At 46.2% G+C, this 125,197-nt stretch overlaps 2 protein-coding genes across 7 annotated transcripts; one reads left to right on the top strand and one right to left on the bottom strand.

The window, feature by feature from the left end:
• The first annotated feature begins 16,457 nt into the window (after positions 1–16,457).
• Positions 16,458–48,734, top strand: HABP2 (hyaluronan binding protein 2). The gene is made up of 13 exons (XM_055346287.1): positions 16,458–16,606; positions 27,841–27,877; positions 34,652–34,762; positions 36,203–36,310; positions 37,516–37,632; positions 38,517–38,636; positions 39,134–39,305; positions 40,516–40,613; positions 41,718–41,970; positions 43,022–43,164; positions 43,919–44,053; positions 45,825–45,970; positions 48,401–48,734. Exons 1-13 carry the CDS (start codon positions 16,538–16,540, stop codon positions 48,563–48,565), a joined length of 1,674 nt encoding a protein of 557 aa, XP_055202262.1. The 5' UTR covers positions 16,458–16,537; the 3' UTR covers positions 48,566–48,734.
• Positions 48,735–48,889: 155 nt separating this feature from the next.
• On the bottom strand, positions 48,890–119,179 carry NRAP (nebulin related anchoring protein). Of its 6 annotated transcripts, none has more exons than XM_055346284.1 (42): positions 118,939–119,179; positions 118,531–118,625; positions 117,661–117,748; positions 113,378–113,482; positions 110,643–110,747; positions 109,801–109,905; positions 108,977–109,081; positions 108,117–108,224; positions 107,729–107,827; positions 104,627–104,731; positions 103,525–103,641; positions 101,272–101,376; positions 99,714–99,821; positions 98,408–98,512; positions 93,430–93,528; positions 91,992–92,096; positions 90,401–90,508; positions 90,021–90,122; positions 87,630–87,827; positions 86,943–87,047; positions 84,429–84,527; positions 83,252–83,356; positions 81,993–82,100; positions 80,181–80,492; positions 78,852–78,956; positions 75,991–76,089; positions 74,266–74,370; positions 73,438–73,545; positions 72,780–72,893; positions 70,916–71,113; positions 68,925–69,029; positions 67,432–67,530; positions 65,366–65,470; positions 64,911–65,018; positions 63,731–64,042; positions 58,158–58,262; positions 57,276–57,374; positions 55,869–55,973; positions 52,449–52,556; positions 50,692–51,003; positions 49,827–49,958; positions 48,890–49,263 (listed from the first exon to the last, which is right to left on the bottom strand). In XM_055346284.1, the coding sequence occupies exons 1-42, from the start codon at positions 119,008–119,010 to the stop codon at positions 49,159–49,161; spliced, it is 5,187 nt and encodes a 1,728-aa protein (XP_055202259.1). In that variant the 5' UTR covers positions 119,011–119,179; the 3' UTR covers positions 48,890–49,158. The 6 variants fall into 6 exon arrangements, with proteins under 6 accessions (XP_055202259.1, XP_055202257.1, XP_055202258.1 ...); XM_055346282.1 differs by having other exon boundaries at positions 104,627–104,734; XM_055346283.1 differs by having other exon boundaries at positions 109,801–109,908.
• Positions 119,180–125,197: the final 6,018 nt, after the last annotated feature.

The raw sequence follows: 125,197 nt of genomic DNA on the forward strand, positions 1-125,197 counted from the left end.
GTCACACTGTCACTCAACTCACAGCCTCACTCATCGCTATGGGCAACAGTTAGACCAGGAATGGGCCAAGAGAGGGCTGTGAACTCAAAACCTTGGGTTCCATCCTAACAGTACACCTCGGTAACTGAGCTCCTCATGTAAGTCTTTTCCCCATTCCAAGTCTCAGTCTCCTCATCTGACAAATGGGAATCACTCTACTTAGCTCTTTGTGCCCTGGGCAGCAGTAAGTGAAACAATGCATATCAAAGCCATTTCCAAAACACCAGGGGCAACTTGGAGGTTAAGATTCTATTCTAATACAATAGCTCCATAATCCAGAGGGGATATGTTCCAAGACCCCCAATGGATGCCTGAACCACAGATAGTATATACACACATACATACATACACATATGCAAAAATACACACCAAAGGATACACACATACCTGTGATGAAGTTTATTATAAATTAGGCACAGGATGAGATTAACAAGAACAATGATAAAATAGAACAATCACAACAGCATATTGTAATAAAAGTTATGGGAATGTGGTCTCTCTCGAAACATCGTATTGTCCTGTACTCACCTTCCTCTGTGCTGATGTGAGATGATCAAATGCCCACATGCTGAGATGAAGTGAGATGATTGGCCCAGATGGCCCAGGCACTGTGACATAGTGCGAGGCTACCATCGACCTTCTGATGATCCGTCGGGAGGAGTGTCATTTGCTGTTGGACCCAGTTAGACCGCAGGTGACTCAGGCTGCAGAAGAGTGAACCCATGGATAAGGGGACGGGTGGGTGGAGGGCAGTCATGCCATGTTGCTATCACTGATGGAATGAGAAGCTGAAGGGTGGTGTGAAGGGAATAGCTTCTCTTCCCAGGGTATGGTCAGGGTGCCCACCCAGGACGTGGGCTGTGGCAGGCGGAGCTGTTGTGCTCACTGTCACCATTTTAGCAGAGTGGGTAAAGGAGAAGGGAGAGGCTGCTCGACCCCACTCATCGGTCAGGTTCAAGGTCCTGCATCTGAGCATCTGGATGATGGCCGGCCATTCTGCAGGAGGAAAACAGCTGACAATGGGAGACAACAGGAGGACCTTCTTTCCCCTTTTACTTGACGTCCGGCAACGCAGTCACGGAGGCAAGTTCACACAGTAAGTTTTGAAGTCATTTCTGTCTGGCTCATCAATAGTTGCCTTATAAGAACTATTCGCGCCTAAGAAGCATTGTAAGCCTTTTTAAGCTCCAAAGATTAGGGTGAAACAGGGAGGGGCGTGGGAGGAGGACAGATAAACAGCACACAGGAGAGCATTCTCCATGCAGAGAAGTGGATTCTGTACTTCGGTTAGCTTAATCCCCAAATTGAAAGCAGCCCCGAACATTGTTCTGAGAAAGGAGAGCCCAGATAAGAGAAAGCCCCTCTGAAAAGCTCCGCATTGAGCTGTTTGTGGAAATGAGGAGTGTGTCCTTTCCCTGCAGCCAAAGGACAGAAAGACAAGCCCTTGGAGGACAAATAGAGGGTGAGAGTTTCCTTAGGACAGCCTGGGGAAGCAGGAGACGGAAAGGCACAGGAGCAGTGGCCACATGGGTGATGCTCACATGTTCTATTGAACCACCAGCGCATCTCTCCTTCTCAGCCTGGGTGCCACCTGTTCTCACACCATTAAAATCATGAGTGTTGGGTTCTTCAAAGACTGAGCAGCCCAACAGGACAGGCTTGCTTCCAGTCTACTTGCAAAGGACTTTAATACACACACGACAACGCCAACCCATCTGCTGTGGCAAACTTGGTTTCCAAGCCCAAGACCTCTACCCTGTTGGGAGAAGCAGGCCTTAGGTGCAATGGACTCCTCTAAGCCTATGCTTGAAGGCTGAAGGTTGCCATCAGAGGGGACAACAGGACGTGGGTGGGTCCCAACATGATTAATGTGGCCTGACTGGAATTTGTGGGTCATCCAAGAGAGCTGAGAGCTTCCAAGAGGACTGTGCTCCTTTGGAGGAGGTGACTTAAGATAGCAGCCACATGAGTTCATAATGACACCTAGGAAGAGTGCGCTGCAGCATCTGCGGGGGGACGCTGCACACCCCAGCTGGCAGGGGCAAGGATGTGCTGAACCAGGGCAAGGCAAGACTTGCAGAGGGGGCTGGCAGGAGCAGAGGCTCCAAGGGCCATGGAGCTGTTAAAAGTCCAGAAGGAAGAGGGAAAGAGTAATCATCAGAAGGGTGTCCGATGGCTCCTGGCCAAAGGAAGAGCTACAGTCTTCCCATCTGCTTCCGGAATTTTGAGGCATGCCTGGTGGTTTCAGACCAATCTGGGGGCCCTGTGTGGACACGGGAAAGAGGAATGAGGTCTGCGGGTCCTGGCAGGTCCATAGGAAGGGGAGAACCACAGATAGAGGCCACATGGGGAAGGTGCCCCCAAGATGCTGGCTCCCTGTCCTTGATCCTCCAGGCTCTGTGAGCACAAGGAGGGACACAACCCCCTGAAAGGGATCTGGGAGCCTCAGGGTCACGTCAGTTTTCAAGTGCTGCTTGCTGCCTGGGCTCAGGGTCCCTTGGGCTTCTCTGTAACTAGGCCTTTTCTCCACCCACAATCGGGTCCTGAGGAAGGGTCTTGGGCTTGCGTGCCTTTCAGGGATATCCCCAGGAGTACCGAGTGGGGGAAGGATGGGGGGAACCTGCCAGAAGAGCCAATGGTCCAAGCAACTTGCCTTAGGAATCTGGGGAAAGGGACAACGAGGGGGAGTCAACATTTCTACCTCATTTTCCAGGTTTTATGCGGCACCCAACACATTCCTTTGTACTTATTCCCTTTTTCCTGCTGCAATTTTACCTTTTACCTTTTGGGGGGAAAAATTAAATGTATGAATATTTTAGGGAATATAAAATATTTTAAACTGTTTATCAAACCCACTGAAATGTACACCAATTTTTAAAAATTATATCCAAGTCAGACGTACGCATGATTAAAAAAATAATAGCATTCAGGGGCGTCGAATGAAAAACTCAAAACTCTCCTCTTTCAAGCCCAGAGGCAACTTCTGAAATTTTAAAATTGCTTCATTTTTTTAGTTCTTCTGCGGATCACCTCCACATCTCCAAATATTCTGCTTTAACTACCGCTTCTTGCTTTACGGATGATGCGCTCTATCTACGGAGCTTATACTTGGATAGATGACGGCTTAGCTCACTGAGGAACACTCACCACCCCTCATCCTGCCTTCTTCCTGCTAGAGCTGAAGCACAGTCTGACTTCCTTTGTTGGCACCTTCGTCTAAATACTGCATGCGTCCGAGCTATTTTAAAATATATACTATTTACATACATCTCTGTGTGAGTATGTATCAGCCGTTGTGTCTCTCTTTCCTGTCTTTCATCATCTCTCTTACCATATCTTCATCTACACAATCTGCAAATAGTTGAAAAACTTTTGTTGGATGGGTGGAATTAAGCACACACAGTTTCACTGCTGTCCCATAGATAAGCAAAAAGAGAGACGAAAACATACAAGGAGCTGGTGTCCCCAGCCCAGGAAACTGGCTCAGATAAAATGAAGGGATCAAGGTTTGCCCCACGTTTCACCTACATGCACATCTGCCAATGGGCGGTCAGATGCCAAGAAAGGCTGGAAACAAAACACCCTAGAAGAAAAATCCAGCACAGGCTGCTGCTACTTGTCCGCATGGATCATCCCTCCCATAAGCTTCCCTCTTCACCAGCCAGCTCCTGGTTGTTGAGTCTGTGATCCTACCCCCTCCAGGAGCAGTCGCCCCCCAGGAATAGTCATTCCCAGGAATGGCCACCCCTGGGAACAGTCGTCCCCAGATATAGTCACCCCTTGGGGAACAGCCACCCCCAGACACAGTCACTCCCATGCACAATCATCTCAAGATACAGTCACTCTCAGGAATAGTCACTCTCAGAAACAGTCACTCCCAAGTACAGTCACCCCCAGATACAATCATTCCCAGGAGCAGTCACCCCCAGACACAGTCATCATCCAGGAACAGCTGCCCCCAGATACAACACCCATGGATACAGTCACCCCCTGGGAACAGCCACCCCAGACACAGTCACCCCCAGATACAGTCACTCCCAAGTACAATTACCCCCAGGAATCATCATCTCCAGATATAATCACTTCCAAGAACAGTCCCCCTCAGAAACAGTCACCCTCAGGGACAGTCACCCCCAAGGATAGCTACTAGGATAATTCTCACTCCTCTTGCAGCAGTTCCCATCTCTGCTTCTCTGCTTCTGTCCTTCTGCAGCCACTCATGGACGCAACAAATACCCATTGAGCTACCACCCTGTGCTTACACACTGAGAACACAGGCGTGTACAAGACAGACAAGGTCCCTGAACTCTGGGAAAGAGGCTTAAGCGGACTTTGAAAGGGACAGTCAATAAATAAATTAACTACATGGTATAAAAGTGCTTTAAAGGATGTCAAGATAGAAAATAATAGACCTTGCCCTTCTCTGAAAAGAAATGTCACTAGCCACTTAAGCTGAGACCACAGAAGACAAAGAACTCAGCATGCAAAGAGCAGCCTCAAGGAAGGATAGAGAAGAGGAAAGTGAATGTGCAAAGGCCCTGTGGCAGTAATGGGGAACAGGGTGTCCTTAAGGAACTAAGGGGAAGCCCTACAGCTGGTGCGTGTCAGGCAAAGGGGAGAAGGGTCCAAGGTGAGGTTGCCAGAGGCAAGGACCAGGCTTTGCCAGCCTGGTTGACCAAGTAAGGAGTTTGATGTCAGTCTAAGCACAATCCGAAGGCGCTCAAAGATTTTAGCAGAAGAGACACAACCCTTTTTGTGCTTTAAGATGTCCTTTCCAAAGAATAGGTGGAGAACATGTGGGTTCCTCTGTCCTAACGAGAGCCATGGACACCCCATCTTTCTTGGGGAGAGGGGTCCATCTTCTCTCCAGATGGTATCATCTGTGGCTACCAAATGGTTCGGGGATCTGGGAGGAAGGAAGGTGCTTAGCAGAAGAGCCATTCAAACCAAGGTGCCTGCTAGGCCGCATTTAAATGGTGACTGTCACATCACAGACAACAAATGGTGCACAGGCTCTGAGCATCACCCCCCAGGGCGGGTGGGGTCCGGCTGGGGAGAGAAGCAGCAGCGCGACAGCGTTCTTCCCGGGATTTCAGACTGGGGGCCTGAAGGCTGGAATTACAGCCAGATGCATTTCAGTCCTCTATTAACATTTTTTTTTATCACCTGAACTCTTTCCCGGTCTCCCCGGCTCCACAGCAGGGGTCCCCATGTGATTTCTGCCGGGATCCACCCCCACTTTCAGGGACCGGGTTTGAGGCCCAGCCCCTCCACTTTCAAAGCCTTTCCCCTGGTCATCAGAGAGTGTCTCCTTGGGGCTGGGCTCTGTGAAATCCTGACTCTCTCCTCTCGCCCCGCCCCCTCTCTCTTCCTCTCCCCTCCCTCCACCCCTCCGTTTCTTTCCTCTCCTTTATATTGAGTTATCTGTTCAGAGCAAAGCCATCTCCCGGAACTGTGTGGATGGGATCTCGCCTCCCATCAAAGCCAAAGAACCTTTCTCCAGCTAGTGGTGTCTGTCAAAACTTGAACTGTGCAGCATTTTGAGGCCACGCTTCCCTCCTTGGAGCTGTAGGCACTAGAGTCACTTGTGATGGCCGAGCGTGGCTGGGGTCAGCCCGAGGGGCCTGGTAGGGTCATGGGGGCTGATTACCGCAAGGCTTAAGCCAGCCCCCAGCTCTGGAAGGCGCTTGCCTTGGGAGCAGGGGCGCTACAGAACCAACGTGCCTTGGTCCACATTCTGGCTAGTTCCTTGACTAGCAGTTGGATGGAAGGCAAGCTGATTAACCTCTTCCAGCCATCTCTGAGCTGCTAAAGGCCACCCCCATTCTTGGCACACGGCCCTCTTCCCTCTACCCTCAAAATCATCTCATCCCTTTGACCCAGCCAGGAAAAGTTCTCTGCTTTCAAGGACTCATTTCTTTAAGAAATTGGGACCACCCAGATAATCCAAGATGATCTTTCCATTCCAAGGTCCATACCCTTACTCACATTTGCAGAGCTCCCTTTGCCATATTAATAGGTTCCAGGTTCCAAGTTCCAGGGAATTTTAGTGTGGATATTTTGGGGGTCATTATTCTATTCTATTCTATTCTATTCTATTCCCATTCCCTTAAAAACCCAGTACAAGTCTTTCATCTTCTAAAAATTCCCACTCAGTCATTTCTCTTCTAAGCCACTGAGCTGTATGACCTTGAGAAAGTCACTTGATCTCTCTGTTTCCCCTTTCCCTTGGGTCCAGCTGCATGCTGGTGAACACTTAACAGCTCGCTCTCCAGGGTTGGGGAGCCCTGATCGGTAGCATTTGCCAATTTCTGTGACATAAATGTTCCCATATGGTTGATTTCAAGCTACCAATGTGATGCTACCAAATGTAGGCTTGAGAAGAAATGCTGCAATCAGCTCTTGGGAGCCGGTAGGGGCTGGCTCTAGCACTGTACTACGTGCATGCATGTAAAACGAGGAATTGACTAGTTGATTCAAATATCCCTGGTGAATCAATGATTCCTCAAAATCTTGGAAACTTCTGATAGCTCTCCACATAAACGTGTCCCTTTCGGGGGCTGGTGCCATCTGCAGCATAAATGTTGGAAAGATACTTCTGTGAAGGACATATGGGAGAACTGGTTTCATAAGAAAGGCTGGAGGAAATTGTATCTAGAAAGAGATCTGAAGACCTCTGCAGTCTGTTGGCCTCCTTGTGATCGCAGAGCCCCAAATCCAGTCACAAAATATACTTGGCTTTCAGAAAATACAATTTTTTTTCTAGAAATGAATTCAGATATAATACAGCTTCCTTGTGATTTCCTTAGGTACCATAATCAAGTGCAAGAATCAAATGAAGAATGCCAGCCTCGTAAAAGAACCATTAGGATGTTACGTAAAGTGTATTAATAATCTTGCCTGGCAAGATGTCCATTTCTCTGTGGCGGTCGAATGTCTTGCTTTTGGGCAGCCCAGGTAAGCAACGGGCACATTTATTGAGTGTTTACTGCATGCAAAGTACTGTGCAAAGACCTTCATGAATATTATCTGATTCAATCATCACTCCTTGGTCCCCGTTAGTTGGATAACTGACCGGTCCCAGATCAGTTAGCTAGAAAATGAAGTCCCTAGTTCCACCATTCCTACGTGCGAACACCAACCCACAAGACAAGCCCACAGCCGACGTCTGCGTGGGAGCCACTGGGCGGGGGGGGGGGGGGGCGGAGGCAGCTGGAGCCAGAATTGGCAGGAACACGAGTACTGCCAGGGGATTCCTGGGAGCCTGTGTCTGAAAGAAACAATTCCTGCGAGCAGACCAATAAATGCTCCCCTTGTTTATTTGCTGTTGCTGCCACTTCTCTTTACTCGTCTGCAAGGACAGAGGTCAAGGAGAACATCTGAATGGGCTCAGACTAGGTTTGAGACCTGTCATCTCCAGAGGGCGCCCCACTGCTTGGTGTCTAAGCCTGCCTTCATCCCTCTTCTCCTTCCTTCCCCCCCTTCTGTGATCCCTGTGATCTCACATACCCCTAAAGTGACATACACACTTCCATTTCATTCAGCCAGCAATTATTGAGCACCTACTGTGTGCCACGTGCTGAATACCCAAAGACGAGAGAATCACAGTCTCAGCCCCGAAGAGTCCCCAGGTGTGACTCGCCATGGTGTCAAGGTCATAAACGCACACGATGCTCCCGGAATCCTCAGGGTAGTTAGAAGACTCCAACTCTTAGAGGGAGAAGATGTCACCGAGCAAAATTCTTGAGCTGAGTTTTTAAAAAGAATGGAGTTCTCCCAACGCCAGAGGTAGGAGACTTTTCTGTCATGAGAACCATGAGTGTAAATAAGTGTAGGCATCAGATGGGCCTGTGACAGGAGCTTCAGCTGGGTGTTTAGGATGCATGTCAGGAGATCGAGGACTAAGTAAACAAGTGTCCAAGGGCCAGAGCTTGTCACACTACGCAGTCTGGACTCTGTCCTGTAGGCAGTGAGGCTCCTCTGATGAGCTTTGAACAGATAGGAGTGACACAACCAAAATGGCATTTTAGGAGATGGCTGGTCTGGCATAGTGAAGGCTGAGTTTGAGGATGGGGCACAGAAGCTGGGAGCTGCCGCAAAGGTCCAGGTGGGGTTGTCGACGGTGCAAGCCACACTGTGGTGGTGCTGGGGCGGGGGGGCGAGAAGAGAGACGTGAGAGACACTTGGGAGGCTCACACACAGACCGACACATCACCTGCATCTTTTGCAGGGACCCCTGCCTGGGGCCCGGGGCTGGAGGAGGAGGTATGAGGAGCCAGGTCTGTGAGCTGCAGGAAGCACATCCTCAGAGGTCGCAGGAGAAAACGAAGTCTGGAGAAAGGAAGTTATTCCAGACAAAAATCACCTGTCTCCAGGCCAACTGATAAGCGCAAACGCAGAAGTGGCTGCTGGGTGAGGTCCAAGGCACATGGCAGCACCCAAATCAATATTTTACAGTTCAGAGAAGAGGGAGATCGCAAGGGCAAGGGGGAGAACTAACTCTCACATTTGGGAGGCCATGGCGATCATGAAGCATCCCAGCCCTTCATCACCGCGTTGGCAAAACTAGCAGAATGAACTACATTTTACAGTTTAAAAAAAAGGGGGGGGGGGGCTTCAGGAAGTGGCTGATTTGGCTGAGGGACCACATTGACACAAGAGGGCGCTAAAACTAAAGTCGGATCTATGGAGAGGGAGCCCCCCCCCCCCCCCCCCGCATTAGCTTCTGGGGGCAGGGTCCTGGGGGTGAGGGCCTTGAAAGTAGAGGCTGTGAGTGTAGTTCATCTAGCCTCAGAAAGACACCAGAACACCTGTCGGTGAAGGATAGTAATTACCAGTGTGGCAACTGGTTTTGCTGAATCACATGAGGTTGGAGTGTGTGGTTAGGTGTGAGCGTTAGTGGAGTTACTCTGTAATGACCAGTGGGACCCACTTTGCACCTACCATTCTTCCATTATGCCTTCCTCCAATCTCTGCATCCTGCATGGCTCAGAGTTGGCCTCAGCGGGGACCTGGTTTTATAGCTGTTCGTGGATTTGCCTATTGGATTTCCCTTGGCAGATGGAAGTCTCTATGCATGTTAGAATGCCATAGTAACCCACAATGAAGAATTTCCTCCAAAAAAAAAAAAAAAAAAAAAGAAAGAAAGAAAGAAAAAAAAGAATTTCCTCCAAAATGAGTGAAAGAATGCATCATTCAAGGGGACAAGTCACACACCTGTGTGTGTATGTGTGTGTTGTTTCCACTTCACATCTAACTCCTTCACATACATCATCACATTTAATTCACACAAAAAATTATTTGAGACAGGCTCAGAGAGATTAAGAAATTTGCTCAAGATCACACAGCAAGTGTGTGGCTTTGCTGCTGGCTCTAATGCCAACCCAGGCTCTTGCTGCCACAACACAGAACTAGCAAGCAAACATGCTTAGAAAAGATGTCAATGTCAGGCTGCATCTAGAAGTACACTTTAGAGGGGTGCTCACAGGTATGCCACCCCCCAAAAGGGAAAAGGCTTTTGAAAATCGCACATTCTATTCAGAAAGCCGACAAGTCTAGACAGAAAGAGACACCCAAATCTCAAGATCCCTCCTCTCTTTCAGGCTCTCTATTACTCTGAAGTGGGGGGTGGAGGGCTTCCCAACATGCAAAACGTATGCAGGATTTTATTCAAAAATGTTTAATAAATCAAAGGTGCACTTAGAACAAGAAGCATCACACAGCCCAGGTGATAGCTCTTTGTGAGCCTGAAGATCCAAGGGGGCGGACTTGTGTTTTTGCAGAACTGATTGATGGGATGGGAGAGATCGGGGAAAAAAATACACTCCCTGCCATAGACAACCACTGAACAGAGGAAATTTAAAATATGAGAGGGAAGATTGAAGCCCTGCTGAAAGATTAAAGACAAGAAAGAACTACAAATGGGCAGATCAATTATTGTGTGAAGATCCTGAGGTGTTTAATTCACATTGGGCTGTGCTGCACTTGGAAGTCACACAGTTGTGCTGCATGGATGGTTCGTGTATCTTTCCAAACCTCGAAGATCACAAGAGACAGAACCACCAATGACCACAGACCAGGGTCATTTTGGCCAGAGATTGCCAGCATGGCAGTGGAATTCCCCATCCTGTTTACCCAACTCCAACCTGTGTGCGTCAGATCATAAGGGGTTTGGGTTGTTTTGTTTTGTTTTTTAATCAAAATTGATCTGGAGTGGACCATAGAGGGGGAAAAAAACACCTTTATTTTTCTTGTAATACTGACTTAAGTTTAATGAAAATCATGCCAAACAATCAGGGTTTTCCTTTATCTTTAGCCAACAGGGAGCTTAGCTGTAAATTTGTAACGTGGCTTATTAACTGTGTAGCATTTATGATTTCCATAATAGCAGTCTGGTTTTCTGCTTGATATTGATTGCCCCAAATAAACATTTGCAATTGCTCCATGGACCTGAATTGGCCTGGCCATGTTTGTGGCTCCACCCATCTTGAATTAGACCAACCATAGACCGGGGATGCTCATCCAAAACTGGACTGAGCCATTCATGTTTCCTGAATTGGATTTTCCAACTAAGCAATGCGAGGTAAATTTCCAGTCAATAGTTGGAGTGGAGGTTGTGGTGTGCCACCAGATTCCTCTTCACAAAGCCCTCTTTCTCTCAGCTGCCTAGGGTTGGCTCCTGAAGGACCTCTGTTGAATTCCTCTTGGAGAATTACCCTTAACCAGAGCTGCCTTGACCAAACTCAGGTTCCTTCCATGAGGATAGCCCATGTCCAGTGATGGGATGATCCCAGTACAAGGGCCTACCCCATGGCTCAGGCAGGACAACACTGAGTGCCAGCCCAGCTCTAGAACTTTTCATGGGATGGGCCTCTGTTGTGATCACTTTGCAGCCCAACTTCTTCTACCTGTCCTGCTCCCCTCATTCCACAATGGGCATTGATCCGAAGAGTACTCCCCCAGTAAACTTCCTGCCCAAAAATTTCAATATCTCTATCTGTTTCCCAGGAAACCCAGCCTCAAATAATAGTGGCTGTTGCTGGAGGAGGGCAGAGTTTCTGTACTACGCACTGGGCACATTGCTACCCCTAATAGTATGTACTAGCCAGGATGGAGAGAATGTGGAAATTGGCCAGGCAATGGAAAAACTTTGCTTTCAGACATGTTGCTCTGTTCCATAAGTTTTAGGTGGCTTGGAGTAAATGGCAAAGCTACTACCCCAAGACCCTGGAGTCTACGCAGTCAGGTGGGAGGAGCTTCAAACATGGCTCCATCTCAAGCTGGGTGACCTTGGGCAATTTATTGAACCTCTCTGAGCACAGGTTTCTTTAACTGTAAAATGGATCAAATCACCTTGTGGGGGTAGTTATAAAGACGATATGAACTTAGGGTTATAAAAGCGCCTGGAACACAGAAGCTGCTCCATAAATGCTGGTTTCCCTTTACAAACACAGTGGGGTGGTGGACATCCTAGTATCTCCTAGGTAAGAAAATGGGGTGGGCAGGACCAACGAGTTTACAGTGGACATGAACGTACTGGGGAGATTTGGGGCAGCATGGGGAAAGGTTGCCCACCCCATGCCAAGTTAACAAGGCATCTCTCCTGCTCCCTTCCCTCCAAAGGAGGGTGCCCCTGGAAGTTAATGGATTAAGCAGGGGCCTTCAGGAACGACGGGAAGGAATGGTGGCACTTCTCTACAGGATGCCTTCTCTTCTCTGATTAGGGATGACTTTAAGAATTTAATGGAAGGGGGCCTGGGTGGCTCAGTCAGTTGAGCATCTGACTCTTGATTTCAGCTTGGGGTTGTGATCTCAGGTCATGGGATCAAGCCCCACTTTGGGCTCTGTCCTTCGCACCGAGTCTGCTTGAGATTCTCACATTCTCAATGAATAAATAAATAAATAAATAATAAATAAATAAATTTTAAAAATATTTTTTATAAAACTTAATGGAGGCCCAGCCAGGTGACTCTGAGCGAGCATCATTACAAGAATGGAACTTCAAGAGGCTGGCACGTGGTCTGTCTCCTTTGTCCTCTACAGCTCTGCCTGACATGTTGTAGGTGCTTGATAATACCTGTGGAATGAATGAGCAATCATCATTAGCCCCCGCATCCCACAAAGTTCTGAGGATTCTGGACACAGGAGGCATAACTTCTGCAGGGACACTCTGAGGCCCATGATGCCACAGCAGCTCAGACCCCCTCCCCTGTTTCTGGTGTGTCTCCACAGGGCCCCTTCAAGTTGTGCAGTGGATGTTCTGGGTGCATCCCATCACCTTCTCCTGGATCAGTGTTTCACAAGCCATGGCCGTCGTCGTCGTTGTCATCGTCGTCGTCTTCTTCTTTCTTCTTCTTCTTCTTCTTCAAGATTTATTCATTTATTTTAGAAATAAAGAGCATGCACGAGCAGGTGGAGGAGCAGAAGAAGAGGGAGAATCTCAAGTAGACTCCACAAGCCATGGCCTTCTTCTTCTTCTTTTTGTTTTAATTAACATGTTTATTTTAGAGACAGAGACAGCATGGTGGAGGGAGGGTCAGAGGGAAAAAGAATCTGAAGCAGACTCCATGCTGAGCATGGAGCCCAACATGTGGCTCGGTTTCACAACCTTGAGATCATGACCTGAGCAGAAACCAAGAGTCTGATGCTTAACCGATGGAGCCACCCAGGCAGCTCGCCATGGCCTTTTTTGTAAATACTGTTTTCTTGGGACAAAGCCATGCTCACTGGCATAAGCATTCTCTGCATCTGCTTTTATGCCACAGTGGCAGGATTGAGGACACGCAACAGAAATGAATGGCCAGAAAAAAACCTAAAATTTTTATTATCTGGTCCTTTCAGGAAAAGTTTGCTGAACCCTATCCTAGGGAGAATAAATGAAATAAGGTTTTCCCCCAAGAAGGGGCTCATTCCCTCTCCGGGTTGGAGGCTAAACTGACTGAACACAAGGCCCTTTCATCTCTGAGGGTCTGGGGGCTCAGCAAGTAGCATCCCATAAAAAGACTGTACTGATATCAAAGGCAGTGTGTTCTGCAAAGTCTCTTGTAGGCCGGCTGCTGCCCTAAGCACACCCCTGTGCTCTCATGTGTACCTCCCAGCAACACCACGAAGCGAGAACTATATCATCCCCACTTTACAGATGAGAAAACTGAGGCCTAGAGAGAATAAATGACATCCACAGCATTCCACAGTGGGGCTGTGGCAGAGTGGGGGCTCTCTCATGTCTGTTTTGAGTTCCAACTGCTGTTCATGGGCACTCCTCTGAAGGCCCAGCAGGAAGACTGTTGTTACTTAAACATGAATAAACACGAAACAGGTTGCTTCAGGCACAAAAAGTTGTTGCTGTACAAAAACAACCCCTCGCCCAATACTTGGAAGAGTGGGTCTCTGGCAAGGGCATGGTGAGGAAGGCTTCTCTTAGGATGGGATAATCATCCCATAAAGAACCAGAGTCCCACGTGGGATCCCTGGGTGGCGCAGCGGTTTGGCGCCTGCCTTTGGCTCAGGGCGCGATCCTGGAGACCCGGGATCGAATCCCACATCGGGCTCCCGGTGTATGGAGCCTGCTTCTCCCTCTGCCTGTGTCTCTGCCTCTCTCTCTCTCTCTCTCTCTCTCTCTCTCTGTGACTATCATAAATAAATAATAAATAAATAAATAAATAAATAAATAAATAAATAACCAGAGTCCCAAGCCCATCCAAGTCAGGGTAGAGGCTCTCTCCAGTGGGACGTAACCCAACTCGTGAGAAAATGTCACCCAGAGCTCACACAGAACAGACCTGACTTGATTGCACCTGCCACCCACACCAGAATGAGAGCTAAAGGCTCTGCATTTGAATTCAAAAGAACAGAGTTCCCCCGGTAGGTCTACTCCAACTCCCCAGATAAACACATATTATACAATAAGGGCGCACATTTGTCTTCCTAAATTAAAAGGTCTACACCTCTTTTAGAGAATTCTCTCCTTTAGGGCTATGTGCAGAAATTTACCCAATTTCACATTGTTGTAATAACAAAACTTTAGGGAAATAAGAGACAATAATGTGAGAGTCCTGCCATTATTACACAAAGAGCAAAATTGTTTATTTTTTGCTTGAGATAAAGGGAAGATTACATGCCAGGGAATTTAATCCGGATTAAGAAGACAGCACGCACACTGAGCTCACTTCCTGTTGACACAGGAAGAAAAGCTTCTGGTTTGTTTTCTGAGACTCTGTCCACAAAGTCAGAAGCTCATTAGTTTACACAAGTTCCCCTCCCCCTGTGGAGGAAAAAGGGACACCCTAGTCACATGAACCATTCAGTAATTTGACTCAGACAAAAATTTCTATTTCTACTTGTTACCAACCGTACAAGTGCTGCGACGTCCCCAGCTTAAATTTGGAAAATATCAAACTCCTTGGTCCTCTGCCTCTTTGGCCCTTGCTCTGTGGTCAGATAACCATCAATGGTGCCCTCAGCACCACACAGGTGATCTGCTTCACAAACATCACCACCCTCACGGCCTTCCACTCTACAGAAACCCCCCAGCCACAAGGATTTCTGGTCTGTCACCTTGTTTCTTTCTTTTTTCACACCTATCCCTAACAAAAATGAACTTGCTTGCATTTTCATGGTTCACATGTTTCCAGACAGAATGTGTGTTCCTTAAGAGCAAAGTTCATGTCTGCCTCCTCTGTCCCCGCCTGGCTCATAGCACATCACTGGTAGCATATTTGATGGATATCAATGTAGTCTTCATGTGCAAGTTGGAGCGTGTTTAAAATTTCACAAATACTTTAGTTTTTCACGTCCCATTGGCTCTGCTATTTTAGGTATCCTGGTTATAAGGTACCCAACTGTCACTTTAATAAAGTGGTTATTCATTTAAGATATATTTATTGAACAACTACCGTAGGCCAAGCAAGTGCCAGGCACCTATGCCAGGAATTCAATGGCGAACAAAACAGAATGCCTGCCCTCAGGACCTTTCAGTCTGGTGTGGACAGCGGGGAACAAGGGTTAATGAAAGAGCGATGCAGGCACAGGATGACGATCTTGGAAAGGGCTAGGAAGAAAAAGCACAAGCAGGGCTTCTAAGGAAGTCATGTCTGTGCTGAGACCAGAAAGATGCATTGACTACGTGAGTTAACTAAATAAACTTGCTAAAGAGTGACTAGGGTTGGAGTTAAGAAGAGAGTTAGGGTGGGAGTAAAGATTAGGGGAAGAATAGGGTGAGTTCAGAGAAGAACTTTCCAGAAAAAGGGACTAGTGCATACGTATGTCATGCAGGTCAGCTGGATGTTGACTGGGAGTGAGTTGATGGCTGTCTAAAATAGACGAGACAAAATAAGTAGAGAAAAGACAGATTTGGAGTTACTTAGGAGGTAAAATGGCATGACTTGGTTTGTCCTCCAAGGACATCTGGTGGCCGAGGCATTGACATTGGTCTTCTCTGGGCTGGTGCCTGGGGGGCCCTCCACGGCTGGCAACCTGACTTCCAATGGTGGAAGCACCCACTGAGCTGTCCGACTGCATGTGCCAAATAGGTTATGGCACATGGGTGAGCAGGAGGCCGGGGTGAGCACTTGCCTCTGTTGGCAGCCAGGTTTCAGAGCTTGGATTCAGGACTCAGGCCGGAGGATTCCTGGAGCCCTTACACAGATTACTGTGGGCAGTCAGGCGATTACGAGAGCTCAAGATGACGCCTAGTAAAGAAATCAATTGTGTTCCTGAGAACCCACGCTTAGCAGGCAATGTTTGCTTTATGTCGCCTCCCCTGTAACCAGTGTAGCTAAATAAGGAACACGGGAAACAACTGGCCCCAAATATGAGCGTCGTGGTTTCTTCACCCTCTTGATCAAAGAAAGACTCCAATGAAAGGAAAAAAATAATTAAAAAGTAAAAACCTTATGTAATGAGATTTGAAAGAAAACTTTTGAAGCCAACAAGCAACCATGGGCAATGCTTCAAAGGGCCCAGAATCAATGTTTGTCAATAGTAGTTTTGCATCCTTTATCTTTCATGAATAGAAAGTGTGATGTTATTAGGAGCCCATCCATGCCTTAATTCTGTTTGAGTTTTGATGAATCAGAACTCTGTTAACATTCCGTCTGAATCAGCAATGGCAAGGGCCCCTAGCAGAAGCCTTACCCGATCTGGGGCTTTCATCCTGAAACTGGGATGCTAGTTAACTATCGGACCTTCTGCACAGAACACTCGGCGGCCCTCCTGGGGTGCACCCCGGGGGCTGGGGTTCTTGAACTCTGCCACTTTCTTTTGGATCCTTTCTCCCCAGAAAAGAAATCACCCCATGACTCAGCCCAGCTCCAAAGTTACCATTTGTTTAATCAAGATAGTTGGTTTGCAAAACATTAAACAGTATTTGATGCCTAGTTAATAATTGGCATCCTCTTCATTTGTTTCTGAATCCTTGGAGACTGACATTTTCCCATCCTAAAGGCACAGACAACAAAAGAAATTGTACTTAGGGCAAAACAAGAGTCCTTAAGCTGCACAGATGCTTGCCAGGATGTCTAATCTCCATATTCTGCTGTTTATGGTTCTGGTGGGAAAGACAGCCATTGGGGTAAGTGTTCTTTTCAAATGTGTGCTTTGGAGAGACTGAGGTTATGAGGAGGACCAAAGCAACTGGCCAGGAGTGACTAGAAACTTCAGCTGTGAAAGGCTGGTGTTGCCAGGTTGAAGGCGTCCTGTTAGAGTTAATGCACGCCTGTAATGCTGATTGGTGTTGAGAAGCCAGTTCCATGAGGCCATGCAACTGACTTGAGCCCTTCTGGAGCAGAGGCTCCATCAGCGCCTTCTAACTAAGCTGCCTGGGGCAAGAAAATCCGCTTAGATGTGGGCTGTGAGCTGGCATGGATCTCCGAGAACCCTTTGAAAGCTATCAACACTCCTTGTACACGTTGACAGACATACACAGTTTTCTAGCCATTTCAGGTGACACTAGAGTAAGATGCCCTATGATTTGGCTCTAGAGGAGAATCCTACTGGTTGCACATGATCCTGCCAACAGATTTACTTGGATGGATTCGTTTTGGAGAAAGCTTTGTGGGTAATACGCTTTCTCCCTTTTCACAGGACCCTAGTAGATGGGGCAGGGAGTTAAACTTGGGCCCAAGGGAGGTGGTGGTGAGCAGGGTAAGGAAATGCCGTCTGAGGGCCTTGCATGGACAGTAGGCACCCCTTTGTGGGGAAGGGGCTGGATAGAGAAGGAGCAGGGGGTGAGAACTGAATTAATAGTCATAACCTCTTTATCTTGTGAAATCCTTCTGCATTTTATTTCCCATTTTACTCCACAGAGCTTTCCCTGTAGGAAGCAGATTCAGTTTCAGGTTTTCGATTAGATGCTTCAAACACAAGAGCCTCTCCTCCCCTTTCGGCAAACTATCCTCAGACACTGACCTTAGCCCCACATTAACCTGTCATGTGCCCCACCTCTGAGAGTTTTCTTTTCCAATAGTGACTTGTATATGGGTGCCCCTGCCTCATTTGATTGCTCGTTGGACATCTGGGGGCTGAGACCCAGCAGAAATAACACACAGGTCTAGAGAAAGAAGTGGAAATTATCAGAAGCCCGCAAGGGGCCCAGAGAAAGTATGAGTCGGAAAGAATTAGAGCCTAAAGTTTGCAGGCAAGGAGAGAGTTGATGCAGTCTGTTTGAAGTTCACAAAACGATAATGGTCCCAAAAAATCCTTTTTTTGCAAGCCCCAGTGAATTTTTAGGGTTAGCAATGAAATTATAAGTCAATAATGGATAAAAGAGAAAATATGAGAGATAGCCTTCAGGCAATGAGCTTAGTCAGTTCCAAAGAGAGGATTCAGGGCTTTGGAATGTTTTCTTACCCCAGATGTGTGCCAGACAGGTGGTCGAGAAGGCGGCTTGCGTTCCACAGGCCAGGCCACAGACATCCAGGGGAAAGTGGCCAACTCGCTCAGATGCTTTGGAGAGTTTGGGGCATTGTTGGGGGGGGGGTGGGCAAGGGGGAAGGAGTCACAGAGCCAGATGGGCTGGGCAGCTTCGCCCACCCCACATAGCTAAAAATAATAACCAACTGCTATCATTTCATGAGAAATCCTGTGAGCCAGTGTATCAGTTCATCTTGGGAAGGACACAAAGAAGTAGGTACCATTATCGCTCCCATTTTACAGGTGAGAAAATGGACAGCTTGGCCTCCAGTCATACAGCTGGGAAGTAGCAGAGCTATGGGCTGCTGTTCATTGTCTGGACCAGGTCTTTTGCCTGGACCCTGGCTAACGATGAGATTTCCTCTGTCCACAGAGCTGGCATGGATCTCCGAGTGTTTAGAGTGTTGACCAGGGTCATGGTCCTCTGTGTAGGAACAGGAAGCCCTTAGACCAGGGGTTGGTTTGCTGGTTGGTGTTACAGACTCCATTTGCCTCCAAAACTTTTAAAAGTAGTCACAGGGCCTGTGGTCACTATCCTTTGGAAGGATGTATGGACACTCTCTCATGAATTTAGGTCATGCGGCAAACCTTATAATGCCTTCTCTATAAGCTCATCTTTAACTCAGATTTTTATTCAGACATCCATGATCCAAAGAGGTATAGGTCAAATGTGATCGCCATGAACACCAGAGATTCATCCATAGGTCCTTCCCAGCCTGGGTTAGAATTGGTTTTCCTTGATAAACAGAACAGCTTTGTATGGTTGTCCCCATTTTATGGATGAGAAACATACCCAGAGATATTACACTGACTTCCCAGCCAGGATTGAGGCCCAGGTGTGTCCAACTCCTTCTCCATCACAGGAAGCCCATTCAGCTGTGTGAAGTAAGGACACTACCATCAGGGCTCAGAAATCTCTTCTTGCTGTGGTTCTTGGGTGGTTTATGGGTGCCACTGGCCTCCACCATAATGGAATTTGACCTCTTTGAGGGTCAAAAGCCAGAGGACAAGGCTTGTTCAGGCCTGTCCTACTTAGCTTGGCCCATCCCCAGAGAGGACAGAAGACAGTGCCTCCTCCTCTCCCAGAGTGTTTGCCCCCATGTCTGGACTTTTTAAAATTTATTTTACTTTTTTAAAGATTTTATTTATTTATTCATGAGACACAGAGAGAGGGACAGAGACACAGGCAGAGGAGAAGCAGGCACACCACAGAGAGCCCGAATCAGGACTCGATTCTGGGACCTTGGGATAAGGCCCTGAATCCAACACACATGCTCAACTGCTGAGCCACCCAGGCATACCCATTTCTGGGCTTTTTAAGCCCTAGAGTTTGGACCTAAGAATTCTAGCATCCTCCCAGGTGAAGCGCCGCAGAAATTTCTGAATAGGTCTGAGTCTGCTGATTGGCACCTTGGGGTACATTCTGCTCTTAGCCTGAGTTTTATTTGGTGGGTAGAGGGTCAGCCTGAGTATTTTGATTTCTTTTCAATTGCTTGGCAACATTTGCAAATCAGAACGTTTCATGTAGAAATACAAATTCCCAGCTTTTCTTGAAAACCAGGTATTTTAGTAACATAGTGCTCACATTCCTGCTTGGCACCAACCAGATGAGGGGCTATCACTCCTTCTTTTAGGAGAAACTCAAGCTTCCAAGTCTATAGGCCCTACCACTTTCTACTATTGACACCCTTTTACTTGACAGATATACATTATCTGCTGAGCTCTAGCTTGGAGAGAGACAGAGAGAGAGAGAGAAAAAGAGAGAGAGAGAGAGAACCCAGCTTGTCTGTTACGATGCAGAAACACTGTAGATGTTGAAGGGTTGAAGCCAATTTTGGATGGTCAGGTAACTGGGTTCAGTGTCTGATAAATTTGAGCATCCAAATCTACATGGCCCCCAGGACTGACCCAGGCCTTTGACAGGACGATACAAGCCACCTCTTTCTAAGCCTCAACGTTCCAGAATGTTCCAATCTCTTTTAAGCGTGGAGGGGCATCGTCCCTCCCTCTTGCTAGAACCCACACAGAGTCTTATGGAAAAGAGAGGGGCTGAATTTCACTGCGACTTCTTATACATTTTTTTTTAACTGATCCAAAGCAAATTCCAACTCATTAGCTTTGGCGGTATGCACTGGTATTTAGGGAAATCAGGTCGCGGGAAATTGCATGTGTATATAGGCACAGATATATTTATATTTTAAATTCATTAGGGTTCCCTAAATGCAAAAGCAATGCCGCTGTCACAGAGAAACAGCACAGCAGAATATTCGGCAGCCGGGATTTTAAATAAAACATGCTTTTCTTCATAATTAATATAACAAGGTTTTCTGGCTTAGGACCTGGCAAGGATCCCAGGAAAAATGAAGGGATGGGGGTTGGTGTGACGTGCCTGTGACCCGACAAACAAATCCCAGGAAGAGTTTATGCTTAGTGAGCTCTCTTCAATCATGCCCACAATTTGAAGAAAAATAAAAAGAAAAGGAAAAGGAAAGGAAAAAGGAAAAGGAAGAAGGAAACGGAAAAGGAAAAAAGGGAAAAAGGGGAAAGAAAGAAAGAAAGAAAGAAAGAAAGAAAGAAAGAAAGAAAGAAAGAAAGAAAGAAAGAAAGAAGAAAGATTCAAACTCATTGACAACAATGGCTAATAATTATAATCATAGTGACAACAATTCATTAAGTTTATTAAGTCTCTACTATATGTCAGCTATCATGTGCCTGATGTTTATGATCTCATTAAAGTTCCCCAACAGCCCCATGAGTTAGGGACCGTGTCATCCTCATTTGACAGACAGGAAACTAAGCTATAGAAAAGTTCAATAATCTGCCCCAGGTGGCAGCCCTGGGTGGTTACAGAGCCAGGATTCAAACCCAGGTCTGCCCGATGCCAGGTCCATGCTCATGACCGCTGGGCTAGAGGATGCCACCCCAGGCGCTACCCAAGAACAATGAGAATGCTCAGTGTGGTATGGAAGGTGTCAGAAGAGGCAGTGGTCTCAGCCTCCAGCTTCAGGCAGGAGATAAAGTTACTCCTACCCGGCAGCAACTTCCACAGTCCCTCCAGTTTTTCTTTCTAACACCAGAAGCTTCGAGGCTTGCCAGATTGCCAGCCAATCAGTTCAGTGTTTTCAAATCTTACTCACGAATGAATTTTTGCTAAAGCCCAAGCCAGTTTCTTAATATGTCCGTTAAACATACTTACCTTTTCTCTATTTGGATAGATTGATTTTTAAAGGAAATTGTCACTATTACAAATGGAAAAAACAAAACAAAACACAGAAAATGATGTCATTGAATTCTAACTGGCTACACTTGTCATGCAGATGCTCAGAGCCTGAAGCCGCTTTCTCCTTGTGGAAGGGGAGACTAGCTGGAGGTAGAGAGGATAGAGGAGGACCATGGGTTTGGAAGGATTGACAGTAAAACTGGGAAGGGAGTGACCGCCTCATGCTGTGTTTGGTGTCACGCCCTGGCCAAGCACCTCGCACATCAGGTGGGGGACCCCCAGCTCCACACTACAGGAAGCTCAGCTTCACGGGTTGACTTGGTTCCCATCAGTGAGAAATTACTCTTCTAAACCCCTGGGCTGTTTGCTGAGGCCAACTGGCCAAGGTTAACATGGGGGATTATGCCCATGTGGCAGGACTCAGACCCACCCTACTCTTTTGTTTTGTGTGTTCTTTCGCCTTTCCAAAGGCCTTCCAATTGCATAATCACATCCAGAAAGGACTGTTTTTACCCAATCTCACTCTCCTGGATGAACTTACTCCCTAACCTTCAATCCTCCCCAATTCTTTGTCAATGCGACACTCCTGAGGTGTTTCTGAATCCCCTTAAATAAAACATCAGGGTGAGCAAATTTTTACTTTTACAATAGGGGAAACTGAGGCACAGAGCAATTTGATACCTGGCACGGGAGCAAAGATCAGCCCATCGTCTCCTTGGCCAGGAGCTTCATGCCTAAAGCAGCTATAATCAAAGCCGGGCTGAGGGTAAAGTCACCTGGGTACTGGGTGAAAAATTCATGTTCTACCCCAGACCCACGGACACACAGCCTCTGAAGATAGGGCCCAGGAATCTGAGTTTTCACCCAGCTCTCCAGCAAAGAATGACAAGTGCCATGGAGCGCTTCCCTCCACCACGCCCCCATCTCTGCTTGTCCCATGAGGGGTCCAGTCCCCTGCTTACCTGGACAGGGATCTGAGTGGGCTCTAAAGCTCTGAGCTTCAAAGCAGAGAAGCTGCACAGAGTCCCTCCGAGCCAGGCACAGATGACTTGGCTTCAGAGCAAGGAGATCTGGCCTTGAGTCCATCCCCTGCCACAATCAGCTCATGTCCTTGCAAGAATACTTCACACACACACACACACACACACACACACACGCAGGCCTTAGCTTCTTCCATACACGAAGGCTCTAGATCCGCTCTTCTCTGCAATGTACCCTTGCTGGTCACGATTGTCCTGCTTCAACCAGGCTCCCAAGAAGGAAAACAGCCACACAGACCACGAGCCAGGGCTTTCTTCTTTGGCCTCCAGATTTTCCCATTAGAGCTTTGCCTCCTTGCCCTGAGCTTCAGATTAAAGCAAAGCCACAGCAAACCTGCTGATCCTGAGACAGCATCGTGCAGCTTATGTGCGAAAGCAAGAAAGGCAAGATTCCTCGTGACTAAAAAAAGGACCAAGTGGCACCACTTTATACCTATTAGGATGGCTAGAATTATTTAAGAGGGAAAGTAACCAGAGTTGGAGAGAATGTGGAGAAATGGGAGCCCGCATGCAGTGCTGGTGGGCATGTAAAATGGTGCGGCCTGGTGAAAACAGTATAGTGGTTTCTCAAAAAGTCAAACTTAGAACTATCATATGACCCAGAAAATTCCACTCCTAGCTATAACCCAAAAGGATGGAAAGCAGGGACTGGAAAATATTTGTACACCGACGTTCACAGCAGCTTATTCACAAGAGCCAAGGATGTAAACAAGCCAAGTGTCCCTCAACACACCAAGGGATAAACAAAATGGATATACAATGCATAGTACTCAGCCTTCAAAGAAATGAAATTTTGATATATGCTACCGACACGGATAAACCTTAAGAACACTATGCCTAGTGAAATAAATCCAGTCCCAGAAGGACAAACTTTGTGCTTCCACACATGTAAAGTACCTAGAATAGGCGAATCGAGAGACAGAACAGAGAATACAGTTACTCAGGTACTGGCTATGGAAGGGACAAAAGGGTTATTGTCTAATGACCACAGACTTTCTGTTGGGGATGATGAGAAAGTCTTGGGTGAAGATGGTGGAGACGGTTACACAACAACGTGAATGTAACTAATGCTACTGAATGGTCCCCTTACAAGGGGTTAACATTAAAAACTATTGTGTTATATGTATTTTTTGAAAAGGACGAAGTGGCTTTGGACGACTGTTAATTTCATCACATAGTTTGTCTGGAGCAGGAGCCAGAGTGGGCGGAAGGGGGGGGGGTGATGGTATGGGGCAATACTTGGCTAGTGACGAGAACACTGACCACCTCTGTCACTGCCACCTCTCACCCTGACCTTGAGCTCTCTGTCCAACAGTGAGGACTGGCCTGCTGAACCGTGCACTCTTGTCTCGGGCCCGCCTTCCAGCCCAGTGGCTGCAGCTTCTCCTGGCCGTGGTTTACAGTTAGCGCCCACCAGCTGCCCTTGGGAGTAATGCAATTCCCCCACCATGATCTACCACCAGGTCATAGTAGACCATCCAAGGGGGAAGGCATGGGGGGATTAGAGTCCTAATGTTTTACCCAATAGGTGAAAGGTTTTGCTGTTGTTGCTTCATGTTAATCCAAGCTTCTGGCCCCAAAGGATGGGTCTAGGTCCACATCTCCCCTCTTCTGCTTCCCAGTCCTGGGAGTCATCAACTCAGAGTTCTAGCCTCTGCCTTTTCGCTTGTTTTCCGGAAGATCGAGAATTCTGAAAGGTAGGGGAAGCATCAGAATTGAAATAATCTAGAAAAAGATTAAACTAGATTAAAGATAGGACAGAAAAGATTAGACTTCAACGCTCTTCAGCCCCAAGGAGACTTACAGGCTAAATCAGTAAGACCCAGAGACAATATCCTTCTGTCTGCCCTCTCTGTCTTTCCCACTAATCAGCCCTGACCTGAAAGATACTAGAAGATACTAGAAGCTGCTATTTTAGCCCTGTTGAGACAAGGAACAGAAATGGTGGAAGAAGCAGGCAGTGGCTGGTTTGCCCCCTTGATCTGGGTGAAGTTGTGTGTTGAGATGCTTTAGCCAGAGTGGACTGCCCGAGGCTTGAGCTGACTTTTGTACCTTCCACAGCTGTCACTGGTGCCCAGTAGCCCTCTCTGTGTCCTGCCAGGCCTGGGCCAGCCTGGACAGGCCTTTCATAAAGCTTACCAAGGACAGAGATCTGATCTGAGAACCCAGCTCAACGCTCTGCCTCTCTTAGAATTAGGTAGCTCTTCTGTTTCCTTCTCCATCCTTCCATTCCAATATATACCTGCCATGCTTCCCTCATCCCTCATAGTAACGGAGGTTAAGACCAAGGACTCTGGTGGAAGGCTGGCCCCATTCCATCCTGGCTTTACCAGTGGAATTACTTTGGGCAACTTAATCTCTGCGAATCTGTTTGCTCGCCTCTAAAACGGACATAATTGTAGGACCTCAAGGATCAAGCATCGTGTACGATGAACGAGACCAAACGCATATACGACCTTTAGCACAGCCCTCGGCACACTGTCAGCTCTTAGTACAGGTCAAGTGAGACCACAGTCATCTCCTCCTCTTCCTCTTTCATTTTCTTTAGCTTTAGGGGTCTTCCTCCTGGGATTTGCAAGTCCCAGGAGTAGGAGTTCTATCATTTCCCGGTCACGTGGAAAAACTGAATGCCACAATGGGATGAAAGGAGGCAGATAGTGCAGGTATGGTGCCTCCCCATCCCCTGGGCCGCATCACCCGGGTTAGTCTCAGGATCCAGACAGATGGCATGAGTAACTGGCTGTTGGCCTGGACTTCCCCACAGGTTTCCCAGATAGCTGGCCTGCGCTCAGGTGACCCTCTCCACTTCTCCCTGCAGCCTCCCTGCCCACGGCCCCGGGGGTTCACAAAATGAGCTGTCCTGTTGCAGATCCCTGGGAGCTGCTGACACGCAACCCAGGCTGCACAGCTGCTTCAGCCTCCCCCAGAACCGGTGGGATCCACAGGGCGCCCAGCGCTCGCTCCCCTCCAAAGGTCCAGCTTGCTTTTTGGTGCGTTTCCCCCGCAGCTCCACTCCCGCTCCTGGGAAGGGCACGTCTGCCACCTGCTGGCTGTGGGCGGCGCAGCACCTGGCCCGCCCTCGCGTCCAGGTGGGAACAGAGATGCGGGGCTCTGCCCCCGCCCCCCCCCCCCCCCCCGCACAGGTGTCACAGAGCCTCTCCCCCACGGGGCCTGGAGGAAGTTTGATCCTCGATGTCCTCTCTCCTGTCCTGCCCACTTCTCGGGGCAGGCAGTGGCCAGGAATTCCGTTCAAATAGGAGAAATCAGTGGGTCCCTCCTCTCGGCTGGGCAAATACGGGGAGAGGGGGACAGGCCCTGCCCTCCAGACAAGCTCCATGGGGGGAAGCTGAGGCAGGGTAAAGGACGGGATCAAGGCAGAGTCAGCAGGAGGGGTGACAATCGCACCTGGGGCTGTCTCCTGCCCCAACTTTGGCTCTGCCCTGGCGCTCAAGCCTGGAGGGGTCAACTTTGGATGCTCCCATTCAAGCCCCCAGACCCAGGAACACCCTTGAGACCTGAACTTGCCCTTCCTCTGTCAGGCCCCCCACTATCAACCCCCTCCCCAGACAAAACACCCACCTTTCTGCTCATTCTTTGCAGAAACCAGGCCTGGCAACTGTGAGGCAATTAAACAGGTACGGGCTGAGTCCAGACAGCAAACAGCCCCTCTTCCCCTCTGCACCCTGCGCCCTCCCCAACCGCTTATGGTAGAATTTGTCAGATCTACAGAAAAGGGGAAAGAATAATTCACTGAATATACACATAGATCTATTCACAATACCATTATAATTCTCAAGAAATTCCACATCGAAGCAATATTTTCTAATATGTTTCCCAAGTGCCCCATAATGTCCTTTATAGCTTTTTTTTTTTAAATCAAGGATCACTCACTTCATTTGGTTGTCATGCCTCTCTCTTCTCATTTCATAAAGAACAGCCTTCCCATCCTCTTTGTCTTTCGTGACTCTGTTTTGTAGGGTCGAGGCTAGGTGTTTGGTTGAATGTCCGCAACCCACTTGTCGGGTCCCTCATGAGTAGACGCAGGAGAAGCATTTTTGTCAAGAAGCCCACTTGTTGTGCGCTAAGTACATCCTGTCTGGATGCGTTCCTTTTTTTACCTGTCTTTTCTAATTTATCCTCTGCCTGGTTCCCAAAATGGCTAAGGAGGCCTAAAGAATCAGAACTTCTGCTGGAGGGAGGGGAAGGTTGATGAGGGCCCTGGGAAAATGACCACACTGACCACAGCTTTTTGGTGGCCAAGACCCAGAGGGAGACCTGTCAACGATCAGAACCCTCCTTTTCCAAATCGGAGGTCAGCAAACTTTGTAAAGTGCCAGATAGGAAATATTTGGGGCTGTTTGGTCTTCATCACAACTACTTTGCCGGCATAGCACAAAAGGAATGTCAGACGATCCTGAGAAACGGGCATGGTTGTGTCCCAATCAAATTTGATTTGTAAAACCATACTTCCAGGTTTGGCCCCCAAAAGCCTTAGTTTGCTGACCCTCGGATTAAGTAAAAGCAAATATTCCAGCTATTAAATGACTAAGGCTTTCTTTTTCCCGTAAGTATTGCGTTCTAAAAGGAACTGTTCAACACGCTATTTATTGATTCAGCAAAAACTCTTTGAGCAGTGTCACGTGCCGAGCACTACACTCAGTATGGGGTAACACATTGGTGATGACACAGACAAGATCTTTGCCTTTCTGGAGGACAGAGTCGATGTGAGAAACAGATAATATGCAGATAAACAACTGTAAAGTACATGTTGCAATAAGAACTGTGGAGGAAATGAACGGATAAAGTGACAAAACAATGGGGGAGGGAGTCACACCCATAGGGGAGTTGGGGAAGGCCTCCTTGAGAAGATGACATTTAAGCCGATGTCGCGGGACCTAGTGGTGGTCATGGGAGACAGCTTTCTAGGCAGAAGGAAGAGCAAGAGCAAAGGCCCTGAGGTGAGAGGAGCTTAGCTGGCACCAGTTGGAACCCAGGTGTGGCTGGAGATTAGTAAAGGGCTGTGGAAGGAAAGGGTGTGTGAGGGGGTTTATAGATCGCAGCGGGTGCTTGCATTTTATTCCAAGAACAATGGGAGGCCTCTGGAGAGTTTTAAGCATCTGTCCATCCCCAGCCTAAGGAGCTGTCACCAAGGGAATCACCTGGACTTGAGTCTGAATCCAAATCCTATCATAACTGTGTGACCTCTAAGCCTCAATTTTCTCACCTGTAAATGGGCTAATAAAAGCCTCCTCATAGGACTCTTATAAGAATGAAATGCGGCAACGCACAAGCAGGCAGACAGGAGATGCTCAATATATGCTAATCACTATCACTGATGAGATTGTCTGTACCTGGACAGCCACGCACGCCCCAGCATGAGAACAGGTAAGCACAAGCGCCACAAGTCTGTACCAAGGAGGACGCACAGGAAAAAAGGGGCATCTTCAAATAGGCCCCACCTTCCAGCCCATCCCAGCTACAGCCAGCCCAGAGCACCCAGCGCTCCTGATCCTTACCTGTGACCCTGGGAGATGTTCCTCTTGGCTTGCAGGAGCTCAGGGAGCCGCCCAGCCAGTCAGCTGACTCAACCTTGCTCAGCTCTGTGTTGGTTTGTTTGTGTTTTTGTTTTTTCAGTTCTCCCTGATGTCTTTACTCATAGACCCAGACCCAGGTGAGTTGTGGACCGCCCTGGGGCTCCTCACAAACTACAGGGTGGTTCTGGGACAGAGGAAAAGTGACCCACGTGTGTAAGTGTTGGCACAAGCTCCAGGTTCATATGGTTCAGAAGTGTTGTAGGATCCCTTTCGAGAATTTTTCCAGAAAAACGCACTCCCCATGTTTGTCCCTCCGTGCATGTACACACTGCTCTACTAAATCTTGAGTTGCCCGTGGATGCCCCTGGTTCCCCATCTCAAGACCCCAAGGGGAAAATTGATGATATAGTTAAATCCTTTCATTTTACTGAGAAGGGAACTGAGACCCTGGGAGGGGAGGCTACAGGTCACATATTGATGAGATAAGACGAAAAGTCCAATTCAAAGCGAGGGTGGCACTGGGCAATCACTGGCTCCAGGCAGGCCAGCCCTTGGCCCCCACTCACTCTACCCCTGGGATGGGGAGCCTGGTCCACGCTGTGCCATGCAGGCAGTCCCCAGGCTGACTCACCCCTGTGGTGGCCTCCTATCAGCTCCACCCCCGACACCACCCCTCTGCCCAGAACCCTCAGCTGTGCCTGAGCCAAGCAGGGCTGCTCCTCCTGCCATCATCCAATCTTGGTCTCTGACTCTGGGCTCATGTCTCCCTGTGCTGCTCTGAGACCCAAGGGAGAAACCTATACACAACCCCATCAGGGCAGAGGCTGGCATCTCCCACTGGTAGTAACTATGCAGGCCACCCATGGAGGACAGGAGCCAGGGAGACAGAACATGCAGATGGCAGTCACATCTAAACCTTGGATCGAGGGCTTATTTGGAGCACGGGTGAGGACAACTGGGTTAAAATCCACTTGACAGTCGGTATTCTCCAGCAGCAAAGCCCTGAATGGGCAGACAGACTTGTGCTGGCTCAATGCAAATGATGTCTGATCTTTGTCCACCCCTTATGTTCAGGGAGTGTTTGTGGAATCGAGCATGGTGTGTGGGTTTTGAGAAGGTCTATGTCTTTCCCCAAAACAAAGGAGACTGTTCTATTTGACAACACATAATTTAGTTCCTTTGAGGGATCGTGTTCTAGAGGGCTAGTCACATCAGCATCCGCATCTGGAGTCCAGTGAGGGTCCAAAGCCAAGAGGTGGGAAGAGCTGCCCCTTCCCTGTCCTTCAGCTCACACTACTCAGGCACCACTGAAGGAGCATCTTTGGCCTCAGTGTCAGAGAGAAGGAGCTCCAGAATTGTGAGGTCACACAGTGGACGAGGAGCATAGAAGAGTCCCAAGACCTCACTCTCTTCAAGAATTTGAAAAGCAGACCCACCCCTAGTCCATGAGGTCAACTTTGTGAGAATTAAGAGAGGTGTCTTTACCTCAAGACACTGTATGCCTATCTTCCAGAAAATTGCAGAAGACATCTACAGTGACCATGAGTTTATGACAGCCTGGGACTGTGTGCAGTGAGCAACTTGAACTGTAAGCGGTGGCCCTACCAAACATGAATCACAGAAAAGGGAATATTCACTCTATGTGTTCATAAAGTTTTTAGCTTTATTTAAATAGATGAGAAGCCATGGGATCAGATTTGGTCTGCAAACAGAACTTCCTAACCATCAGAGTTGTCCAAAAATCTGAATGTGCCATTGGGCTCCCAGGAGGTAGTAAGTTCTCCATCACTTGCGGTATTTAAACCCAGGCTGAAAAACCAGTTAGTAGGGAGTGGAGGGTGTTGGATTTTAACATTCTGAAATTCTAGGCTCTAGAAGAACTCTGCCAATAGCTTCTTCCAGTTTGGTGAGTAGATGAAGGGACCCTGGAGCACACCATCCCTGGGCTCCCAGTCCATCTCAAGGTGTTTGGTCAACCTCTGGCTGTGGAGCAGGGTGAGATGTAGTAGCTGGGCCTTTCTGCAAAGAGCAGGTTAGGTTTTCAAAATGCCCCCTGTTAGTGTCTGCTTTAATTTCACATGGGGGTTGTGCTTTGATGGAATTTGTCAGATCCCAGCTGGCTTTAGAAAGCAGTGTGGCCAAGAAACACCATGCTCATGTCCACAGGCAAGCTGCTTCTGTAGTTGGTCTTGCTGGACACTGTGCGTGGCAAGGGTTTTGCTGGAGCAGAAGGTGCCCAGGCCACAGTCCCCAATGGGTGGCAGAGGAAGTGGCCATCAAACGGCACAGACTGCTCATCTCCCCAAAGCAGGTGCCGTGACAGCCAACGGGCCTGCGGAAATGCCTCTTCAAAGCTGGCTTGGCTCTGCCCAGCAACACAAGCTGAGCCCATCCATCAGCTGTCCTGCCGCCTGCCAGTGAGGGTCTCCGCTGGGCTTGCCCTGTCAGCTGGATTGGAAGCGTCAAATACAGGCCAACAGGGCTGGGGTTTGGGGGAGGCCCTCGGAGGAACCGTCTGTGCCACGGTGATGGATGACGCCAACAGGGATAGCATTCCAGAGATTTTTATTCCGTTCCGCACATCTGGCAAGCTCCTTAACCAGAGCAGATGCAGAGCCCCCATCACACAAACTCTGAGCTTTTTCCGAGAGACCCTGGGTACCAGACCACAGTAATCTCAGTTGAGGGACTTGGAGCATGTGGTAAAAAAAGATTTCTCGATGTGTATTACTTCCTGGAAGCTAAAACCCATGAAGTTTCACAAAACACGAACCCACAAGAGCCTCCCGGGCTGGTAGGAAAGCAAACCAGACTTGGAGTTAGGTCGGCCTGGGTTCTGATGGCACCTCCTCCTGCTCTCGTTTTCCCGCACTTCTGTCAAATAGGAATAATACCTACGCCACGGGGTTTCTCTATGTGCAACCATATTTATTTAGTATAGTGTCCAATACATAGAAAATACTCAATAGATAATAGCCAGTTACTGGGATGATTTGAGGGAGTTCAGGATAGCCTCCCCATCCTTCCTGATAAGTTCTAGAAACAGACTCTCATAAATAGACAATTCCACAAGGATTTCTCTTTATACCTAATATAAAATGCTTCTGACAGCTGCTCCCATTCTTCACCCAAAGCATTCTCCTTTTCTATAGCCCAGAGAAAGTCTCCAATAATCTGTATTTGGACCTAGAGTGTTATCCTACAATCCAGCAATGGAAGCAAATTCTATGCCAGGCTGTAATCCCTCTCTGTGCAGGAAAGCACTTGGATACATTTCTAGACTCCTACAGAGCTCCTTAGGCATTTTCTTCATCAGTTTCTCTCCTAAATTCTCCTGTCTCCTCTGCTCCAAGCAGATACTAACTTTGCTGGCCAATCAGAAGGATGAGAAGGCCCACAACAGAGGGAAAACCTCACGTGCCAAGCGCATGCATTAACTGCGTAGAGGGCTCGGTGCTGGGTGCTAGGGGTTACAAAGAGGAATAGACGTGGCCCTTGCTCATAAGACACCAACTATCTAGGTGGAGGAAATAATCAGATGGACAAAGTTGAATAATAAACCACAAGACAGAGGTGCCATCTGAGCTCCAGCATTGAAACCTGGCACTCTACAGCCTTCTGGGCCACCGAAGAATGCGGAGTATCTCAACTTCATATCCTACGGGCAGCCCAAAAGCAATCAAGCCCTCTGGGTTCATTCATTATTACTGCAGAATATACTACCCTAAACTTAGTGGCTTCAACGATTACTATTCTTGTTAGAATAAGAATAATGTCTCAATTCTTTGGATTGCCTATTTATTTATTTGTTTGTTTACACACACAGAGAGACGGGGGCGGGGGCAGAGACACAGGCAGAGGGAGAAGCGACATGGGACCCGATCCCGGGTCTCCAGGATCACACCCCAGGCTGAAGGTGGCGCTAAACCGCTGAGCCACCCGGGCTACCCGTGTGTTGGCAATTTAGACTGGGTCCACCTAGGCAGTTCCTCTGGTCTGGATCAGGCTCAGCTGATGTTGGCTGGGCCTCCTGGTATGTCTGCAGTCAGCTGATCGATCGGCTGGGTTCTCATATGTCTGAAGCCTTGACTGAAACTGCTGGGCCTCCTGCTGCCCCACACATTCTCTTATCCTCCACAGAATAGCCCAGAGTCATTCACATGGCAGACGCAGGGGTCTGAAAGAGAGAGAAAGAGAAAGAGAGGAAGTGCACAAGACTGCTTGAGACCCAGGCTTGGAGCTGGCACACTGTCCTTCCACCACATGCTATTGGTCAAAGCAAGTCCCAAGGCCAGTGCAGACCCAAGGGGCAGGGAGATGAACTCCAATATTTTGGTAGGAGGATCTGTAAAGTCATACTGTAAAAGATGTGGCTACAGGGATGGGTGGCGAGTTGGGGTCCTCTCCCCCCATTAGATGGGCTCATACTTCACCAAAGTGCCTATGTGGGACTTGAAGCTCTCTGACCTAGACTTGGCCACATCTGGCTCCCCTACCTCTCTGCTACCCCTTCATCTCCTTTCTTGACCAGCTTTCTTCCCCCACTCAGCCTGGACTGGAAGCTCCTGTGACTGGAGGCCACATCCCACTCTTTTACGTGGACCTCTCCATTATTCCAAGTGCCTTCCTGAACCTGCTGTAGTACTTGGCCCATTGAAGGTACACAACTCCCTTGTCAGGTAGACAATGGGATTAAGTGCCAATAGCGTAGAGAAGACAAAGTAGACTTTAAGTCTATTGAAGTGGAGAAACCCCGCCAGGCGATGCTTCTATAAACACTCTGAAAACATGGGGCAGGCACCCCCAAATGTAAAGGATCTTGGTTCTCTTCCTTGCACAAAACTCCAGTTGGCTGGCTTTCTGGTGACTTTGGGCCACTGAGCCTCTGTCGCTTCTATCCACCTTAGCCAAGGACCCTGGGCCCCAGGGAGGAGCAGCGACTTTTCTGCCTTGTTTAGCAGAAGGATGACTCAAAGCCTACGTGTCTTATTCCCTCTTTAGCTTCACTGAGAGCTGAGCAGACCTTGTTAACAAGGCTGGATTCCAGTAAAAATCCTCCAGCAGACATTTCAGCCATCCCCCGCCACCTAGAAAAGTCACGCGATTCCATTTATGTAAAAACCTTCCCTGTTTCCAAATACCTGCAAAGGGAATGATGCTTAATGGCCTAGCTGAGATTAGCCTGGCTGACCTTCAACCTGTGGGCGGGATGGGAGAAATTGCAGGAGCACTCCGAAGGCACTTATCTATAAACACCTGTTGGAAAAACAAAAATACATCTCTAAAGAAAAATAGAAATAAATAAATGATGTAATCAGCTCATTACCAACCCATTGTCTCTCCCAAATGTCAGTTTGAAATCTTTCATGTCAAACTCTGAAAAACGGGTTTTGGCCCCCCACCCCCACCCCACCTCTCTTCCTCACTCTCTTTCTCTGCTTTATCGCGCTAGATGGAAAGAAACTTTATTTGCTCCAGGAAGACAATGGCCTTATCTTCAACCTAGATCCTCATCCCTGGAAAGGTGGCCTCCTCTGGGAGCATTTTCATAGTGGGGAAAAGCAGCTCGAGAGAAATAATGAGCAAGCAAAGGGAGTCTTGACTTGACACTGTGATAAATGAGGTGAAACTTTGGCAAGGAACCAGAGTTGGCGTATTCAAAAAGGAAATAAAAAGATCGTTCCATTTTAATGGGAAATATAAAGCAGCCATTGTGCAAAAGTCGATTTTTCAAAAGCCAAAGAGATAAAGACTATAAGGGAATGACTGAGAGACGAAGGAGATAATGTGGTTGATAATCAGGCTTAGGTAAAGTGCCACGCTCCGAGCCACCGGCTGGCTCTGTGGGAGTGCCTTTGCAAGTGTCGCTAGCTGCATTTGCTCCCGCCTCATTACCATATGCATCTCTGGACAGCTTCCTTAGAGCTTCAGCTTGCCACACTCCTGCCAGCCGGAGGGAGCAAAGTCAGCCCAACTTTCTTCAAATCCCAAACTTCTCTCCGGGAGCCTCAGAGCTACCAGCATCTTCCAAGTTCCCCAGCTGACAAAGAGCCCAGTGTTATGCACACACTTGCTCTTCCCAGTGGACTGGCCTGGCGTGAGGTTGACACCTGTGGGCAGCGCCCTACACCCTGTCTTTCACAGGAATCTTCTCTGGGTTGTCCTTGGGCAAATCCTAATTAGCAGGCTAGGTATGCGATGGCGATGATTGGACCCCTTTCCCAAGGGAAGTGTGAATTAACCAAGGCAGCGTAAGAGGCCGGTTACAGCAGTCAAGCCGATGCAATTTAGGAGTCATCTGGGGATCAACTGCCCTAGTTCGTATCCTGCCTATGTGAAGGATAGGAGCGTATCCTTAGTTACGTGAAATTAGCCATGTAAAATGCTTAGCACAGGGCCCAGTACATAGTAAAGGCTCAATAAACACTAGCTATTAGGATGATTCTATAGATACAGTGAGAGTAGTTTGATGCTGTAACCAAGAGGGAAGTGACAAATTTCTTTGACTTCGTAAGCTAAGGTGACTAATAAAGGCCCAGGGAGAAAGTTTATTCACAGAACTGCCCAATGAGGTGCTCAGATGCCACCGGATCTGACCCAGGGCACATCGCACGTAGGACCTTAGAGACCTTCTAGGTCTAAGCAAATCGAGGGCGAAAAAAATACACGTAGCTTGTCTGAAGTCATAGTCAGTGGAAACAAGAACTTGACTTTTCCCCATTTCCAGTTAGGTGCTTTGGACCCTGCCAAATGCCAACACTGCCTTGCTGGGTCATAACACACCCCAAATGAAAACTTACAACACCTCACCCCTTCTGTCCACCCCATCAGTTGAGGAGCTGGGAAGGCACAGGGATCCTCCTTCAGGATTTAGGAATCTTTAGGTCTAACGATTAGGGTTTCTTCTGTAGATTGGACCCCCGACTACTACGAGGATAGTTATGAGTATCACAACCAAGAAGAGGACGTCAATAGATCTGCTGCCTACCCAGAGAATCCTGACTGGTACTACACGGAGGACGGTAGGTGCCAACACTCTTTGGAGGGTCCTCCTAGGGGAAGGACAGCACATCTTAGAAGAGAGTGTGTATGGGACTATATGCAAGTGCCTCTCTCCTCTCTGACTGGCATCATCAAATGGGTATTGCGTAAATGATTTAGACTGGCTTTTTTTTTTTCAGTTAGAATCATACACTAGGAGGACTGGGGAGGTTCCTAGAGACTCTCTCCCACCCTCAAATGACAGGTGAAGCAGGTGAGGCCAGGAGTGGAGTTGACTTAGCCAGGGTCACACAGAAAGTTAGTGCATCATCATCTGGGTCTCCTACACTGTGAGTAAAATTCATATTCAAAATCACGTCCTCGCTTTGATTACAGGTAGGTCCTAATTATGCAGAAGAGGCTGGGTTAGCATTAAGCATTGGATTGTAGCTTTCACAAATTTGGCATTGAAATTTCCCTTCCATTTGTGCTGTGTTTTTCTTTCTCTTCACACTCTTTGGAGGCTTTGCACAATTGATGTGTGTGTGTGTGTGTGTGTGCGCGTGTGTGTGTGTGTGTGCATGCACTCACAAGTGTGCTTCTACATTTGTTTTTGTGTTTATGACTCCTTAACCCAAGCAATGGGACAGAAGGAAAAATGAGAAGTGGGGCCCAAGCAAAACCATGTGACTGAGCCAGGAGAAGGAATGGAATGCACTTAGCAGCTGGAATAAAAACTGTGTAACTGTGCGAAGTGGCCTAGAAGGCAGGGCCAAGATACAGGGCATCAGGGGAACATCAGAAGGGACCATCAAAACAAGAGCTGGGCCCAGGGATCCTAGTTCCTGAACCAAAGAACAATGTGTGTGAACAGAAGGATAAAGAATTCCCCAAGGGAAGATCCATTCAGACAACCATGAAAAGCCAAAGGCACAGATGAAATATGACAAAATCTAACTGAACAAGTAGTTGAAGAAAGATGAAGGCCACTGGGTCATTTCCTCCTCGCCGCCAATTCTTCTGTCACCCTCTTGCCTTTGGTCTTCTTTCCTGATGTTCAGAAAGCTTGTGTTTCATTAGGGGTGGGTTTTCTTTCCCCACTCCTGACCTCCACCCCCGGGCACTGGGAGTAGGGGAGGTCTTCAGGCTTATGAAATGCCTTCAGCATCAGAGGCAGACCCCGTGGCACTCCCAGCGAGACTGGGAGGAGAAAAACACTGATGGTGGAAAGGGGAGTTTCTCAATGAGAAACTCAATGAGATTCCTTCTCGCCTGTCCTCTTACTAACCTGAATCTCTTTCTGGTCGTGTGACTGCAGTTTTCCTTGCTCTTTAAGGGCATTTCATGTTCCCCCTTTCCCCCCATCCCTGGTTGTGCATTCACTCTCTCATTCCGGGCAGGAGGCTGAAATTTGATGAGCAAGTAGGGGGCTTCTCACCTGCTGTTCATTGCAATCCTTGACTTCTGCCCACGTATCGTAGATCCGTGCCAGTCCAACCCCTGTGAACATGGTGGGGACTGCCTTGTCAGCGGGGAAAACTTCACGTGCAGCTGTCCGGTCCCTTTCTCTGGAAACAGATGTCAGAATGGTGAGTGCACTTCCCCTGGATTCACTCTTCCCCCTGAGTTGAACAAGAGGCAGTTCCTCCTCTAACTCTAGGCGATAAAAAGGGCTGAATGATTCCATGCAAAGGAGTATAACCATACACATTTTGTATCATCCATAATGAACTTCTGGCATGATAACAAGCAGCATCTCATTGAATTCTCACTCATGCATATTGGATAGGACTGGTATGCCCATTCTACAGATGGGAATACTGAGGCTAAAAGGAGAGAAGAGCTGGACTCTGACCAAGGTGTAGCCTACACTCAGGGCTTGTTGTTTAGAGTGTTTAAACTAATTACAACGGAGAAATATTGTTCTCAAATGAGAGAGCAGAAAGAATCTGAAGGCATGTGAGCCCCAGCTCCCTTTGTCAGTTAGATAAAGGGAGCTCAGAGATCCAAGGGACCTGCTCATGGACACACAGCTAGTTAGGAGAAGAGTGGAAATTAGAGCCCTGGTGCCTGGCTCCCATCTCCATGCTCTTTCTTCCTTCCATCCTCACTGAGATTCTGATAAAAAAAACTATGTCTGCCTTCAGTGACCTATTCAGTGGGTATAACACGAAGTCATGTGATAAGATACTGAGACTAGAACTCTTATGGGCTAATTGCACCCCTGGAGAGAACATGGATCCTGTTCCATCTAGCAACCATTTAACCGGGGTGAGGTGAGCAGTGAGGATCTTTAAATAGGGTTTCATGGTTGTCTTCCTTTCCCTGTATGCTCTTCATCCTTTCCTTCCATTTTCAATCCCACAAGTCTTTCAATAAATGTGTCAGGATGGTTTGGGGTATCAGGCATTAATATAGCATCTGGGTTCATCCCTCAACTTCTCCAAAGAATGACAAAATTTTAAATGAAACATAAAATCAACCACAAAGTAGAGAAACTCAAATTATAGCTCTGTTTGTGGAAGGTGTAAAAATGATCAAGGCTTTTAACAATAAAGATAGAATAATAAAGAATATGAGCCTTAGAAGGAACTGGGATATAATCATCCATGACCCAAGGATTTATTTTTTAAAATGTATTTATTTTTGTCGAGAAGTAGCATGGTATTTCAGGACCACAGACAAGAACACACACCCTGTCCATCACCCCCCCAACATTGTACTGCGTATGTACCCCAGTAAGTAAAATGTGTCCCCAAATCATGTCCCTTGCTTCTCTATGGATCTCCTACAGTGCAAAACAAGTGCAAGGAAAACCCATGTGACCGGGGCGAATGTCTCATCACCCAGAGTCCTCCCTATTACCACTGTGCCTGTAGACACCCTTACAAGGGTCCAGATTGTTCCAGAGGTAAGTGCTGGAAGCTCCTTCTATGCTAGGTTTTCTCTCTCTGGCTTGTGCCTGGGATGTCTGCAACTTCTTGTGTAGAAGTCCAGATAGTGCTGATGTTTTAGTGGCATCCAAGATGTCCCTTTTGACTAGGACTTTTTAAAATGCATCATCCCGGGGCACTTGGCTGGCTCAGTCAGTAGAGCATGCAACTCTTGATTTCTGGGCTGTGAGTTCAAGTCCCACGTTGGGTACAGAGATTACCTAAAAATAAAATCTTGAAATAAAATGCATTACCTCTAGAGAGTCTAGGGGGAACTGACTAATCTGTGTCCCTCCCCATCCCAAAAGAATAATCTTGAAATTCATTTCCTCCAGGAAGTGAACCCTGGTCTATTCCTGGAGTGGGCCATATAGAGGATTAAATCTGTACTTAGTCACCGCTACGAGTCAGGCATTGTCCCAAGAGATTTACATTCTTTCTTATTCTTCCAAAAATACCACAAAGAACAGCTTCATAGATGAAGGAACTGGAGTTCAGAGAAGTTAAGTAACTTGCTTACAGTCACACAGCTACGGAGGGGCAGAGCCAAGTTTCAACCTAGCTAAGACTGGCCCCCAGGCCCCTGCCCAGTCCATGCCTCTTATTCCTTACTGAGTGACCCATCCACTTACATCTTTTTTGCACGGATATTTCCCTCATATTTCCTCACCATATTTGTCTACATTCTCAAGATTTGTGTGTACATTTACTAGAATGTCAGTGGGTCTGTCTTTCTCCTTTGGTAACCCACCTTTTGTGAAAGGACGGGCACCAAGAGTGCCACCAATATCTCCTCATCACCTCAGATGTAGCTACAACTCCTTATGAAGAGCCTTGGTGGCCCCACTTCCTGTTTTCACAGCGGTTCCTGTGTGCAGGCCAAATCCCTGCCAAAATGGTGGCACCTGCTCCCGGCAAAGGCGGAGATCCAAGTTCACCTGTACCTGCCCTGACCAGTTCAAGGGAAAATTCTGTGAAATAGGTATGGGTCTCTACCACTACTTCAACAGAAACTTGGGGCCACCATGAGGCCTCTGGAATCCTTTTATTTTGGGGTTTTGTTCCCGAAATGGGGTTCACGTCAAGATGGCCAAACTCTACTATTGCCTCACCCTTCCAACCTAAGGGCATAGGGGGTGCCTGGCTCCCTGTAAATGAAGTCATAAACTGGGATGTGGTTCAGGCAAATCAAGCACACCTGGGCCTCCCTCCCTAGGCCTCAACCCACAGGCCACCAGTCCTCGTGCGAGCCAAAATTAAAGAACTAAGTTCCATCTACATGCAGCCACATTTCATGTTTTTAAGCTGGGATGAATGTGGAATATACAAGCCACTTTCTTTCTGGAGTTCATGATGGAATCTCAGGATGATCCATATTCAGGCCTGATCCTCCTCCCACTTGATACACCTGCCAGGCCCTTTTCAGGAGCAGCGTGCCAGTCCTTCTCAGTTCCCATGTCCCTGCCTGCTCTCTCCAAGGTCCTGATGACTGCTACGTTGGTGATGGCTACTCTTACCGAGGCAAAGTGAGTAAGACCGTCAACCAACACTCATGCCTTTACTGGAACTCCCACCTCCTCTTGCAAGAGAATTACAATATATTTATGGAAGATGCTGAGGCCCATGGGATTGGGGAGCACAACTTCTGCAGGTAAAATGTACCTATTTCCCCATGAGCAGTCTTGGGTGCTAGTCAGCATAAGGGTTTGTCTATCCCCTTCCCTGCTCCTAGTGTTCCTGGGCCAGCTTAGAAACTGGGGGATGGGACACTGAAACTCATCGCTTTTCTTTCTAGGAAGGCTTTCCTGCATAAAATAGGCTAGGTTGTGCTCCTATAACAAACAGCCTCCAAATCCTAGTGGCTTGAACACCTCAGGGTTTAATTTTCACTGTGGCGGCGTGTGTCATGCAGGTTGGGGCCAGGGGGGCCAGGGAGAGTCTTAGCTCCACAAAGTTACTCAAGTACCCAGGAAAGGTAAGGAGAGACTCAAAAATGGAGCATGATTTTTTTTACTACCTGAACCTAGAAGGGATACATCATCTCTGCACACATATTTCATTAGCCAGAAATAGTCACGCCATCCTGCATAACTTCAAGGGAGAAATGAAGAGGATAAAATGGAATGTCCAGTGAGCATTGCAGTCTCTGCCACAAGGACGTTCAGGTTTTCCCACATCAGGATAATGCCATTTTTACCCCCTGGTGATGACTAGTTACTTTCTTCCTGCTTCCAGACTACTCAGTTGGCTTCCTTCACTGCTCTAACCAAAGCCAAGGACAAATGAGGGCACATATAATCTGCATATAAGGGGCAGGAATTTTTTTTGTGTGGCTTTAAACTGATTCCATTAAGCCAGAGGATTTCCTTTGCACAAAACATGTTATCTCCCACCTTCACTCACTTTGAGTTGTTTCCTCTGTGGAGGGGTCTTCGGGGTGATGATTGTGGCAGACTTCCTCAGAGAATTCCCACGGATGGAATTTGGAGGTGAAGGCAGAGAAGCCCTACTCTCACCATGTGTCTGTGGCTATTTCACTTTCCTGACAAAGGAGACTCTTCAACAGGGATCTCATTTCTTTTCCTACAAACAATTTGTTATGTCTCATGGATATGGCACAAGGCTTGTTAACTATTTTCTGGTCATAGGGATTCTCCTCTGCAAGTTAAAGTTTTGCCAAAAACACTTATGTGCTGGGGTTTGTGCTTATGTGCTTGGGTTTTAACCTGTTGGAAGAATGGCATGGAACATGGTCCCAGGGGAATGCAGGAACTTGGTACTCTCTTATCCAAAGGTTCTTTAATGAGGCTCGGTGGCTTCACCAAACCTTGACTGTGGGTTATTTTATGTTTTCATTTTAGAAACCCTGATGGAGACAAAAAGCCCTGGTGTTTCATTAAAGCAAACAATGCAAAGTTGAAATGGGAGTACTGTGATGTCTCAGCTTGCTCAGTCCTAGGTAAGACCATGGCTGTCCAGAAGCTCCAGGAATGGTTAGGTTGCAGGTCAATAGATAGATGTTCCTGATGCCCCATCTCTTCTGCCCCTGTCCACTCACCATACCTGTTTTACCAATTACCATTCTAGTGAGAACCCAAATGCCCAATCCACTGCTCCCATTTCAGGATGCCTAGCAAGCCTGGATACTTTTGTAAACTGAGGCCAGTGATCCAACTATAAACTCTTGTTTCCTGACCTCCAGTCAGTGCACTCAACAAATACGTATGGGTTGCTGGCTATGTGCAGGCACTATGCCAGGTCTTCAGTGAACAGCGGTGAGCCAACATTGGCTAAGATTCCATGTCTCTCAGGATGCAACATGGACAGAATTCCAGCCTCACAATCTTCCTGGCAGGCTTGTCTGGCCCAGCTCTCTACCTGTGTCCAGAACATTGCATCCTCCCACCCTGATCAATGGGATTACCTCCTTGGACGTTTTCGATTCTGTGCCTTTGTTCTCATGGTCAGCTCTGTCTGGAATACTCCATCCTGTGTCAGATTTTGCCCATATCCAACCATCCTTTAAAAATCAACTCAAGCAGACCTTCCTCCAGGAAGTCCTCCATGACATACCAAGGGAAATGTTATCTCTTCCTCCTCACAAACCCCATGAAATGGAATGGGCACCATCCATGCAACACTTACCACTCTCTCCGTTGTATGACAATTATTTGGGCAAATGTCTTATGTCCCCCACTCTATTTCATCTGAATATCTTCCCCTATACATCAAAAAAGCCTCCCAAACATATGTGTACAGTAATGAATAGCTAAGTATATACCCCGCAATGGATTTACATATTCACACACATTTTTATACATATTAAAATAAGAAGTAAAAAGCAACATCTTCAAATTGAATTCCATAGACTTGCTTTATAGTAATCGTGTATTCAACACATATTAACTTTGCACCTGCTACATGCCCACCTTGTATGCATCAGTGCCGTCTCAACTCTGAAGCTTGCTAAGCTGCTGGACTTGGAGTCATACCTCTGACAGCTTCCTTCTGAGGCCCTGGAATGAAAGTGAGTAGCATGATTTGTCTTTCTTGTGTCCCACAGACATTGCTGACCCAGAGGGAAGCCCCACAGAGCCTCTGACCAAGCTTCCAGGATTTGACTCATGTGGGAGGACGGAGATGACAAAGAAGGTCAAGAGAATTTATGGAGGCTTTAAGAGCACAGCGGGCAAGCACCCGTGGCAGGCATCCCTGCAGACCTCATTGCCACTGACCGTCTCCATGCCCCAGGGCCACTTCTGCGGGGGAGCGCTGATTCACCCCTGCTGGGTGCTGACTGCTGCCCACTGCACCAAGTAGGTGCCTGCCAAAAGCAGAGGCCAGGGACACTCAAGTCTCTGGGGGTGTTCTACTCTTCCCATCTCAGCAGCATCTTGGTGACTCTGGCAGGATAAGAGGGGCTGATCTAGCTCTAAGGGCAAAAGAGTATCTTCTTAAAACCGGATGGAAAAGAGCTACCATCTAGAACACTTACCATGGGAATTACATGTGCTATGACAGTTAATCGTGATCACTATCAACTGGACGACAAGCTAAGGGAAGACAGGGGTTTTTACTTTTATTAATTGCCCAATGCCTGCCCAATGCCTAGGGCAGGTCTTCATACAGAACAAGTGCTTAGTAAATATCTGTGCAGTGAAAAAGTTGACTGTTATTCTCATTTCATAAACAAGGACCCTGGGTCTTGGGAGGATTTAGCACCTTTCCACGACCGTGACCTAAAGTCATATGGAAAGTGAGTAGGTAAATGGGATATGAACCCAGATTTACCTGTTTCTTTAACTTCTCCAGTCTTGCCCTGAACAGAGAAAAATAGAATGCTCCCATCTGATGTCATTACTATGAACCTGCTGGTGTCATGTGACTTCAGCTATGACTCCTGTGTGGCCTAGAGAAGCCAGCATCTACTGAGGAGCCTGAATTACCACCACTTCCCTGAAACTCCCCAAATTCATGGTCGGGGCTGGTCCACTGTAGCCCAAGTTTTGATGGTGGCTTTGAAGGTCTTCCAATCCACTGTCTTTAAACAATTTCTTCTGGGATTCCTCAAACATGCAAACATTAGCCTCCACAAAGAGTAGTTGTTCAAGAAGTTAATTGACTACTCTTTAGCAAATCCTAGCGGTAATGGGAGGTCTCTTAGGAAATGTGGGATGCAGCTTACATTTGGAGACCATGTTTCCTCACATTTTCTTATTTGAGCCACAGAGCTCTGTGAGACAAATGACAGTTATAGATGAGGATGCCAAGGCTGCAGAAGGTCCAAGGTCACCCAGCTCATGGGGAGCAGAGCCAGGGCTTAGCTTCAGTCTCTCAGATACCAGACCATCTTACCTTCCCTTGCAGCATAAAAGCCAGACATCTGACAGTGGTGTTAGGGGACCAGGACCTGAAGAAGACAGAATTCCATGAGCAGAGATTCGGGGTGGAGAAGATTTTCAAGTACAGCCTCTATAATGAAAAAGAAGAGATTCCCCACAATGATATTGGCAAGTCTTTTCTTTGAGGGATCTCTCATAAGTCTTGTTCTGGGTGGATTTCATTACTGGTGGAAAGCTGAGGTTTGGTTCTAGAAGGTGCTCTTCTCTTTTTTGGTCCCTCACAGACTCTAGAAGGTAGAGAATTTATTGCAGAGATCTTTTAGTTTTAAAGGTCTGTGTTGGTGTTATGGATAAATGAGGGGAAGAGATACTAGTAAGGCTAAATTGTGGAAAGAACTCAGCCTTGAATCACAGCTCCCTCACTTACCAGGTGGCTTCACTTCTCCAAGCCTCAGGTCCTCTTCTATAAAACATGTACACTGGTATACAATGCTCAGCTTCCTATGTGTTAAGTGACATGATGCACATGAGTCCCCATGTACATCTGGTACCTGGTATGTACTCAGGTGTAGAGGCAATGACATTAAGCTGCTGCCTACAGTGTGTAGCCCAGTTCTCCATTCCTGGGAACTGTCACTCTCTCTCCTTTCTCAATATCTTTTTTTCCCTCTTGAAGGCTGTTCTTTAAACAATGGGTTAGAAATGATTTCAAACCCCACTACTATTTTTTGATATTACTCTCAGCCTGAAGTGTGACTCTTCCCCATCAGTTAAAGAATGCAGTGGCTGAGGAGGAAGCCATTCCTTTGTTAGGCACTGGTAATGGGGCTTTGCTTACATGCACCCCCTGTTCAAGTTGAAGCTAATGCTTCTTTCACAGAGAGGGTATCATCACTCATTTCCTCTTTCTCTCCCAACCTAGCTCTGCTCAAGCTAAAGCCAGTGGATGGTCACTGTGCTCTGGAATCCAAATATGTGAAGACTGTATGTTTGCCCAATAGTGCCTTCCCCTCTGGGACCGAGTGCCACATCTCTGGGTGGGGTGTGACAGAAACAGGTGAGTCTGGCCATGCATTCTCCTGAGACTCAGGGAAGTTGCATTAACCAGAGAAGGGGTCAAACTTAAGGTCCCTTCTGAACTTGAAATCAATATTCTACTGAAGATGTATTACTAAAAGGAAGTACGAGTGCCTCATGGCTAAAGCTCTAGTTGAGTCTCATCACTTCCATGGAGCCTTCCGTGATCCTTATATCTGTCCCTGGCTCCTACGTTGACTTCCATCAAGCGTTGATCCCGCATCCACGAAGATCTCTCTCCTTCCCTAGGTAGATTGGAAAGAGGATAGATTTTAAAGAAGATGGGTCTGGCATCAGACAGACTTGTGTTAGGTCCCTGGCTTTGTCACTTGGACAGCTTAGCTTTAGTTCCTCTTAACCACACTTACCTCCTAGGTTTGGAATCATGATAATAGGAGATTGCTATCAAGCATTCTACAGAGATATTGACTAAGTCAGCCCCTGGACCGCAGGGTCTGTGCTCGTTCATCTGTCTCCCCTGGAGCGCTTTGCTCAGGGATGTCCGTGTTGTAGGCGTTCTATAAATTTTCTTAAACCAAGCTATTGATTTGTCTCTAGGATGTGGTCTTATCTAAAAAAGTAACCACAGAATTAATTTTCTCATGTGCTGACAAGATTATATTCTCTAACATAGGAAATTCAGAAGCATAGTTCAAGTCTTTCTCAAATATTCAAAATAGATTTCTTTTCCCCCTAAATCTTCTCCTTAATAATGGAAAGAAGAAACACTTTAAATTGACCTGTATTCGTGAAGAAAAAGAAATTTTTTAAAAAAGATTTTATTTATTTATTCATGAGAGATACACGGGGGGGGGGGGAGGGTAGAGGGAGAAGCAGGCTCCATGCAGGGAGCCCGATGTGGGACTTGATCCCAGGTCTCCAGGATCAGGCGCTGGGCTGAAGGCGGCGCTAAACCACTGAACCACCGGGGCTGCCCAAAAAGAAATTTAATACACAAATTTGTCAGAAGCTTTTGGGAAAGAAGATTTCAGGTTACTCAGATCTAAGGTTAGCCAGTGACCCTTCTTCACAGGGATCTTCATTGTCACCCACTTAAACCTTTCAATATCACCATGCTGACCAGAGCAGAACAGGGGATCCTCGGAGGAAGAAATCAATGCCCTGGGAAGTAAGTAACCTAGAAGGGCAACCAGGGCACTACATCCATCCTTAGGAATCTACTGTGAGCCAGCCCTCTGCTAGGAAATTTAAAAAACGGTTTAAGAGGGGTGCCTGGGTGGCTCAGTTGGCTAAGTATCTGCCTTTGATTCAGGTCATGATCTTAGGGTCCTGGGACTGAGCCCCACATTGGGTACCCTGGTCGACAGGGGAGCCTGCTTCTCCCTCTGCCTCTCCCTCTGCTACTCCCCCTGCTTGTGCTCTCCGGCTCTCTGTCAAATAAATAAATAAACTCTTTTGAAAATTAAATTAAATTAAAAATGATTTAAGACACTATCCCTGCCCTTCTGACCTGATGGTCTAGCTGGGGAGACAAAAGAAGGAGTAAATGATTCCACTCCCCTATGATAAGCATAGCACTGAAGGTCTGTAAAATCACAGTGAAGGCTGGAAGCAAAGGGTCCCCACCCTTGAAAGATGAGGCTCCTCTTCGCATCTCCTGGACAAACCTTACTTTCTATACTTTCTATGTTCAGACCTGTGGCCATCTTCTTATCAATGCGAGCTAGCTTCTGATGGGGCAAGTGCCGCCCAGCACCCCACAGTGGTGACTTCTTTTCTCTACCCCGCAGGGGAAGGATCCCGCCAGCTCCTGGATGCCAAGGTCAGGCTGATTGCCAACACTTTGTGCAACTCCCGCCAACTCTATGACCACATGATTGGTGACAGCATGATTTGTGCAGGAAACCTTCAGAAGCCTGGGCAAGACTCCTGCCAGGTCAGAGATTCCAAATGGCACTTGGAGAAGGAGACATGGGTGGGAGCTTACGCTGGGCAGAGGCCAGATGAGAGCCCATGGCTGGGAGGCAGGTTTAGAGGCTCACCTGCCGTAAATCTAAGGCATAGGCAGGCATCCTTGTCCTCTGGCTAATTGGAATCCACATCCATCCAGGATGACCCAGCATAGTAATAGTAGTGGTCACTTTGCCTGCCTTGTCAAATTTAATTCTCATGACACTGGTGAAGGTGAAAGGTCATTACCATTTTATAGATGCTTAGAGAAATGATCTTGGCCTCTACACCTGGGTGATGAGTGGCAGAGCAGGAATTTGCTTCATTGTGTTTAAACATGAAGATGGCGCTTCTGGCCTCGATCCCTGGGCAGTATGTTTGAAAATCCCAATAAGGAACTATCTAAAAGACTAGTGACTAGAAGAAGAAAGATGATAGGTCCCGAGAACTCACAATAATATTAACTAATCATCAGGATTTGTGTGTGTGTGTGTGTGTGTGTGTGTGTGTGAGAGAGAGACAGAGAGACAGAGAGAAACAGAGACAGAGACAGAGATGAGGGTGGGAATTTAGCCCTAGCATACCAAGTGGCTGAATGGCTCCTCTATAGCAACAACCAAGTCAGGGCCTGCCTGACATTCTCTCCAGTATAGGACTTATGGGGACCCCAAGTCACAGGGACCTGTGGTGACTCAGAGGCTGCAGGAGAGGGAGATGGTGGAGGCTTCATCTACTGGTGCTGAGGTGACCTGAAGCCTTTACCCCAAGTACGAGACCAAGCTCCCTATAGGGGCCACATCTCACAGGAGACATCCTTCCTAGACTCCCAGAAATACCTAAACTTAGAATTTTCTGCCTATCGTCTTCATAAATCAACCAACTATCCTGGAAACCCCAGCATGGACACACTAAACCCCAGCTCCCCCCTTACAAAGGGACCCAACAATGAGCTGCCGGCCTCGAGCCCCCTTTGGGAGGGGAAAATCACCATCACTCTTGAAGAAGGTACTTGGCTCTACTGTGACCCTCTGTCTCTTCCCAAGAGGCCATGGATATCCACCTACTCAAGGGAGGGTGGTGAGCAGATGAGTGTGATTTGTCTGAAACCCCTGGAAGATGAGTAAGAAAACACAACACTCTCTTCTTTAGGTATTTCAAGGGCTTCGTTTGCAGGCTTTGGAAACAGACAGTCATGGGTTTGAAACCTGGTTCTTCTACTTTATGACTTTTGTCAATCACTGAATTGTTTAGTCAGCTCGGGCTGCTCTAACAAATCACCACAGATGGGCTTAAACAACACAGATTTATTTCTGTCACTTCTGGAGGCTGGATGTCTGAGATCAGGGTGTCAGCGTGGTCAGGTTCCAGTAGGAGCCCTCTCCTGGGTTACAGATAGCCGACTCCTCACTGTCACATGGTGGAAAGAGGGGGCTACATCTTTGGGGTCCCTCTCACAAGGGCACTAATCCCATTCATGAGGACTCTAACTAATATCCTCCTAAAAGTTCCACCCACCAATAGCATCATATTGGGGAATTCAGCTTCAACATAAGGATTTTGGGGGAACACATTCAGTTCATTACACTGATAGAATTCTCCAATCTCCAGTGCCTAATCTATACAACGGGAATAATGTATGCTTAGAATCCTAAGGTGTGGCCCAGTTTCAAAGAGCTAACTCACTGAAAATCCTGTCAGATGCCAGGTGTAAGCAGCGGTGCGTGTTGAGAGCTATCCCTGCTCACCAGCCTCCTCCTGCCACTTCAGCTGGACTCCATATGAACCAGGCACTGTTCTATGTACTTTGCAAACATGAATCTGCACAAGAGCCAGGATGGGGTGGGGGTGGAGGGTGGGGGTCTGTTGCTCTCCATAGTTCACAATGTGAGAAGCTGAGGCCCAGTTGGCTCACAGTCTGCCAGCCTGGGTTGGAACCGAGATCTAACCCCATAGAGCATGTTGAACATCTCAGCCACGCTGTCCCTGAGCCTTATCTTCCCCACCCTGTGTGTGTCCTACAGGTCCTAGGAGGGCTTTATCCAAATAGAGCACTGCCCCTACCCCCAGACCCTGCAGGAATGAGAAGCTGGGGCACCTGAGAATTTACTGTGTGATTATGAGTCATGACTAAGAGGGTGGAAGTAGGAGCGTGACCTCGGCACTGCGGCCCAGCCCTGCGGCTTCTCTGCCAAGCCCTCATGGACTCAGGGGCATATGGTGGCATTCTCTTCTCTCCCCTAAGAGCCTTGTGTCTTCGAAGGCATAGGAAGAGCCCTGCCACCACGTTCTAGAGAAACCCACTGGGGCGATGTCACCCCATCACCCCTGGCACCTCCTATGGAAGGTCGAGGGTGTCTCCGAATATATTCTGATTTACCAAGTTCACCAAGCTGAACTCATGTATCTTTTCCCTCAGGGAGACTCTGGAGGTCCTCTGACCTGTGAGAAGAATGGCACCTACTACGTCTACGGCATAGTGAGCTGGGGCCTGGAGTGTGGGAAGAAGCCAGGAGTCTATACCCAAGTTGCCAAATTCCTGAATTGGATCGAAGCCACCATCCAAAAGGGGAGTAGCTTCTGAGGTGTCTTCTGAACCTGAGAGCCCATTCTCCCGAGCCCCCAGACAAGGCAAGTCCTCATGGGCAGCACCGGACACCCTGGGAGCCCCGGGGAGCCCCCCCTGCTCTAAGCAGAGACAACAGCTGCCAGCCTGGGGCATCCCAGACCAACATTTCCACCGCCTTATCAGGCTGCCTCGTGGGTAACCCAAGAAATGCCAGAATCAACCCAATATATCCTTCAGTGGCTTCCCTTCACACCATGGTACCTTCTAGAAAATCACAGACTGCCTTCACCTCGGACATTTGCAGATAAGGGATTTCAGAATGACCAGAGCCAGTGGGAATGACCTTTACATCTTTATTCCTCATCCCAGACACCCAAGGTACACCCCAGGACCAGCCACCCCCTTCCAGGGTCAGACGGGGGACGGGGGGCCAAGAATACAACACGCTTCGTGGCTTCCTGAGGGTCGTCGCTTCGGGGGAGGCGGCTCGGGGAGGGGCTGGCACGGTGTCCTGCGAGCAGCTCGCTCGAACTGAAGCACGTCTCTGGTGCACACGCACGTTTGCTCCCGAGCCTCTTTCCCAAGGATCCTGGGTGGACGCCGCTCACTCACAACGGCAGAGCCTTCCTCCTTTTGACGTGCAGAATCTCGGTGGCGTCTGGGTTCACGTCCCCCCTCTGATTCTCTGCGGGCTCCACAGCCTCTGGCCCCCCCTGCAGAAATCAAACATCCCTCCCTGAGTCAGAATGAGGCCTCCGCCCTGCTCCCCCAGGATGAGCCGCCTCAGATGCCCCGGGAGCATTTAGAAGGTTCCCCCCTCCTCCGCCCTCCCCAAGAACAAGGATCCTGGAGGCAAGAAGGAGAAAGAAGCAAAGCCAATCTCTCATTTAGACGTGGCGTCTTTCTTCTGAACAAAGTCGGGTTCAAAACCCAGACTGCTGCAGCCAGCAAGCCCCTGACCCTTTCTGCGGATGTAACGAGCAAGCAGTCGGCACAGCCTTGGCTGCCGTGGCCCGCGATTGATGGAGCCCCGGTAGGTTTGTCTCCGCAGAACTAATGGCTGTGACTTCAGAGAAAGCCCTGCAGGAAGTTTAACCCGGGTGTCATCCGCCTGGTCATCTCAGACCCATGAAATTAGGCGCCTTGCTCCAGCTGCATTTCACACTTCTTTAGAGCCAGCTGACCTTTGGCCAAAAATAAAGTTTGAAAAGAAACATTGAGTTTGCCTTTCCCCACGGCCCTACCAGCTGGGGTGGGTTTGCGGCCTGCTACTCACCGAAGCGCCCCGGAGACCCAGGCCCCTCGCCTTGGCCAGTTCCGCCGCCCGCCGAGCCATTTCCACTTTGTAGGAGCCGGGGGGTGTCCAGCCAATGCCTCTGGTCAGGTTCAAGTCTGATTTGTACTTGACCTTAGGGGAAGGAGGGAAGCAAGAGGACTACGTCGACAGGGTCTGGGGTGGTCTGGCCACAGGGTGGCCTCTGTGGGATGGAGCCTATGCCGTTGTCAGTAAAGCCAGGACAAGGGGAAACAATTCTTCTTAGGCAGAAGCCGCCTGGCACGGAGGGCCCAGTGTGCTGTGAGCTGGGCCGTGCATCTTTCCACTCAAGCAACGGGAGCCACCGTGGGGGCGGAGGGTGGGGAGGACTGTTCACGTCTGGGCTCCCACCTCAACTGGCTCTGTGGCCTTAGGAAAGTCACTTGCCTGCTCTGGGCTTCAGCTGCCTCCCAGGGAAAGGGCAAGGATGGTGTCAGGTAGCTGCTAAGACCTCTCAGAAACAGTAGGGCAGGCCCTCGAGAGCCTGAGCTCTCTTATCAAACCAAATGGGGTTCGTATCCGAGGTCTGCCACTTATTCTCTGGGCGATCTTGAGTCAGTTCCCTAACCTCCCTAGGCCTCTGGTTCCCCATCTGTAAAATGGGGTAGGGATGGGCTGCTGTGGGAGCTACGTGGCAAAATGCTGGAAAAAGCATTTGGCACAGAGCCTGCCCCACAGTAAAATTATTATTCCTTCCTATTCCTACAGGGTTAGGTCCCCCGGATTTTATCTCAGCCCAGCTCCCCCCAGAAGGTCATGTGGAAAGCGGGGTGATGGCCAAGGCAGCAGGGGAAGGGTCTCAGCCGGGCGGGAGGGGGGCACTCACATCACTCTGCAGCTGGTGGGCCTTCTGTGCGTGCTTCAGGCCTAGCTGCTCCGGGTCGCAGGTGGGCTGGGGCAGGGGCTGCCGGTAGCACACGTCGCTGGCCAGCTGCTGGCTCCTCCTGGCCTGGAGGAAGCCGGGCTGGTCCGGGCGGCTATGGAACTGGGACCGACTCTTGGCAAAGTCCTTCTTGTACTCGTTGTCACTCTGGAGTTTGCCGACGCTGAGGAAATGCCTCATCCTGGGGTCGTCGTGGATGCTGCGGTAACCAATCTGTAGGCCCCGGTCCCGCAGGAAGGCCTCTTTGTACCGGAACTGCGGGTTAGAGGAGCAGAGATGGGTCCTGGGTGCCTGCCACCCCTCCCGGGCCAGCCCACAGAAATCTCAGCAGGAAGTTCAACAATCAGGTAAGAGCACAGCTTCAGATTCAGGCAGACCTGGGATCTGTATCTCCCTCTGCTGCCTTCTAGCTGTGTGGCCTTGGGCCAGTTACTTAGTCTGTCTGAGCCTCAGTTTCCCCACCTGATAAAATGGGAGAATGGACCTCCACCCCATGGGAGAGAATTCAGTGAGATGGGGCTAAGCTTCATGTCTGGCACAGGTTCATGCCCACTGAGTGGCAGCTATGGGTATTAATGCTGCTTAACGGTAATTAATAACCTAACAGGAAGAGAAAGATGCCCCTTCTCTCAGCAGCCACTCTTCTTTGATTCTCCCTAGCTTGTAGGGGCTCAGGCCAGTGCTCCTCAAATCATCTATAGGGAAGGACCAGATTCATTTTGTTTTGCTTTTTAAATTTTCAATCCATCAAAGTCCCATAGGTGGTTCTATTGCATCGGATCGATATGCAGTGGCAACCCCCAAACTAGCCTCTGCCCTACTCAAGAGGAGCCCACCGGGCACAGGCCTGGTTGTCACAATGGGTACTTGCTAAAACTGTTTCTAAATGCTTATTCCTGGGGCAGCCTGGGTGGCTCAGCGGTTTAGTGCCACCTTTGGCCCAGGGTGTGATCCTGGAGACTCTGGATCGAGTCCCACGTCGATCCAGGCTCCCTGCATGGGGCCTGCTTCTCCCTCTGTCTCTGTCTCTGTCTCTCTCTCTTTCTCTGTGTGTGTGTGTCTCTCACAAATAAATAAATCTTTAAAAAAAATAAATGCTCGTTCCTGATTTCTGTACTCATTGTGGGCAGATGCAAGCTATCGCTGAGTGATCAGTGATCTCTCTAGTCTATGAAGCTTTCCCCTTCCATAATAATGGCTGCCATGTTTTGAACACCTGTAAACCATTTTGTTTCAATTCCGACATCAATCCTAGGAGATGAAAATTATATCCCTCTTTCATAGATGTAGAAATCTGCGTTCAGAGGATATAAGCAACTAGCCCAATACCACATGGCCAAGTCTTAAGTGACCAAGCCAGGATGTGAACTCAAAATCAATCTAGGGGGGAAGCTCAATCTCTATCCTTCTGTGCTACCCCTTCAGCTAGAAGTCCCTTTATTGTAGATCAACACATCAATCACATGTTAATTGACTTCTGGACACACATACATCAATGTTTAAGAGTATCTCTCTTAAGGAGAGACAACGACCCTCCCCAATCTGAAACTTCTGGCTAAGATTCTAGAAAATAAGGCTGATTTTTCATTTCACTTGAAATACTTGTTCAGTTTGGGTTCCTGGTGTTGTGCTTTTCATCAGACCTGGGGAAAGCAGTCAAACCTATGAGTGACAGAGGGAGAGAGAATCTGATGTCTTACATCACTGGCAATCTCCCTGGACGCCCGGGCAGTCTGGAATGGGATGGCATCCAGCCGGAAGTCATAGCCGCCAGCCCGGGTCTGTTCCCAAGAGTTTCTGTAGACTTTCTAGATGGGGAAAACAGAGAAATGAGTGAGCAGGGAGTGAGAACTCCACACCTGGCATATTGTTAGCTCTCAGCAGGAATAGTTCCTGAACACATACCCTCCCCCTTGCAGGTACCCAAGGACAGAGTCATGGCCTCCCCACATCCATCTCGAGGACATTCCCAGCTCTAGGACTGTTGAGACTGGTCACAAAGGGCTCAGCTCTAAGCTCCAGGCCTCAACATCAGGCCTTGCTCCGGTGGGTCTGGAGCCTATGAGTCTGGCTCATTTGCCATATCCTGTTGGCACCAGAGCCCCACCCCCTTCCTTTGCGTTCACTTGCAGTGCCTTAGGTTTGCAGCTTCTATCTAGATGCCAGAACTCAAAGTTCAAGAACCCTGCTTCTTCCCTCATGCTAAAAGTACTATTCCTTGGGATCGGGCATCCCTGTGTTTGTTAACTCTGACGACTTCCTTAGGGCCCCTCGGCTACTTCCGAGGCCATGTGCCACCCTCACTATGAAGAGTGCTGCATCCCACATGCACCCTTGATGCCCACACGGAGGGAAGAGCCTTCACCTGAATTAAATTGATTGCCAAGAACCTGACCGAGTTCCTGACCCATGTATTTCACATCTTCCTCTTTCATTTTTTCCCTTTTGAAGTTGTTCTCACACACCCTCCAGGAGTCTGCAATCACATCCTCTTGGTCCTCAGGTAGACCCACGCACCCGAGAGAGCATCAAAATCTCCCATGCCTTCATGTAGCTAACATTTTTTTTTTCAAGATAAGGGAATGGCTCCATGAAAGGAGCCATCTGGAGATCCCAGTGGAGGGCTGTCCTTTCTTCAGCCACAGCAGGTGAGGCGTATCAGCAGCAGACGACAAAGTGACAGCCCCAGACCATGTTGGTGGCTCACTACATTCCAAGAGCCACAGCAGGTCAGGAGGCCCCTTAAGAACCTTGCTTTTGTCACTTGGAAATAGAGGTCATGGCCGAGGCTCTGTTCTACAGGGGATTGAGGAGATTAAGCAAAGGAGGGATGGCAGATAAAAAGCAAAGTGCTTCCTACCACCACACAACTGGGCCTGGAACCAAGAAGGGCACATGGAGATGGAGCCAGGCACAGTGAGCTCTGCATTGTTATGTACCGCCATCCATCACCTTCACCTTCATCATCACCTCTAACTCCAATGTCCAACGCCACCAACCCAAACCAAACACCTGCTGTGTTCGAAGGCCTAGAGATATAAGAGCCAATAATCATTGGAATCATCTCCTAATTGATGGGTCACAAACAAGGCCCAAAGGATTCGATTTACTGGGTCACCACTGAGTTGAGCAGCCAGGAGGGAAGGATTGCAGAAGGGGAGAAGCATTCAGACAATGGCTGAGTGGCCATCCCCTTTAGCATCACGTTCCCTGATATGGTGGCCCCACAAGTAGCAGTACAGATAGCAAATAGGGTCAAAGCCCTGAGCCTCCCCTGGGAAGGGGACAGTTGGCGCCTTCCTACGAAGGGCCTCCACAACAGATCTGGGCTGGGCAAGGACACCAAACTTCATTCAGCATCCAACTCCTACATCACCCCACTTTGGTGTCCGATGCACCCCAGCTTCCAAGCCTCTACGGCTGAGGGTCAGCTAGCCAGCGCGGCCCAAATTGGGTTCTCCCCAAGGCACTGGCTCCCTTTCTCCTGCTCCTTCTCCTGTATACTATTTGCTTGATTGTGATCACTTCCTCCCTGAGTTTTTTTATTCTGTTGAGGTTTCTGTCTTGCCACTGGGAGCCTTTAGATTCCGTAGGCTCTTTGATTTGGAACCCTGGGCGTTCCTCTTCTTTATCACAGTGGGCACAGTTTTGTCCTCATCCTCACACATTAGAGTCATTTGATTTTTAGTTATTTCGGCTGCCTTACACATCTCAATGGCTTTCTTTGCCCAGGAAGGTCACTTTCCCTCCACATCTTCCTCACAGAGCACTTGATCCAATTGTGTGCATTCTCCACGCCCCCGAAGAAGTGCTCTTTCAAAAGAGGTTCATGAGTTCTCCATATCCGCATGCCCTGGCGGCTAATTTCAGCTCCAGGACTCTACAGACTGGCATCCCTTGTGAGCCGAAAGATGCTCTGTCACCAGCCTGGGGTGGCCGTCCTCCTTCAACCGGGCTCCAGATGGACCGACAGGTTTATCCCAGTTTTCAGGGCTGTGGACCTCGGAGAGTCCGGCAAACGGAGGCCTGGCCTTCCCCCATCCTGGAAGCCCTGATACGATGGCTGTTTTGTCCAAGCTCTGCGGAGGGGGAGGTCCCGCTTCCCCCAGATGGAGGTCAGCCCACCAGAGCTGCTGTTCTAAAATTATCGCTCGCACATCCCTCTAAAGCATCAAATGGTCATAATAACTCATATTTACAAAGCACCATCGCATTCACTGCGTGGGATCCCACAGGGCTTTACAAACGCAACAAACTAATACACACGCTAACTAGAAGGCGCCTCGCGCCAACCCCTGCGAGGCAGCCACCTCTGGGGTGCACGGTAGCAGCTGTTGATCTGCACGGAGCCCCAGGACACAATGGCCAGGCCAGGGAGGGAAGAATGGCCGGACTCTGGGAGGCCCCGCGCTGCCCCAGGCCGACACACTCGGCCTGTGTTATTCTGATCTGACGGGCTCTTTTGATTCCGCCGCCTGGCTACCTGTTATCCCAGGATCACAGCTTTGCTGGCCGAGCAGCCGCCTATTCTATTACAACCAGGAGCCTCCAACCCCTGCTAACAACAAGCCCGGGTTTAGGAAACAGCTTCTTGGTTATGCACGCAAAGGGCACACATCTAAGGGAAACAGAAGTGTTGGAGGCCACCGCCTCTCGCACAAAGGAGCAGCAGCTCGTGTTTGTACCCGATGGACCACAATTGCGGCATCTTTCCAAACTGTGCAGCGGGAAAGTGCCTCTGGGCCTCCAAAGTCACCCTGCTCGGATGGTGAAGGAGATGTGTCCGGGAAAGAAACAGAGCAGGTGTCTACACCTGCCAGGGCCAGGGGGGCACCTGACTGTGGTCTTGGCAATTCCTGCGCCAAACTAGAATTTTCCAGCCAGAAGGAACCACAGGCATTAGTCAGCTCAGCTCTGTCCCATTTTCCAGTTGAGGAAACTGAGGCCTAGCGATGCAAGTGGCTCAGAGTCACACATGTGGTTTGTCTCCCTCTCGGTCCCGCGTTCTTCCTGTCTCAAGTCCTCTTTCCTGGGACTTTCCCCCCCAACAACTAAATCCAGGTTGGGTGTAGATACGTTTGCAAAGAGGTGCACACCCCATTAACTGCTGTTTCACTTACATCACTCAGATGCAGTGCGTTGAGGCGGGCTCTGGTGAAATCGGGGTGGTCGGGGATCAGCGTATATCTGTGCAGGGATTCCGCATCCCCCAATCTGTACAGGCGCTGTGGGTGAGACAGGGTGAGACAGGTGAGACAGGTAAATACGGAGCTGCGCTGGCTGAGGTCACAGGTGAGAAGCGGGCTGCCCCTCCCACCGGGTGCCCACCGTGGGAGCAGATGCCAGCCCTGCACATGGAGAGCATCCCTTTGGAGCCCACCGTCTGACCAAGGCGGCCCATGGGCTGAGAGTCAGATAGGGCTGGCTGATTGTAAGTAGAACCTATTTAAAATATTTATCAAGATCTGCTCCAAATGAGCCCCAAACCAACATCCTGGTTGGCCACACTTGTTGTTTTACAACAAGTATAAGGTGTGTGGCTATTTCGAGAATCTTTGCAGTTGAGTGTTGTTCAAGCTTTCTACTAGGAACAAGATGTCTTAATGCCCTTATTGTTTGAACAATGAATAATGATAATAAAAAAGACACAACAGCTAGTAAGTCTTTTTATCCTGAATGGCCTTAATATGTTTTAAGAAATTTTAAGTTTTCATAGTCTACCTGGGGCCCAGGAAGACACAGTTTTAAAACTCAAGCTTTATCTCAGTTGCTATTTTTAGAGCAGTGACCTAAGAGTTGCAAAGAATTTTAGGAAGGGATTGAGTCCCATCTACTTTAAGAAGGGAAAATATAGTATTGAATATTCTGATCCTTTTCCAAATTCAATATGGGCTTTACAAACATGAACCTGTCAGTACAACATTTGGACTCTGTGACAAGGGGTCGGCTCTGTCACTGTGTGTGAAAATCAAATCTCTTAACGACCTCAGAGAAAAAATATTTAACTTCCTATGCTTCAAAATAAATATAGGAGAGAAGAAATGAGGCTAAATTGTCCAGAAAGCATAGAAGCAGAAAGAAGCTTTTAATATAGCTGCTCCTTTTTTTTTTCTCCTAACTGGGTTATGTTTGGCTTTTAATTCCATTACCATTTATCAATAATTAAGATGTATCTCATCTAGCGTTTCATAAAAGATCATCAATATTACACAATATTATTGCTATGATTATGAATCAAACCATAATAGGGGGTATTTATTGAGGACTTACTACATTCCAGATACTTGCTAAAAGCTTCACATACATTAGTTATTTAACCCTCATTTAATTCACTTAATCTTATGAAATGTTGCTATCATTGCCCTCCTTTCAAATAAGGAATGAGAGATTAGGAGACAGTAAGTAACTGGCTCTAGATCACCCAGGTAGCACTCCTGTCTACCCCAAGCCCGTGCTCTTAAGTACTGAGTACTGAACAGCACTACCCACTACCAGGCACGTAGGGTTACTGATGAGAACATACCCACCTCATTGCAATGCATGTAGCTGTTCTTGGCGTGAACCAGGTCTGGGGAGTCAACCACTGTGGTGAACTTGATACTATCTGGTTTCTTACGGTATTTGGTCTGTAAGAGAAAGACACAGATTCCCACTGAACAGCTGAACACCATGCATTTTTCTGGATGCATCTTCACCCCACCTACTCAGTATCAGATGTGCCAAAGATATTATTGGAAGACAGGTCTCTCTTCTTGGTGGGTCCAAGAAGACCCACCTCACAGGGATCCAAGCTGCCCCTCTGATAAGGAACATTTTATAAGAATTTACTCTCCTGGGGGAAAAAAAGGCTGCACAATACCAGGGCACACCACAATAAGGAAATTCAGCATCAATAGGACTCTGTCCAAGTAAGTTCTGCTACTAAGAGATGGAAGAAGCTAGTGCCCCCCTGGAATGGATCCCCAGGCAAGAATCTCCAGGCCACCAATATGGTGGGGTGCTTGGTAAAGTTAACATCCCTGTAGAATGTGTAATGCCCTCTGAAATCAGATAACCCCAAACACTGGACACTCTGGGTAAACTCTGTAGGTGGATGGCAAATTCTGCGCCCCCAAGAAAACAATAAGTCGGCTTAGCTCATAACTACCTGATGTACCTACTAAGAATCTTCTAGCACATCATCTGTCTCACTGCCCAGTTTGAAACATGCCTTTACCTCTCCAGCAAGTGAACTCATTTGGAGGGAAATCGTGTTCTGGCTTGCGATTTGGTTGCAAAAAGCCAGGAAAAACACTGGGGGTCCAGGGGCCACGGGGCCCTCTTGGCATCTCCACCCTGTAAGCAGTTTCCCTCCTCAGGAGGAACTAAACACCAGGTTGCATTTACAACAGAGCTGGGTTGAATGGTACCTCGCTGATGAGTTCTCCAGCCTTCTTTGCACTCTCTAGCTGTGGTGAACTCAGCGTCAGCCATCCCATCCCCTTCATGCCCATCAGGTCTGACTTGTAGCGAAACTGTGGGAAAAAGATCATTGGTTTTCACCAACACGGCACTGAAGACCATCTGGTTATTTTAAGTTCCTTGATTTGTAAAAAGCATTTGTATTCGTCTTCATTGTAACACGTCGACGCCTTCATTCGGAGCATATTCTGTGTATTGTTAAGCCAAACCCTGTGAGTTTGTGCCCTCCGCCAGGAATTAAATCATGAAGCAGGCCCTACCTGTGAATGGGCAGGGTTAGAAGCCAAGGTAATGGATGCACATGATCCCTTAAAAAAAAAAAAAAACGAGTAGAGATCTACCCCAAGCCCAGGCATCAGCCTGGATTATTCTGTTCCCTTCTGGCAGAGAGGCGACTGCCTGCCTGCCTGCCTGCCGCCTAAATAAAACAGTTTTACCCACCTTCAGGTGATCAAAGGGCCCTGAACTCTGGGTCAAACCTGCTGGGACTCAGAGCAAATCACTTTACCAAAATGTGACTCAGTTTCTCTCTGTGATAGTTGAAGGTCATAACAACCCTGCTGTTCTCATGAGAACACCTGAGGGCCCTAAGGAGCAAAAGCCACTCTATGCATTGGATCTGTTTTTGTCTCATGGTGGTGGTGGGGGGACGGGGGGCAGAGACAATGACAGCAGGACTCTAAGAACCACACAAACTTAGATCCAAGCGGCCTACAGCATGTAAGCCATATAAGCTATTCTAATCTTTTTGTGCCTAGGTTTATCTCCGCCTCCCACCATTGGCTCAGGATTTGCTTATATTGCAAAGATGGGTGAGGCCTTACCCATTTTCTTCATTTTTTAAGGACTCAGAAGATGAGAACTACAGCAGCATTCCTGGGAGAAAATCCTGAGCCGTGCTGGAGGACAATGGGTCTGATTAGGAGTCTCCTAAAATGTTAAATCTTATTACCATTCTGCCATCAGCCCACCATTACCGAGGACAAGACAGTCAGTCACAGGAACATTTTTCTTCTACTCTTTATGGAAATCAGGCATTTTTAAAGGTGGAAAAAGAGTCTCCAAGGAAATCTAAAATTTGGATCTAAACGAAGTTGATAGCGTTTCCCTAATTTAGATATAAGCTCTGCTGTAACGCAAAATATCACTCCAGAAACCAGTCTTTCGGCCTTTTTAGTTTCCTTTCATTTCAGGATTCACAGCGTCCCTCACAGCTGGCCTCAAAGAGGGTCCGTTTCTGATCTACTGTCTGCTGGTTAATGCCCCTGTGCAAATTCCACTCTGCTTTCCAACTGGTGAAGGGAGGCATCACTCAGGTTCAGGAGCAGGTTTCAAAACCCCATGTCAGTAAGATTGCTTTTTATACCACGATCTTTCGGTCTACACCGGCAAAGCTTTTGCCTTCCACTCTGATAAAGAACAGAGAAAATTGGATAAATTTCTAAGTTAGAGAGAATAATCCTACAGGGCCTCTTCACAGCCGGGCCTTGCTCCTTTCATAGGCAAGATGAAGTGGGGAGCACTCTTTCAACTTGCCTTTGTCGAGCTGAACAGTACAATCGCAGGTAAGTCAGAAAGCAAGATGCAGGTTCCCCAAAGATCTGACTGGGCCTCAGACTCTCTTATAAATGGATTGTCTATTGATATTTCAGCTCCCAGCCCAGGTGTGACTATTCACGCAGACCCTAAAAACAACACGCCTGCCCTGGACTTCATGATGAAAGAGGGGAGTCGAGAAGAATCAGCTACACAAAGGTGGTTTGAAAGAAGGATTCTAAGATAATAAGGGACCCACTCGTGCTGCCCAAGTGCACCTGGCTTCCCCAGATGGCAGTCCTGCTGTTCCTTGCCCATATTAAGGCCTGGAAGCCACCTTCGGATTCCTCTGGGGGGGTCTCCCAGAGCCCCCAGTTTGGAGCACAGGCTACAGTTTCTGGTCCTCAATTTTCAACAATGTAAACAAATGTACCCTGGCAGTGGCCAGGGGAGGAGGTCTATTTGTCATATTAATGAGAATCTTTATAATCACCCTCTTGCTTAGGGTATGGTTTGCTTTAGACTCATCAGCTCATGCAAGGCTCACATCACCCTGCAAAGGCGGGGTTCTTATACCCATCTACAGAACAATTTTGGAGTTCAAGGGACTGTTCAGATTCTCAGAAGAGCCAAGGGCTGCTGTCTCCCCGGGTGTACCACACAGTCATTCAGAGAACCCTTAAGAGCCAGAGCACCTGGGTTCCTAGTCCAGCCACCTGGGGGAGCCAAAGAGCATCAAACCAGGAGTCAGGAGACCAGAGCCTCCCTTGGCCTCTTACTTGCCAAGGGGCCTAGAGCAAGTCATTTCCCTGCCAGCCTGTGACCCTGGGCAAGTTACTTAAGAGTATAGGTGCTTTAGTTGCCACATCTGTAAAAACGAGAGTCCTACCAGTATGTACCTGGATACTAAATGAGATAGTTCGTGCAAAATATTTAAGCAAATGCCTGGTCCAGAATAAACATTCCATACATTTTAGCTCTTGTTGTTGTCATTGTTTCTGGTGGGGAAACTGAGGCTCATAGAGCTTACGGAGTCTACCTATAAGAGTATAGGTGCTGTAAAAGGATCATGCAGCTGTAAAAGGTGGGGTCAGGGCTGTCCCCTTGACAGTCCCTGCAGGGGCTTTTCAAAACTCCCTGCAGTCTCCATCCAAGATCATGGACATTCACGGCCAGAGCATTCCATGGGCATTGCATGTGTCTCAGAGACCTTCTGGAGACAAGTATGCACACAGGACTTGAGTAATCATGGCCTTCACCCTAGTGGTGAGCACCCCTGGGCTCCCTCTGGCCCAACCCACAGCTTCCTTTCTGGCCTGGGCAGGAGAGGGCAGCAGAAGCAGCTGCAGGACAGGGCTACTGTTCCTCCCCCAGACTCTGCTGAATCAAGTGCACACAGGGGGAGCCTTTGTTCCTTTTTCTGCACAATATAACCACATGAAATTAGATTTTCAATAATGATTACAAGAAAATTGAAGCCTCAGGACCAGCAGGACATTATGGGGTGTCCTCTGTTTGTAACATCTTGAGACCCAAACCTCCAAATGAACAAACTTGAGGCTTATAAAGCAACACGTGAAGCATAATATGGTGATTTTAAAAATTAAGCAATAGTTTCTCAGGATTCAAAATTGTAATACATATCCTATTTCATAAAATGTCAGTGTAAGAGTACCAACCAACCATCACTTTTGGAAAATCCTCTTCTTTTTAGATTGCTCTTACTACTTGTTTTAGTGTTAAAATATCCTTTTCTTTCCAGAAACAAAACAAAACAGAACACAAAACTGTGACATAAATGGTAGCTTGAGGTAATATTTAGGGGTTTTTTTTTTCCTCACTCAATAAAAAAAAAAATCTGATGATATATTGATGCCATTATCTTAAAAACATCTTCCTGTGATCCCTGAATTCCGAGGTCACCAATCAAATCAACCCTCTTTGCTTTTCTGTTGGAGGAATGGAGGCCTAGGAAGCAAAGGGCTATTGCAAGGACACGTAGCCAGTAGGTGACAACATGAAGTTTCCAACTAACATCTTCAGGTTCCCAGCTCGGGGCCCCTCACCTCTCCTAGATGGCCTGCGTATCTCCCTCTGGGATCTGCCCTGCCCCAGAGGTCTCCTCCCCCCTGCCCCCAAGGAATAGCTCATTGACAAGAGGGTCATGCCTTGAGCTATATTCTTGGAGGTGGCAGGATGGCCATCTAGCAAATGGAAGGCCTTTCCAGTGGGACTTGGGCAGGCACCTTGCTACTGTGTCCTCGGTGTGGGGCCCAAGGAACGCATCCTGCCCCACACTCAACTTGCTTATGAACACTGTGATTCTGAACTTCCAGCAAATTGTGATGAGTAATTAGGTGATCATTAAATCATTACCATGCTAACTCACAATTAATCCTCAATTATGTGTTTATACTCTGCCTGTGTCATATAACTCCACCTAAGAGCAGCTGCTTCCCTAAAGACAACGGAAATTGAAAGGCTTGCTGCAGAGAACAATCCAAATAGCTAACACTGTATGTTTCTCTGGACCAGACACCACGCTAGCTTTCTTCGTGTGGACCAGTCCTAAACTAACAACTGGGTTCTTAACTGGATGCAGATGTCCCAGGTACATCTGGCCATATTGAAAAACACTTTGTTGCACTGGGGGAGGGTGGCACTATTGGCATCTAGTGGGTGCAGGCCAGGGATGCTGCAAGGGACAGGACAGGGCCTGCCTGTAACAAAACATTGTCCAGCCCAGAACATCCCAGGTGCTACGGTTGAGAATCCCTGATATGGATGGGAAGGGTCCCATGCGCTGCACTTTAACATGAGAGTTTCTTCCTCATAGGGCTGGTTGGAAGCCTAGAGAGACAATGTGTGCAAGATCTAGGGGTACAGTGCCTGCCACGCAGCACGAGGCCCCCACGTGCATACCATGCCCACACTATCACCATTACTGCATCCCAGTGGAGGAAGCTGAGGGGTGGTAGGGGAATGGGACTGCCTCCAGCATGCTCTGCAGTCACTCCAGGTGGTGCTCCCCACCAACCTGCTTGGAGCCCTTGCCTGGGTGAGGACCTCTCCCTTCTGTGTCTGTGTCCACACCTGCATTGTAGGAAGCATAACTCTCCTGCATTGAGCTCCCTCCCTAAGAGCAAGATGGGTAAGACTGTGGGCTCTGGAGCCAGCCCTGCCTGGCATCTCTCGCATGATCTCATCTGGAAAGGAGAAGTCAAAGCTGTCCCCACCTCACGGCATCACAGCAAGTGGGACAGTAACAGCAGTCAGCTGGTCATGTCAGCCATGACTGGATCTACTGCTTTCTGGTCGTGACCTTCACCCCCACCACACAGCATCCAGCCTGTGCACTCTCTCAGACCCCACTCTGGACCACGTCCTCCTCCCTGGCCCACTTGATTCATGCCAGCCTCAAATAAGCTGAGGCTCCTCTTGCTTGGGGACTTGGCCTTTGGATTTGCTTTTCCATTGGCTGGAGTGGTCTGCCCTTCCTTCATCAACTTTGGTCTTTGCTCAAATGTTACCTTTTTGTGGGAACTCCCCAGACCACACCCCCGATTTAAAATTGCATGTGTGCAGATCCACACACGCCTTCACACCTACCCTGCTTTGTCTGTCTCCACAACACATGTCAGTCACCATCTGACATACTTTGGATCCTACCTACCATATTCTGTCTCCCTCCCATACAGTGGAAGACCCAGAAGCACAGCAGTTTTTTGATTTTCTGGTTGACTACAGTATCCCCAGAGCCTGGAATGATGGCTGGTACACAGTAGGTGCTCAAGAAATGGTTGTTAGATGATTGAATGATTCCAACCTAGATGACATAACATAGACCCAGCAAGTCTTGGTTTGGGCAGGGTAGGGTGAGCGAGAGGGGGTTGTTGGATAGGCAAAGGAGGAAGCAGAGATTTACACCCAGGCTCGGTGGAAGGTGGTAGGTCAGGGGCTGGTATGTGGCCCAAAGGCCTCCTACCTCACTCTGCAGGGCGTGAGCTCTCTTGGCCCAGGACATCTTCAGGTCCTCAGGCAGAGCTGTGAACTCATGGCACCGTGTCCTGTAGTCGTGGTCGCTGGCTAGGGCCTGGGCCTTCCTGGCATGGACCAGGTGCACCATGTCCATGGGCAGGTGGTAGTGGGCTTGGCTGCTCGCCGCTCCCCGCCTGTACTGAAGCTCGCTCTGCAACTGGCCTACCCGCCAGCAGTGCTGGAGTCGGGGGTCATCACTCACACTCCGGGCCCCGATCAGCCTGCCTCGCTCCTTCACAAAGTCATGTCTGTAGAGAAACTGGAAGGGAGGACCACAGTCAGGGGCTGGCATTCGGCCTGCTTACATTCCACCTGCACGTTTTCACTGCAAACCCTAGAAAAATCACCTATTCTTACACTAGGAGGTGATGATTATAAGAAAAACCACAGTAAGGTTGGCCTGAGAGCATGCTTCCTCCCTGGGGGTTGAACAATTAAAACATCGCTCCATTCTTCCTATCTAATTAAAACCAGATCCTCAGAACCAAAGAAAGGGCCCCACTCCCCTTACATGTCCTATGGCCAAAAGGAATTTATCAAAAAAGGTAAAAGAGAAACTTGTGCTTTAACTGTTCGTACTTGGCAAAACATTAAACCCAAAAGACAGGATCCATTTATTTGAAGTCCACATTTTCTGTGATTTGTTTGTGGAAAAGAGAAAGTCACCTTCATGTCCCAAAGCTATGGACGCTATCAACAGAGTGGCTGAAACACAGCTGGCAAATCCTAACGCCAACATGTGAAACTACAGAGAGCCAGGAGGGAGATGTGTTAGGGCTGTGTTAAGATTTCTGCTGCGAGTTTGCTTTCGAATTCCAGGTAAAGCTGGACAGCTCATGTATTATGGGGTGGGGGTGGGGGGTTGTTGCCCAGACCCTGCAATTAGAAATAAATCATCATCTCTTTCCTGCTGGAATCCTTTGCCTGAATTTAGCTTCTGATTAACAGAAGCTTTCTTCCCCTCCCTCCGTCAAAGAATCTCATTTCTAACTAATATATTCTGCAGGTGACATCCTGTCTCACATGGTGATAGATTTGCTTTAATTCAGGAAAATCAGCCGTAGACATTGTTTTACATGAAGTTAACAGAAATTAGGCAAGATGGAAGGTCATATCATTCAACTCACATCACTGGCTATATCTCCTGAGACGCGAGCAGCCTGGAAGGGGAGAGCGTCTATTGTCAGCTTGTAGCCTTGAGCACGGAGATTACGCCAAGACTCCTTGTATTTTGCCTACAGTAGGAACACATGTAGATCTTCTTTTAAAAAAAAAAAAATTACATGAATCGGTGAACAAAGGCTACCCTGTTCATTTGTAGTACAGTGTTCCCGAATCGATTTCTGACGAGCAAAAGCTCTCTCTTTTGCAAAGAAAAATCTCATTAGCACACACGCTGTAGTGCGCGCTGGCACGCGTGTACACAACACATTTGTGAAAAGGTGTATTTACGGTGAGCATCAAAAAGACATTTTTTTTAAGTTTCTGGGAACACCAGAAGGGTCACTGTTAGATCCCATCACAGCCCCAGACACGCGTGGCTTTGGAACATGTCTGAGCCTCAGCAACAAGAAAGGCTTACGTCACTCAGATTGGCTGCGTTCGCTTTCGCTCGGACAAACTCGGGCAGACCCAGGGTCATTGTGTACCGGTGCCTCTCATCCTCTCCGGCTGCTTTATAGAGGCGCTGGGTAAAAAAGAAAAAAGAACAAGCAAGGAGATAATGCTGTGTGTTTCTGCGGTGCTGGAGGTCCCTCGTTTGCAAGTGGGAGATAGGTTTGCGGAAGGCCGCTCGCTGGGTCGTGGATACACCTTCTGCCTTGGGGAAGATCTTTCTTTCAATAAAGACAGTCTTTCATGAGTCAAATTGAGTGGCATAAAAGGAATATGTAAGAGATTGCAAGTTGCTTTTGATGGGGTTCAGGACAGGTTACCCCGAAATACGGCACCTTGGCATACCAAATACTTTAAGCGGAAGGAATGTCTGAAGCCGCAGGTGCTAGGAGAACTCTTTGTCGTCTCCTCTCCTGAAGCAGGTCAGAAGAGCCTCCTGTGAGAGGTGCCCTCCCTCCACCCAGAGGAAATGAGCATCCTTATCTCCAAAGACCGAGGGCACCCGAGAGGAATCTGAGTGAACAGACCTTGCTAAGTGCACCCCTGGCCTTAGCTCATCCCTTTTGCCCTCTCGCATCTTCCCTCGACTTTCTACTCTCCATCAAACCTAGTACAAAAACGTCCAGGTTTAACCGTTTCTCCTGGTCTTCGTTTCCTCACGGAGGCTCCTGTATCGTGTAAAACTCATACTAAATAAACTTGTACGCTTTTCTTTTGTTAATCCGTCTTTTGTTACAGAATCCCCACTGAGAACCTAAGATGCATCAAGAAAAAGGTGGGTTTTTTTTTTTTTCTCTCCTCTACACTTTGTTCAGCAAGAAGCTAAGGAAAGGAAAAGACATTTAGGAACACCATCAAGGTTCTTCTCATTGTAGACTTTTCCCTTGAGGATATAGTGTAAAAGACGATAAATGCTAAGATCTGGGAGATTTAGGAGAAGCTCTGGTGGGTGGAAGAGAGGTTCCTAAACCCCGTTCTGCATCCTTTACTAAAGCCCCGGCTCCTTCCAAGAGCAAACTCATGCCAGTGCTCCCCTGGGTGGCCTCAGCCAGTTCCCGAAACATCTCCTCTCATGATCAGAAGTGAGTCTGTGGTTGGTGAGCTCTCCGAGGCCAGAGGCCACCATATGAGGCATGGTTGCCCCACTGCATCCAGCTTACACCGCAGGCAGGAATGGCTCAAGAGGAATTTAAAATTGAGACTGTCACTGCACAAGCCCTTGGGACCATTCTTACCCCGAGCTGCTGGGTCCTACTTTCTGACTTGGGTGAGAGTGGAACCTCATTGTATAAATAGCCAAATCTCAATTGACTTCTCAAAGAGTCAGCAGGAGAATTTTTAAAACTAAGGACGATGCCAAATTTAATTCTCTGCCAAGCTCAATTTCTATTTCAAACTTGCAAGAGAGCCTCTAAGAAGTAGAACCAAAGGGGCTGGAATGATGATTTGAGGTAATGAGATTCCTTCCCCTGGATGCCCCTCTGCTAGAGATGATTAAATGAAGTGAGCAAACAGCAGGTGAGGGGAGGAGGCAGAAATTCCAGAAGTCTGAGCAACACCATACTACAGAACCGCCCCTGGATAACCGCACATCCTCCCTACACTAATCATCAGAGCGACCATATAAAGGCAGTTAGCCAGTGTGTGCCTTGGCAGAACAGATGAATGACGGACCAGTACTTCTCAGACTTCAATGTGCAAAGGAAACCCATAAGGATCCTGCTCAATGACCTTGTGGATTCAGGGGGTCTGGGGTGGGGCCTGAGGTTCGATGCTTCTAACAAGCTCCCTGGAGACGCTGGTGTGGCTGGTCTGTGACTGCCTGTGGGACTAGAGACTAAAGCCAATTTCCAACTAGGCCTTCCTTCCTTCTGGAAAATGTTACATCCCATATACAACATTCTTTTCTTTCCAGGCTTCCATGCAAACATGTGTTTTTCCCTGGCCCCAACCCCACTAAATATTCATGCTTTTTTTTTTTTTAAACAATCTAGCAGTTTTTTAAAAACCCATTCCAAAGCCATCTGATTTTACCTCATTGGTAATCTGGTTGCTGAGTTTTGCATGAAGGAGGCTGGGAGTGTCTGTCACAGCTGTGTACTTGAATGACTGGGGATGCTGACGGTATTTACTCTGAGGGAAGAAAAAGACTCGATAAGGCACAAAGAAGGAGAACTAGCTCTATAAGCACTAGTTATAAAACCTCGCTTTGCAAAGGCTGCTAGTCCATTCCCCGGAATCCAGTCCAACACCTGCTCTCATGATCTCAGTGAACGTGATTATTCAAATTCTGATTTTGCTCCTGACCTTTGCTCATCGGAGACCCAGAGGTCCTCAGCTTTGGGGGTGTCCCAGAAACAATCATGCAGCTTTGAAAAAAATACACATTGCTTGCGCCCCACCCTGGGAAACCAGGATTCAGTAAACTGCCAATGGACCCAGGCCTCTATATTTTTTTAAAGCTCCAAAGAGGATTCTGATGCACCAGCAGGTTCAGAAACCACTCTCTGTCAAGATCTCACTGGAAAAGTAAAGCACAAAGATCAACCTAAACTCCCAGTTTTGTTTTCTCAGAGCTCCCAATCAATGTGTAAGCCCACCCAATACTTCCAGTGCCTTCCATTATGCCCCCTGTCCTTGCATCTACAGTGAGTGGAAGTCCCAGAGCTCTCTCAGGTGTAAGTAAAATTCCTCCAAAGCTCAAAGAGCTCAGAATTCTAGACTTCTGTACTTTTACTATGAAATTATCACCAAGCTTATGGCAATCATTTTCCCAGCCACCAGAGAAGCACAGTTGCTTAGATTATTAGTGCTAATCTCCTAAAAACTAAATGAGAGGGGTAGGAGTATCCTTATTTGACTGATTAAGAAGTTGAGACTCAGAGAAGACAGGTGATGGGATGGAGGTCACACCACAAATGAGAGCGGGCATAAAATTTCAGTCTCCCTATCTGTTGGTCTCTCAGGGCTGTCATCTTTCTTTCTTTCTTTCTTTCTTTCTTTCTTTCTTTTTCTTTCTTTCTTTCTTTCTTTTTCTTCTTCTTCATCTTCATCTTCATCTTCTTCTTTAGATTTTATTTATTTATTCACAAGAGACACACAGAAATAGGCAGAGACATAGGCAGAGGGAGAAGCAGGCGACCCACGGGGAGCCCGATGTGGGACTCAATCCCAGGACCATGCCCTGAGCCAAAGGCAGATGCTCAACCACTGAGCCACCCAGGCCTGCCCTCTTGTCATTGTCCCACGGGGCCAATTTTCAAAGGAACCCTAGGAAAGCAGATCTTATGAGCCAGTGAATAATTCTTATGGGTTCATAGAGGAACTGGCTTGGTATTTGTAAAGCTGTTTTAAATGGCATCCAGTGTGAATGAAGAATCTAGAAAGAAGGGCTTGGTGAGTTGCCATTGTTAAGTTCAACATCTAGCTCGCTCTAGCCGTAAGCAGAGAGCTGAGTGCTAGGGAAGTACTTCTGCTGTGGAAATACACTGACAGCCCTCACCCCTCCATCCAGGGTCCCTGGTTACCTCACTGATGAGTTCAGATGCTTTCTTTCTCCCTTCAATCTCTAATGTGCCCGGAATGACACAGGGAACGCCTCGCATAAAGTTCAGGTCTGAGCGGTACAAATTCTGTAAGGAACAACACAAAGATTCAGAAAAGCCAAACCTACAGAGCAAGGAAGCAAAGAGAAATCAGAGGACCCAGGACAACATCATAATTAGAACTCAAGTCCACCAGTCAGTCTCTCCAGATCGACCATCCTCAGCGAACACACAATGCCTCCCAGTAAACGTTCATCCGGGGAAACAAAAATGTAGGTCAGAACAAAAGATTTCTGCTGTCACTTGTCTCAGGAGCTGCAGAGGGACAGCGGGTTTTTATCTTAATGGAGACTATCAAAAAATAAACGCTGGAGTGGATTGTGGTTAGAAAGTCAGTTGTCTTGGGGCAAATGTGGAAATGATGGTTTAATAGGTCTTCTAAAACAAAACCCAGCAGCAGAGGGTGGCATTAATTAATCATGGGTTAAGAAAAAACTAATAAATGAATCCAGAATAATCTGGCACAGGCCTGTCTGAGTCTACCGTGCATAGGGCAAGTGTGTGTACCTGAGTGATTTGGGCTGACAGTTTAAAGGGTCCCCAAATTCACTCCCCTGCAGCCACTAAGGTGTGCCTCTCCCACCCCCACCCCCACCCCCACCCCAGACGTGCTGCCTTCCAACTGCTATTACGACGAGAGAGGCAGGGCAGGTGAGGGCTCCACTCAAGTGACACGCAGGCCCTGAGCTGAGCATGGCAGCTCCCTCATTCCTGCAGCTGCTCTTGGGCTGCTGACAGTTTATGTCATCCAGTAAACACTGTACACAGGCAGAAAATTCGAACAGATGACAGATAGCCAGATCTGAGCACCCCTCAGCTCCTAGGCCCCATCAAACCAGTAAGCAGGCTTTGTACAGTGCTTTGCTTTCCGAGCCCAGCTGGCTCCTTGCAAACCCCACAGCACAGAAGCCTAGCAAGCTGGGAAATAAGGGGCACACTGAACAGGATGCTGCTACCTGTTGAGGGGAGACAGCCAGGCTCTCTTTGGGAGTAGCAAAGTCCCCAATGCTTCCCAACACTTCCAGGCAGCCTGCTTCAGAAAACAGGTGGCATGGGATCCCTGGGTGGCGCAGCGGTTTGGCGCTTGCCTTTGGCCCAGGGCGCGATCCTGGAGACCCGGGATCGAATCCCACGTCAGGCTCCCGGTGCATGGAACCTGCTTCTCCCTCTGCCTGTGTCTCTGCCTCTCTCTATCTCTCTGTGACTATCATGAAAAAAAAAAAAAAACAAAACAGGCGGCATGAGCTCGAAATGCACATGGGAGGCCCACGAAAACCCCACAACTCCTTGCAGGGACTTAGGAAGGATCTCTGGGGCCCGATGTCCTGCCTTCCTCTGGACACTCTCCTCTGCTTGAAGTGGGGCCATTCTGATCCCACCCTTTCCTAACAGAGCACAGGCTCCCATAGAAAACTGGTGACCCCGGGAATGTACAAAGCAGCAATAAAAACTCCAGTCTGACCTGAGGCCAGAGGCAATGCCATCGGCAAACCTTGAACATGTAAAACTATGAACCAAGGGCATCTTGGTCAGACAGCATCTAAGTTCAAGCATCAGCACCCCGTTCTCACTGACAGGTGTGTGATCTCGGGCAAGTTGTTTGTCACTCCTTTGAGCCTCACTGTACTGTCTCCATAAAATGGGGTACAGGCTACTGACACAGGCTTATCTTGAGGTTTCCATGAGATCACGCATGAAAATGTAACACTTAGTAGCAGGAAATGTTTCCTGCTGCTGTTCGATCTGTACAATTTTGCTAGGCAGGCACTCAGGGCAGTGTTTCCAAAGAAAATCCTGGTTTGAGGATTTCTCACCCACCCCCTCACCACGGCGCCAACAGGAGCTTGTGGGTCACAGCCTCATAGTCAAGTCTGAGAGGACCGAGCCCTGAGAGAGAGGCTGGGTCTCCTTACCTCACTCTGCAGCTTATGAGCTTTCTTGGCGCAGCTGAGCCTCAGGTCTTCAGCCAAGGATGTGTACTGGGGGAGCGGGTGTCTGTAGTCCTGGTCGCTGGCCAGGCTCTGAGCCTTCTTGGCATGCACCAGGGTTACCATGTCCAACGGCAGATGGAAGTGTGCCTTTGAGAGTTCAAAGCCTTTCTTGTAATTCACCTAGAGGGGCAGACAGATCGACAGCGGCTATTTCAAAGACATCATTTGAACAGGGACCATCGGGATGGCAACAGCAATGTAATTGTCCCAGGTAAGCCTGGGAGGTGTTCCTGGAAGGACCAGCGCTCCTTTCCTGCAGGGATTGGCTTAATAAGTAGGACTCATCTCCTGGTCCCGACATTCACCACCCCCAGTTCCTGGAGGTCATGTATTTGGATCTTGGAAGGCCCGTGGCTCCCCCAGTTGGGGAAAATACAGAAGTTCAAGAGACAGACATGTCAGTGATTCCCTTGCTCCAGTCTTTGGATCATCCCATTGTCCAAAGGCAAGAAGATCCATGGCCAACCTGTGCCCTGCCCACCATAATTTCTCCCCATCACTCTCTCAAGTTCAGATTTTAGACACCAGGAACTCTCTTCTCAGGTGAGTGTGAAAAGCTTCTTCAAAGCATCGGTGACATCCTAAGAAATCCAGGGGCCAGGAGCAGTGGGGCCAGTTCTGAGGGATGGGTATTCCCAAGGGCCCATGATGCATGCTGATGGAAGAAAGGAGTGGCCAATTTCAGACCACAAGCTTCACTGCTGTCTTCAGAGAAGCTATTGGAAGGTCAGCGAAACTGACTCCGAGCTTTCTTGGAACTCGGATGCATAATGGCCACCTCCTCCATCCTTCCCGAAGCTCCAGCACACCCACTTCTAACCTCCATGATCCTCCCCTGACCCTTAGCATAAAGCCAAAGTCAATTTATGTCCAACCCCACACTCTTCGGTCAGCACCCCAGCACAGATAGGGGGAAAATGTTGGAAGTGGAGAAACCGAGGCAGAAACCATGTGAAGCTGTGGAAAGAGCATAAGATGCAGGGCTGGCTCCAGGTCCACTTTCTAGCTGCCCTTAGACAAGGGACTGAAGCATTCAGGGTCTAGGCTTTCTTATCAGTAGACCAGGATGGCTAAGACAATGAAGTTCCTAGAGAGCGTTTGATGGTAAAGTGAGACACAGCCTGGTAAAGTGCTTAGTCCTCTGTAACACAGTGGATGTTTTACCACCACCATCAGCCAGCTCACATTATGTGCAAGGGGACAGTGTATACACGCTTGTGCCAGCTTCCAGAGGGTCAAAATCAGGGGTTGCGAACTCAGATGTTTCCAGGAGCCAGACAAGTAGCACCAGTGAATAAAGCAGGAAGTGGGAGAGGAGAGGTGACTGTCTGACCAGGAGAGCATAGATCCCTTCTAAATGGAGCTCTCAGGAGTCAACTGCAACTAAAGCCTTGAGGAGAGGAATCTACGTCCAGCTTCGGCCAGAAGTCTTGAAACTTTTGTGTGAAAATTTCCATTTCTTAAAGGTTTGCAATTAATTCACTCTGCAGACCAAACAGACTGCCTCTGCAGGGCAGATCCAGCCCACCAGCCCCCATTCGTGGCCACAGGGCAAATCATAGAATGCTCAACTCGAAGGGAGCTAAGAGGTCAGTTAGCTCAAACTCTTGATGGAGGAAGAAGCCACAGCCCAGAGGAGCCAAGGGACCTAACAATGACCCATAACTAGTTAGGACAGCCAGTAGCCACAACCGGAAGGACAAAGGACAGACGCTGGCTGTGCATCATTGGTGACGGGGTGGGGTGACCCCCCCCCCCCAGCCCCACCACACTTTCTCCCACTTACTTCGCTCTGCAGCGAGTTCGCATACACTGAATGTGCGAGGCTGATATCATCTTCCAAGCTCCGGGAGCCAAGCATCTGCCCTTTCATTTTCTCAAATGCCTCTTTGTATTTGTACTAAAGGGAAAGAGAGCGGGAGAGAGTAACAGCTCGGGGACAAGGGACAGGGAATGGGAGAGGTGGGTATTGGGCGAAAATGTTTTGTTCTTTTGACAGTGACTGGGTGAGTTGAAAGAAAACGCGCGGGAGTCGTCAAAAGGCCTATTCTTTCATATGCAAGACTCCCAATGACTAAAGGGCTGGATATGAAGTGGCAGGACACGTTAGCACTTGGGCGGCCCACGCTGGAGGAAGGTGGGTGCATTGTTAACAGTCTCTGCCCGCGGACTTGCTTTAGGAAAGCGCCTGGTGGAGGGTGCATTTCATCTGCCCAGGGTCCGGAGTTACAGTCCGGCATTGGGCTTTGTACCCCGGCCAGGGGATTTTTTTGTTGTCTGGTCTGTTCTTTCTTGCTGGTCGTTATCAGATTGCCCTAATGCAGTCATTTGGGAAAGCAGAGGATGGTATCCACAGGCAAAAGAAGAAGGCAGGGGTTAGGGGCAAAAGGAGTAAAAATTGGTTAGTATTAAACATTGACACAGTAATGGAGGTGGATGCTCACATCACTTATGATTTCGCCAGAAGCCTTTGCTGCCTGGAACGGAATGGCATCCAACCTCAGTTTATAGCCGCCGTCCCGAAGTTTGCTCCAGGATTCCTTATAACGTGTCTGTTGGGAAGATGTGGACAAATAAAGACCTTCACGTGACCTGGTGGTTCTGAAATTGCCTTTGCTGAGATGGCGATCTACCGTGTTGTTGGGTTTTCTCCCCACCCTGCCTCACCCGCAGTGGGAGTTTGAAATCACTGTGTCTTAGCAAAAACCAAGAGTTGGATCCTGCCTGGCGCCCACCTATAGGAGGGAGAGCCTTCTGGGGAGGACTCTTTGGAGTCAGAGAGACCCAGATTTCTTCTGAGCAGCAAGCTCATCCTTGGAAGAAGCAGGGATGAGAAGGAGTGTGCAGAGCTCCTTGCATAACATGAAGAGAACTCAACTGTCTCTATCGAAGAACAGGAAAGGGGGGAGTTGCTGATCAAGATCTCTCCTTGGCATAGCCCCTGGATACCCTCACCTATATTCTGGTGCTCCCATATCTCAGCCCCGCAGCACAAACGCCCCTGTACAAAGGCAGTTTTCCCCATCTCATTCTTGTAAATGAGCTTGACTCTTCCGCAGGACTGCCTACCTAATCTGCAGAGCTCTATGCAAATGAAAATGTGGGGTCCCCTATTCAAAAATATTACAAATTTCAAGATGGTGACAGTGGAGCATTAGACTGAGCTCTAGGATCTTCGGAGTACAGGCTGCTTGTGAGCACAGGCTGTTGTGCACTGCCCAGGTCCCCTGATCTCCTCTAATTAAAACCAGTGCCCCTCCCAGCAGCCTCACCTCACTGATATTCATAGCATTCAGCTTGGCCAGCAGGACTTCAGGGAGGTCGGCTGTCTGAGTGTAATGATGCTTTATGTTTTCTCCTTGTTCCCTGTATAACCTCTGTGGATAAAGAAAGGTTTTGTATTAGACCCAGGAGGCTCCTCCATGTAGCCATCAGCCAAGTCACACTCCAGGAGACAAGGGTGGGGTGGCTCCCACCTCCCTGTAGAGACAGGATCCTGAGCACCTCTACCTAGATCTCACAGCCAGCACAGTGACATGTACTTCATTCCCTCCGGAGTCCTATTCCCAGCTCAGAACATGACAGGCTGAAACTTGCCTCTCAGCGAATATTCCACTTGTAGCATCTGCTGACATGGGTGTCAGATAGGAAAACGAGGTCTAGTTAACACTTAGTAATTTTATTATTAACTGTAAACCCTGAGAGGGCATCGAAATTCAGAGGCATGAGAGTGGCTCTTCCACCGGTGAGGTTTGCCCCGGATCTACTTCAATCCCTGTTGCCTTCCCCCATCTCGAGAATTCTTGTGCTAATCAATGTCTACTCGGTGGGTCTGGGGTGCTAGTCACCCGGAACTCTGATCTGGGTTCATGACATCCTCGTAGTGATGACACATGAAGTTGGCATCGGCCACCGGAGAAAGTTTCTAAACCGGGCTTTTCCATCCTAAATCTTATTAGTGTGTCCAAGTTTCTGCGTATCACAGCAGTGCCCCCTAGAGTTGGTTAGGGTAAGGAAGAAGCAGGTGTTTTCCTTCCTAAGAAAGTTCTTGGTTTGACCATCTGTGTTTCTCAGAATTCAATTTGCTTCTGATGGGCCACTCATCAAGAAATTATAAATCCCGAAACCCGTAAGTGTGTAAATCATCCCATAACTATTCTGACAGGCACTCGGGACATTTCCAAACGCCTGTTGAATCAGGCACAACTAGAATAATTTATTCAATCAGGAAACAAGAGAGATAATTTTGAACCCCACCTCCCCCCCCCCCGCCCCAGTAAAGATTTGGAAATTTTCTTCATGGCAAGTTGAATGGTTTGAAGATATAAATATTTATAAGGCGTGACCGCCCTGTACAAAGATCTGTGGGCCTCTCTCAGTAGAATCAGCCAAACGGAGTTAATCCATGTCCTAACGTGAGTTTTTATGGGATCTCATCGTTCAATTTAGTCTCCAACGCACGCTGTGCCGTGAGGGCAAAAGGCCAGATCTCAGTTTCACATTATAAAGGGAATATGGAAAATGACTTCAAAGTTAGTCTAATGTACACAAGACCCAAATCATTTTCAAAGTCTTTGGGGGGAATTCAGAGAGCAAGAATTCCTGCCCTTGGGTCCCAAGGAGCCCTGGCAGGGCTGAGTCTTCCAATTACCAAGAATTTTTGCCCTAAAAGTTCCAATTCTGAAAACAACACTTTAAAACAAAAAGGAGGGGGAGGCCCCACCACGGACAAATCTTGAAGACATGCAAATGGGAAGACATGAGAGCATGGGGGCGGCGGGGTGGCGGAGCCCCACTTGGCATCCGAAGAGCACTAACACCCTATTTGCATCCTAATGAGGAAGCACCCCCGCTAAGGTGTGCCTCGGCAAAAGGACGAGAAGTTCCTTCATCCTTAGAACAACAGAAGGAGCAAGGCAAGAACCCCTCAGCTTCAATCGCAGTGTTGAAAGAAGAGCCCACTCTTAGAGTCATAATGTATATATATTATCACTTACATCCACTGCTTGGGTATAACTAATTCTGGCCTGGACCATCTCCGGAGTGTCTTTAATACTGGTAAACTTCAAAGCATCTGGATGCTGACGGTACTTCTTCTGTTGAGCAGAAAAAGATCAAAGCTGTGAATTTTGTGCTGCTCTTTCATGCCATTTGAAAGGGAAAATCATAGGTTGCTTGAGATTAGAGTGAATTTGTGAACATAATTATTATTCGGCTTCCTCCATCTTTATATCCTAGGTGCCTTCAGGTTAATATTTGTTTCAATTTAAGAATAACCTCATGTCAATTAACATTAAAGTATTTCTACCTGGTGCAAAGAAAACATCGCAAAATTAGGTTATACCAGTAAAATACTGGGGGATGCACACTTAGGAAAGGATCCTTTTTATAGGCTTCAAATACTGTGTCAGAGTTGTTTACATATCTTAGTTTGGGTCTCCCAAGCAAGAAGGAAGTTACATTTATCAACTAAGCTTCCTGTTTTCCTTCCCCAAAAGGACGTGGCAGAGATTATCACGGTCAAAAGCCCTGCATTTAACAGTCAGTGATATAACTATTCAGTCACTTTGGAGCCCGGTTTAGTTAACATAAGCAAGAATTCTTTAAAATGTCACAATAACTAGAAAAGGAGTGCTATTATTGAAAGGAGAGATCATACATTTTGAAAGTGGGGGGAAAAAAGAATTACAAAGAATTCAAATGTTGGCAAAGACCTAGATACCAATTCTGATTCTAAAAGTCATGCTTAAATCAATTCCTGTTTTTTTGTTTAATCCAAATACATTTCCAGGAGACTAGAACAGTTGCTATCTTAATGGAATTACAAAGCGTATCTTTCCTCAAATCGAATAATTATTTTATAAACACTTCCTCATTTATCAGGTTCAATTTTTGTATGTTGCATTGTTTAAAGAAGACACAGTTCAAAATGCAGCCATCTCTGTTCTGTCCCCTGGTTTTATAAATAAAGTTTTATTGGAACACAGCCGTGTTCATTCATTTACGTGGTAACCTACAGTTGTTTTCATGCTGCAGTGGCAAAGTTGAGGAGCTGCAATAGAAACGTGTGGCCCACAAAGCTGCAACAGAAACCCGATATTTACTATCTGGTCCTCGACAAAAAAGAAAAAAAAGAAAAAGATTTGCTGGCTCCTGCTTTAAGTGACAGGCATGTATGCATTTGTGTCTCTTTCAACAGTGTGTTGTGGCATTCTGTCTGAAAATTAAGAGGTCAGCCAATTTGATGCTAAACTGGAAATGTGCCAAACTGAAGTGAGATGATTGGGGAAAGTTGCTGAAAGATTTTCTTGCCTTACTGAAGTTGGAGAACTGGTGTGAAGCATAGAAGATAAGCAAATTTGCTGAGGATGTTTGTAAAATGAGGTGGAAAATTAAGCCCACCATGGGATAAATAGTTCTAGAAAGATCCCTTGGATGCCAAACTTAGATGAAGGAATCATCTTGAAGTCTAAATTGTGTGTATAATTTATTTTTCACATCCTTTTATGGGTGGGCCCAATGAGAGTTTAGGATCATGAGTCCTCAAACCTAGATGTTTGCCCCTGCAAGTTTCTCAAAATCATCCTTTTAAAAGGACCTTTTTCTCAGTCAGACTGAACTACATAAGGCAAAGCCACTGAGCCCCCAGGAACTTCTGAGCCTTGTGTGTTAACTAAGATTCCTAAAAGTTAAGCCAGTCAGAGTGATCCCACTTTTGGAAACAGCTATGTGACATGTCAGGTTAACTATTCTGTGAGAAAACATTAACACTGGGCAAGTGTGTTGGAAAAACCAACTTAGGTGATTCTTTCTGTTTTATCCACGCATTCAGTAAGAAAATCTTCTCACAACAGTGTCCCAGGAGGTTTATAACTAAGGCTACAATCTTCTGGGGCTACAGCCTGGTGGTTTCCACCCCGCCCAGAAAAGTCTAGAAAGACCAGGTTACTCTGAAGGCAACTAAAAAATTTCTCACTTGCCTTCTGAGCAGATATGTATGAACAGAGGGGGATGTGAGTTGTTGGAGGATGTGCAGCCTCTGTGTGAGCATGAGGCAAGGACAGCTCCCTGGTGTATCTAGACCAGTGGCTCTCCACCTTTTGGCAGGATCTGGAGACATTTTTAGTTGTCACAACTGGAGGGGGGTGCTACTGGCATCTAGAAGGTAGAAGTCAGGGGTGCTGCCAAACATCCCTCAAGACTCAGGACAGCAGCCCCTCCATCCAAGAGTTTTCAAAATGTCAATAGTTCTGAGATTGAGGAACTCTGATCTAGTCTTTCAATGACCTGTTTAATGAAACTCTCCTAAAATGTGAGCAGAATGCTCTTTTTAACACACTGTGATGCCTTAGGGTCCAGCTAGGGTGGCTGCAAGTAGACAGGAGTGAGATTTAAATAGAAGTGAGACACCCTCAACAGGAGAGGCCCGAGCCACGTGTCCCACACCACGTGAATATTCAAAAACTGTTTACACTGTGGCAGAGAGAGGGAGAAAATGTGCATAAAGTCACAAAAGAGCTTTCTGGGTGCAATAAATGTATCTTTTCATCATCTCTCCCTTGTTGCTTCATTAAAAAGGTAAGTTGGTGGGTAGCAATTGAGCTCTTTTGGATTGTCATTACTATTCATAATATCATTTGTCACCCACTTTGTTTTTGCCAGGGCTCTATGGGCCCCTACTGGTGTGTGTTTGGTATGCAGTCTCCCTCTAATTACCAGCCCTAGTCTGGGTTTCCAGGCCTTTCATGTGGCTTTGCCTTTTTCCTTTGCCTTTTGAGTGGAAATTATTTTAATTTTATACAGAAATGCCACACGCCTAGTGCAGCCAGGCCTGTTGCACGCTGTCAGGAAATCTCACCTCGCTAATGAGTTCTCCTGCCTTCTTCGCCTGCTCCACATTTAATGACCCGGTGGCGACCCAGCCCGTGCCTTTCATCCACTTCACATCTGCCCTGTATTGGTTCTGACAAAGGAGAGAGAGAGAGAGAGAGAGAGAGAGAGAGAGAGAGAGAGAGAGAGAAAGGCAGGCCATTGTTGGTGCGCAGACATTTAAAGCGCTATTAACGGCGCCCAGATGTCGCCTTGGTGCCAGCTGAGTCAAATTAGATGCCACTTTTGTCTTATCCGTTCCTGTACAGTCACAGGTAGAGCTCCAAAATGTCAATTAATTTCCCCTGTAATTGGAGCGTCCGGCTGCCGGCGGCGTGAGGCCCCGCCCAGCAGCACCAGGGCTGGAGCAGGCTGGGCCCATCCACCTGGTCCCTCATTAGGGACGCGCGTCTACCTCGGCAAGAGGAGCGTCCTCATTGTCTGCTTCCCCCGTTTTCTTGTTTAAAATGACAAGCAGGGGAGAAGAAAATGAGAATTCACAACAGAACCCAGGTGGGGAGCTATTTGAGGGAATTTCACAAGTCAGCCAAGGCTTCCCACCGAGAGCCCGATTCCTCCCCATGCACCTCCTAGGTGCTGGGCAGGGAGGGGGTGAGGGATGTCTCCTTTCTTTACTTGCCCTTGAAGGAGTCGTTTTCATGGAAAGCCATTTAAACGAACACTTCTCGGAAGCTAACGTATCACCCATCTATTCGCAAACAGCTCGATCAGGAAGGATGGGTCTACACTGCCCTCCCGACGCCACCCACCGTGTGGAACAGCCTGGCTGCAGCTGACCCGCCTTTGCCTTTGCAGCTCACCCACTTTCTTGTACAAGCGTCAACTGAAGGCGGAGGGGGAAACTGAGCCAGGTGGGGCATACAGGGAGAAAGGGGAGAGGGCGTTCAGGTGAGCGTGCTGCTCCTTCTGAAAAGGGACTGCCAAGGTTGGAAGGAGGATGGGAGATGCTCTCCCAGAACAGGCCACAGTTCAGAATGTCACAAATACACACACACACACACACACACACACACACACACACCGCCACCCCTGCAGTAAAAGGAAACGGGGAAAACGTAGATGGAACAAATTCCAAGGAGAAGAAAGTCGGTTTGTGATTTTCTGGGTGGTGGTAGAGAGTCTGAAGTGGGCAGAGTTTGAATAAAATTTGAACTGCCTGGAACACTAAGATGCGTCCACCCTGGGATCCAGAAACAGGTATCTCGATGTATAAAATATTGTGTGGGGGCGGTGGGGGCTTGGGCAAACCGTCGCGGGGATGCTAGCACACATGCACACGTGCACACACGGAGCTTACATCACTCTGTAAACCGTATGCCTTCTTGGCCCATTCCACCTTCATGTCGGTGGGCAAAGCGGTGAACTGATGAGATGCCGTCTTGTAGCCTATGTCTGTGGCTAAATGCTGAGCCTTGCGGGCATGCACAAGGTGGATCATGTCCAGGGAGACGTGGCACTGGGATCTGGTGTCCTCGAACCCCTTCTTGTACTCGAGTTCACTCTGCAGCTTGGACATTTGCAGCGAGTGGCTCATTTGTGAATCCCCCTGGGCATCCTTCGCTCCAATGAGCTTACCTCGGGACCTCTCGTAATCTTCCTTGTACTTCACCTAAACCGGAGGAAGAGGGCAGGGTACGTTCGCATCTCCTAAAGGCATCCTTCACTTTCCAACCAAAGGCAGGAAAGTTCAAACAAAGCCATAGGACGGAATGTTACTAGAATTACTGTCATCAAGAGTTTACCTCCTATCATCAAACAGTGAAATAAAACCTTACTCCTTATTTCCCTTTTCACCTCAGCTGCCAGTCAGCTTAGAGCTAAACTGAATGCTCATCTATGCGACTATCTTTTCCCAAGTTCTTGGTGACATTCCATCTCTTGTCTGTATCACTCAACCCCAATTTTCCTGGATTTATTTTTAAGTGGCCCATTGCTTTCATGAAAGCCATATAAATGCCTTCCTGGGAACAGTGAAGACCTCATAAGCAAAAAGTAGTCACGAAACAAAAGAGCCGCAGGATGGCCAAAATACAATTGCTGTTTGGGAAAGGGGCTCAAATCATCAGTATGTAGGAGTATGGAAAGCACAAGGGAGCATACTGGCTTGGAAAAAGACGTGAGGCCGAGAGGAATGGGGATCAGAAGAAAAAAATAAATATGGAAATGCTTTAAAAACTGCAACAGGACGCCAGCATGTGGCATCTTTTTCAACATCATCAGGAGACCCGAGCTCTCCTCTCCGCTGTGCCAACTGACAACAGTATCAACACCTGGCACCACGTATGTCCCGGAACACTTACTATGAGGCAGACATGACACAAACCAGGCCCCTCAAAGTGCGTCTGCTGACCAGTGCTGACCAGTGCTGGTTTGTGAGCTCTTACCAGATGAGGAGATAAGGAGCTTATGTCAGAAGGTACATCAAGTGCATCACCAAGCCACTGTTTAATTCAGCTGATATCTCCATATATTTACAGAAAGAAATATATTTGTGTGTGTGCATATATTGTGGAAGCCAGACTGTCCTGGTGGAGTGAGTGGACTTGGCCCAACGTTCTGGCCTACGCTTTCTATCTCACATCACACTCCCAACAGCTGGCACTGGACTGCAGAAACTTGCTACTCGTCAATTCGTTTCATTTCCTCCTAATCGCTTTGCAACCGCCAAATTACCAATGACTTAATAGAGATTGTGAAAGGTTACACAAGCTTCCCAGAGCCACAATGCTAATAGGGGACGGAGTGAGGATTTTATCCAAGGCCCATCTGATACCAGAGCCTTGTACTCTTAGTCACGGACAGGTCACAGCATCTTTAGTCCTGGAATGTCTCTGGGCATCAGTTTGTCTGTCAAATAAGCCATTTAGATTACTAGTCATGCTACTACTAGTAGTAAAGCTTCCTCACCTACCGAAAGCCAACGTGTGGCAAGCAGCGTGCTTGGCACTCACGTGGCTATCTCATTGCAAAGTGGCCATCTGTCTCCCCACTTCACAGATTGGATGCTGAGGCTCAGAGAGACCAAGGACCTGCACAGATCCTTTCTGACTCTCCCAGATGGATAAGGGCAGGATTCGTGGCATGCTGTACAAGTTGAACACTGACTCACCTCGCTCGCCAGGTCCCTGTTGGCTTTGGCTGCCAGGAAGCCCAAGGAGTCCAGACGCAGCTCAAAACCTTTTGCCTTCTGGTTTTCCCAGCTGCTCTTATACAGTTTCTGAGGAGATGTAGGAGAGAAGAGATCACCCTCCTGTGGGAGAGCTTCCCTAGCTTCTGTGATGCTCTCTCATAGAGGCGAACACTCATTGTATCCCTCCACAGCAACCTGGTAACCTGAATACCACCAGACCTCACTTTTCCTGCCTTGGGGCCTCGGGAAACACAGGGCTTCAGCCAAAAGAAGCAGATTTCGAACTCCAGAGACCGTGAAAAATACTAGGAGTCTTCATGGAGGTCTCAAACATGCCAGTGGTTGAATAACAGTGCAAAACGCACAGCAGATGTCTGAAAGGTCTGTTCCCCACATCTGCCCACACACCCAGCCTAGCCCAGCTGCTACTGCATTTAAAGCTACTACATTCCTTGGTCCTCCACCCTCAGCCTCTAGACCACCTGGGTCTGTCTGTCCTTCCTGCCCCATTTCCTGTCCTGCCCCCACCTGCAGATTTCAAGTTCCTTCTGCGAGTCTCCCTTTCTTTCTCTGTATGTGAATCAATTTAGCCTCTGTTGCTCCTTACAGTTCTTCCCTCTACCTATTACTCAGACCAGGACTCCAAAGACCTGGGAGCTGAGTGGGAGAGCTAAGGAAGGCCCCCCCTGGAAAAGAGAGAAGAGGAACTTGAGACCCTGCATCCTAAGAGAGTAACAGCTACATTGCACACACTCCTTCCAGTGCTTTCTGTAGATGAGCTCATTGAAGCCTGGTGACAACCCAGTGAGACAGGGACTAGTAGTGTTCCCCTGATTTTACCAATGGGGCAACTGAGCAAAGAATCTGTCCAAGGTCACACATCTAGTAAGTGGTAGACCCAAGAATCAAATCCAAGCAGTTTGGAATGAATACATTGATGTCTCACTTCCTCCTATCAATACTCTAATGCTGTTCTAACTGCCTCCCTAGAATAACCAATGCCTTCTACCCTGTTATATAGTCAGTGGTTCAAGTGTCTCACCATCTCGTTACTATGAAAGGTGATCCTTCCCTCCCCCTAAAACACTAGCCAGGAACAAGTTCTGCTAGACGAGCTATTTACGATGACCAGATGCGTGGACCCTCAGTTGACACACCAATATGGTGGGTGGGTTTTGTTGCCCAGGCGCCTACATGAGGAAGCAGAGCCTACAACTTCCCACTCCCTCTTGCCGTACCTCACTGAGATTGGCGGCATTGACTCGGGCCTGTAAGAAGAGAGGTTCATCTTTGCTGATGCTGTACTGATGGACAGACTGCTCATTTCCTGCCTTGTAGGCCACCTGTTGGGAAAGAGCACTGGGTCAGGAGCCGGTGGCAGGATGGGGTGGTTGGCATCACTGATGTGTCTGCAGATCTGCTTGGCATTTCTGTGGCTTGCACAGGAAGTCCATTACAAAACTACCCAGACCAGACATTGGCCAGCAAAACACAGTAAAGGAGGCTTACAGCAGGAAGGTTGAAGGCAGAAGGAGAGGCAGTGAGGAGCTGAGAGAAGAATGTGGCCAGGGGACTGACCTGAGAACACCTCCCAGGTCTCTGTCTTCACAATTCTCCCTCAAGAAGGCATCAACCTGCCCAAGCTGCTCCATCTACGCTATCCTTGGCCACAGGAAATAACCCTGAGCAGGCTCAGATGAGCACAGACTCCCCAAATGAGAAAAATAAGAAGCAGCTCCACCTCCCGCACCCCCATCATCAATCCCAATGCATTCACAGGTACTGACAACCTGGAAAGTGAGCCATGACCCAAAAGACAGCATCAGTGAACATCTGCTTTGCGGAAATCTTACCACTCTGCTCTCTCCCCCTTTCCCTCTCACCCCCCAAACAGTGGCTATCTGCTGACTCTGAGCTCTGTTGATGGCACCGTTTCTGGCAAGGTACCCAGACCTTTAGGAAAGAAGACCAGGAAGATCCAACTCTAACACCTGCTCGGTACAGATGTGTCAAGCGTGCTGAATGCTGATGTGTCAATAAAGTACGTGCTGTTTCATTGTCGTGCCACTCAGATTTGAGCCTAAGTCACCCTTCTCAAAAATAATTCTCTACTGGCTGCATAATTATGGAGTCTTTGATGAAGAGATAGGAGAGGGAGAAAAAAAGAAGGGAGTGGGCAATCCAGAAAGCGGAGAAGAATGTATCTGCCCGTCACAACCAGTAGAGAAGGGGTGTGAAGGAGGCAGGGAAAGAGGGGGTCCAGTTCACACAGACAGCCTGGAGGCCCTGGGGAAAGCCAGTGGGCTGGAAGTCTCCCTGGTTCCTGCATCGTGCCTGGGCAGCATCTGCTGTTGTCCCGGGATGCCCAGCCCATGACACAGCAGCATGATGGGGAAAGGGCCATTCAGGACTCACCCCGCTCTGCAGCTCCTGGCTCTTCTTGGCGTGCTCCATCTGGGAGCTGTCGGTCACACTGGTGAACTTCAGCTCATCCACCCTCTGCCTGTAGTTTTTCTGTTTCCAAAGAAAAGGAACACTGTGGCATTAGGATTTGGCTGTCCCCACTGCCACACTGGTGCTTACATCCACACGCATGCTTTAGCCACTCAACCATCCTCTGGGGGGAAGTGCTCCAGTGGGGTCTGCAGCGTAGTAGGGCCCACACACCTGAGACCACCTGCTCTGGTGAGCTTCTCTTAGCTGCTGCCCCTGAATGAGGACCTGAATCTCTCCCCTCCCCAAATCCTATATGTCGCCTTGTGCCCTGGGATGTAACCATTTTACAAATCGATATCTGGCACAGGGAAGAGAAGTGGAGGGGACTTGGGCTTTACAACCAGGAAGATTGAGGCCAAATCTCGCTTCTGCCTCTTTCCAGTTTCATGACCCTGAGTGCATCACTTAATCATCTGAGCCACTCTGGCCACAATGGTGGCAAAAAATAGCAGCTGTCCCACTGTGGGGTAGAGCAGAGCCTCTCGTGCTCTGCTTCCCATGAACAGCATCCTTGGACACAGTGAGTGTTCCCATTAGCCATCACCATCATGCATGGTGCTGTCATGATCATCCAAGGAGCCTCAATGCTCTAAGGAGAGGAGATGCCAGGAGTCAGGGACAGGAGGAGGCTGGCCGTCAGGTGAGATTCACCTTCACAGTTTCTTAATGTTCCAGATCACTGAGGTCTTGCCCTCCTGGTGTCCCCATCTCACAGCCACCAAGGAACTGGCCAAATTTCAAATGTGCTAATTCTGTCTCCCCGCAGGGACTTCTCGTCCTTCCTGGAGGCTAGCTCCTCTGGTTTTTCCATTGGAGGTGCCAAAGCTGATGGGAAAGGCGCCAGCTGAGGATGGCTGACTGAAGCGAAAGCTTCCTGTGGTGGGGAGAGCAGAGAGGACCAAAACCCCAGGGCCGTCAGCAAGAGGGTCACGGATACCAAGTGAACCCAAAATAGAGTTTGGAATATTGAAGCATCCAAATTTCCTCCTTCAGGAAAAAAAAAAAATCCTAGGGAAAATATTCCAAGGAGACTTGTAATCTTCCTCTCTAGATCCAGTAGGTGGGATGGGAAAACTCCTTCGCCACATAATTGAAGGAAGTCACATTACCCTCCCATGGTTGGAAATTCCCAATCATTCCAGACCCTGCATTGGTCAAGCCATAAGAACTCAGTGAGGAGCCAAGAATCCAGCGTGTACAGACACCATAGAAATATAAAACAGGATGCTATCTTCCTGGCCCCTGAGGAGCTTAAAGATTCTTGGGCACAAGATGTCAGATGGGGATGGGAATTCCTAAGGATGAGGGTCAGCTGATTGCATCTCCTCTCCAAACCTTTATCCAAGACAAGTGGGGCTTGGTTGCTCCACCTGGAGTTCAGCAGGCCTGAAAAGAAGCTCTGTCATAGGAACCCTAAAACATTATTTGCTTTTCTCTACCTTCTTTGTGTCTATATTCTAACCTTCAGTGTGGAGAAAAGGATGGACAATGGAAAAATAAGAATAATTTACAAAATGTGCTTTGGAGATGCAATACCACGTCATGGTCAGGAGCAGGGGCATTGGCCTGCACACAATGGGGACAGATCCCAGCTCTGCTACCCACTCAGAATGGGACTCTTGGTTTCTCTTTCCTCACTGAAATGAGGATATGAATAGGGTAGTAATAGTGTCTACTCATATAGGGCATTGTAAGCCCGACATGTATGTGAGCCCTACATACGTAAATGTACTTAGTACAGTCAATCAAGGACAGCAACAATTGTGTAATTATTGTCAGCCCATAAATGTCAGCTAGATTATCACTATTAGTACCATTTGCAAGAGATATGCCGACTCAGCCCTCTTGGTCCTGAAACAAGAATTCCCCTTGAAGATCCCAGAGTTCCTGAAATAGTCACACTTCCAAATGAAATGCCCTTCAAAAGTCCTCGTCTGCCTGCTGCCAAAGCCAGCTTCGCATGGTGTAAATAGAAGCACAGGCTTAGAGCCACAGGGACTCTCTCACATTCTCTGTTTTACCCGAGAGGAAAGAGGATCAGAAAGCTCAAGTGTCTCGTCCGAAGTCTACTGCGAATTTAAGGTGTAGGTGTTGTGAGACTGCTGACCTCCGAGCATCAGGCTCTCGGATTCGGGAGCGTGGCAAACACATTTTCCCACGTGCTCAGGGACTGTGTCTGACCACCTGTCTAAATTATTCTTTGGATGCCACTGCTACTCTGCGTAACCGGTAGGCTCTGACAGACAACCTGCCTGGGATGTGTAAGGGTGTGAAAGACTCAACAGTATGCACAACAGGTGCAAGACGAAGTACTCCTTGAAGTCAGGCTCAAAACAAGTGTGGGGCTTGGGGAGGCATTATCTGAGGAAAAGATGGCTCTCGGGGGCTCATGGGCTGAGAACCACTAGAAGCCTGGGCCCAAGCTCAGCTTACCTCGCTGGCCAGCTGGCCAGCCTTCTTGGCCTGTTCCAAATTGAGACTCCCCTCCGTCAGCCACCCGACTCCTTTCATCCATGCTAGGTCGGCCTTGTACTGCAGCTGCAAGGGAAAACCCAAGCTGTAATCGGACCCAGGGATGCAGATGGGGCAAAGGTGATGGGTCACCCTTGCTCTTGCATTTGTTTTTCTGAAAGAACTGCCCACCTGCCCCGTTAAAATCAGGGGGGACTTTACTTGGGGGTGAAGACACTGGGCCCAGCTGGTAACCAGCAGAGCATGTTCTGGCTTAGTGCTGAAACACCACCACCTTACCACAAAGAGGGTTTTTCAGACTTTTTGACCAAAAATCTTATCTACCAACCTGCTAAATTTCCAAGATTTACTCACCATCTTCAAACTTGCTTCCTTCCCCTTTGCTCATCGCCATTACCAGCACATCTTGACTCCTGCAATAGCTTGGAGTCCCAGTCCTCCAACGTCTAGCCTTCATTGTTTTGACTGTATCTGTAGCTCTACCTCCCTACTGTCCTCCATCCTCCCTGGGCCTGGCACCTCTCAGCAGTTCCTAGCCCTTCAAGTTATGTAATAGACTTATGCACAGGTTCCAAATCACCCTCAAAATGTCACCGTACCCAACTGCAAGAGGTGCATGGGGAGAACCAGCAATGGGTGGGGACTCACCTCGCTCTGGAGCCCATAGGCTTTCTTGGCCCACTGAGTCTTCATATCTTCAGGCAGTACAGTGTATTCATGCAGCCTTTTCCTATAGTCCAGGTCACTGGCCAGAGCTTGGGCCTTCTTAGCATGCTTGATGTGCACCATATCCATGGGTAGGTGAAAGTGGGTCTTACTCTCTTCAAAGCCTTTCTTGTATTCAACCTTGAATGTATCAACAAGGCCCATTACTTGAAGTCTGACTTTACTTTAATCATTTTAGAAGTGATTTAAAGCACAGGAAAGAAGCCCAGGATTTCATGAGGAATTGGCAATGCCATTCATCTGTCAGGTATGACCCAATTTCCGGCTCTGTAAGGTAGCAGTGCTAGGGAGCTCAAGTTTCACACTACTTTGTCTCTAGGAGAAATGCCTGTCACCAATATTAAGTCTTTTTATATGGCTGCTTCAGGAGGAGATGCTCTACTCAAGGTTTCTGTAGACAGAATAACAAAGCCTGGTTTCCAGAGTCAGATAAGCCTGAGTTCAAACCTGATCTATACTTTGCCACCTGGATAATCTCTGGAAAGTTACATCACCTCTCTAAGGGCTCATGTTCCTTAGGAGACTATTGTGATAAGCAAGCAAAATAGCTGAAACCTGCTTATTGTGAGGACTGGCATATAGCAAACACTTGATAAATGTTCACAATAAGGATGGCAATGATGATGGTGGTGATGGTGATAGTGGTGACCGTGATGATGGCAGTAATGATGGTGACAGTGGAGATATTGTTAATGGTTGTAGTGATGGTGATGGTGGTGGTGACAGTGGTGTTAATTATGATGGTGGTGATAGTGGATATGTGGTGATGGTGGTGGTGACGATGGTGATGGCAGTGATGATTGTGATAGTGGTGGTGATAATAGTGAATATGTGGTGATGGTGGTGGTGATGGTGGTTTGATGGTGGGGAAAAGTAGCATGCAATAGTAGAAGCAGTATGGTGCCAGTAAGTAAGAGTCCTAGGACCTAACTTTCTACCCTTCCACCTTTACCACTGACTACTATACGACTTTGGGCAAGGCACAACCTTTTTTGGCCCCAATTGCTCCAACAATAAAAAAGAAATATCATTTTGTTCTCTGCCTCAACTGAAGCCAAATTTTCAATGTCTCTGTATATTTCATGATAATGCACTTCCTAGAACTTGTTCTGTAGACACCTCCAAAATGGCAACCCAGATGCCAACACTCTTATTCTAGTCAAACCATGGCTGCTAAAGGACTCATCAGGTAATTGGATCTGGCTGCACCATGGGAGCAGCATACATTGGCCTCCTACCTTGGAGCAGCGGGATCCCTGGGTGGTGCAGCAGTTTGGTGCCTGCCTTTGGCCCGGGGCGCGATCCTGGAGACCCCGGATCGAATCCCACATCAGGCTCCCTGCATGGAGCCTGCTTCTCCCTCTGCCTGTGTCTCTGCCTCTCTCTCTCTCTCTCTCTCTCACTGTGACTATCATAAATAAATTTTAAAAAAATTAAAAAAAAAAAAAAAGAAAACTACCTTGGAGCAGCAATTGTAAAGCTGAAACTCCGTGCTCATGTGTGCTTTTGGCCTGCTCAGCATTGGCAGGGAAGACCTGATCTGAAACCAAGTCTGTCCCTTGTAGAACTCTCCTTCTTCCCAAAAGATTTTGGTGATTGGTTGGAGTTTAGATGCAAACAAACCGTTGTTTGCTAACCATTTTGAATATCAAGTGTATCCGGCCACAGGCCTCATCCAGGACACTGCCACAACAAACAGGATGCTTAGTGTCTAACTCTTCCCATATAATTAAGCTCCTCTGGGAAGGAACTTGTTATGTGCTGTTCATTTTTACAGCCCCCGTGTCATACACAGGATCTCACCCAGAGTAGTTACTTGGTAAACATCTATGGAATAAATACATGTGGCCAGACAACTTTGTATCTTGAGCCATAGATGCCAGTCACCTTTCAGGCCCACACTCCTCATCTACTTTAAAAAAACAAACAAACAAAAAAAAAACAAACAAAAGTACAGGGGCTGTTGGGTGGCTCAGTTGGTTAAGTGTGTGCCTTCAATGCAGGTCATGATCTCCAGGTTCTGGAATAGAGCCCCGCTGAGCAGGGAGCCTGCTTCTCCCTCTCCCCCCCCTCCCGCCCCCCGCTCATTCTCTCTCTCTCTCTCTCAAATAAATAAATAAAATCTTTTTTTTTTTTAAAGAAAAGAAAAGAAAATTACACTTTGGCTAAATAAAGTGAACAAACTTCTGCAAGCTGGAAAGACATTGTAGGTGGAAGTCAGTAAAAAGATAAAGAAGTCCCAGGTGAAGTAGGCCCTAGAATGACTCATAGCACAAGTCTGAGGAAAGGGTTGAGGGACACGAAAGACGTTACCTCACTGCTCATCTTGGCCACCTGCAGAGAGTGCAGAAGCCTCGAGTCTGTAGTGCCCATGACTTTGCCTTTCGTTTTTTCATACTCTTCTTTATATTTAATCTTGGGAAAAAGAAGAAAGTCTACAGTGAGGGGAAGAAAAACTTTGCCAACTTGGGGGCTCTGGTATTTACTAGGCAATGGAAAAGATTCTTTTTTTTTTTTTTTTGGAAAGGATTCTTAAAACAATCTCCCGGTCTTTCAGGAACCCAGAATAAGATGAAAGTAGTGCGATGTTTACAACGTAAACAGTCATTATTTTTTCCGTAGGACCACTGACATTTTAGGAGAATCATTTTTTATACACCTCTGAGTTAATGAGAGAAAACCTGAAAACCTACATTGCTAGCAAGCTCTCCAGAAGCTTTGGCGGCCAGCAAAGACATAGCATCCAGCTTCATCTCAAATCCTTTCCCCTTGGCCTTCTCCCAGCCTTCTTTATATTTAACCTGACAAACAGAAACACAGGTGAACAGGAGTCACAATCCATATTCCTGACCAAAGTTAAAAAGGTATTTTAAAAGAACAACAACAGGGGTGCCTCGGTGGCCCAGTTGGTTAAGCATCCAACTCTTGGCTTTGGAGGTCATGACCTCTGGTTGGTGAGATAGGGCTCTGCACTGGCCACAGAGCCTACTTAGGATTCTCTCTCCCTCTCCCCCTCCCCTCCACTTCCCTCGAAACAACAATAACAAAGCTGGTTTCTTCATCTGTTTATAGACCAGAATCTTGGCTATTATTGCCAAAAAGGTAATAGCAATAATGAACACAGTGCATTTATCCCCGAGCTACAAGGCCATACTGGGCCAAGGTGATGGGACAGGACAAAAAGAAGAACCATGTATCCATCCTCGCTGTTGTTTCCTAATCATGAGACCTTGGGCCAAGCACATTACCTCTTTCAGCCTTACTTTGCCATTTGCAAAAAAAATCAAAAAACAAAAACAACAAAAAACCTCCTATTACCTGTCTCAGGGTTGCTGTGGGGATAAATTGGATATAGAAAGTGAGCACAGATCCTAAGCTGGTAGAGATGTAAGCTATTGATGTTGGCTTGGTAACAACACCTACCGGTCACTGACCCTCCCTAAGTGCCTTCTATTCATCAACTGTCAATATTCACATTAGGCCTGTGCAGCTCAGAGTTGTCAATGACCTCACGTAGGTCACACGGTTTAAAAATGGCAGTGCCAGCATCTGACCCAGGGCATTCTGATACCAAAGCCCATGCCACTGTGTCCCTGCCATAAATAGGTCCTCGGGGTTATGAGAACTGAATAACTCCATATGTAAGGTGCCTATTTCAGTGTGGAGCATAAAGCAGGCTGATGGTGATTCCTTTTTTTTCCTCCTACCCCCATCCTAACCACAGCCCTCTTGTGGCTCCAGAAAGAACCTAGTGATTAAAATTGATTTTAAAACTTAAATTTTCAGGGGGCCTGGGTAGCTCAGTTGGTTAAGTATCTGCCTTCTGCTTAAGTTATGACCCCAGAGGCCTGGAATCAAGCCCCACGTCATGCTTCCTGCTTGGTGGGGAGTCTGCTTCTCCCTTTTCCCCCAACCCCCACTCCATAGTCTCTCTCAAATAAATACATAAAATCTTTTAAAAAAATCTTAAATTTTCTCTGTACAGCAAAGTAGCCATCAGAAGCCATCAGGATGACGACGATGATGATGATGCGGTGTATGTGTGTGTTTAAGGGCATGCTCTCCTCATGTTCATATAATAAGAATTAAATTTCCATGATCAATTTATCGTCAGTGAACAACCACATGCCATGATATAGCAAAATTCAAAACTATAACATAATAGGTGCCTTTGATGAACGTCTCTCACAAACAGAATAGCTCCTGCTTGTTGCACCTGATGCCCTCATCCTCACATTGGTCATATTAAGCTCCACCATGTTCTCACCTCCATTGCTCACTCACCTCACTAAATAGTTCAGCATTGGTTTTGGCCTTCACCAGCTGAGGTACATCCTGTGGCAAGGTGTAGTTCAACTTATTTTTCTCATAGTCAGCACGATAATTCACCTGTTGGATTTAAAAAAAAACCACAAAAAATAAATCAAATAAAATAAAATAAACCCACAGAGTAAATGCAAGGTTTTTAGATAGACAGAAGATGAATTCTGGAGGCACAGAACTCTTTTTCACTTTCCCCGTGGGCTCACAGCTGAGAAGGAATTTCTGGAAAAGTCATTTCACAAGGAAGCCTGCCATTTTATGAATGTTTTAAATTAACTGTTTAAAGAGGTCAAATGAAAAAACAACTCAAAGGCACACGCAGAGTTGTGAGTTTATAAAAGATTTCCCTGTGGTTACTTTACCAACTCTCCTTGAAGCACTTGAGGGTAGAGAACTTAGTTTTGTTTTTTTGTTTTTTGTTTTTTTAATGTGCTGCAGTGCTGAACAACTGGCTATATGCAGAATAGATATTCAAAAAGCAATTATCAAATGGCTGCCCACATTGAAAAAAAGCCACCTTAAGTCACACAGAAAAAGAGTCAACCAGACATTATGTGATTCCCAGTGGAAAAATACAGTGTCATCCAGAAAGCATCCTTACCCTGAAATTGAACCTAAACCTGATCAAACCTATAGATCCAACTACTATTTTACAGGACATTTGGAGGCAAGTGGAACACATGAAGCCCACACTGATATGCAGTGTGCAAAGCTCAAACTGTGGAAAACATAACCAGATAAATAATCCAGTTTATTCAATAAACAACTTGCAAGAAAAGAAAAGAGACAAACAGCAAAACTTAAAGATGAGAAGAATCTTAAAGACAGATCAACCAGTCACAAGTGTGGACTTCATTTGGATCCTGATTCAAACAAACTGTAAAATAAAATTATGACTTTATGAGATCACTATACTGTTAAATGCTAAAGGACACTAGTGATATTAAGAATTATTATTAGTTTTTTGGTGTGATATATTAAAACTGTATAAATATGTTTAAATTAAAATATATACATGTTTAAATTTTTTTGTATCTTTTTGAGATTCACCCTAAAGTATTGGCAGATTAAATTATATAATCTCTGGGATTTTCTCCAAAATAACATAGGAGGGGGAAGAGGATGGGCATACAGATGAAGCAAGACTGGCCATGAGTTCATAGTGGTTGAAACTGAGTGATGGATACATAGGGAATTCATTACACCATCCTTTCTACACTTAAATGTATTCAGAATTTACCATAATAAAAAGTTTAAATCGAAGGGGGGTCATTTCATAGTTGTCATAAGGCATATGTCACCGTTAATGAACACCAAATCCTTGGGGAGCCAGATATCCAGGGGCCACAGAGCACTTGTGAATCCCCCACACCTGGTTGGGCAAGGGCAGGTCACTTACGTGACTCAGTTGTTGGGCGTTGATTTTGGCTTGGATAATCTGAGGGGTGTTGGTCACAGAGCTGTACTTCAACTTGTCGATGCTTTGCCTGTAGTTGACCTGGTTAAAAAAAAAAGTGCAAGAAGATGTCACCTGTACTTTAAGATTTGCTTAGTTCCCTACAACATTCCAGTTGGAATCTTTAAGCCCATAGATTAAAAACAAAACAAAACAGTATGTTAAAGAGTGAGTGACTTGAACAGGCAGCTCATAGTGGAGGTCAACGAAACTGCCAGTGAGCACAGGAAAAGGTGCTCATCCACATTATTATTATTATTATGAATCAGAGAAATGCATACTAAAACTGCAATGAGACACCCCTCCACATTCGCCTGAAGAGTGAAAATTTAAACTGCTGACTATACCAAGGGCTGGCAAGGATGTGGAGCTGTGGAAACTCTAACAACACAGCTGGCGGAAGTGCGGGTTGGCACAGCCACTTTGGGAACCAATATGGCGCTTTGGCACACACGGATACCCGAAGTCTCCACAGTTCTATTCCTAGGTGCGTTCCCAAAGAAAACACATGCACGAGGTCACTTTATAATAATTCAAGCTGCCTACCTATACTTAATGTACTTTTCTATATATGTTGTAAACCTCAAAAGAAAAGAAGTTTTTTAAAAAGGGAAAGAAAAATGAGAGACAGCAAGTCCCACTGATGCCACAGGCATGTCTGAATGGGAGGCAAGGGCACATCAGTGGCTCTGTTTGAGGACAGTCTTAACTAATGTCTTCACCCTGTGCACCAGCCCCCGCCTGGCCCTCACTTCCACATTGCCAGAGTTCTTGAGAAAGGGGCTTGAAGCTTGGCCACTGTCCTGGAAGATGAAGGGTGGGTGGGTGGGTTTGAAGACAAGGAGGTAAGCCTCCAGCACCCACCAGTGCATGGACTCCCCAGTTTTCCACTATTTTAAGATACTGGGGGCTCATGGATTTTCTCCTTTGAAAATACAATTTGCCCCTCAGAGATCCAAGGATTATTAGTCATTTGCCCACGAGATCATCTTATTTTCCTCCAAGCAGGTCCACTGTAGAGAGAATGGGAATGTAAGCAGAGAGGTAAAGGGATATATCTGAAGGCGTGGAGGCAGGTAATAAGGGGGATGGGGAGGGGGTGTATATGAGCTGAGAGAGAGCCCCAGAGACCCATACAGGTAGAAGGGGAGCTGGACTGCAGACGAGTGAAGAGAAAGAATGTGAATGGTGGATGGCAAACAGCCTCTTCCACAATTTAACCAAAGTTGGCCCTACATCCAGATAAAGGAGGAAAAACAACTCACCCCTAATCCTGACCTTTCCTTCTGCCTCCACGGTCCCCTGTCAATTCATTCATTTGTTCATTCATTCATTCATTCAACAAGCAGAGACAGAGCATCTACTCTGCGCAGAGTGAGCAAACTCAGACGCAGGCCTGTCCACACAGATATCTCAGCGGGGTCCTTGCTCCCAGGACCCCAAAGTGACCCAGGCACTTGGGATACCTGAGCCCCCCCTGCCTACAGGTTCCAGGCTAGGCCCTTCCATCAGCTGTTCTCTGGCTTTGTTCACAGCAATCAGATCACTGAATGTCCACCTCCAGTCTTCATGCTTCTGTGTTATTGCCTGAAGCCCAGGACCCCCCACCCATACAATGGTATCCCATACAATGTGGCAGCTTCTTTAGGGTAAGAACATCACACTCCTTTGCTACATCTCCGCTATCTACTGCCATCTCTGCCCAGACCTCCACCTACCACCTCTGGCCATACCCCTCCAGCCACTGGCTCTGCCTGCCACAGGGGCTCATGCCTGTGGCCACCACTACACTATCCTACCATTTGCCAGCTATCTAGAGTCTATCTGCCATTCTATCTGCCAGCTGCTACATCTTATTCTGCCTCTGTGGGTGACAGCCCAGCTCAGGGAGTCTTTGTAGCCCAAAGGTCACAAAGTCGGTGACAACCAGACAGACCACTCGCTAGGTACAAGTGAAGCACTAGTCTGGGCTCAGCGTTTGGCCTCATTGGTGGGGAAATAGTAAGGAGTGGCAGGGACTGTGGTCAAGGGCAGCATCTGCTACTCAACTCTAGGAGACCGTTCTGGTGAAACAATGTGAGGTCCAGAGTGATCGGATTTTCCACTTACTCCAAAGAAACCAGAAATCCATATTATTAAGCCAACTCTTGCAATTTTTAAATGCTGACAAACAGTTGAATATTTTTAAAACCCAGTGACCCATGTGAAATAGACCTAAGGACCATTGTATCCTTCATCTTTTTCTTGTACTCACTCCATTCTTGCCTATCCCAGCATGGCCTAATAATAATCATCATGGCTTAAATACAGCACTTACTCTGTGCTGTATAGTGTCTAGCACTATTTCAAGTGCTTCACACATCTTAATGCATTTAATCCAACCACCCTGTGGGTAGACACTCTGAGGCCCAGAGAACTGAGGTGATTTTCCCCAGGTCACCCAGCTAATGTCAGGATTCAAATTCTAGCACTCCACCTCCCAAGTGGCTCTCAACCTATACACTATATATCTGGTTTGCCAAAGCTAGTGTGCTTGGAACTATTACTTTCATTATACAGATGAACCAGGGGATCCCCCGTAGCCAGAGCTACCGCTGTTTAGACAGGGAAATATATTCTGGGTACAAACAAATGACTTATAAATTAATTCCTCGAACAGGATCTAGGAAAAATAGAGTGGTCCTGACACCGGACGCAGGGTGTTTTGTTGGATTCAGAGATAAAGAACAGCATCGCTTTGTGCTTTTTTTTCATGGTTCAATGAGAGAAGTGTTTGCACATTCTGAGTTGTGGATATGGTTGGTGTATATAGAAAAAGTAGGAAAGATAAAGGTCATTTCAATGTCAACCATTAATGAGATTAGAGTACACTGGCTTCCTGATGCATCAACTGAGAGGGGAAATTATCATCTCATAATAGTCTATTAGAGTTCAGAATTAAGCATGATAAAATGTCATGAAAACTGTATTTTTTAAAAGGCATATTCTTTCCCAATAAGTTTGCATTAAATATGTTGCAGAGCATAATTACTCTCCTCTGCGGGACATAATTAACAGTTTCCATGATTAATCACATCCTTGCAATATCACAGATGTTTGGCCATTGCTTCAATCTACTTTCTGAAGGAATTCTTTGATGAGGATGGAGTCTCATTTTAATGTTATTAGTGTTGAGAAAATCCATCTGAAGAGAATGCTCTCTAATTAAAGACCATGATTGTTTACTCAATTTCATAGCTATTTGACCACCTTTAGAGCTACCAGACAGAAAGACCAGAAATGCTCATGTAATGGATTCCCCAAACTTCCTGAATATTTAAGTCCCTACATCAGGGGTGGTTAACTCAAATTCACACAGGAGCCAGGAAGGGAAAGTAAAGGAGAAGAAGATAACACAGAGCAGCTGCCACTCAGTCCCAGCCAGTTGCTACCACACAGGAACTAGGGCTGCCGTTCCCAGAGTTTTAAGATTTTTCTAGAATAGGTGAAAATACGAATTTTTATATAAACTCCCCAAAGCTCCATATGTTGATCCGATTATGTTTTAAACACTATGCGGTCAAACTAAACACCTCTGCAACCTGGTCTTCCAGTTCAGAATTTCTCTCTGCCTCTAATTAATATCTTCTAATCTAGTCTGGTTTAATTCTTCTATCAGACTTGCCAAAGTCAGTAGGCTCTATTTCAGGTGCATAGTTTGATACACAGCCTTACACAGACAAAGTAATAGCTACTCATGTTACAAGGGAGTATAAAGTTGTAGGAATCTCTCTAGTTTGGATTGCCCTCTCAAGCATGATTGATGGAGTTTTAGAAAGGAAACAGCTTAAGTAGTCAAGTGTAACTTTGGGTTTCATGAAGGTGAAATGAGTAAGTCAACACAGCCCAACTTCTTGGGAAAAGAAGAAGCAAAGCTTAGGCTCTTTGTATTCCTTGATTTCCCATCCTTCGCTTTACTACATATTTGAAAAGCTCATTTCATTCATTAAACTATCATCTGCCAAAGATTTGTCCTTTGTTGTCCTGTAAACCACGTTAAACACTGAGGTGCCCAGCTGAACCCAATTCCACTCTCAGTCTGAGCAAAAGGGAGAGCAAGGTGAATTTACTGAGAGCAAAACCCAAGTCAGTGCTACTAGAGTCATGCTGATCCCAAAACAATGTGAAGGAAAGTTGCATTCAGTAAATGCATGTGGAATTACTTGTTAAATTACTGATTGGTTAGAGATAATCATCACTGACAAATAACTATGATATGAACTCATTTCTAAACCACCTTAACTACTTTTTAAGAACACAGATGACTTTAATCTTTTTCTTCATGCTTTTCTGTATTTTCTAAATTTCCTGTAACAAACGTATAGAGTAAAAGTCTTATAATTAGAAAATAGTAAGTTTAATTAATTATACTTACTTCATTGGGACAAGCCAAACTATAAATAAAATCACCACTATAATAATCAAGAAATACATATACTTTCCCAAGTGCTCCTGAGAAAAAAATCAAGTCAATATTACCACTTCCTCTCAACTTACAGCCATTTTATTTTACTTCCTCTGGTCCCTCAACACACTACACCCCAAAACTTTAAATAAAAAAAGAAAGCTTATCACTGCTATAGAAGAATAATTTTAAATATGTACCAAATGGCAGACATATTCCACCAATTCCTAAAAGGAGAACTTGAACTGTAGGTTATTTTCAAGACAAAATCAGAGTTGTTCCCACCCGACATGGAAAATCTAAGTGTTTCCAAACATGCATGAATGAACTTCCTAGTGGAAGAGTTCCCCTTCTCAATCTCTTCCATGTGTTAGGAACTGTTGTTTCTGGTTTATTTCCATCTTGCTACTTAAGAATCATTCCACAGGAAGAAGTGACAAGGAATAAAGCAGAAGGTGCAATTGGAATAGGACTTACATCTTTCAAGGGGACAAGTTTCATTGTTGTCTGGTAAGAGGGAGTAAGAGTGGCTGGGTAGTTGTAGTCCACAACATCGTGTTTATAATCAGCCTTGTAGGCAATCTAAAGCAGGGAGGAAAAAAAAATAAGAAAAAAGAAATGAGTCCCCACTTTCTTTTGACCTTGTCTGAATGTCACAGGAAATTCTTAAAAAGTAACCAGAAATAAAATTGATTCCGTTTCATCACCTCCAAGGAAAATTATGTTCACACTTTGCTTTTAATTAATTTGAATTCGTCTTAATTAATCCAAAATTAGTTAACTTCCATCTGTAGCACATTTATTTTATCTTTCTTATTAATTATGGAACCCCCTTATAGTTTTTATTAAAAAAGAAGCACTGGCACATGGATAGATGATGAAAGAGTTTCTTGGCCAACCCCCAGAAAACAAATGAAAAGTCAAGAGTCTTCAGAGTATTTAAATTTTTTTCTAAAAGTCAAATTTGACATTCTCAAGCAGAGGTAATTTGACATTTGTATGTTTTACTAATGAAATAGTTTTTTTTTTTTAAGTGCCCCTTACCGCCAAGATTTACCACTTGGCATTTGCAAACTTGTCAACTGAACTGACAAAGCCAAGGGAAGATTAATAGATTACATGCTATGGGATCTGAACTATTTTGTTACCCTACTACCTTGACCAGTACTTGTCTATAGGAGGTCTTCAATGAACACTACAATTACATAAGTGAACGAACCAATCAACCAATCAACTCCAAATAAATCACACTTTGGAAATTTGAAGAATTTCAAGTAAGAATTATGCTAATCTGTTTCTCATTATTTCTCAGAAATGGAATGTTTTTCTCATACTGGATCAGAGATAATATACCTAAGTACTCCTCAAGCCAGAGAAAGCTGAGATAAATAAATTGGAGCTTTTGAACATTTTCAAGGGTTCTACCCAGCTTTGGTTATATAGATTATGTTTAGAAGCTTTTATGGGTCAGTCTTTTTTTTTTTTAAGATTATTTATTTATGATAGAGAGAGAGAGAGGCAGAGGCAGAGACACAGGCTGAGGGAGAAGCAGGCTCCATGCCGGGAGCCCGACGCGGGACTCGATCTGGGGACTCCAGGATCCAAAGGCAGGCGCCAAACCGAAACCGCTAAGCCACCCAGGGATCCCATGGGTCAGTCTTAATGCCATAGAACACTGACTTTTAAAAAGGAAGGTTGAAAAAGAATTGGATGAATTCTTCATTTCACCTCCCTGCACCCCAATAGGTCCCCAGACCTATAGACCCTTCAGAATAGGACTCACATTGCTTGCCAAGCTTCCAACCTTCATAGCATGGAGAGTCCGTCTGTCCATACCAACTCCTTCATAGTGGCCTCTCATGTGGTTCTGGTAATTTTCTTTATATTTATTCTACATGGAAACACAAAACTTTCAATAAAAGCATTCTCTTCCCAACTTGCTGGAGATCAACTACTCATTTTAATGTATTAAATTGGAAATAGAAATGATAAAATAGAACCTATTTAAGTAGTCAGTGTATTGCTGAATACAAAATAAGACAAATAATTTTTGAAAAAAACAACTTCCAAGCAAGCTCAAGAAGTTGGAGTGAGACAAGCACATAAGCACATGACCAAACATAGGATCAGGTGAGTACAGACAGCACAAAACAGATCCAATTTTCTTTTTAATATTTTCATTTGTAAATATGCTAGAGTTTTCCCATGTGAAAACCTACCATAAGCATGGAACTCTCCAATGGACAAGACTGACCTTGCCAGCACTGGGTACAAAGCCCCATGCTATGGGCTAGTACAAATCTGCATGCTATTACTTCCGTTTCTAATTATTTGAAGAATACAGCCTGAGCTTTGCAGAGGTGATTTTTACACCACAAATTGGTGACTACTAAAACCATGTGAAACAATGATGTCATGTCCCAAATGCAGTTTACCAAATGAAGAGAAAACCAAAATAGGATGCCAAGAATCATAAAGAGGAAAATATGGGTAGCTTCTAATGAAGCTGCATTAAAATCACGTGTCCTGGGAAGCCACTGAGTTTCTAGGCACTGAAAATATTTAACCAAATACTATTACCACGATTCTACTCAGTTCATCTTCACAAGTACTCCATGAGGAGGAAGAATTGATTAACATCCCTATTTTACACATGGACAAAGTGGCTCGGAGGGCTTTAGCAAATTGCCCAAATTTGAACACTTGACTAATTATGGAGCCAGGTCTGTCAGTTCCAAAGCTGGTGCTCTCAACCACTACATTTAGGCAAAATAAATTCCTCCCTGAATCTTACAAAGTCCCTCGTGGTCGTAAATTCTACTATAATATGCAGCTAAGAAGAAACAAAATCACATAATCTAGTATAGGTCCTTGATGTTCTCAAGGAGACAGCCTCAGAACTTCTCTGAGATTTTCCAAATTAGCAAATGCCATCTGTTCATCTGTAAAACAAGGAAAGAACATCTGGATCCCCAGGTTATACGAGATCAGGCATTAACTAAGAAGCACACAGTCGCATGGCGAGGGGAGGTTGCATGCTCAGCCAGGCTCCCTCACCAGCATTCACCAACCAGGAGCCGGATGCTGCTACACAAGAACACAAGAGGAGAGGTACTGCCATTAAGGACTCAAGGTCAAGTGCGTGGTGGGGAATATAACAGAATGTAATACTGCATGGACGACCCCTGCAGGCAATCTTGATCAAAATTCATAGGTATTTGTGCTCAGAAGCCATGCTTCTCTGAGACAGACAGATATATTCACATAGACTGTCTCTTAAGAGACCTAGAAATTTAGCTCATAAAAAAGCCCAAACAAATGCTCAGGTGTTAAAAACTCACATCACTGGTGAATTTTGAGATCTTGCTCACGTTCCTGAATTGAGGCGTCTCACAGTAGTTGATACTGTGACCTTTACTACTTTCCAGGTCCTTCTTATATTCCACCTTGGAAACCAAGACACCAGATGCACAATAGAACCAAGCCCAAAGCCACGCTTGAAAAATGTCACCAGGACTTTACATGGATATTTTTTAAAAAATTTCAACCCAACATTGAAAAATACCAGGCATAGGGTACCATAAGTTGACAGCATGTGTTCTCCTTTCAAATAATAAGTCTGTCATCCTTTTGGTTTGGAAAACTAAAGGTATATTTCAAGAGAAAATATGGTAAGATTTCATATATCCCCAAAAAAGTGGCAAGATGGGTTTAAGAAATCAGGACAGGAGTTACTCTTGGGGCAAAGTATCTGGAAGATTGTGGAGGGTGTGTCTGAGTCACATTCTGTTTCTTGATCTGGGTGCTAGTTACATGGAGGTGTACACTTGTGGTAATCCCTCGCAGTAGGCACATATGATGTATATACTTTTCCATATGTACACTTCAATAAAATTTAACCAAAAAAGTTACTTTACGAAGGAGTATAATAAATGAGATTCCTCACAGATGCACAGAGTGTCTTCTACTTTCAAATGGTTGGCTGGTCGAGCTCCCCTGGGTAGCTGGATATAAGATGTAAGGTTATAGTTATTGAATAGGCCCCAAGTCAGCCCAGGTAATTGGAGGAGGCAGCTGAAGCCTGAGTATCACAAATAGAGCATGACTGGTTTGTCCTACTAGATAAACATGAGCAAAAAGAAATAGAAGTTCTCTTGTGACCTCTTAACAAAAAAAAAAAATGTTTTTTAAATACAATTTTTTATCCTATCATATAAAACATATGGTGGAAACACGCTTTTTAAAGTATGCAAGATGCATTATACTGCTCACAACCTGATAAGAAGTGAAAAAAGTATACCAAACTATAAATATAATTGAATTCTGCTCTATAAATGTCTTTTTATTCATATACTTATTTATAGTATCTTCACCTAGAAAAAGGCCAGAATGTTAAGTGTTTTTCCTGGGTGGGTAAAACTGTACTCTCAGAGATCTGGTTTCAATTCTATCCCTCAAAATCTCTCTGAGCCACAATAAGACACTGTACTTTTCTAGACTATGACAAAGTGAGGACCTAAAGACTGCCAAGGTCCCATCTAGATCTAATGTTCTATGAATCAAGAGCAAAGTTTAGCAACTACTTGACTCTGTTCTGGTAGTGTGAAAGCAGCCAGGGACCATATATAACCAAACATGAGGTGGCTGTATTCCAATAAAACTTTATTTACAAAATCAGGCTAGGAGTCGGATTTGGTACTCCGGTTGTGGTTTGCTGACCTCTGGCCTAGAGCATCAGAATGATTGGAACATTTGTTTAAAATGCAGATTCCAAGACCTAGGCACCCATCTATTACTTCAAAATACATGAGCCTCCCACTGAGATGAGGATGATGTCCCTCCTGGTGATTCTGAGCAGCCCAGAGTTAGAGGACCACAAATTAAGGAATAGTTTAGGATGGAAGACTGACCTTCAGGAGTTAGGGAAGAAAAATACTTTAGAATACTTGAATGTCTGCTTCTGAATTGCAGATAACTTGTTCGATTATCTTTTAATAGCCCTCATTCTTCCCCATTTTGCAAGAGGTTGTTAACTCAAATGCCTTTGGAGTCCAGAGAGGAAATGCCAGTGAAAAGCTGCTGTGAAATAAAAGGCTTGAGGGCGTGATAAGGATTTGGGAGCTTGAGCCTGTTATTTCCTTGCCAGAGGAATTCAAAAAAATCTGAATCACCGAGTACACCAAACAAAACCCACCATCTGGCGGCCAGTCCAGCCTCTAAGGTAATGGGAATTCATATGAGACACAGAACTTCGGGGAAACCCAATGACAATAATAAGAGAATGAGGGAGGTTCCAGGTGGGAAACACCTTCTGATCTGATTTCCACTCTGCAAGAATGACATACTGTTACGAAGGTCGGCTAGGACAGGATTCTGCAACAAAAAACCACTGCCTGAAACTTTTGAGAATTTGCAAAGAAACTTTTGAACCCTTGGAGAAACTGTTTAATTTGTTTGATTCTAGGCTCTCTTGGGAGTGGCTTTTGACTGTGCATCAGTTCCAAGGGAACGGCTAGCCATGGGTAGCTTCTGCGGCATTCTACAGAATTTTTCACACTGGGGTTGCCCCACCCCGGTCCCCTCTATGTACGCACCTCGCTCACAAGCTTGTTCACGCTCTGGGCCCGCTTGAGAACCAAGTTGTCCTGGGCTGGGAGGGAGTGATAATGTGCAGGGCCTTTCATCTTATTGAAGTCCTGCCTGTATTTTATCTGAAAGAAGCACACAAAGAGGGCCCGGAGTTGTGGTTTTCATGCTCCGTGAGAGAAATTACCCCAAAATGACCCTCCATTTAACGTCAACATTTACTTAAGAGAATTTTCTGAAGGAAAAAAAAATCACATGGGTTTTTTTTTTTTTCCTCCATGAAATCCATAAACCACTCAGTCCCTTTGGTATCAAAGTTTTACTGGCCCTTTTCATACTTTGTGTACTTTATCCTCTAATTTCTGCATGAAGAAACGTCTCAAAACAATCATTCCACAAGGTGTAATTCCAAACCCAGTCTGCCCATGGTTTCAACATCTTTTCTCATCTAATCAGCTGAGGGGCAAAGTGAATATTTTACTTCCCTCTCGGGCCAACAAGAGTGCACTATCCTGGGTAAATGGGATGCTAACTGAACGGCATAGAGCAAAGGGGATGGGTAAAGGGGGTGTAAAGCTCATGCGTGGCTTCTAACCATATATAGACCATGTGCAAGTTGGCATCTCAGATCTACACATGCACGTCACTCTACCGAGTTTAATTATAGTCTATCTTTCGAGGACTGCCAGCTGGCCAACATTCTGCAAATAAAATTTATCCTATCGACTGAGTTATACCAGGTTTGGTAATCACATGACTTGTTTTAACAGCTATCCCCCTAAAGTACTGGGTTTCTAGATGGCTTATTTTGCGAAGACCCTCCTAACCCCAGCTTCTCTGGCTTGACCAGCATCTGCACTGCTTCAACTAACCTAAGGTGACTTCCACAGTTTGTTGGTGTCACTCTCCTTTGAAGCAGATAAATGTGACCAAACAGTTGAACAAAAGAGGTAGATGTCAGAAATTTGGAGAGAAATTGAAGGCTAACGTTTTACTCTGGCTCAGGTCTAAATAAATGGCTCTGTGTGCTAGTTTCAGTAAGTACAGAATTCAAAATCTCGTTTCCCCTCTGCTTCTGTGGCCTGCAGGTCACCCCAATGCAGTACTTACGTCACTAGCGAGTTCGTTGGCTTTCTTGGCATTCTGATAAGCTGGGGTGATCATGGCGGGGAAGCTGCCTTTTCCTCTGTGCTCCTGATATTCCTCCAAGTAACCCTGCTGGGCCAATAGAAAATTTCCATCAGTGAGGCTCCCCTCCCTGAATGGGTGGGGGATTTGGAAATCATCTCTCCTAGAACCTGAGCCTATAGAGGCCCATCCATTGGATGTTCCAGGGATCACGCTGGGAGCAGAACTACATGGTGGCTAAGACGGTGGATTCTGGGGTCAGCTCTACTTACTGGTGCCTGGCACACAGCACTAAACAAATGGTAAGTATCATCATCATCATTTCCATGAGATAAATCCAGACATTCTACAAGTCTCCCAGATCTGTGGACTATAGAGTGCTTATTCCATGTCTGACACCAGGGTGGTCTCTGCCCTCCAGTAATCTCAAATGCTGCCTTTCTCAGGCCCATTGGCAGATCTATGCAGAAAAAAAACCATTCACATCCCAGACACTATTTTCCCAGTGATATAGGCTATTTGCCAGGAAGAAGAGCATTATAATTATTTGAATTTTTGTATTTGGGGGAAATTTCAAATTGCCCAAAGAGGCTCTAAATGAGACTAAATGTATATTTCAGACTATTATCATCTGAGCCTGTTTCTTCCACCTACTCCCACAAAAGAAAACCTTCTTTCTCGTGGAACTGTCATGATGTCACTAGCATAAACCTTTCCTGGCAGTGGGATATACTTCAAGGCCTGTTCAGATGCTACCTTCTGTCTGGGAAACTCCTCCCTCATTCCCAAGTCCTGCCCCAGGCAGAATCAGCTGCTTCATCATCTGTGTTCCCAACCAGTCTGAAACAGCCTTGTGTGCCCCTTTGGGCTCATAACTCCATCCTCTGTCTGGCCTCCTCCAAGGCAAGAGCCTGCCTCACTCCCATACCAGGGCTGGAGTCTGGCACACACATTTTCTTTAATAAAATAGTTGGGTCAAATCAGAAAGTCCAGGCTTCCCTTCTATCCAATAATGACAACTGTTTAGCCAGAGTGGCCCTTTATGTTTGGCTGCCAAAATGTTCTTGGCAGCAATGCAATAAGTAAAAAAAGAAAAAAGAAAGTTAAGCTAAAAAAATAATAATGAAGGTTCTCAAATTCTTTGGTAATCCCCTCTTACCTCTTCTGCTCAATAATTTGGAGTTGGCATGTAGCTTTACTTTAACTTCTCTGCTCATATATATCTATTTTTATGTTGGATATGTAAATCTTTTTAGTGAGACACTCAATCCTATTGGGGAGTTGACTGGTTACAAACAATAAGTTGATTCCATGATATAGTCTATTAACCTAAAAAATTGTTATTTGTGAAAAAGAAGAATGAATTATTTGGCATTTTAGGTATTACAGATATTTATGGTTTCTCTGAGTGTCTGCTTCTCTCTCACTCCCTCCTACTCATGCCTGGCAGGTCCCGCTAAATCACACAAGGAAATGCCATACAAGGCTCATCCTCTTGACAGCTGCTGGTGGTGCTATCACACAACACCCACTTTGATTCTTAGATTTGTTATTAGCACAGCCGGCCACTTCAGCCAAGATGTCCTAAAAACCAAGAACCAACTATGACACTATAAGGTTATATCTCATGGATGTGTATGGATATGTCTAGACACACTCATGTACTGGCAGATAGCAGTGGTCACATTTGGAACAAAATATTTTTTGCCAAATATAGGAATCAAATATTTTTAAAAGTTGTCTTGAGCCTTCTATACAATATATTGAAAACATGAAAGCCACAAAAGCATAATTTCATTGAGTTTAAAGCACTGAGGCCATTTAATTAATTTACAGAATTTAATAAAATGGACTTTTTCATTTAAAACTAAACATTTTTGCTCAGACAGACATTTGCAAAGGGGGTCACAATCCATCTTCATACACACCTCCATCTTACATGAGTGTCTCCCTAGACACTCTTTTAAAGAAAAGAAGTAAGTTGTTTCCTTTCATAAATTAGGTATGTTGAATAAATTATGTATATTGTAGAATCAACTCACTGATAAAAATTCAATTTTTCAATTATTTAAAAAAAATCAACTAAGAATATACTCTTCCAGTACGCACACTTAGCCTTCCAATATTCTTTACTTACAACTGTGAAAAAATAATGTTCCCTTTCTCTCCTGCACCTACAGAGGGATGTACAAATAAAAATTAGCTTCTAATTATCATCTCAACCTTTTTACCCCATCACTATGTAGTTCATGTGAGAAGTGAAGTTGAGGAAATGATTTGCATTCTCTTGTAAATTGCCTCATCTAGCAACCTAGATAAGATATACACTTTCTAAGAAATGACCCTTGCTACTCAGTGAAGTGCCCAATATTTTTCCAGACATGCATTTGGATCCATTTCGTGCTTATACAGTGATGAGCTAAAATTAGCCAGTCTTAGGCCTTGAGATCATTCTTCATTGAATAGGTGAGAACGCTTTACTCTTGGCAAATCCACCATATTGATAGAGGTTCTTTTTTAAAAAAAAAAAAAAGATTTTTATTTATTTATGCACAAGAGACACAGAGAGAGAGAGAGAGAGAGAGAGAGAGAGGCAGAGACACAGGCAGAGGGAGAAGCAGGCTCCATGCAAGGAGCCTGATGTGGGACTCGATCCCGGGTCTCCAGGATCATGCCCTGGGCCGAAGGCAGGCACTAAACCACTGAGTTACTCAGGGATCCCCAATAGAGGTTCTTTATATTTTAAAAATGATGTGATGTGATGTGATGAGCACTGGCTGTTAATACTTTATGTTGGCAAATTGAATTTAAATAAAATAAAAAGTATTGAGAAAAAAAAGGAAAGGAAAAATGCTTAGAAACTGCTTTTCCACGTGGATGAAGTTGAGCCCCATGTAATTGTTTGCCTTTGCTTTCTGACTTGGAAAAATCTACCTTTCATCAATAGGGCAAGATAAACCACAGCCCAACCCCTGATTAAACGGCCATCAGCTGATTAAATGGTCACAGGCTAGTGGGCTACTGACCCACCAAGAACTGATCATTAGAAAGGGCAGTCTCCCAGGGAGTGATTTTATTACATACCTGGCCATATCGGTCCATGCATTCCCTTGTGCCTGCAGCTCCAGCAGCTGGACTAGTCATTCCCTTCATTTCTCTTTGATATTGTTGATGGTACCTCACCTAAATGAAGGGAAAGGACAAACCTGTGAATTTAACCTTCTATACACAGAAGCCAGGAGAGTAAAAAAGAATGTCTTGTGGAATGTTCTTTTTTCTGCTTGGGTCCACGGAGTATGTTTTAGACATAAAAGTGCCAGATCAATGCCTTGGTAAAACCAATTCAAAACTAGGAAGGAAAGTTACTCCCTGGGCCATGGTGCAGGCAAAAGCAGACAGGAAGTTGTACTTGCCAAGCCCAGGTAACTTCCTGCTTCCTCCCCTACCACGAATACACTGTCATGGAACTCACATCGCTAGCCAGCTCATTGGCTCTCTTGGCTATCTGATAAGCAGGCGTGATCATAGCAGGGAAACTGCCTTTTCCTCTCTGCTGTTCATAGTCTTCTGTGTATCTCACCTGGAAAATGAAAAAAGAAAATGAATCTCATGCCACAATCACATGATCTACCAGGCCGTCTGATGAGAAGCCCTGCCGAGGGCTTGCATTACCCCCTCATATCTCCCTGTCACACCCCCTACGGCACCATCATTGGCTTATGGCTTGATGGACCATGTGTATCTACTTTACCTTTTTATTCCCCAAATCCCAGGACAGTGCCTGATACATGGAGATACTGAATGCAGAATAACACATACGCGTGCAGCACCTGCTATGGGCTAGAAGAAGAAGGTTTCTGCCCTCAAAGAGCTTCCAGTCAAGTCTGGGAGATAAAACAGGCTTCTCAACCCAAGGCAAGTGGAAGCCACTCATTAAGCTGAACCTGGATTTGCACTTACACTTCCCACTCAGAAGAAGACTAAATTCTTGGTCTTATTATGCTAGAGAAAAACTGGGCTGTGAAAAGGCAAATGGTAGAAATTCCTTAGAAGTTATGTTCTATAATTTCCAGTGACAAGGACTGGATTTTTTCAGATTAATCACATACATCTGATTTGCAACTGATACCATCAAAGTTTTTCTCTCTCAGCAAGAGTTTTCACAAGGTCTGTGCTAGCTGACTTATCTGACTTGACTATCCTTGACCTTAAAAAGTTCTTCCCTGGCTCCCACGGGGGACTGAGAAGCCTCCTACATTCTTCCTCCCTCCACCTCCAAGGAAGGAAGGAAAGGAGAATCTTATAGGCCTCTAAGCCTCTGTTATTTCTTACATCACTTTGAAGCTGTCCCCCTGCCTGGGCCCGTAGCAGCTCAGGGGTATCTGCCACCGTGGTAAACCTGGAGATGCGCTCATCATGCCCTCTCTTGTATTCCACCTGGTTAAGAGACAGCATAGGGTCAAGGTCATACCCACCAACCTTTGAGAGGACTCTTCTTTACAGCTGTCCTGAAGCTATACCATTGGGCTGGACTCAACACAAGCCGATGGCCAAGTCTTTAGGACTGGTCTCATAAGCTCCTCTTCAAAAAGCATCAGTGCCACTGTGTTAAGTCCAAGATAATGCCAGGCAGGGCTAACCATTTACAAATATTAACTCACTTCACCTCATAAAAATCGCATGAGGCAGGACCATTCTTTTCCCCATTTTACAAATGAGCAGCTGAGGAATAGAGAAGCTCAGGAATTTGCTTATGGTCACACAGCCAGTAAATGAGAGAACCAGAATTCAAACCCTTGCATTCTGGCTCCAAACTCTGAGCTCTTAGCCAACAGGAATAGCGAAGCTATTCCTCAGGAAGATGTACCACCCACTTAATGAGAATCAGTGTCTCAAATGCTAATGTGACCTCAAGATATTATTTGGTCCAGTCTTTGGCTGAGCTGCCTGGTCTCTCCATTTGTTAGATGTGGCCCAATCAAGGCACAGGAGGTAATACACAGAGAAAACATAAGAGCACAGTTTTCTCCATAATATCACACTAATGATCCCTACTGTCCATAAGCATTCTCTTGCAGGTTTTTATCTGAATCCCAGAGTTTCATTAGTGACAAAAATTAGCATAATCTATGGTGACTAAGCACTAGGACACTCACTTGGCTGGCCAGCTGGTTAGCTTTCTTGGCTCTTTGATAGGCAGGTGTGATCATGGCTGGAAAGCTCCCTTTGCCCCTCTGTTGTTCATAGTCTTCTGTATACTCCTGCTGGTCAAAACCAATGTCAGCATAAAAAACAATATGACATCAGCTAAGAAAGACTAGACTTGTGAGCATCAACAGAACCAATGCACCTGGATTTATAAGATATTCAGAAAACATTTCAATCACCTGCAGTAAATTTGAAAATGTTATTCCATTGGTAATCTGAGTAACATCTTCAACACTGAAGAAAATCCTACTTCTCAGGTCATAGAGATTCCCCTTCAATGCTTATATCAAATTGTGGGGAGCCTGGCCCAACCCGAGGAATCCAAAGAGAGCACAACCTCTTTGACTCAAAGGCCTGTATGATAATGCAAGGAGTCTGAAATGGGCCATCAGGGCTGTTCCCTTCTGGAAGCTCTCGAAAAGACTCCAGTTTTTCACCTTTTCCAGCTTCTAGTGGCTACTTGCCTCCCTTACTCTATGGCTCCCAATGGCTTTGACCTCTGCTTCTGTTATCACATCACCTTGTCTCTGACTCAGACCCTCTTGCCTCCTTATAAGGACCCTTGTGATTACATTTGTCCACCTTAATAGTCCAGGGTAATATTCCTATCTCAATATCTTTACCTTAATCACATTTGCAAAATCCCCTTGGCCAGGTAATGTAACAAATACACAGTTCTGGGGATTGGGACATGGTAATCTTTGGGGGAAGGGCCAGTAGTCTGTTTACCACAATTTTAAGATAAAGAAACATTCAAACTAGTTGCTAGAATAATTTCTAGGGCTCTTACCTCACCAAGAGACTTTCGGGTTTCAACCATCCTTACAATTTCGGGGTCTGGCATAGCTCCTGGGCACCAAGCATTCCCTTCCCCATATCCATTCCAATAGGCTCTCTGTAAAGGAAACACACAAATGCATAAACACATACCCTGCACATTTGGTTGGTAAGACCTACTCCACCCTCCTAGCAATGTTCACATACACTGTCAGCATAAGAGAAATTCTCTAAAAACTATAAACTCCTACTGGCATATGGTGGGTCTCAGCTAACAAAAATGTTCAGTTTCTTCACCTAGGACATAATCTAATTCCTAAAAAGTTGAACTTTCTGAGACTCATGTATATTCTAGAAGGGTTCCAAATGTAACTTAACACTTCTTTGCTCATCACTGTACCTAGATCGAGCAGTGGAGAGTTTTATGGATAGACAATGTGAGATTAACCAGCATTATTCAGACACACTGCAAAAACCTACTTGTCATGTACCTTATATTGGGATAAGCAATTAACATTAAAAGAAAAGCCCCAAAAAAGGAAGACGGTTCCTTATTTAATAAAACTGTGGCCTATATAAGGAGATAAAACCAACATACAAAACAAATAGTAATTAGAAAATGTTTGTGTGCTTAAGTGTAGTGTATTGACAATAAACACAAGGTTTTAAGAAGTAATCTATATGTGATGGCTCCATTCTGGATAGGAAGATGGAATCTGAGCTGGACCTCCAAGGCTGAGGTCAGATTGACAGGGGCAAAAGGAAAAAAAAAAGGACATTCATTCTAGAAGGTCAGTTCCATGAAGGCAGGGATTTTCATTGGTTTTATTCACTAATGTATTCTAACAGCTTGGAACAACACCTGTACATAATTGGCTCAATAAGTATTCGTTGAATAAATTCCAGGAGTGGGGACTACCATGAATAAAAACACGAAGGCAATGATGGGCTTCATGTAAAAGACCATGAAGACATGGGTTTGACTAGAATCTAGGGATAGAGATAAGAAGCCAATTGGGCTGAAGGTGGGGCAAATTGGAAAGGTTGGGTAGTACCACACTCTTGAGATCTAGAAAAACAGATAATTGGTATGTGAAATTATGCTCAACCATACTAGCAATCAGGGAAATTTAACTTAAAACAACATAGAAATTGTCAAAAACTTTTATCTGGTAATATCAAGTACTGGTGAGAACGTGGAGGAATAAGTAGTCCCATTCTCTGCCCATAGATGTATCAAATACACAGCCATTTCAGAGAGCAATTTGACAGTGGCCATAGAAACTAAAAAGGCATGCACTCTTTGACATAGAAACCTTGTTTCTCATTATCTATTCTAGAGAAACACTTGTGTCCAAGAGAGGTCACACACAAGGGTATCCATAGCAACTTTGTAATAGGAAAATTTTTGGAAAGAACCCTGCCCATCCACAGAAGAGCATGATGCATCCATTCTTAACGGTTGCACTCATGATACACCCATCCACAATAACTTAAAAGGAGGTCGACACAGAAATATCTCCAAGTGGGCAGCCCAGGTGGCTCAGCGGTTTAGCACCGCCTTCAGCCCAGGACGTGATCCTGGAGTCCCAGGATCGAGTCCCATGTAGGGCTCCCTGCATGGAGCCTGCTTCTCCCTCTGCCTGTGTCTCCGCTTCTCTCTCTCTCTCTCTCTCAGTCTCTCTCTCTCTCTCTCGTGAATAAATAAAATCTTAAAAAAAGAAATATCTCCAAGATATTTGTTGATTGAAAAATACAAGTTGCAAAACAAGGTATGTCGTTTCATGGGAAAAATTACACATTCCAATAGAAATATACATATATAATTTTCAATGAAAGTAATAACTAGTATTTACTGTGCCTACCATTGTTCTAAGGTCTTTACATTTATATACTCTTTTAAACTTCTCAATGGTTCTGTATGTCAGGAACTGTCAGAAGTTCAGTTTACAGATGAGAAAGCCAAAGAAAAGAATGGTTAAATAATTTCATCAAAGGTCCCTCAGCAAGTGGCAGTGGCCATATCCAAATGGAAGTACTAAGAAATGAATTACATAGATCTATATTTGTAAATGAGTAAAGTTTGGAAGAATAACCATGAGACTGAAAACAACAGGCACCCCCGCAGAAGGACTGATTGGAGATGATGCACAGGGGGTTAGCTTTGTACTTTGGATTTTTTTTTATGATGAGGAAAATCCAAGTATTATGTGTATAATTGAAAGCAAATGGCTGAGGAATTTTGAAATGATGAGCCTCTCCATAGTGAGCATAAATTCTCAGGTGGTAGGAAGAGTAAGTCAGGGCCATCCAGGAAGCTGTGTGTGGCCAACATCACTCAACAGGCTAGACAGAGGCAAAGCCAGAAGAGAGAAGGCCATCTTGGGAGGCCCCCAGGAAGGTCCAGGCAGGAGATGATGTGGATCAGAGCAAGGGGGGAGAAATGCAGGGGCAGCGGCAGAGGGAGAAAGGGCAGCCATGGTCTCCAGCTTGGGTGGTTTGCTCCCAGGGCCGGAAACCCAGTAGTTGGAAGGGACAAACTGACTAGTGAGTTTGGACTGGGAGCAGATGTGGTAGAGATGACCCCACACCATGCTAATGGATGTCTTCTGTGGACAGCTGGAACCACAGACTGGGTGAATCAAAGCCTAATCAATTCCTCTAGAAGTAATAACAACAATGTGTCTCACTTGCAAAGTGTGGCCTTCTTTTCCTTTTGTCCAAACCCATTCACACTTCTTCTCTCACCTCGTTCATCAGGGGCTGCCTGTTAGGTGCAGCTGTCCCATCCCTGGATTTCATGTCCCAGTGAAAAACTGATTTAAACCGTTCGCCCTCATCTTGCTCATCAATCTGCATGATGGAGACATGGTCAGGAAAGTTTCCATCAGAGAAGAGAAAGAAAATAAATAACATATAGTTAAATTGGAGGGATTTTTCTGAATCTCAGTGGCAAAGCTTCTGAAGTGCACAATGACACACACTGGGCTGTCAGTCTCACTGTGGCTCTTCCTGTTCCCCCAGCCAGGTGACACATAGAGAGCACCTGTGGTGTGCAAAACTCCATTCAGCAGTACAATTTAAAAAACTGAAGGTCTTGATGAACTTATCACACAACACCCAGTAGGCAGGTTAGAGTAACCTCAGAAAATGCTGCCTTTTAGAGTAATGATTCTTAACGTTAGTCTGTGCAACAATCACCCCGGGAGCTTGTTAAAATGTTGGTTCCCCAAATTCATGTACATACTCTCCTATGCTTTATAATTTTACCTTTAATATCTTGACCTGTAATACAGGTGTGAGTTTTTTGTGTATAGGTGTGAGGTAGGCGTCAAAGTTCATTTTCTTCCATACAAATATCCAATCACTCCGGCACTGCTTTATTGAAAATAGTCCCTGCTACGCTGAATTGCACTGGCAAATCTGTCATAATTCAAGTGACCACATATATGCAGCTCTCTTTCTGGACCTTGAATTGTATCCCACTAGTCTGTCTATTCTTATGCAAAACTATACTAAGTTAATGACTATTACTTTTGTGGTAAATCTTGAAATCTCATAACTGAAGTCCTTCAGTTGTGTTCTTCAGAATTTCTTGGCTATTCTAGAATCTCTGTGTGCCCACATCAATGTTAGACTCCATTTGTCAATCTCTACAAAAAGCACCAGGATTTCGACTGGAATTATGTTGAATGTGTAGATCAATTTGGGCAGAACTGATATCACAATGGTACCTTCAGAGTCTTGGGATGGGCAAAGAGCTCATAAAGACAACATAAAAAGGATGAACCATAAAAGAAATCAAAAGGTCTTAGGTCCAAATCCAGATGTCATAATTTATGAGGTCTAAAATGGTGCCAGAAACCTGCAATTTTAACAAGCTGAAGTTTGAATCATTAATTCTATAGATGAAGAAAGAAATTGAAGGAAAAGAAGTGACCTTACTAAAATTATTCAATGGGTAATCAGAGCCAGGTTTAGAATCTGGGAATTCTATTTCCACATGAAGGGTACTTTCTCTCATTGAATTTCTAGGCTTGCTACTTTGCTTGCTGCAATATATGTATTTTTAAATACAGAAATTGAGAGTGCTTTATCTGCTTCTGCTTCTTCCCCTGGATTTTGAGAAATTACTGCAAACATTACATAGACTAAAGGCAGGATTTCTGGTTAACAGCACTACTGATATTTGGGCTGGTTAACTCTTTTTCACAAGCCCCGTCTTGTGCACTGCAGGATGTTTAACAGCATAGCTGGTCCTTACCCGTCAGATGCCAATAGTACCCCTCTTGCCAACTGTGACATTCTAAAAAGTCCCCAGATATCACAAATGCCCCCTGAGGGGTAAAATTGCCCTCCTCGAGAGCCATTGACTTTAGGAATCAGAATTGCATGACCAAAATAGATAGAAAGCCTTATTTGCTGTCCTCCACCCACAGGACAAATCCATCACTGGGGAGCGTCTGCCTCTCCAGACTTTTCATAAGATTCCAGATTATTCTGAGGAAGGAGGAAAAGGAAATAAGCCACAAGTATCACTAGTGGGGTAAGAAAGAAGCATTAAGAGCTAAAGTCCCTTCTCTGAATAAAAGAGAATCTAAATGTTTTATTCTTCTAAAAATTCCATTCACACCTGCCAAACAAGAAATTTTGTCTTAGACATTATTTATTATTTTTAAAAGGGACATCTAGGAAACACAAAAAAATGTCAACTTGTTTCAAATGCCAACTCAAATTCTTTACTTTCCTCCTTCATCACCATCACTGAAGCATCCCTTTTGTTCTTTCTTTTAGTACATACATAACGAATTTGTTTGTACTCAATTGGCAAAGTCTCTCAGAGAAGATGGGAGAGAGGGTAAGAAAGTAATCCATCCCCCTTCCTAATGTGGCTATAAGATCTGGGGCCTGGAAGGGACATGGCTCTCCATTTGAAACTTTTCCTGGTGGGGAAGGAGGAGGAAGTGACCTCAACAGCCTTTTTTTTTGGCATAACACACATATGCAGACACACACACACAAATAGGCATGTATACACATAGGCACACCATGTACACACAAATATACAGAGAGACGTACACACATACACACGCACACAGAGCACATGCATATACATATGCACACGCATGCCTGTATGCGCACATATGTATATATACACATCATGTACACACATGCATATGCCCACGCACACCTATTCACACCTACACCCACACATACATACACTCCCCAGAGGCACACATACATATTTATACACATACACATAGATTCGCACAGATGCAAACAAATGCACACACGCAGGCATCCCGGGAAGTTCACATCACTGTCAGTGGCTAGAAACAGAACCAGCAAAAATCTCACTCCAGATTGGGCCTGTCACATACAGTGAAAAGAAAATGAATCCACTACCATCTCAAAGAAAGGTAATATTGTGTGACCTGTTGTATGATTGTGAGGGAGGGACATGCCAGTTTAGAGCTAGTGCAGTGTGAGAACTAAGATATTAGGGATCTTTTTGTAGAGAGTGTAATATATACAAACAGCACTCTGCCATATAAGTACTTCTCATGTTTAATCTGTCAAACTCTGGCTGTACAACTCTAGAAATATCTGGATGTTTGTAAACATAAACAAGTGCTTAATCTCCTGGACAGTTTGCCACCTTCTACATACATAGAAGTAGGCCATTGGAGGAGTTCAGGCTATGGGTTCTAGAGTTGGAGAGATCTGGATTTGTACCCACCCAAGTAGCTGGGCAAAACTAGGCAAGTTATTTAACTTCTCTGAGCTTCAGCTTTCCCAACTGTAAGATGGTAATATTCTAGAGGATTCTTGTGAAGAAAAAATGAGATAAGATAGTGAAAGAGCCCAGCAGAATGTTTGGCGCTCTGTTCAAGTAAGAGCTACACTCAGTATTTATTTGCAGTTTTGTGTAGCTGCCCTTAGACTTCAAGAAATGAAACCAAGATCCTAAAAGAACAAACCCTGTCAGTAACCTAGGATTGCTTGTGAATTCTTAAGGTTTGCGAATCCTTAGGAATCAATGATGTGTGAGCAACTCTGAACCTCAGGCTCGTCACCAGCAGAACGGGATCATAACATTACTTACCCTACTAGATAGTAATGTGTATTAAGTAAATTAAATGACTGTACAGTGCATGTTGCATAAGCATGTTTAAAAATAATAAGCTCACAATCAGTCCAGGGCTCTCAGCAAATTAAGCTACTTGGCAGGGGGCGTTGGGTAGGCTCAATCTAACACACATTTTCCCTGAGGAGACGGGTGGCCTGGGCAGGCAGGAGAGGCAGTCTGAGGTGAGGTGACGTGAGGAGGGCAGATCACTGACAGCCTTCCACCTCCTGTGCAATTTTCTAATTTTAGAAAGCTTCTAGATGCATCTCACAGAGCAACTTCATGGGGCAAGGGGGAAAGAAGTTAAATGAGTCATCACTTCAATAAATGCAGGCATCTAAGTGGTAGCTAGCTATTTGACAAAACCCCATTGTTGGTTTTTCAAAAGAGGTTGGTTGATCAACACGGCTTTCTTGTCTATCCAAACACCACTTCTGATTCAAAATATCTTTGACCTACCCCTACCCCCAGGAGAAAGAGAGGCTGCTAGTGATCATAAAAACTCCTGAATTCAGAGAGATTGAAGGGTGTGAAACTAGAGGTTTTTCATTTTCTATACCAAAATAATCATGGGAGAAAGCAAGGAAAGGCTCTTGTAATATTTTCCAGCTATGTAAACTTTGTTTTACATTACTAGGCACCTAATGTATACAGGCCTATCGGGTAAACCGTCACCAGTGTGAACAGAGCTGGTAGGCAGAGATTACAAACACATCAGATATTCAAGCTAGATTATCAGATTATCTTGGGTATTGGGCCTCTACTGCGGTAGGACAAATAGCAGTATTTGTTACTTAAATGCACTTTGCACTTGAAATGAGCAGGTTCAATTTGGACATAGACACTGAGCTAATAAACTTTCTTTAAAGGCTATTTTGAAATTCAAAATTAATTCACTTACCCCATGGATGGTTTCTGGAGACTTCCTCATATTTAGATTTAAGGGAGTATGATAGACACTTGTGAAAGTGTTGTTCTTGGGGTTGTGGCTAGAAAAAAAAATAGATATAAACCAAAATTCAAAATGCACTTTACCCAAGATGATTGATTATTCCTAAAGGTATGGTTATTTTTTAATTGATAAATATAAAACTTAATAATTAAGTTTACTATTTTCTAGGCAATGTCTTAAAGGGAAAAAAAGGAAATCAAAGAAATTAAAAGCTAAGTTTAACTAGAAATGGTCACTGAAATACTTTCTGAAAAAAAAAACTTGAAAAGGATTCTGGAATTTTTTAAAAGAAAAAAGCTCTCGGGATCCCTGGGTGGCGCAGCGGTTTGGCGCCTGCCTTTGGCCCAGGGCGCGATCCTGGAGACCCGGGATCGAATCCCACGTCGGGCTCCCGGTGCATGGAGCCTGCTTCTCCCTCTGCCTGTGTCTCTGCCTCTCTCTCTCTCACTGTGTGCCTATCATAAATAAATGAAAATTTAAAAAAAAAAAAAAAAAAAAAAAAAAAAAAAAAAAAAAAAAGAAAAAAGCTCTCTAGGCATATCTGCAGCAACTACAGTGTTCTGCACGGTATTTAATAATTTAACATGGGGTTATAATGGATTTGACTTTTTACCTAAAATAAATTTGAAATTTTTAACTTTCTGTCCTCTGCATAAAATCCTGCCTTAGACCTCATCAATGATTATATGTAAATGACAACTTTGAGGAAGATATTTCTTGGCTTTAACTCTGGGCTGTGTGATTTGAAGTTCTGGTTGGCTACCTGTTAAAAAATAAACAAAACCCAAGAGGTGGTGGGGCAGGATACCAAACACTTACGCGTGACAGTACGGCTTTTTCTGGTGACTCACGAAGTTATTAACCGATAGCATCATCTTGCAAACTTCGCAGTGAAAACATGCTTTATGCCATATCTAGAAATCATAGAGAAAAGATGTAGCAAAATTGCCTTTTTTTCCAGACTCTGGATTCTTATACATTTCCAGGTAAAAATGGAACCTTAGAAGTAAAATGGTGATAAACACACCCACACACAACTACAATATGTTAAATGAATAACCTTTTTTCAAGGTGACATAGAAGACAGAGATAGGAATGGGTAGAAATGAGGAAAAATGATAAATACATCTTTTTTAGATGGTTCAAGAAGCCCCACATGTCCATATGTGAGAAGATAAATCTCCCATATTGGTTATTATTTCCAAAGGCCAAGAAATGTCTACTGACCTGATCTAGACAGCTGATCTTCTCGGCAGGATAAACTCCATACCCACACCTAGAGCAAGCCTGGACATTCATCTTGACGTCCAAAGAGAGAAGACAAGGATAGGCAACAGGCAAGAAATCCAAAGAAGTCTCAGGCTAGTTGTGCAAATCTCCAAAATCCTGACCACTATTAAATCCTTGTGAGCACCTTGATCATTCAAAATCCAACGTCCACTTTCCTTTACTGACCTTCTAGCTTGAAGTCAGCAGCTGGATGGTTTTTAAAGCTGCCACTTACTCAAGGGGCTATTTTGGCCACTCACTCAGCACGCATGCGTCTGGGAAATTAGGTGGAGGTATTTCTAGCTGACATGCTTCTCTAAATAGAAAAATGAACTCACAACAGCATCATGTTTATGTGGGTGACCAAATCCTCGTGTATGACTAGGCAGCGTGTAGTAGTTTAACACGAACTGTGATCATAACCCAAGAAAAGAATACAAAGAGATAGGCCACACACTCATCCAACGATGAAATTAGAAAAGCTTGCTCTGTGAGGCCCATGACTAAAGCAGAAAGGCCAGCTCCCAAAAAATATAAGGAATAAGACAGGATTGGTTCAATCCATGGGAAGGGCAAATACCATTTTTGAAATTTTGGCTTTATCTATTAAAATGTTTACCACATGGGGCACCTGGATGGCTCAGTCGGTGGAGCGTCCAATTTTTGGTTTTAGCTCAGGCCATGATCTCAGTGTCCTGAGATCAAGCCTCATGTTAAGGTGGAGAGTCTGCTTGAAGACTCTCTCTCTCTGCCCCTCTTCCTGCTTTCATCCTTGCTCTCTCTTTCCCTATCTCAAATAAGTAATCCTTTTTTAAGATTTTTATTTATTTATTCATGAGAGACACACGAGAGAGAGAGAGAGGCAGAGACACAGGCAGAGGGAGAAGCAGGCTCCATGCAGGGAGCCCGACATGGGACTCGATCCTAGGTCTCCAGGATCAGGCCCTGGGCTGAAGGTGGCACTAAACCGCTGAGCCACCTGGGCTTCCCTCAAATAAGTAATCCTTAAAAAAAAAAAAACAATTTAAAAAATGTTTACAACAGTGAGGGTAAAAACTGATTAAGATATTCATTTGATTTTAGCTTCTACTAGAGTGCAAAGATAAGCACACACCAGGGGGCTCCCGGGGGGTTCAGTGGTTAGGCATCTGCCTTTGGCTCAGGTCGTGATCCCGGGGTCCTGGGATCGAGTCCTACATTGGGCTTCTTGCAGGGAGCCTGCTTCTCCCTCTGCCTATGTCTATGCCTCTCTCTCTGTGTCTCTAATGGATTAATAAATAAAATCTTAAAAAAAAAAAAGGCAAGCACACTCTAGAACTCTGTGTTTTGGCCTCTATGTTATCCTGGTCTTTCCAAGGTCTGTCGGTTTATTCTCGTCTCCCAGGCCTGCAGTGGGGCAGCTTAAAGACAAACCTTCTCTTCCTGGCATCATGAAGACCCTCCATTGCCTTCAGTATCCACTATGTGTCACCTTAACCAGACCTTCTAGAAACAGCTTACAAAAGACAGCACCTCACCTATTGCAATCCCTCAGCTCACTACTTCCTATAACCCTTACTCTGCTTTATGTTCTTAATTGCAGTTAGCCACCACCTGACATGTTGAAGGTTAGAATCTCTCCTTTTTAAAATTATCTGTCTCCTCTATCAAAATATAAATTCCATCAAAATGGGGTCTCCGGTCCTTGTCATTTCTATCTCTAGTACTTACAACAAGGCCTGACACAGAAAAGATGCTCAGTAAGTACTTACTGAATCAACAAAACAAATGCAATACTCTAACCAAAATGCCTACAGAGGCCAGAGGTGAAGTCACAGGTCATGGTAGGTACCTTCCGAAATGGGCAGGCAACACCCCATCTGATGCACAACCACTTTTCAGTCCCAGCCAACTTATCATGAGGGAATCAGTACCCAGAGCTGCCAAATACTGTGACTTTTCCAGAAAAGCCGAATACTTGCATTTACACATCAAAGTCCCTGTTTTGCAAATGCTCTGGGAGTGAGGCAGGGGGTGGACAGTAGAGGGTCCAGGACTTGGCCAGTCCAAATGCTCTGCCATGATAGCTGGGGGTCCCCAGGTGGAGAGAAGTCAGTGAGGGTGTGTGTGGGGGTGTAAAGCAGGTGAAAAATGCACATGACACTAAGGAGAGGCTGCAGTCTGAGGCTCCCACGGATAGATGGTGGGGCCCAAGGCTGCTTTTTCAAGGAGGAAGAGGACCCTAGGTGGGACTCCTGGCTCTGGGAGACTCCCATGCTGGCAGGTGGTGCAGGGCACCTGAAGAGAATGTGAACAACAAAGAGCAAAGCCTATGTTCTTCTCTGTACCGGGCTTCTCAGGCTTGATCTGGGAAGCTGGCTACAAGTCCCAGGAACCACTGAGAAGGAGTCCACCCCAATCCAGAGGGATGAAGAATTACAGTCAGGTTTCATTTAAGGTAAAAGCCATGTAACACTTCTCCATCTACAGTGTGACTGTCCAGGACAGTGGCTGCTGCTTCTCAGTCACCTTCATGAAAACAAGAATTACCAGAATGAAGCAGCTTGAATTTGACTTGTACCATCACTTCTGCTTTTAAAAGGCTTCTATTAGGTGTCAGAAGTCATGAGGAGAAACAACCCCAGTGAACTGGAAATGGACACCATGAGGAACTCAGTGACCACTCACTGCTGGGGTAAGATCCACATGGCCCTTGTTTGCCTGGAAGGGACCATGGGCCACCTCTCCCTCGTCTATCCCACCCCGTTCACATCCCCTAGAGGTACCCTCCACCCCCCGCCACAGTGACTACCTCAGCCCATTCAAGACTTAGCTGATGAGCACACTACATTCCTGTGGCTTTTGGGATTGGTTCAGCACATTTTAGCTTGGGTTCCAGAAAACACAACATGAGGCAAAGAACATGTTCAAGGACTTTATTCAGAGGGGTTGTCCCAGGGAGCAGAAGTAAGGACGCAGGAAAGAGAGAGGTGACAGTCAATAGGAAGGTTAATTGTCAAAGTAGCCACCAGCTGATGTGAGGTGCATTGGACTGCTTGATCCCCATCTTCCAAGAGGCCATATAAACAACTGCTACAGGGAACACCTGCTATGGGAAGGAAGGTGGAAGAATGTATCTATGGGCCTGTCTCCCTTTGGTGAAAGTTATACCTCTGCACATCCATGCTCTGTGTATGCTCATGGCATCCCCCAGCATCATGCCTCAACAGCAACAGGGGAAGAGAGCAGGGGCAACAGAAGGCCAAAGATACTGTTGGCCGTGCCCCTGTGAAGATGGAAGCTCACACTGAGCTAGCTGCCCCTGCTGGGGCTGGATGGGCACAAGCAGACACAGGTCCTGAGACAGGTGAAGCTGCATCGATCTAACGTGGCTCCTGAGAGGGGTCTCATAGGCTGTCCGATCAGCAGAGAGCCCAGGACTTGGGCTGGGTTGTGGTGACCCAGGGCCAGACAGTGGAGAGTCCTGGTCGTCGGTTTGGATGCTTCTGCCAACACTGCCCCATGTTTCTTTGACTTTTTAAAGTCTTGACTCATAGGGAGATTGTGATCGGTGAAAAACCCCACATTTTGTTTTATATTAATGGCGGTCGTGTTCAGTATGTGTGTAATTTATTTTCTTTTTGAACTTAAACACAGCACTTACTCAGCTCTTCAATTTCCTCCAGTTGAGGGTGGCCCCCTGGCTTCAGCTGGGCAAGATCTTTTGGTACCTTGGTTCTGTCATCCAGAATATGAGGTAATTCTTCCTGGCTCTGAGTCATTTCCAGTGCCCTCCAGGGCCGTGGATGTGAAATGGTTTTAAAATTGCAGAGATGACCAATTCAGAATGAGGAGAAATCTCCCTACCCTTTGCCATGTCACTTTGCTTGGACTGGAGTTGTTCCCCCAATGCTGGGGAGGGGGGAGGGGGGTGTCAACCTTAGTTTAGGTTCCCTCAAAAGCAGAGCTTGAGGCAAGGACTTGGATGCACATAGTTTACTTGGGAAGTGCTTCCATAAGGCAGGAGTGAGAGTTTGAGTGAGCCAGAGAAAGAAGAGCTAATGAAGTCAAATGTATTATTCTGAGCTAATTACCACTGTGGGAACATAACATAACATAACAGCTACCCCAACTTAAGAGCTGGGATAGAGAGCACCCCACCCTCCCTACCCCAAGGCTGAGATCCAAATCTTGTTGGAGAGTATGGCTGTGGCTCACTAGATGGCAGAGAAATCACTGTGGTGCCACTCTGGTGGAACTTGCTAGAAATTTGTCCTCTAGAACTTTCTGGAAGCCTACCCTCTGGATGCTAGAGAGAGCAGTTCATAGGGAGGTATCTCAATGGGAGAATTCTGCTACAAAAGCATCTGAAGGAGTGCCAGTGTTGCTGGGTTCTGCTGACTACCAAGCATAGCGGTAGCTGGGCACTGGAGAAACTTCTATAAGAACCTGATTCTCCAGGAGCACACCAGACACACCAGAACCAGGAAGCAAAACCTCTTCCTCCTGCAGCCTGCCCTGAGCTGTGCTGTGAAGAATGGGAGAAGTATCACCGGTGGCACTCCTTGGGGGTGCTGTGCCTATTGGGAGGAGGTCTCACCAGGGCCGGAGGGAAGGACCAGAAGAAAGTGCCAGAGGGTGAGGGTGAATGGGTGACAGGCACTGAGGGGGGCACTTGATGGGATGAGCACTGGGTGTTATTCTGTATGTTGGTAAATTGAACACCAATAAAAAATAAATTTATTATTAAAAAAAAAAAAAAAGAAAGTGCCAGAGGAACCAGCCCAGGAGCACCCACGAGGCTAGCCCTCAGGAAACCATCTGAATAATCAGGTTGGGGGATTTTTCTGGGGTGAAGAGGAAGACTCATGGGGCAATCATGTGAGTATGGAAAGGAAGCTTAAAACAATGACATGGGCCAAGATTGGAGAGATATACGAAATAGTTAGAATTGTCTTTTAGATCCAAATTATAATTATTATAAGGGAAAAATTCAAAATTATTTCTTCCCTTCCATTGTCCCACGATTTTATTTGTTAATACTGTGAACAACAACTTTACAGTTCTCCAGACCAGAAAGAAAGTGCAAAAAGAAAGAAGGAACTGAAAAAGAAAAAAAAAAGTTTTCCTTCAAACCATCTTTCTACGGACACCTGAGTGGCTCAGTGGTTGAGCATCTGCCTTTGGCTCAGGGCGTGATCCTGGAGTCCCAGGATCGAGTCCCACATCAGGCTCCCTGCATGGAGTCTGCTCCTCCCTCCGCCTGTGTCTCTGTCTCTCTCTGTGTCCCTCAAGAATAAATAAATAAAATCTTTTAAAAAAACACACACACACATCTTTCCTGAGCCAGCAATGAATTCCTGTGTGCAGTACGTTTTAACGTTAGCATTATATAACCTATGGTAGAGCCTTCTTGTGAATGGAAAATTCATTATTTTTTAGGCAACCTGGTCCTGGCTCTGCCGCTAGCCAAGTCTGGGATAGGGGCCACTCCTCTGAGCCTCAGATTCTTTTCCTATAAAATGAGCAGAGGGATTTGTTGCTAAGGCCCTTTCCAAAATCTAACATTGTGTTTCACTCTCTTTCATGAATAACTTGCAAAAAACTTAGTTTAAATCAAATTTATGGATCAGTAACTAATTTTCTTTACTGATAGGGAGTTTTCATTTCTTAAATGATTCACAATCAAATTCCTTCAAAAAGCAAATTATCTCAGTGTCTACAGGACTTAGTTACCATCTACATTTCAGAAACATGATTGAAAGAGTAGTGCAGCCTGTCTCAGCCAGTCTGGGCTGCTATAACAAAATACTACAGACTGTGTAGCTTATAAACACCAAAAATTGATTTCTCACCATTCTGGAGGCTAGAAAGTCCAAGATCAGGGTGACAGCATAACAAGCTTCTGGTAAGAGCCCTCCCTGGGGATGCAAACAGTAACTTCTGCCTACATCCTCAGAGGGTAGAAAGAACCAGAAAGCTCTGTCCAGCCTCTTTTTAGAAGGGCACTAATCCCACTCACCAGGTCTCCATCCTCATGATTTAAGCACTTCCCAAAAGCCCCAACTCCTAATACCATCACGTTGAGCATCAAGTTTCAACACACGAATGGGAGTGAGGCACACAAACTTTCAGCCTATTCCACAGTCAATGGAAAAATAACGAAACTGCTTAAAATTTTCCCAGAAGTTAATAAATTATAATTATGCCCTGACACTTACCTGGGGCCAGTCTTTCT

The sequence above is a fragment of the Nyctereutes procyonoides genome, unplaced genomic scaffold, assembly GCF_905146905.1.
Source record: "Nyctereutes procyonoides isolate TBG_1078 unplaced genomic scaffold, NYPRO_anot_genome, whole genome shotgun sequence".
Taxonomy (NCBI): domain Eukaryota; kingdom Metazoa; phylum Chordata; class Mammalia; order Carnivora; family Canidae; genus Nyctereutes; species Nyctereutes procyonoides.

Excerpts from the sequence above, each read along its gene's own strand:
- NRAP (XM_055346279.1), bottom strand. The coding sequence starts at position 119,010 with ATGAATGTCCAGGCTTGCTCTAGGTGTGGGTATGGAGTTTATCCTGCC. Across the intron at positions 118,626-118,938 it reads AGATCAGCTGTCTAGATCAG|ATATGGCATAAAGCATGTTT; the intron begins GTCAGTAGACAT and ends TATGATTTCTAG. Across the intron at positions 71,114-72,779 it reads CGAACTCGCTGCAGAGCGAA|GTGAATTACAAGAAAGGCTT; the intron begins GTAAGTGGGAGA and ends CTGCCCCTCTAG.
- HABP2 (XM_055346287.1), top strand. The coding sequence starts at position 16,538 with ATGCTTGCCAGGATGTCTAATCTCCATATTCTGCTGTTTATGGTTCTG. Across the intron at positions 16,607-27,840 it reads TGGGAAAGACAGCCATTGGG|TTCTCCCTGATGTCTTTACT; the intron begins GTAAGTGTTCTT and ends TTGTTTTTTCAG. Across the intron at positions 39,306-40,515 it reads GGGGAGCACAACTTCTGCAG|AAACCCTGATGGAGACAAAA; the intron begins GTAAAATGTACC and ends TTTTCATTTTAG.